The 140,746-nt window shown below is 37.9% G+C and overlaps 3 protein-coding genes across 4 annotated transcripts in view; 1 reads left to right on the forward strand and 2 right to left on the reverse strand.

Annotated features, from left to right (window-relative positions):
• LOC139713155 (zinc finger C2HC domain-containing protein 1A-like) overlaps window positions 1–1,829 on the reverse strand; it is an 11,666-nt gene extending 9,837 nt beyond the window's left edge. The window contains 1 exon segment of the mRNA XM_071624905.1: window positions 1,805–1,829. Within this exon segment, the coding sequence (XP_071481006.1) occupies window positions 1,805–1,829 (25 nt within the window).
• Window positions 1,830–21,480: 19,651 nt separating this feature from the next.
• LOC139713159 (extracellular sulfatase Sulf-1-like) lies at window positions 21,481–119,953 on the forward strand. 2 transcript variants are annotated; one of them, XR_011709624.1, is made up of 18 exons: window positions 21,481–21,727; window positions 43,197–44,099; window positions 44,577–44,819; window positions 69,863–70,013; window positions 70,542–70,712; window positions 93,928–94,078; window positions 101,184–101,359; window positions 101,978–102,097; window positions 103,402–103,482; window positions 105,278–105,395; window positions 107,150–107,333; window positions 107,757–107,914; window positions 108,431–109,101; window positions 109,560–109,732; window positions 110,553–110,701; window positions 111,837–111,972; window positions 113,220–113,348; window positions 115,275–119,951. XR_011709624.1 is itself a non-coding variant. In XM_071624908.1 (18 exons), exons 2-18 carry the CDS (start codon window positions 43,898–43,900, stop codon window positions 115,303–115,305), a joined length of 2,967 nt encoding a protein of 988 aa, XP_071481009.1. In that variant the 5' UTR covers window positions 21,481–21,727; window positions 43,197–43,897; the 3' UTR covers window positions 115,306–119,953. The 2 variants fall into 2 exon arrangements, 1 of the variants encoding a protein (XP_071481009.1); XM_071624908.1 differs by having other exon boundaries at window positions 113,220–113,271; window positions 115,275–119,953.
• A 3,356-nt stretch (window positions 119,954–123,309) lies between these two features.
• Window positions 123,310–136,977, reverse strand: LOC139713156 (uncharacterized). The gene is made up of 6 exons (XM_071624906.1): window positions 136,864–136,977; window positions 131,041–131,187; window positions 130,283–130,338; window positions 129,801–129,880; window positions 127,912–128,054; window positions 123,310–123,833 (listed from the first exon to the last, which is right to left on the reverse strand). Exons 1-6 carry the CDS (start codon window positions 136,940–136,942, stop codon window positions 123,790–123,792), a joined length of 549 nt encoding a protein of 182 aa, XP_071481007.1. The 5' UTR covers window positions 136,943–136,977; the 3' UTR covers window positions 123,310–123,789.
• Between the last annotated feature and the right edge of the window lie 3,769 nt (window positions 136,978–140,746).

The following is a 140,746-nucleotide window of genomic DNA, read 5'->3' on the forward strand; positions in this document are numbered from 1 at the left end:
TTGGTTCTGCTAATAGTCCCTTTCTGTTCGAATTGATGTCTTAATGTGACTCGGTCAATAGGAACCTGGGAGAGCTACATTGAATTGACAGCCAGCGCATGCACACACAAACATCTTAATCCGGTCATGGATTTCATGTGATGTGTGCGCATGCGCTGGCCGTCAATTCAGCGTATTTCTCCCAGGTTCATCTCGACCGAGTCACATTAAGTCATCAATTTGAACAGAAAGGGACCATTGGCAGAATCAAACGTTACCCGAAGCCTGTTGTCAATACTTCAACTTTACTGGTAAGTCTTCAAATTGAAAAAATTGTTCAATTTTTAAGTTGATATTTATCCGCGATATTCGCTTGTCATGATCATGAATGCTCAATGCGCAGCTCCATTTAATACGCTATTCGTATGGGGCTGCTGGTCGTAGTTAGGGCTAGCTTTGACCGAAAGATCGGTCTGTATCTGTCCGTCGGGGAATGTTCCGCGGAGACTGCGTCTGGCTTCACGGATCCCCTCCGTATACAGACCAAAGTCAATGATTGCGGCTCCTGTGTGGAGCAGTCGCGCACAGATCAAACGTTACGATAAACCAAATTTCAGACAGCTTTTTTACATTCAAACAAGTTTGACATGACATGACACATTATGCAGCAATATTTGGGATAAATTTCTCAATTGTGCAATCGAAATACTCACATAAACTCGGTTAGGAACGCAGACATTTTATCGATATCGCAACATAGCCGTTCGCAAGCTGTAAGTCGCCATTTTGAATCTGTAAGCCAATCACATGCGAGGTACGTGTTTTAGTAAAACAAACACGTAGAAACTACCTCGCATGTGATTGGCTAATAGATTCTTAGTGTATGTTTCTGCAGTTTGAACGTGACGACGCGACAGGCTGTGTTTTACGTTGAAAATTCTACTAAAATTTTGGATTATTCATTTATCTGGTGAGTTTAATGTATTCTTAAAAAGCTAATTTCACTATACAAGCTTAAATTTGCCAACCTAGGGCCGTGAATTAGACGCAATCGAGAAGGGTGAGGTACCTCACCCAATTGTCCATAGAGACAGTGGTTAAGAACATCCACACAGCAATGGGTACTGCAACCTTCCGTCTGTCTACGGAGGACAGCGTTAATGGCAAAATATAAAAAGAGTCCTCCGGACAGACGGATCTTTCTGTCTAGGGCTAGCTCTGCTACTTGAAACCAGACATCGCGCATATGCGCGCATGCACACATTCGATGACCACAGCTGGAAGCTATCAATTATACTCCACAGTCATTCTCCCCTCCAATTCTTGTTCCCGGACCCGACTTAGCTTGCTTCACAGGGACAAGGCCACGGAAAGGGGACAAGTCCCAGGTTCACATTTTGACATTTTTGTGTTACGCCTTTACTCAGTAGTTTTCGGGGAGAAAGTCCCATTTATAAGTCTATAGATCTAGGGCCATAGTGCAGGACTTTCACTGCATCGCTGGGACTAATGTGAACGCGGGGACTGCTGATGGACAAAGTATGTATAACCTTGGAGAAATACTTATAGACAGGTGAATAAAATATTGAGCAATTTCTCAGGGCGACCCCCCCCCAAAAAAAAAAAAAAAAAAAAAAACACTGACAGAGCAATGAATATATGGGACTACACACCAGGGCTCTGATCATAATGCCCCCTTCCCTTGTTTACAATCTCACCACGCCCCCAAAGCCATTGATTATGCTATTATTTAGCAATATTCTGTCAAAGTCGGACTTCAAACCACAAGTGTCATTATGTATACCTGTATAGAAAGTCAACTTACCCGCATATTCAGGTATGTCGTCCATTTCTGTCCCTTCGGCTTCGCGTTATCACGCTCCGACGGTTCATCCGAGCGAACGCAGTGTATCGATTTTGTTGATGGCAACCTATTTGTACGCAACGCACGAACAGTTCGCAAGAGGACGCTATTCAAGTGTGATGCGGCAGTGTGGTTCCTACCCATATAGAGCTGCATTTATCTACCACAGTGATCTGATTTTTTTTTTCTTTAATCTGACAGCTGGAAAATGCATCATTTGCATCTTAACACAATCGTTGATATGTGGAATTGGCTGCATTTTTTTAATGATAAAACAGAAACTGACGGGGTAAACGACTGCTGCTACGTAGCAATCTTCCAGTATCTTTTTAAAGGTAAAGGTAAATAACTTATCTTGCATGATGTCACCAGGCTTATACAATTTTTACTCTATGCACAACATAAGGGAAAGACTGAATACATCAATTTTTAGCCCTGGCATCATTGAAAATAACTGAAAAAGATTTACACATTTCAGCAGGTTCCTCACGACAACCCGTGTCAGGGTAAGGAAGAATCAAAGCTTTTAGCAAAGCATCAAAGAAGCTTGTAGGAATTGCAATCTACTCCGAAACATGAAGAAAACAAAAACATGGTAATTGACAGGGTTAGATTCGAGTAAGGGGAAAAAAAAAAGGATTTCACTCAAGATCGGGGGGAAAGAGGTTGAGGAAGTAGTGCCGTTGCAGGACTTTGTTACTTGTTGTCATGGAAACAATGAAAGTCCGCGCAGCTCTAAAATCAGGAGGAAATCAGGCTTTATTTGCTATGGCAAAGGGTGCAGTGTGCAGAAAATGCAAACCATAGGTCAATGTGTAGGTTGGAGAAGCAAAGGCATCAGCATTCAGCTAGAAGTACAAATTTTACCGACCGTCCCATTGCATGACAGTACATATGGCGGGGACATAATAGATGTGAGACTTGAGTGATAAAACATTCAGGCTGATCGTATGAGGTTGAATGCATTTCAAATTTGGTGTAAGAAGCACACAAAGCAAGTGATAGAGAGTAATATAAGAGAAAAATTGGATAAGGACTACAGTCATTTTCGTAAAATAAAATAGTCATTCGAAACCTCCGGTTGAAAGATATTTTATGAAAAGAAATTGTATGGAAAAGACTCTTATTCGAGGGAAAGTGGAAGGGAAAAGAAGGCGAGGGAGACCAATTATAGATTGGACTGATAACATTTAAAAAAAAAGTACAGTGGACTTAATTGCTCGGCTGCGTCTCATCACCCGGCAACAGAAAGGGAAGGCTGACGTGAACTCATCCATGTCACAGTCTAGCGCATTGTGAATACTGAGATGATGATGATGATGATGATGATGATGATGATGTGTGAGCGTATGAGTATGAAATAAACAAACGATATATGCTAAATGATATATGCCTATAAAATACATTCTAACGAAAATGCGGACAATGAGATGAAAACAAGAAGATGATGTAATGTTATAGGCCTACACACAAGAAAATTGACGTACTTTGGAAATCCATGGAAAACAGATAATAAGAATACCAAAGAAAGCACAAAGAGCATAATTTCCTAGAATTCATGAACCATAGGCCTAATTCATAGGCCTATAATGTTAGCAAATCTTCTTGTTTGTAGTTCTCTGATCTTTCATCTCTCTTCTGTATGCAGTAAAGACTGCATCTTTCAGCCAGGACCTGGCGGCAGGAGTGAGGCTACATGATAATCACATGTGTGATTGGGATACGTGAGTGTGTGAGTGTCTTGATTAACTTCTGAGCAAACTTTGAGCAAATCAAATTTGGTGGTAGAAGATCTAAGCGATGTTTTAGGAGAGAATGCTATATAGTCATCCTTCAAAGAAACCATGAGAATGGCAGAAAAAAACGAAGATGAACATTACATTCAAAATCATTTGAAAAATGATTGTACATGTATCATCACGCGCTAGAGGACGTATGGAAGAGAACACCGACTTTAACATAACTCGTCATCAAGGCCAGAAACCGAGAGAGAACTACACACTTGAACTAGATGAAATTTTTAGACCTCTTACAGTGATAATTATACCTGCTTCATTCTCTTAAAGTGTGCTTTGGAACCACATTCAACTCAGCTTTGATGAATTTTCACAACAAAATCAAACCAATTATTTATTGTGTGAAAGAGTTTTTAACCAGCAGTGAATCTTGAAGAAAGATACATAATCTTCAAGTTTGATATAAAATTTTCACGAAACGTTTAATATTATATCAACCAATTTGATAAAGTATAGTGATGTCATGGTCTTACAATCCTGTCTACCCACATTTCTTCATTAATATGCACTCTTTGACATGAAATCAGAAGGAAGGAAACCTTCTATCAGTCTTATTAGGTTTTGTTATGCTGTAATAAGTCTGCAACGTTTAATGTGAGCGGAAGATTTGATGGTTTGCAAATTAATTAACGACCAAGAAACATTATTTTTGTTCTTTCGCACGATGAGAGACTTGATTGATTTCATCATCATATCAACTAATTTACTATGCAGTAAGGGACAATTCACACTGTTTCATAACCTTTGTTTATTTTATGCCCGAATTGGATGAAGCGTGTATACCTTTCTGTCCATATCAAGAGACTTAATCTATTAATATCGACTTGAACCTATAGTGAAGGTAGCTCAGGGAAAAGGTCTGAAACATTGGCGAAGAACATAATGAGCCACGAAATCGCTATAAAGTTTTATTCTCTTGTTCCTAATAGACCAAACTAAATGAAAGTAATTAAAGAAAGAAAGAAAGAAAGAAAGAAACAAACAAACACAATACTGTGCGGGTTTCTTTCCCGAAAACACCCACTAAAGGGGAAGGCCCTTTATGACTTCTAAAACTTGACAGGTTGATGTGAGAAGCGCTGCGAGAATTCACACCAAGACATGGGTGTTCGACAGCAAGGTAATGAAGCTTTACTTCAAAAAACAGTGAGAAGTCTCCTTCAGAGGGAAAGCACCTCGAGGTATGTATTCAGTAAAATGCTAAATTATGCACGCATGTCATGAACAGTGGGATAGGGTTACCCCAGTCGCCTGGCAGGCTCCAGGAGAAGTTGCCATGAGTCATACAGCGGTGAATTCAACACAACATTCGCCTGATTGCGAGAACTTGTCGACGTATTGCTGGCTGGCGAATGAAACAACCGCCTAACATACCTTACGTTTTGTTGTTATTCGCGCTCCAGATACTAAATCATTACTAGCGCTCGAAGGTTGCTCAACCTATTTCAGTTAACGTTGCAAGGTTTGCGCCTGTACTTTTCTTGAAAAATCTGCGGGGGAAAAAGGGGGATGACTGTAGGCAAGAGTGTTATACCATTTGCAAAACAATACACATCATATAATTATAATAGTGGTTTGTTTTACCTTGAAATATCATGTACTGATCCATTCGATATCATCTCACAATACGTGGTTCATGTGATTAAGAGTGGTCGTATGCTGTATTCATGTGCTTTGTATAATATCAGAATAGTTTCATCTGTTTTCCAAGCATCGGTCAATTTTCTAATTCATCCTCTCAGTTTGAATTATAACGATTCTGTTCATCGGGGAGTATTGCCTGATATTGTTGTTTTGTGGCTAATTGGTTTAGCACTTCTTATTGCCTTCTACTAGGTGTAAAAGGGCATTGTCACCCGCAAGGTCTTTGGGCTTTCAAATAAAACCTTTTTTTCTTCAGGCACAGTTACCGTGTTGACAGTCTGTTACCTTTTATTTTAATTTTTCGTGTCTTTCACATTGTTGTACCACATGCAGACGAATTTTACTCGAGTTTTTCTTTTCCTATATATCTTTGTAGATTATTTATCATTTCTCTTCCTAACCATCCTCATTAGTCGGTTCGTTCTTCATCTCAAACACGATAGCTTAGCTTGACGCCGTCGTGTCTCTTCCCCGAAATCTCTTCGCATCTCTTCCCAAGACATGTTTATGTCTTCTATTCAGTCCCAGTTTTTGTTCTCTCACATTTTCCATACCCCTTGCTTGGGTGAGGTGCTGCTGGATAGAGAGAGGTTTTCATCTATGCAAAACATCCCACCATCCTGCTCCCGCTGCTTCATCCCTCTTTTCTCATCGGAGGAGAAACCAAACTGAAGCGACTTGAAGAGAGACAGAAATACGGAAGATCCCTAGGAAACCGCTTTCCCCACCCATGACTCATCATGTTAAAGTCAGATTGTTAATTTACAACTGATGCCGGACACCCGACACCGATTCTAATTAACATTTACAATCTTAAACCATCTCTCGGCAGCTACGGAACATCCGGCGCCCGTTCCTCTCGTAGGACATTTCTTAGCTCTGTCAAACAGTGACAAGTGGCATAATGGGAGTTGCGTTCGTAATGAATTAGGTCAAGGCGAGACAGTAATTGGTAGATTGATTATGCACCGCGTCGTCCTTACAGCGTACATAATGTCGTTTTAAGATTTTAATCGGACACATTCTTGATGGAAAATAAATTGATTTGCTGACATTTTCTGCAACATCTAACAAAGGAAGAATGTTATTGCTTTCGATGGCTATAATATATCAGATATTGCTGATGAAATCAGAGCGCCAGGTGCAGTTATTTTGTAAAATTTGTGGTTAGTAATACTTAAGAAAACATTTGAAATCAAAAGTACTTTCTGCTGTATAAGCGCACAGGCGTCACTAATATCTCTATATGTCCACACCCACAATGGGTAAATGATAATGACAAATTTAGTCGTGTATAGGTTTATCCCACTCTATCTCCCGTCATATATTCAGATTGTCAAGTCACAGACCACAAGATTGTGGTTCTATAATGATGCTTTAATAGTGCTTGACCCGATAAGCCATGACGAGGCAGAGTGTTGATAGTCGTGGTTGGGTTTCTGGTGGTGGTGGTGGGGTGGTGGTGGTGTGTTTGTGTGGTTCGTGTGTATACATAGGGGAAAGAAGAGGAGATGAGAGGGGAAGGGAGCAGGAATTGGGAGCTTATTGGAGGGGAAGAATGCTGTATTATTTTCTTCATATTTCTTGAAGGGGTTTGCTTCCTTTCAACCTGGCTGTTTCCCTCGCCTCTGATGTAAAACACCCCACTCGACCCGGCTAAAATCAATGCGACGCGGGGAGAGCTTGCGTACCGAACCTCTTCACGGTATGCTGCCTTCCGATGTACTATGGAGTGTCCCGACTTCTAATTTGACGTCATTACCGCGGTGCGGCTCTAATAGCGTCCCTCTGCTACGCGAGATCTCATTAAAGGTAGACATTACCTACGTTTCTCGGAGTTGTGCGACTACGAGTAATGAACCTGAAGCCATGTTCGTATTTTAAGATGGGTAATTTATTTTGCAAGCAAGTAACTAATGTGCTTTATCGTTGACCGAAGTTTGCTAAGCTAAATATTCAGGTTTCAACTCGGATGGTTAGTCATGAACTATCAAAAATTGTCTTTCAAAGATTGGCATATGGGATGCTATTAACCTTGACTCACAATGATTTCATGTCAGTATGATGTTTTTACAGGAATGAATGACTTTTACCTGCACTGTATCATCTCCTATCTTTCACACATACCAAATATATATCGGTGCTGGCTTGTTTAGCGATTAAAATGCATGAAGGCAATGGTGTATCTGTGTGCTTGCTCCAACCACACCTACTCCCCTCAAAAGAGAAGAGGAAGACAATTTTGTGTGTGTGTGTTTTTTTTTTATTGAACAATAGATAACATATGTACAAAAATGGGTATAAATACACTTGAAGCAACAGAACAAAGCACTGAAAAATAAGACATAAGAGTGTAATAAAAGAGAGAAAAAAAAAACAAAAACAAAAACAAAAAAACGCAGTCACAGTTAAATAAAAAATATATGCTGACCCGCGGGTATCCACTATGATGTATCGCATTAATTTCAGCGAACTACCAGTATTCGGGCCTCGCCCAGGATGACCCGCAACCCGACCACTAACCGACTGATTCACTGCTTGGACCGGGACGGCCGGAGCAGATTCCATTGTCTTGCGTTACGTATTTTAGAAGGTGACAAATTAGTGTCAATGGCTAGTTCATACTTTAATCATAATATTTTTGACACCCAACGAATGTTTCTAGAAGATTTGTCTGTATACACAGACTCTATGAACAAGAAACAAGTAATATGACCCACGCTGACAATTATTTACCAGAGAAAAGTTAGAGTAGGACCTTATGATAAGAAAGGTATGTTGACGTTTGCCATGTTTGCAAAGGTCGTCAAATGATCTCTTCTTGCTTCGACGATATCATTACACAGGCAGTGAAGGTGTATGTAAGGTCTTTAATCAGGGCTCGTCACTAATTAACCATTAATTCCCAGCGCTGCGGTTAATTGGCGGAGAACGAAAGCCAATGGCGGCTGATCTCCAGTGTTCAGTTCACTGTGGCACCGTCAACCGTTCAGCGATATGGGGCTCGTAATGATTATGGCAGAACTATCATGCTATACTACGTGATGTACTTGCATTCCTACGGGGCTGTTTGATTGTTAATTACAGACGGGATTAAAAAGTCTGAGTTGTAATTGTCACTGAGTACATTTACCATCATTTTAATCTCAGAGACCAACTTATCCCGCTTTTCTTCGTAACACCCGCATGGACGGTGATGTATTCGGAAAGTGAAAAATATCCCAAGGACTCAACTTCATCTGCGTATCATTATTTGTTCGTTGAAATGATAACGATAATAATGATGATAATAATAATAATATTACTAGTATGATGATGATGACGATGATGACGACGATGATGATGATAATAATTATAATAATGATAATATAATAATCATCATCATCATCATCATCATCATCATCATCATAAGGTTTCTTTTTCCAGGGTGGCCTGTTCAGTGTTGTCACTGCTCTACCAGAGGGCCCTTTAATGTTCTCAACGGAATCATTTGTTTCCCTTTTAGTAAACGGTTGCTAAATCGTTCGCATTATTTATCCATACACGTTTTTCATTATCCTTGTTACAATAATGATAATGAAAACAGTATGAAATATTAAAACAATAGTAAAAGTGCATACAAATCTGTACAATATGAACCCGAGTCTGAATACTATGATCATAATCAAGTAGCCCTTAGTCTTAACTTGTCAGTAATCATGTACGCACTGTTCTAGTTGGCAGGTAGGTTTTCATAAAGATTATGAATGAAACTCTAAATATGTACTTTAAGGTAAACCAACTCTACTCCAACACCAGTAATGATATCTGAGTTGTCATAGTTTAATGATACCTCGCATCATTTCCTCATGAATGGGTTAGTACAGTTATTCACAAACGACCAAAAGAGAGAGAGAAAAAAAAAATCCAGTAAGCGTTGCTTACATCAAGATTGCAGAAACATCCATTCCCTGTTATCATAAAGTGGCAAATGTGTCAAGTGTGCACTTGTACAATCTTCACACTGATTTTAGTCCTATTTTCATCATTATTTTGTTGATAATGGAGCATGTACACTGAGAACGACACGAACTGAATAAATCCCTCGAGAGCTAACCCAGAAATGTAGTGTTTACTAATTGTTTGATTTTTTGGAAACTCTGTGAAATAATGAAAAGGCGGGTGAAATAAAAACGCCCTGTGGAGAAATAGGTTAAATCCTCGTCATTCTATATCCCTTTGAAAATTGACTGAAAGCTAATACCAGCAGGTCACGTGCCATGCATAACGAAAGCACGGTTGGACTAGTTGAGAGGCTCTCTTACTCGGTAAACACAATGAAGGAGACGTGTGACCTTAATCAATGGATACATTTTTTTTTTACCATCCATCTATTGTTCTATGGGACGAACAAACATTTCATTTTCTTTGCGCTTATTGCAAGCTTCTTGTTTTTTGTATGAATGTGTTATATAGATCATCCATTTATTTTGATTGATTGATTTATTTTATTTATCTATTCATCTAGTCACCCTACAAGTACTCACAACTGGACACCAGGCCATGCAATGCATATGAAAGCTACCTAGCCGTCTTGAGATGGAAAATCCATCAATCAAACAAACAAACAAACAAACAAACAAACAAACAAACAAACAAACAAAGACTAGTATGTTCCGGTGATTTGCAAAGTTTCATTCATCAGTAGTCCGCCTTTCGTTGCACTTTCGTGTTAGCTGACACACACTGGTTTCCTTTGGTGATAGGAAAGCGTCCTATAGTTTGTATTCTCTGTAAATAAAGAGCTGCTCTCAGCGTCATGTGGTCCGCCTTCAAAACACGTTTATTCATAGTCACTTACCCATTAACCCTGTAAGTTACTCATCAAATATTTTCAGTCAACAAATGAAGTTTTGCTCGTTAAGTTATAGTCACGATGATCACTCTTTACTGCATTATTGATTATTCACACTGTTCTCATAATTATGAAAACATTGCATGTTTTATAGTAGTTCATAGGATCCCTATCGGATGATTCTGACGGTAGGGAAAGTAAAATGGCAAAGGTTTACAGAGGATAGCTGTAAGTGTTTAGTCTTATTCACTTATTAAATTATTATTAGCGATAGGTAACTTAATCATTAGCTCTTGCAGCTCACCGTTAACTGCCAGTCTGCATGTTAGATGTGGGGAAAGCAGTTTAACATTTTACCATTCTTGCATGCATCTTAAACGGTACTTAAATGCCACCCCTAACGACATAATAAATTAAATCAAGTAGACGACTGATAGCAGCAATAGCTTCATTAACAGGTTTCACATGGAGAAAACTCTGGTATGGATCACAACCACAGATGCAAATTAGATAAGACCATAATTGTGATGTCATTATCTCTAAAGTCTCTCTCACACACAAACACGCTGAAACATACAATAATGTGCATTGTTTGATTGTTTAGCAAACAACCTCCTCAGTTATCTTTGCCAATAAGTAATCGCGGCTCTGCAACTGGGGAGGAAATAATCTAGAAATTTTCATTTCATTTGAAAGGAAAGTTGGAGTACAGGTCAAGTGGAGTTTAATGATGATTATCGATGTGTGATATGAAACGTCAAATTCCACGATTTTACTCCGATTCTAATGACACTAGGTAACATTCGTTTTATTTTACAATGCATTATATTCATTTATTTCAACCAGACTAAAGAGTTGGGTTGATTTTGAGGGTTAAACGTTAGGTCTTGTATGGTACAATCGTATCTGAATAATATAGACATCAGCTATCATAGGCCGACGGTCTCATGCTGTGCTATATATACTGCATGGTAAACCTACAATGCTCGCCATCGCCAGTCACAGGACGTGTAAACAGACGTAGAGTCCCTCCCTCCTTCTTCTGCATCCACCTTTCTTTCGCCTTTCAAAATATTTGGCGTGGAATGAATTGTCTATTCATACGACCACTGGCCGAATATCTATACAGAACGTGTTCTATGTCAATGCATGGGTGATTACTATGCTCGGACAATGTGATAACCCTTGCCATGCGAACAGAAGATTTCTTGCTTCTTTCCCGTGTTGAACATGTGTAACGAAACTATCATTGGTTATTAACCCACTCCCCCTATTAAGGAAAGTCCTGGAAACCTTACAAATTGTCCATCTTTATACCTGTTTTTCATCTTCAGCCTCCAGAGAGAGTGTTTAGTGTTTGCCCCTTTCAGGGCGTGCATGGACCCTAATTGAGCTCTTTATCATACACCTGTGCTACCTGCGGCAATAGCCAAGCTGGCGTGGCTAATAGCCATGATAGAGTATTAGAGGGGAAATGGGAAGGGGGGGGGAGGGGAGGGACGCTGATGATTGACGCAAAGATATGCAGTTTGATACACAATATGGACATAGCCAAGATTCCATGTACGTCTTAACTGGATAGGGAAAGATTTTACCCCACATGGAGGAGAAAACGCTGCAGGCAAGTTCAAGTGATTTCTGTGCAGGGTGAGGGGGTCGAGAAGGAAAGGGAAAAGTGAAGAAAGTGGACAAGAACGGCCGGGAGGAACAAAGAATAGGAAGAGGTGTGTGTGTGTGTGTGTGTGTGTGTGTGTGTGTGTGTGTGTGTGTGTATGTGTGTGTGCGTGTGCGTGTGTGTATGTGTGTATTTGTATGTGTATTTGTATGTGTGTGGTTGTGATAGGTACAAACTTATTTATACAAACACATAATTATTGTACAATTTACACAAAGACAAGAAACACACACACATATATATACACACTCTCAAATTCCATTTTAAATCTTACTATCCTGTTTCATGCTTTATATACTGAAAAAAGAACTATTTCAGCGCCCACTCTCCGCCCCTATTCCATCACATTCCCGTCATTTTAGGCTCTGCAAATACCCGGTGGCTTGCAAAAGCACACCCAATCCTCCCCGAGCTCTTGGCGAGCTACTGCCTTTGTCATGCAATCCGTCATTAGCCGCCAAATCTGTTGACGGCGGGCTTTCCCCTCCCGGACTTCAGGCCTTGCTTATGGCAGAGGAGAACTGGTACGTTGGACATGGAGACTGTCGCGACCCTCGGAGTCCGTGTGCCATGGTACTGACAGCATCCCTTCCCTTCCTCATCTTGTATCCAATCCATATTGAATCATAAACTGCTGTGATTGACGTGCCAGCAACATTGTGTCGAAGGTTACAGTTCGTGGTTTTGGGTTCATTTTTAAAGTTCAATAATTTTTCTTGTTTTGAGGTCAGGATCAATACAATGATGTTTAAAATGAATTTCTTTATCAGAATGACCACGACTTGTTCTAACACTTCCCCATTCTCTGTTTCCCTCTCGCTTATAAGACTAGGACCATGACTCTACCTGTCTCTAGGCCTATATACTGCAGACTTGGAATTTCTATGAAGAGCAATCTTGCATCCGCAAAACTTTCTCCGAATGTCAAATGATGCTCAGCGAATGGTCAAAATCTCAGATTCAAATAATGTAAAAATGTCTTCTTCTTTTGTTTGGATATTCACCTTTACCTTGTTCGCTTGGTGTTACACATGCATGAAGCATGTACCTAACTATATGCTTGAGTAACACTCTCTTTTTAGTACATGTTGACAAGGGATATTCAACTTCCTATGTACGTGCGAAAAGTGAGAAACATGTGATTAAGAATAGAAGATTGGGTAAAAGAGATTTGTCGGTACATACGACGTACTCCTTTTACCATGTCACGTGTTTTCGTATGCGTTTCCTGCTGTCGATGTTTCATGATTTCTCGAAACCTCCAGGCATAAATCCAGATCTTGGGATACATGCTCCCAATAATGTCTCCACATAGTCGACAGGATGCACTCCGTACAAGACAGCACCAGGCAATCTGTTGATTAAACCTGCCCACCTGGGGACCTACATGACGTGAAAAGAGATATTTTGCGACGGGAGGCAAAAATTAAAGATGCTATTAGTCGGCACCTATACCTAGATGAGAATAGCCGCTTTAAAATCGTATCGATATTTTCACGATACCTAGCTAGACTGGTGCATAAGAAAGTTTTACGGCATGAACGCTGTAAATGTACATACATTTAGATAGATATAGATATGTATTATAAAGAGAGATGGGGCCAATGGAGAGAGAGAAGAGGAGAGAGGGAAAGGGGAGAAGGGGAGGAGAAGAAGGAGGAGCACAAACAAAATTCCACGGGGTATAATATAAGATGGACAAAATGTTGGTGCATATTATTTGGCCACATAAGTATATACTTGTACGCTGTTGACCCCTCGGCACTGTGTATATGTCAAACGTCATAAGAGGGACTGACATTCTAGGGACACGAAACAGAGTGAGAGATTAAAACCAGAAAGTTTGTAATTTATTTGTAGGAAATATTATAATCAGAAAAAAATGCGATATCAACACTACCGGATGTAATTAAAAAACCGTAATGACAATGTTAAAGCCCAGCAGCTAAAAGTGAGAAACTCTGTCTTGTCTGTTCTTTGCCTGTATAGGTCTCGTGACACAAACACCAAACTACACTCTATGATCAAACCATGGAGCTACGTAGCTCCATGATCAAACTAACACAGAGACACAAACACACATAAATACACACACAGCTATGGAATCACATCATTGCTTATTCTTTTCGGAAAACTTCTGGGAACAATCACGTGGTATGATATACCGTACAAACACAAATCTCAAAACTTTCTTAGCATAACCAATATTGTTTTCTAAAGAGTACTTTATCCTTGTCAAATATACGCACACATCAGGTTAAAATAAACACTATAGCCACTGCATTCATTATTTGGTAACATGTACCATAGCGATATACAGAATTATCAAATTAGTTTGTTTGTTGTTTTGTTTTGTTTATTTCTTTCCATTTCACATTAGAAAAACATACACAGAAAACTTTGATAATCCATGAATAATCAAAGATTACAAAATGGATGAATTGTCCATCTCAGATTCGTTATTTGACTTAGTTTTTTTCAGTATAAAAGACAAGTAGCTTGTGTCTTTACTGAAAAAAAAAAAAAACATGACTGCATGGCTATCGCAACAATCTGCAGCGGTCTGCAAATCGTTCTCATGTCATGAGTAAACCAGATCCAGGCCTGATCGCATGCTGTTTTAAATAAGACCGGAAACGATTACAGATTTCATCATTTAACTGACGGGTTTTGTTTGTCCCCTTTTTGCTGTTGCTGTCCTCTCTCCGTCGCCGATCGAACTGCGACATTTCATTAGTTTTCTCTTTCGAGCTAGCGATAGGGAGAGAGCAAGAGAAAGAGGTGACAAAGTCAATTATGCCATATTTGTTATGTTACAGTCAAGTTTTAACCTGACATTACGGTAACAAAGTAGCGCGTCTGCACTTCTGGATTGGATTAATGAGAAAACCAGTTATTTGTACTTTATGCCAAGACCACCGCGAAACACAAAGAAAGGACAAAGAGTCAAAAGACTTTATTTTTTTTTTTCGAGGGGAAGGGACGAGGTGAACATGATCGAAAACATGAGGAGAGTTTAGTCTGAAGCACTACACAAAATGTATGAAATGTATTTTATGTTTAGCAGAAAAGTTGGTCTTGCCTTATCAAGTTGTGTTTAAGAAAAGATTATATAGATTGGTCATGTGATGATGCGTTTCTACAATGTTTACATTTTTCTTTATCTCCGGGCAAATACTGGGAGATAGACGAAATAATTATTGCAGTCTGACACATTTTATCTGTCAAACTGATGTCTCATTATAAGTAATCAGATTCCTAACACAAATTGCTCTGAAAGTTTTTTTTTTCATTACGCACTTGTTTGAATTCACATAAACTACCTTAAATTGAAATCATAATATATATTTTGAAGGATAAATGTCTGTGGTGATAATAGTACTTCATGAGGACTTACTTCGAATAAATATATTTACCAGATCTGAGAAATGCATGATAAATGTCTACCCGGTTGTACATTGTACTTCTATTTCCATAATCTTACAAATCCTTAAACGAAAACAAAAACAATCAAAAAAAGAAACCCTCTAGAATATTTACATGATAGGGAGTGTAACGTTCACCTACTGGCAATAATTGTAATTCACATCTCGCCATGACTTTTATCTTTTTTAAATCAGTGATTATAATACCAGGTATCATATTGATATTATTCTACCGCACGACTAACGACACATATACTTCAATATCTTACAATGGCTCCTCTCCTTTGAATAACCTAATTATTTAGACAATTTAAATGTATTATGTTTGAAAGAAAAAAAAAAACACGTTCCCTTAGTGACATCATTCCAAACACTTGCCAACGTTGATTTCCCTTTCCCGCATAAGTCTTCGTAGACTGCTGTAAATTTTACTCTATACAGTATTGTGTTGTTTTAATTGTTTTCATGGTATACAAGCCCTGTGATGCTTTACGTTATTCCACCACTGACTAAACTGTTATATTTGTGTACAAACTTGTGATTATATTTGTTTGGGAAAAGACAGTTGAAGAGATTTCACACACAAGACACCGAAGACCTGAACTTTGTGATGTATCACACACACACACAAACACACACACACACACACACACACACACACACACACACACACACACACACACACACACACACACACACACACACACACACACACACACACACACACACACACACACACACACACACACACACACACACACACTCAAAGAAAGACTTGAGATGTATCCCGTTTACTGTTTGGACCCAGCACCTCACCCTTTTCTCCACCAGTGCTGTTCTGTACACTGCAGGGACAATATCGGATAATGTGGCTCACATACTGTATTCAGAAACATGAACAACAGCAAATCATATCTGGAAGGCAGATAACTTCGAGAGTCGCAAATTCAGTTTCCATGCACAGAAATGTTTGGCATGCCATCATTCACAGCCACTGAACACGACTACAATGATCGTTATTTCGCCTTTCAAAAGGGATTATTGTCACTGATCCGTATAAAATCACGTAAGATTTCAATACATGCTACCATGATATTTCATCTCAATTCCGACAACTAAAGGTGTCATATCTAACTGAGCCAAAAAGTCACGCGTACTTTTTTCCCCACATGTCTTTCGAGGTGAAGCTGAATCCTACAAACAACAAGCCGTCAATAGTCGAACCTGGCCTCCAGCTCCCGTGGAAATGGGCGGAATCTCTTGTAGAATTCGTGGGTACTTTTGATTCATGCGGATTTCGTTTTCATAAAGAACAACACAAGAATGCCTGCTTCAAAGACCTGGAAATCCCTCAACAATAGCGAGGAAAGTAATGAGGCGTGGCGTAATAACAAGAATATTTTTTTTTTCTCAGAGTTCACAATATACGCGCTTTTCCTCAGCTCGGTACTGAAAGATAGACAGAGAGACAATGGATGGAAAGATAGATGGATAGATAGATAGATAGATAGATAAATAGATGGATGGATAAATAAATGAATAGATAGACAGATATATAGACAAACTGATCAATTTGTAGATAGACAAAATGAATAGATGAGAGACGTCTCTTTCCCCTCTTAAAACTTATAACATAGTATTTTGCCGGTATGTATGTATTATTATCTCTATTTGTTAATTATCGTTCATCTTTTGCACAATCTATTTTATTGATAGATCCAGAGAGAGGACGGGGTGTTAAAGGGATCGTATAGTTTTTGTTGAGACTTAACTTCAGGTTTTTATCATTTTTTGGTGAGATAGTGAGAAATCTATTATGAAGTATGAAAGAGCGTTTATTTGATGAAAATTGATTTTGAAATGGCTGAGATATCCAAAACAGAGTGATCCTATGAAGTGTGGGACACACATTTTATTACGATCATTTTATTTTACTTTGTGTTTGGATGTTTCAACTTTGAATTCCTAAAATGGTATGCTCTGTACTATTTCATAAGTGTTTTCTTGGTATCTCGCAAGAAAAAATTAAAGCCCAATTTTCATCTCCACCAATACTGTACCATCCCTTTAAACCTCGCAGTGACAGGAAGATATGTCTTTCTTCGTCAAAGGTTTGCTATTAGAAAAGTGGACATCAAAATTCGGGTTTTTCGCTGTGGTCCACTACTTCAAGAGCCTCACAGACTGTGTACACAGAAACGGCATTTACTGTGCTCTGATAACACTATAATCATATGTGACACTTTAGGCTTGACTTCGCTTTGGTTTAATGAATGTCAACAAAAGTTGATGGCAAAATCCATTTAGGCACATGTACTTGTCATGGACACAAGTATGGTTTGATGAACTTATATCCTATACCTAATTTTACATATTTTTTCTTTCTTGCATAGTTTTAGAATGGTATTATTTCACCTCCAAAATCGTTGTAAGAGTTGTTTCTTCTTATTCATTGGAACTGGTATAGCTGGCGTTTGATTCCGAGTATCTTTAACATTGGGACAGAGTAGTTGTATAAATCCTGTGTCACACATTTAACGGTCTGGCGTGGAATTGTATTCCATATAGAAGAATAGTATATTCAATCGGATGATGGGGTATACAGCATACTATGTGCAGTTAGTGGTTAGTACACAAATAATACTGCAGCCGCCTTATTGGCTCTGTGGTGCGAAAAAGTGACTATTCGGCCGAAAATCTTAACGTCCTTGAGAAAACATGTAGGCCTATACATTATGAAGAAATACAAAGAAAATGTTGAGTCATTAGAAAAGTGTGGAAAGTCTCAGATAATTTTCCCCCCTTCAAGCCATTATAAGCAAATATAAGAATTGTCGAGTCTGTGTAAACTTAGTTATATGGAAGTTTTGGGGAAGGATGCTAATCCGAGGGAGGAAGGAGAAGCACATTACACAGGGTTTTCAATCATGACCAGCCTGGTGGACAGCGATAAGACAAACTCGAGTACAGTCAGCCTGGTGGTCACTTCTGAGCATTGTCAAAAGCCATGCAACCAGTTGACAGGATACCATTATGGATGGTGGTTTGCACATGGAGCATTCAGATGTTACTATAATTCGTTATTTTGTTGCTAGGTGGGGTGCAATGCAAAAATGTCAATAGCACTATGTGCTGCTCCCGTCGCGCAGAATAGGGCCTACCAATGGTAGAATAATTTCTTTCTTTGAAGTCAGGCCACACGAGCATTCAGTTATCCATTAGTCATTGACTGGGAGATATCCACTCTACCGTACAAGAAGACTTGTGAACTTCGTCTTTGGCATCGGGAAAATACCCTACCATTTTTGTATACATTATTGTACACCACATGTCTGCTCTTCTTCGGAAGTGTCATCGTGCGGTTGTGAGCGTGAGAGATATTATACGCCAGTGTGCTGAGAATGCGAAATTGCTGAAAGCCATCCATCAGTTACAAACATGCATTGCCGAATTTTAGAAAAGATATACTCAACAGGTGATATTTTACAAGAGACGAAATATTTACCATCCGCACAGCAACCAAACAAGTATGCTCGAACATGATAGCATCAATGACAATGATAAAAACAGTAACAAGACTGTAATAATGGAAACGTGGAGGTAGTTATATCGATATTCGTCTAAGATCACTCAACTTCAGTTTAGGAAAGAGGATATACTTAAAAGAATTATTTCATGTCCAAATTTTGTTCTTGTCTTTTGCAATACATATTTTGACATTCGTCGCATAAACACAGACAAAGTGATCTAAGAGCAAAATAGCAGAATGGGATCATACAGCATCCATAAATCATTTTGTAATTAGATCAGGAGACGGATTTATAATCCAATGCATTCCTGCTGAAACTTCTGTTACACTCTGCAAAATAACACGTCTACTACAACAAACATCGACCCAGCTTTTCGACACAAGGTAGAAATACCGAAAAAAACGTCGACCAACCTTTGACACCATTCCCTGCTGTGTACAAATATTTACTATATTTTCTCCGGAACTGTGAATAATAAGGCATTCCTTCGAAGCAGCTCACGAAAACAAAAAAAAAAAAAAACAAATAAAAAAAACCCAACTGTTGTTCTCTCTCTTCATGTCTCCACGTTTAAGGGCGTCAAAATCATAACGTAAACTTTGAACAAAATACCGCTAGCAAAAAAAAAAAAAAAAAAAAGCTAAAATTTGAAAGCTAAAGGCATGAAATCAACACTGCAAGGTAAAACGGAAAGCATGGGGAAACAAGGGAAAGGGAAAGATTAATAAAAGCAGGCAATCAGGTGGGGGTACAAAATCAAATCATCTTGTAACAAGGAAGGGAATTCAGATACATTAAGTACCCATTAATAACACTTCGACAGACGTTGTGTGTTCAAAATGTCACAACTATGAATACGAGAAATAACTAATTTTCAATACGAACTGACTACAAAGCTCCAAAATATAGACGGAAATAGTAGTATGTGAATAAAGGATTGCCCGTCTGTGGCATATTATTATGTAGGTAGACCGAACACATACAACTATTTGAGATATTCTGAAACTGGCAGCTTGGAGTTCAAGGCGGGCATGTATGAGAGTTCTTCTAACCTACGAAAATGTTGCAATGCATCTGTGTTGTACCGTTACACTTCCACATCAATCGCATACTAAGTACTTGTACATCACTGAATCTTCTGGCGTCAAACTAGTCAACGCTGAAGGTAAGATGAAGGGGAAATGAACGTTTAGCAGTGGATGCTGTACTATGCGGGACTCCGTCGCTCTGAAGGACATCAGCGTGTCATTAAATTGTTTTCAACGCAAAACTGACTCAGTAAATGGTCAGTGGTCGCTCAGGTGTAATCGAATTTATGAAACTTAATTGACGAGACCCGAGAAATGGATGGAAACGGCAATGACCAAAAAAATAAATAAATTATAATAATTGTCCTCTAGTTTATTGCTGTAGTTTTCTTCCAACTGTGATAACGACCTAGAGAGTCCATGAGAAAAGTACAAAGCTGTTTTGAAACGTGCTTTGGGCGTCACTCTTTTTATTTTTGCTTCATGCCTCACTGCAAAGTCATAATTTCCGGTGACGGTCCTCAGTTTGAGACGGCTTCAAACGATTCTCATCTGACCTGGGCTTGTAAACTTGCCTTTTTTTCAGTCCAAGGGCATGCCAGGATGACGACTGATAAATAAAGTGCAGCATGCATCTTAACTTTTATTGATCTTAGTCAAATTCATATACTTGCACTGCCCTGTTTCATCCTGTATCTGGATCGAACAGTGCAAGGAGGGACGGGGTGCATTTCACACAAACAGTAGAGCACTCATCTCAAAACCATCGTGGCTAGCCATGAAGAGAGTTGCTGAATTGTTTACCATGGATTTTAGACTTACATAACAGCACAACATTGACTACGTATATGAGTGTTCAGTATTCTGTTTTCAGACGTATCCAACCGGGGGGGGGGGGGGGGGGGCTGAATAAGTAAGAGCATTCAGTGAAACAAACAAACATTATTAGGGTTTTTCATTTTCTTTTGTTTTTTGACCTAGAATTTGTAGAGAGCACGAAAGCAATACCTTACCAAAGTATTCTTCCAACTCTCCCAACGAGCAATATGCGAGCAACTTTGATAATCGCCTATAGGCGTGCAATGACAAATCGATGGAATGACTGTAATAGCATGTCGATTATTTATATTCAGTCCCTAACGAGAGCTTTTGTTAGAATCATGAGGTACATCTCCAAGAATGTGCCTTCAAAATACTGGAAATGGTTTTCTCGGTCCATGTCAAAGGAGGGTAATATTCTAGGGGAAAAGATATACGAAAGATTAAAAAAAAAAGAAATCATTGTTGTGTTTACTTCTAGACTAGCGAAACAGATTTTTGTCAAGCAGGAAATCAGTGTACACATGCGTTATTCTAAGAACAATATACATGTATAACTTGATGTTTTGCAGTTGTAGGCTAAAACACGTTCATGTTTCATCAACTTCCGCCTCCCTGCCCATACACACTGCCATTTCATTGTGTACAACTTTGTAGAGTGCTCCCCCCCCCCCCCTTCCACTCACGGGGGGGGGGGGGCGGGGGTGAGAAAGAAATATTCATCAGGGATGCTCAGTTGTTTAGCTGCGCGTTAGGTGGGCGTGACATACCATGTGATTGGCTCTTTACGACGGAAAACTCTCGAATGCATATTCATAAACCGTCGTTCGGTCTTACGCCAGTTCTGTCACTCAGATCTGCATCTGCACGTGTGAGTTTGCTCTCGGCGAGCAAACCTCGTCGACAATCAAGAGCTTGGGCTGTAACACTCTGATGAGTGGCGGAACTATGAGCATCTCGGCCCGACGGTATGCTGTGTGCTGATGGCTCCGGTGGGTGGAACTTTGGTTGTTCGTCGTGTAGGGTAGACGTGTAAGGACTCAACCGTCTTTTAATGTCGGTATTTGCTGAAAGATACGGAAAGTCAAGACCAGGAGGGAGGTTGTGAGAGGAGAAACTATTTCAATCAGAAGGTAAGTATCAAATGTGGCAGACATGTTTGTTGTCATGATTTGTTCATTATTCTAGACCTAGAATTCTATGCCGTTTTGGAATGAACTGAGCACTGTCATGATGGGGGGGGGGGGGGGGGGGCTCGCTCAATGTGTGACAAAGAGAAGATCATATGATATATGATTTTATAACATGTACCTTTCTTTGTAGCTAATATCACAATGCAAACCAATTTCACTTTTCTGGATTAATAAAACACATTGATTTTGGTTGAATAAAATGCACTACTTGAATACCGGTACCTGTATTTGTTTGCGGATACTACTACTAGTAATCGTAGACCTAGCTGAAATTTGCGCCGAGCCTCCGGCGTGCTATTCTGAAACTTCACTCCGTGAGCACTACACCTCCTGACCACTCCTGCTAGCCAAGAAACTGACTTTCTGAGTATTACTTATCTGAAAGAAGTGATATTATTGCACTTTTAAGATCACATTGTTCACTTACCATTGACCCACTCCTAGTTCATGTGATATCTTATATTATGGCGGGTATTATGGTCAGATGTGTATTGTACGGTACACGATTCGTAGAGCTAGGTAAGAAAGATTTCACTGGAGCTTTTGGTATGTTATTCTTAAACTTCACTCCGTGAGCTGATGTACTCCTAGAAGAGAAACTGATTGTCTTCAGTACATTCTTTGAGTATTATCTGAAAGTAATGATATTGTTGTATGTGTAGGATCACATTGTTCACCGATCACTGACCCACTCTTTTCTTATAAATGTGATATCTTATATGGTCAGATATGGAAATATGAGCCATTAACATCGAGATTGTGTGAAAGCATAATTGATTTATTCAGTTCGTTGAGATGTTAAATATGATATAGCAATGAAACCACTTTCCTTTATTACACTTTAACTCACCTTTCCCATCAAAGTGGGTCACCTCTTCCATCCAGAGATGTTCAGTGCACCCAAGCCATTAATTTCTGAGACTAACACTCTGTCTCATTATGAATGTACATTATAGTGAAGGGTTGATGATGAATAGAATGTTGAATCATTGTGTAGTGGGATTGGGTTTAATTGTTACTCAGCTTTATAATTTCTAACTGCTGGTCAGACAGCAACCAATCATCAAAAGTGAAAGCTAACACCGATCTACCAAAAGTTGATTTCATAGACTCATGGGAGAAAGTTGTAAGAATGTCATAAGATTACAATCACACACCAGTTGTATAAGTACTTTTTTTATTCATTTCTCTGAACCATGACAGTTTGTGCACTTTCAAATCTGTAAAGATATGGACTGAGCCACCATATGCTTCTGTGTATCAAATTGAACATCAATAGAAGAAATGGATGAAATTTCAGATGAAATTTTAGACATCCATAGTTTCAATTCTGGTTGTTGTAGACAGGTGCATGGTAATAACTTGCTGACCTTTGTCCTTCAGGAACTGAGGGTTTAAGTAAATCAATACTCATTGCATATTGTACTGTTTCAGGAGAAACCATGCAGTGAATAGATTCGTCGTGAATTTTTCTTTGCAATGAAAAAGTGGGTTGGCTCAGAGGTTTAGTCTTTTCTGCAGATTCAAGCAGGTCTAGGGTCCAATTCCCATTGATGCTCATAAGGATCTCATAAAATCCCTGGAGTAAGCAAGTGATGGCAGTGGCAATACAATTACATAAAAGAATAATTTCTGTCACCTACCAAAGAATGTGGCAGCTGTGTGATTACCATGGCAACCATCGCACAACTGTAACCTCCAAAAGTGCAAGAATCTGTGAGCTTGGAGTGAGAATGAGGAGAGGAAAGCAAATACTGAACTTGGTGATGATAGAGATGATGGTTTTAGGTTGATAGGAAAATGACGAGGAAGTGAATATTGAGGATAAGGAAGTTTATTGGAAGAAGAAGAAAAAGAATAGGAGGAGAAGGAAGAAGAAGAATATGGGGAATGAAAAAGGATAGAGAGCAAGAGGAAGATTGAAAGGAAATAAAAGAAAAGTGGCATCAGAAAAGCAGTAAGAGAATGATAAACAGGAGATGGGAATGAGGATAATTGTTAGAATGCAGAGAGATGGAGATAGAGAAAAGAAGGACGAAGAAAAGACTAATTAAGAAACATCAAAAAGATGAATGAAGAATCAGAGAGGCTACCTCTTTTTAAGAAAGAGAAATAGGGAGAAGAGAAGAAGAGAGTGATAGAAATGATGCAAAAAGAGAAGAAGAGAGAATAGATGAGGTATACTTTAGAGAGGAAGTCACTTACTTTACACATGTGCTAGTGAGTCCTGCACAGATTTCACAAGTCAAGTGTGATTGAGTCTCTCCCAAAATTCAATTATTGCCTGGGGAGTCCCCGTGGAGATGCTCTTACACATGACATTTGTTAGAACAACACCACACACATGTCTGGAGGAAGACACATGATGGGACAGCTGTGAGGAAAGACTTAAAGGACAAATCTGTATCTTTCTACTGATTATCAAATCACCCTTCATCAACATAGATCAATTTTACTCTAATTATTCAGTGTTTGAATATTTAAGTAACCACTAATTATTCAGTGTTTGAATATTTAAGTAGCCATGATAAAAAAAATAAAATATTGGGCATACATACCTTGTGCATGATCTTAAGTATTAAAAAAAAGCAAGGTGGAACAAACTTTTGAAAAAATGTCAGATTTCATGAAATATTGATGTGAATCACATAAGCTGTTTGTAAATTAGCAGGTTGAAGTAAATAAAATTTAATCAATCTTTTTTGCAATTGTTAAAAAAAAATACTTATTTGGGAATGAAGTCATCCCCCACTGCCTTTTTTTTTGACAAATGTAAAATAATCTTTACTTTGAATTTCTTGATATGTGAGACACATTCTGTCATGACTTGAGTTTGTGATGCTGTGAACAGTAAGTGGTATGCTTTTAAAAGCTGATGATATCATCAGTTTCACAGTTTGGACATATTCTACTAGATTGTTATCCAGGTTTTCTGTAATATTATTTGTCTTGTTTTTCACATTTTCAGTCTATTACTTGTATCATTGTATTCTGTATGATGCAGTCAGCCTGAAAATGGCTTGTTCTTTTAACTACAGACATTAAAGAAGAAAGGGAGATACTATGTGAACTGGATTCACTTATGCATTGTTACTTGACACTTATCACTGTCAAAGAAACAGAAATGAGGAGAGAAAGATAGAGGAAGAGACGTAGACTTGGGGAGACGAAGGGGAGAGTGAGAGGGAGTCAGAATTGTTGAATGTTACTAGACTAAACACATCACCCATGATATGTACAAGCAAATTAATAGTGCTCTACCAGCCTTTTTTTAAAACATGATAAAACAGCCAATGTGTGAAGAAGGTGAATAAAAGGTAAAGCATAAAGAGGGAGCATGGTTGCCACAACTGTTGAAGTGTTAAAAATTGGGGATTCAAATTGAAAGGGACAGACAAAGTTTTGCTTGAATGTATTGGGATAAACATGGTAAGAGAAAGTCAGAATGAGAGAGAGAGATAGGAAGAGAAAGGGCAAGCAGAGCAAATTTAATAAAGAAAAAACAGATCTGTATTCTGTGAGAAATAAATTGGTTGTGTCCTGTTTTCATAAGTGAATACATTAAGTCTCTAGACTGTGATGCATTTGAATCAATTTCATTAACACCAGAGTGCATAGAAATGGCATATTACTGCTGGCTTACTATGGTCAAGCCATCGTAAATCTGGCAAAACAGTGTTTGCGCTCAAGCCAATAAAGCTCACTCAACTCGACTTAATAGTTCTCTCCTTTCTACCTGACTGTGCTGGGTGAGAAAAACACCATGAATATGGCAATTGAATTTCACTGAAGTGCTTCTTTTCAGAAGCATTAATGCAAACACCCGCCCCATTGTTGGTTCGCTGGCAACGGAGGGAGGCTTCTAACAATATTAAAGGTACCTTCCCACTGCATTTTAGTGGCTTGCTGACACTGATTTCTTGGTGGATTTTGTCAAGTTATCATAGTCTCTGTTTAGATAAGACTGTTTGAAGAGTACATACACTAATAGAGAAAGTACTGACAGAATGTACTATCCAAAGCACCATATTTTCTATGTGTACTATTCTTCACAATATTGAAACATGCCTTACATTGTTATTTGACTTTTTTGTGCAGATTTAATGCATATCAAATTTCAGGCAGAAATTGTTTGCATGGGGAGCATGCCATCAGAAGCAAAATGAGAAATTGGGAATAGTACCATTTTGCATCTCGATGGAAAATATGAACTGAACAAGATACTATCAATTGGAATGATCACATATCCAACAAACATTATTCTTGTCCAAATGGTTTGATAAAGAAAGAAATAATTTAGGTGCCTATACATGATTCTATAGCTAATTCATCGTTTCCCACATATTACAGATTTTGTATCTTCATTGAGAGTATTGGGAAATTGATAGTCTCATAAATTGACCACAATTTTGCAAGTTACAGTCACATAAGTTGAAGTTAAAGGGATGGTATAGTGTTGGTGGAGATAAGTATTGGGCTGTAACTTTATGCGAGACCCCAAGTAACCACTTATGAAATAATACTGAACATATAAGGCCAAGGAAAAACAGAAACCAGTTTCTCGTCCTCGCGCGCATCGATTTTGGCCGCCGCATCGATTTTTTTACTATTTACTATTTTCAAAATGGCGCTGAAATCTGTAGGGGAAAGAAAAAGCAAATATGTATTTCTGCATGCATGAAGTTTCATTTCAAGTATGGTACATAATCTATTTGTTTGAAAATGCACAGAGTGCAGGCAAGACATACACTTGGGACCTGGTCTCTCATAATACAGCTACCAGAGTGATATTTCATTTCATGAATTGGATATAGAAATAGTAAAGCCCTCTCTCGTTACCTTTCTCAGAATTACTGGACGAGAAACACATATTACTTTCATTTTGACAATCCTCGAAAAAATAAGATATCAAATAGTAAGGACCTCCCTCATCGCCTTGCTCAAAAAACCCGGACGAGAAACTACTATCTTTTTTTACTTGGCCTAATATCATTATAAGAGGAATTAAAAGTTTATTAGATGAAAATTGGTTTTGGAGTTGCTGAAACATCCAAAAACAAAATAAAGCAAAGTGATCCTAATAAAAGGTGGATCCCACTTTTTATTAGGATTGCTCTGTTTTGGATATCAGCCATTTCAAAACCTATTTTCATCAAAGAAATGTTCCGTCCCTCTTGGAATTCCATGCTCTTTCAAATTGCATATTAGAGGTTTCTCATTATCTCACTAAATATGTTAATAACCTGAAGTTAGGTCTCAAGTAAAACTATACATCCTTTTAATCAATGGAAGTTGATGAGTGAATCTTTTCTGTGCTCTGTGTGTAGTGAGGTTTGAGTTAAGATGCCCATCCTCCAATGGCAGGTTTGTTTGAAGCAAGGCAGCAGAACCTCATGCAAGGAGTTTCCATCCCCTGAACGTTGAGAATGCAATGCGTACATGGACCAAGGGGGACTCATCCTGGTGAAAACGTCTGGTTTATATACATCTCTTTTTGAGAGATATCAGTAAGAAAGAGAGTTGTAAGAGTTTCTACCAAGAAGGGATGAGGAAACCCATATTTCTGCCAGCCCATGTCAGCTGCTACAATCAGTGTCACAATACGGACATTTTCTTGCCTGTGAAATGTACAGGACAGATGCTATAGTGCTCCTAGCGGCAAAAAGGCAAAATACTCTCGTGTAGTATATAGGCCTACTCATAGCGACATGGGACAGCCATACAAATGTAATGCGTGATCAGGTGACATGCGTGCCATAGGAACACAGAGTTGGACTGCAAATGTGCAAATGTTGATGTTCATGTTTACTACATAGGCCTATGTATTATTTTTGTTGTGTGTCCAAGGAAAATACCCAAATATTTTCATTAGATAACTACATTTGTATTAACATTTTTAGTGAATTTGGTCAGCAGATGGCTATCAAAGTAAATTAGAAATATCGTACATCAATAGGATGGCAATCCTTCAGCAAACCTTACTTATTTCACTCATGTTTTTAGATAATTTTGTATTATTCCCTCATAGAGTCAACCATGTCATTCTAATGCTCATCCAAGGTTTTCTTGAGGCATCTATGACAGAGCTAAAAGTGATAAATGTGCCAAGAAGCTTCAGTTGTAAATAACACACAAGTGGAATGATGCAGGGCATTAAAAAGTTTATTGCCAGATTTGTAGGTCAGAAAGTATCCCCATATGGGGCACATTCAGGCGCTACTACTGTACATAGGTGGTAAATTCTCTCTCCCGGAACAGTACTCACACACCACTTTTGCATTTGAACACCTACAAATTGGTCATACCATGGAGGCACAAGGAGTCTTTGTACCTCCGTGGTTGTACTGGGTACAGAGCTATGGAATTTACAGTGATTGGGATAAGGAGTAAAAATGTTTTTTTAGCAGGGCCAGGCCGAGCCGCGGCCGAGCCTGGCCTCAATTGCGGTACTCGGCCCCGCAATTTTGTCCGTTACAGTGCCGGGCTCGGCCCGGGCTTTTAATTCAAACCTTTCAATATTTTGTCATAGTGGCGCTCTGCTTGTAAACAAACAACTATTATTGGGAGCATGCCGGTCGCAATTTGGTATAGTCTGGTTTCCGGACCCTTTGCCAACTGGACTCGGCAGCAACAAAGTCGCTGCCCCGCGACAAAGTCGCCGCTTTTGCCAAAGGCAAAGAACAAAACCACCTTAAATTATACTAGTTTTTGACGTTGAGGGCGTCAATATCCTGAATAGCAAAATAGTACGGGCAGAGGGTCTGGAAGCCAGACTAAATTTGGTACTGCATTTGGCCCAGTTTGTGTTTACAGTGAGAAAAGGCCGGTCTCAGCCGCGGCCGAGACTACCTCCAGAGCTTGGCCAAATGTGCGGCCGATTTTGGTACCGCATTTGGCCTTTTGCGCATTTACAGTGAAATGAAGGCCAGGCTCGGCCGCAGCCAAGCCCATCCTTTTCACTCATTGTAAACAGGGTCTAAATTTGTCTGCTCAAGAACCACAATAATTTCCACAAATTTATACATGGCACTATAAATTTGTGTACTACTTAATGTTAAATTATGTAAATAATCTGGAAAGTCCCCTTAATGGCCCTCAGTTGCAGTAACGATGACTTACAATGTGCATTTCATGTGATTGAGATGATTAAATGAAATGACAATACACTGAAAAGATTCATCTGATAGGAAAATCAACTGGTTGAACGTTCGTTTTATCACAATAAGTGGAAATTACCTTTGCTTGATAAGACTTTCGCCTGCATGCATCAATTGCATCAATTGCAGGCGAAAGTCTTATCAAGCAAAGGTACTAAATTTCCACTGATTGTGATAAAACGAATGTTCAACCAGAAATGACAATACATGTATATAGGGGTGGATATCAACAGATTTCAAATCATCTTTATACTTGCTTATGTAGGGAATGATATTCATAAAACATTTACATCACTCTTGATGATTGTTCACCACAAAAGAGACAATCCTAGGTGGACGTAGAGAGAAAGATACCAATGTGGTAGACCTACATCATGTGTGACTTTGTTCATAGTATAAAATCAGTGATGACAGTAATGAGAAAAAATGCAGACAAGAAGAAAACAAGAATTATCAGTAAGTTTTTGGCCAAGATGGATGTATGAAGTAATGCTGTAGGCATGAAGGCTCATGATAAGTGCAGAAATTATCATCTGAAGTCTTTCAGCCTCCACACTAATGCATCAATTCACCGCTACGAGAAGTGATGCGCTTTGTCATTAGAAGAGTATTGGAAGTCAAAGGACATCTGCATTCTCGCCTGGTGAGAAACCAGAAACTGACAGTGAAGTGAGCACATGAGCACAGCTATTGCAAATGACTAGATGCTGAAAGAGAGTAGAACCATTTTACCTTGGAGTGCACAACTGATGTGATGTAGCCAGTGATTATAAAGTGAGTAGATGGAAAGTCTGTAAGAAGGATCTTTGGTGATCCCTGCGGAGCAGCATTCCTCTTGGATTGGCACCCCTAGGCACACCCATGTAGCAAGATCTTATCTCTCTGATTGCTTGCAGACAGCAGGTCCTGTCCTGTTGACCTGCTACTTTATTGGGATAATAGAGTGGAAAATAATCATTCATACAGTTATCTTTATGATGAGTAGTCTTCTGTCCAGGCTGAGGGTCTCAGTACTTTTTTCCTCTTATGTCTCTTCACATTGAAATTTCTCCAGAGTACCCCTCTTTGCAAAGATAAGATGTCAGTGATCAGAAAATGGATATCCCTTGTCACAGGAATTTGTTTCATTTTCTGTATAAATACCCAGAATGATGAGCATGCACTACAGATGTGATTCTTATCAATTTTTAAGAATGTTCCTTCATAATTTCACTCATCAGCAGAAAAAAAAGAAGATAGATAAAAGGAATATTACGAAGTCTGAAACACAGCCTATACTACAAAAGTATTTGTGTACATAGCATGTAGAAAAATTGTTTAGCTCTCTTAACATGTACTCGAGCAATGTGCATTCTTTCCTTCGTGCATGTGGCGGCCTAATTCAAAGTGACTTTTCATCATGACTGGTGTCTGGATGCGAGACACGAGGCGTTCAGGCATCATTAAGCATTTGTGAAAAGTGCAGTGCGGTTGTTTAGTTTCTTGTTATCTCTTAGTGGTAAATTTTGTTTTGCAGTGGCTTGGGTTTGTGGGACAATACAAATTATGATCCTGTGGTACAATGGAGGTTATTTTGCAGCAGTATTTGATGAATACAAAAAAGGATTGCTAAGTGGAAGTGTGGTTTTTGATAGAATGATCTGATTTGAGATGGTATTTAGGCTCAGAACGGAAACATGCAAAGGGCAGATAGAAGTCATAAATCATGTCTATCATATTGCACCACGATAGAAACAAGGTGGTGGAATGTGTCGAGGCAGTGGATCTTTGAGGGGCCGCATGCCGAGTTTTGATATGATAAACAAACAAAACTAGTATTCACTCTGGAGATGAATCTTCAAGTCTACAAGCCCTGTTCAGCTTGGTTGCACTCATTGAATTCCATGTAATTCCTTAACATAATCATAGCTGATTTTTGTTTAAGCAGAAGCTTCATGATAAAAGACTTTGCTCAATTGGTTTAACTGAGATTTTGATTAATTTTGATGATTGTGTCTTAAACATGCTGTCATTTAAAAGTGTAGGTCAATTTTGAGTTAGACTCTGTGTAGTGTAGTGTATGCACCATGTATGTGGTGTTCCATATTGTGGTGTTCTATCCACACAGGAGAATTCATCTTTTTTTCTTTTTTCTTTTTTTGGTTGATTCTTTTTTGAAGGAAAAATACATGTTGTTTTTACATGATTTTCTTAACCAAGTATTTGTAAGTAAGGGAATAATTGTCACCATGTCTGAAGAGAAATGAGAATATAATGTTACGTCAATTGTACATTTAGAATAAACTTTATTAATTTTCTTGTGAAATGATTATCAAATCTGAACTCTGACTTATGTCATTTCAAAATGTGTTGAAGTGCAAAATCCATGTCATGTTCAAAATGGCTTTGATGAGCAAAGGTAAATCAAAGAAATAGCATGGAAGCCGTTTTATTTGATTTTATTTTATGCTGGTCTTCTTTTATGGAAAGACTTACCAGATAATTTCACATCAAATGTACCATTAACCTTTTGTCCTTTAAAAGAAAGTGAAAACAGTTTCTCCTGAATCAGTAACTTTGCTTGACACATGCTTGTGTGAGATGTAGATATCATTTCAACCTAATCGTCTGCTTATGGTAGTGTTTTGATAATTGTACCTTAATTATCTGACAGGGATCAGCCTATGAAAGGCCTTTAGGCTTATTATTGATTCCTTCATTTTTTTTAAATTTATCTAAATTGTATCTTGCATGATGTAAGTTGTAAATATTGTAATGTTTCTTTTTACTTACTATGTAAAAATAAATGAATTGAATCAAATTGAACTGAATTATTGTTTCACAGAACCATGACATTGGTCGTGACCACATAAGTTATGCAAATTGAATGAAATATTAGATCATAACCTCACAATTCTTCCATAAACTTACATTCCTCCCTAAATTCCCTCATTTTTTCTACTTTGTGCATCAAATTATTGTGTTTGATATACTGTTGCAATATTGATGACTTTTAGGAGGCAAAGGGATTTTCAATTGGAGAAGCATCAACTAACAAATCATGACCTCTTGAGTATTATTGTGCACAAACCAGTGGAAGAGTTTTGAGTTTAATTTGCACATGAAGTTGGCGCTAAATATACTTTCTATGAATATGTGTGAAATTTCGTGTTTGATTTTGATGAGACTTTATTTGAATTTACTTATTCAATATCAAATGAAAATTCCACTGTAAGGTTTTGCCCATAGAATCAATGCTTTGATATGAAGTGAAGAGTAGACCTAATGGGATCCAATGAAATGACTGCAAGCTTTCTGCCATCAAACTATACTTAGTACATGTAAGTTATCACGTAGTATAAATGATGGTTGTCTGTGATTCACTGATGTAAGTCCGTGCAAAATTTATTGATATGAGTTGGTTTAAATCACAATAAAGAAATCGTCTTTACAAGACATATGTTCACTATCAAAAATTAGATAATTTTGGATAGCAAAGACAGAAGCACTCTTACATTTCCATTGCTATACCAACTTCTTGGGATCCTGGAAACTTACCAGACTAGGCCATGTAGATTTTGTAATGAAATCAATTGACTTGTCAGATTGTGCTGTGTGATTAGTGACCCAGACTGAATACAATCATGCTCCTCTGGTCATACTCTGAAACAGGATCATAAGCAGAAGGAGTAATGTCCCTCATTCCCTGAAGATAAATCATCTCACTTTTATTCAGTGCAGCTCCATCTGCTACACCTTTGCAGTTAGCTCGTTAAAGTCCTGCAACAAAAACAATATTGACAGCGACAGTGTTGTAAATCTGTTGGAATGGTATAAATGAATCTGGAATCTTGCTTCTTTGCGGAAAAGGCTTGAAAGAGCCTGATGAAATCTAGTAATTGATGGCTAAAGGGCTTCAGCGTGAAATCTTACAAGCTCATCCAGTGTGAACACTACAATTCTTCCCTGCCAGTGTAATGTCAGTGATATACTATAGTGTCAAAGTATTTTTGTTTTCTTTTTGTGGCAACCCTTTATACCACTCTTCTTTGTATTTGTTATGCAGCCAGAGTAAGGGGTGGAGGCATGAATAGGGATCACCTGCAATGTGCTTATAACCCAAGAAGATTGGATTTCAGCCTCCTTATAGCAGGAATAGTGTTAGGGCTACCATCAGGCTGATGAAATGCAAAGAATATAGAGAAGTTAAAGCCCAGTTACAGAAGCCAGCAAATTATACTTAAGCCTTTTATTTAGCATGCAAGCCTCTCTTGCAAGTCCTCTCTATTTCCAATAGCAGTTTTCTTGTCTAGAACTGGCATCAGAGGGAGAAATTCATACTTTTTTTTTTAGTTTACTGCCTCAGGAAATGATAACTTAAATCATTCCTGGAATTCCTTTACAATGAGTGCTCTGAAGTATCTTCCTGTCAACATAAGAAATATCATGTGTCATTTCATGTGTGCAGGTTTGGGAGGTTGATCATGACTTGAATGCTCAGATATCTGACTTGATTGTTCGCAGTCTGAGCCACCAGGGTTTATATCTTTTTATCATCCCCAGGGTTTCTTTTGAATTTTGAAAGAGGATGTTTATCTTGAGATTCTATGCCTTTGCCTTGAAGGGTACTGGAGGCATTATTGTTTTGGGTTGCCTGTCTCTAGCTCTGTATATCGATACGTACCCATCAATATATCCATCACAGATTTGACAGGACTTAATAACATCGTGATGTACAAATGATAGCAACATCATTAAAGGTTTATAAATATGGAAGACGGTTTGTAGGATTTACAGCAGACAATTGCATGTTTCCTCAATATCCACATGTTGTCTTCTATCTGTTTAATTTATGTGCATAGTGTGAAAATAATTATGTCCCTGGCTAAACTGCTTTGCTCTGTATGATTGAAGAGATGATCAGCTTATTGTTTTGAGAAATATCCATTTTCAGACCTTCTAAGCTGTGGGCTTCTTCAGAAGGACATACCTAGTGTAAGTATCAAGAGAAATACTTATTGACAAAAAACAGGACATTAGCATAATTTTCTCACAAGTAATCTGATATGCTAGTCATCCTAAAAGGACAAGGATTTTCAAGACTTCTAAAATATTTAGTCAAGGACTATAGTCACAGACAAACAGCTAACGATCCATGACCACAAGTGTTGAGGTACTGAAGGGCCTATAATACATACCATATATTTAGTAAGTCTGATTTTTTGCGAATCAGGACTTCCTGACAATTTCGCGAGTGGTTAAATTCTCAGTTATATAATAGAGTACAGTAATAAGTGGAGAAATTGCATGCACATCACATTCATGTTGATATAACAGTTGATATTTTTGTGTATTTTTGCAAACTTGCAAAACCTTGTGAAATGCATATATATTAAAGAAGTTTGAGTAGCCAACAATATGATAAAAAGTGTCATATCACTGAATTGATTTAGAAGAGACTGGACACTCACAGGAGTTTCCATTTAATGTAGTGGAGCAACAGCTACAAAACAGTAAAAATGACAGCAACCTATGCTATGATCAGAACTTAACAATCTGACTATAATTTTCTGAAGTCATCTAGTATTACATTTAGTGGGCCTTTGAAAATTGCAAAGAAACTTTACATGGCACAAAAAGTACCAGCACTTCTTGATTTCAATGTTCACATTTGTCTCGTAAAGGCCATATTGGTTGTATGAATATCATTTGAAAAGCACTTGAGCAGAGTGAAGAATGAGCTCCATTGTAGCATGATATAACAAGTCGTATAGTAAAGATTCCAATTTCATGCAGCATGCACCGCTAATTCAAATTGTAAGATTTAGCTTGAGATATTTTTCCAGTTCTTCCAAGGTAACCAAAATGCCCTGATATTTATTTATTTAGTTTTGTTGTTTTGTCAAGAATGTTGCCATATTCACATTGATTGTTTCTTTGTATGGAAGTATTTGCACTCTATCTGGTTGGCATCAAATTGTATGAATATTATGTGATTTGTTTAGTAGGTGGATTCTAGTAGGCATTTCCAAAACTTTAAAGTCACAGACAAGTTCTTGAAAAGGAAGTTGTCATAATCAAACCCTGACAGAACCTCAGGGCTATTTGACCCTCTGTGTTTTCAGTGCTTTTATTTGAGGAGAAATGTGCCAAAGGGTGTGTTGTTTGATGTCTTCAGAGGTATTCTCCATTTCTTCTGCATCCATCCATGTCTAAATCACACACAATAAGTTGTCTGTCAGACAAAAAGTTTGCCGAAAGATGTGTCCTCGGAAGACTCAATAAAGTGTGCAGGGCTTCACTGCAGACTTTGTAGCTTTCCACAATGCCATTGATAGGTATGCAAAGACTAACATAGAAAACAGATTAGCATGAGACCCCTAACAAAAAAGTCCTGTGGTACTCCCTGTGGTACTTGTCGGTACCACACAATGTACCACACACTTGTAATGTTACTACAGGAACTGTGTGGTACTGTACCACAGGCTTGTAGGGTACTCCCTGTAGTACTTGTCAGTACCACACAATGTACCACATAAATAAATGTTACCACAGGAACTGTGTGGTACTGTTTTACAGGCTCATGTGGTACTCCCTGTGGTACTGGTTGGTACCACACAATGTACCACACAAATATGTGTTAACACAGAAACTGTGTGGTACTGTGTCACAGGCTCGTGTGGTACTCTGGGATGTACCACAGGGCAGTACCACAGGACAATACCACAGGAAAGTACCACAGTACCACAAGACAGTATACACACAAATTGTTCGGTGGTATTTTGGGACGTATACCACACGACAGTACCACAGGACAGTACCACATGAATTGTCCTTTGGTATTTTGGGACGTACCACAGGAGAGTACAACAGGAAAGTACCACAGGATAGTACCACAGGACAGTACCACACGACTTGTTCTGTGGTATTTTAGGATGTACCACAGGACAGTACCACAGGACAGTACCACAGGGCAGTTCCACAGGACAGTACCACAGGAAAGTACCACAGGATAGTACCACACGACAGTACCACAGGAATTGTTCTGTGGTATTTTGGGACTTACCACAGGATAGTACCACAGGACAGTACCTCACGACTTGTCCTGTGGTATTTTGGGACGTACCACAGGACAGTACCACAGGGCAGTACCACAGGACAGTACCACAGGAAAGTACCACAGGATAGTACCGCAGGACAGTACCACACGACTTGTCCTGCGGTATTTTGGGACGTACCACAGGGCAGTACCACAGGACAGTACCACAGGATATAGTACCACAGGACAGTACCACACGACTTGTCCTGTGGTATTTTGGGACGTACCACAGGACAGTACCACAGGGCAGTACCACAGGAAAGTACCACAGGACAGTACCACACGACTTGTCCTGTGGTATTTTGGGACATACCACAGGACAGTACCACAGGAATTGTCTTGTGGTATTTTGGGACGTACCATAGGACAGTACCACAGTACAGTACCACAGGATATTACCACGGGACAGTACCTCATGACTTGTCCTGTGGTATTTTGGGACGTACCACAAGACAGTACCACAGGGCAGTACCACAGAGCAGTACCACAGGACAGTACAACAGGAAAGTACCACAGGATAGTACCACAGGACAGTACCACACGACTTGTCCTGCGGTATTTTGGGACGTACCACAGGGCAGTACCACAGGACAGTGCCACAGGGAAGTACCACAGGATAGTACCACAGGACAGTACCACACGACTTGTCCTGCGGTATTTTGGGACGTACCACAGGGCAGTACCACAGGACAGTACCACAGGACAGTACCACAGGATAGTATAACAGGACAGTACCACACGACTTGTCCTGTGGTATTTTGGGACCTACCACAGGACAGTAACACAGGGCAGTACCACAGGAAAGTACCACAGGACAGTACCACACGACTTGTCCTATGGTATTTTGGGACATACCACAGGACAGTACCACAGGATATTACCACAGGACAGTACCTCACGACTTGTCCTGTGGTATTTTGGGACGTACCACAGGACAGTACCACAGTACAGTACAACAGGATATTACCACAGGACAGTACCACAGGACAATACCACAGGGCAGTACCACAGGACAGTACCACAGGACAGTACCACACGACTTGTCCTGTGGTATTTTGGGACGTACCACAGGGCAGTACCACAGGATAGTACCACAGGACAGTACCACACGACTTGTCCTGTGGTATTTTGGGACGTACCACAGGACAGTACCACAGGGCAGTACCACAGGACAGTACCACAGGAAAGTACCACAGGATAGTACCACAGGACAGTACCACATGACTTGTCCTGTGGTATTTTGGGACGTACCACAGGACAGTACCACACGAATTGTCCTGTGGAATTTTGGGACGTACCACAGGACAGTACGACAGGAATTCCTGTGGTAATTTTCGATGTATACCACAGGAGAGTACCACAGGAACTGTCCGAAATCCCACAGGAAAATCATAATATGGTGCTATTCCACACAGAAGTACCACACAGCAAATTAAATTCGAAAGTACCACAGAAAAATGCTACAGGATATTCTTTTTTTTTTCTTAACATTTTATACCAGAGGACTATCACATCAGGAGAATATCAAACAGCAGTACCACACAGGAGTACCACACAGGAAAATTGTAAGGCAGAATCAACTGAAATTTATAACAAAAATACAAACAAAAAAGCACATATTAATATTCCTCAATTAATTGATAGATGAGTTATGCTGTTAATTATAACAATTGATTTGCCATTACTTATCCTGTCCTATACTCCTACAGTATTACCTATTTAGTGAAAGTGCTGATGTAAAGCATGAGAAATTTCATAAGGACTTCTGTGGTACTCCTGTGGTACTCCTGTGGTACTCCTGTGGTACAAATTTTTACATAGCTCATGAATATTCATAAAAAGCACTCTAGATTTTAGAAAATACATATATGACTTAAAAAGTCAAAGTATTAATGATGGAACTTACTTTGAACTTTATGAAAGATTGTCAAATTATGTTATGTTAATCCCAATATCATAGATATTGTTATGAAAGTGTAATTTCATATCTTGATAATAAAGTATAATCGAGTTAGTAACCATGCCTTAATGCTTTACGGATAGACGGCCTTATATATATGTAATGATACGGTCGATGGCTACCTAGGAATAGAATATGACTATATAGATCTATTATAGGACTAGATTGGCACTTGGCCATTAGACTCTCGTTTGAGGTTATATGTTAGGAGTAGGACAGGTTATTAAGTAGAGCCATGTTTGTCCTGAAATCCATCACTCACCTATCAGGAATATTCCTTGATATGTGGCTAAAATTCTCCAAGATTTTTTTTTTTCGATCTATCCTGTGTGGTACTCTCCTGTGGTACCATGGAAATGCTGTGTGGTACTGCCCTGTGGTAATGCTGTGTGGTATTGATCGACCTGTGGTACTGTCCCAAAATACCATAGGACAGTTCCTGTGGTACTGTTCTGTGGTACTGTTCTGTGGTACTAGTCCTGTGGTACTGCCCTGTGGTACGTCCCAAAATACCACAGGAATTCCTGTGGTACTGCCCTGTGGTACGTCCCAAAATACCACAGGAATTCCTGTGGTACTGTCCTGTGGTACTGTTCTGTGGTACCGGTCCTGTGGTACTTTCCTGTGGTACTGCCCTGTGGTACGTCCCAAAATACCACAGGAATTCCTGTGGTACTGTCCTGTGGTATGTCCCAAAATACCACAGGACAATTCCTGTGGTACTGTCCTGTGGTACTTTCCTGTGGTACTGTCCTGTGGTACCGTCCTGTGGTAATTACCACAGGAGTACCACAGGACTTTTTCGTAAGGGACAGTTTGTCTTGCATACAGTGCAAGCCCTGTTCTCTCGGTTCATTGATTTATCTTGATCATTACTCCAAAAATCATTTCCTGAGACAATACAAATTGACAAGATTATATCTATGTGCTAGAACAGGAGGACTTTGTTAAGTAAAGTGTATGGTAGACTTATGAATAAATCAAGGGAAGTACAAAGAAGCAGAATGTGCTGTGAGCAATAACTGTAACTAAAAAAAAAAAAAAAAATCTTATTACCAGAAATTCATAGGTTTGTTTTATATGTGCTCTTTGGGGATAGGAATGGGATGTTCTTTAATCATGTTTTCTTTAATTATTTGTTCATTAATTCACATAGATATATTTCTACTTGTGATCACTTATACGTCAAATAGTGAGACTAACAAAACACTTTAAACTTTGCTGAACCAAACAAACACCAAAGATATCCTTTCAGTTGTGCAAAGCTGTAGCATATGGCCTTCAGGAATGCTCAGAAAGAGAGCAACAGCAATAGGGCTAATAATCTGATCTGGTATGAAGAGAGAACAAAACTGCCTTCTCATGCACTCAGCCCTGATAGTATCTCAGCTGCATGAGTGACATGTTGTCCAATAATCAAAATTAACTCTTGAAGGATTTCACAGTCCATTTATTTCTCAACTACAAAGGTATTTTCCCCTTCTTTCATCCTGGTTTTTTTTTTCTGTATACTATACCAAAGGTGTCAGTGTATGTGAGTAACAAAGTGAAAAGACTGTTGTCAGGTATTGGAAACAGGATTGACAGAAAGACAGGACTGTTAAAAGGCAGGCATTGTCGTATTTACATGCTAAAAACAAAAGCTGTGGATTTGGAATGTGGATTGAATGTTTCAAGGTAACGGTACTCCTGCTACTGCTCTTGGTACAAGCACCACTAGCTTTTGGAAGTTTTCATGATCCCTTATCCAGCTATGAATAAACTTTTTACAATGATTTATTTGAGCATCAGCTATTCAGGAATGACATTTTGTTTGTTCCTGTTCATCTTTCTTTTTGTATTATTAAAGAAAGGCACAATATTTATTAGATTTATTCACAGAATGCAGAACAGCCAAGAAGCACAGCATAATTAGAAAAGAATTTCATCATTAGAGAGTTAAGAATGAAATGCTCAAAAGTACAGCAACAAAATCTGTTAAGAATTTCAGCTCTGTGAAGTTCATGTGGTCATCAAACACTATTACCACATACAGCAGTACTAAATTAAGAGTCAGATCATGTGACATGGGCATACTAGATTCAGGTCATGTGACACTGCATAATCATGTGTCAAGAAATCCTTACCTGCTTGGAATCACAAACAAAAAACAGAAACAAAAACCATCATCAAAATACATAAAATAGAACTTCTCTTGATTTGGTAAGAAGTACTAGTGTGTCATCTATCTCACATGGAAAAGAAGTACTGTTTTGGGACCTCCTTTTTTCTTCTTTCATAGGAAGATGAATGGAATTTGATCAAAGAATTTTGTGCTTATCTGTTTGTAGGCTGCACTGAATCATACAAAGTACCCTCCACAGGAAAAAAAAGAGACCAGACATGTCTGTCATTTCTTTGTGTTAAATGACTTCAATCTCCAAGGAGCTGACTTTGAGCTTGGGACCAGTAAAGCTGTGATTCTGGTCAGTTGTCAGAGGAGAAATGAATTGGCAAGGTAGAGACTTAGGCATAAAGAGAAAATAGACTGTGAATTTACAGCTTGTGGGAGTTCTAGCAAATAGCCATTTGAAGAACCTGTGCCTGTCAGTGGTTTGACATCCGTGCTCAGGTGCAGATAAGCTTTCCAGTTAAACTGGGCAAGTTCAGGTCAGACTGTTGGAATACTGACATAGGAAAATGCACAAAATACCTTGACTGCCCTCAGAAGCCCCCAGCATCTTTAACTGCTTCAGTGGCAAGATGGATGATGACAAATGCAGTTATTGATGCTGCTGACCCTTTGCATATCTCCTTAAACTGAGCTATTTCAGAAATCTTTCTTGTACCTCCCTGACTGCTTTTATACAAAGCTTTCGTCCTTTTGTGTGCATGCAATGAGATGAGAACAAGTAGAGAAGCTCAGAAGAGCTAAGCATTGTGGGGTTATTAGTTTGACAGACAATCATCTTGCACAGATTACAAACCAATGAGGTCATGTCAATATTTGAAAGATGAGGGAAAAAATGAGGGTTACTTTGGCCTGATACTCAAATTTATATATGCACAGAATATTTTGTAAATAATCTGTTACCCACGCTAGAGCAACTTCTTTTATGAGTTGACTTCCTTGGCTTTGATTTTCCTTAACTGGAATTATCTCACTCTATTTCAAGAGAAAAAAATATCATGACTTTAAGAAAGTAGAGCTACAGGTGGCCTTAACAAGTTAGAAGTCACACAGGGGAATGAGGAATATCGGTAGAGGAGGGAAAGGAGGACCGAGTATAGGAGGGGGAAATAGGAGAAGAGGGTATGAGAGCAAGGAGAGTAGGAGGAGGAAAAGAAAAAGAATATGTCTCTGAAGAGAAGGAGTGAGGGCAAAAAGAAAATGTAGAGAAATAGGATGATGAGGAAGAAGAGCAGGAGAGGAGAGACAGAGAGGTAGACAGACAAGGTTTTAACCTGTTGAGGACGAGTCCACAGTATACTCGGGCAGGTGTCTATGGGAAATGCATGTTGTAGCAAAATCAGCCAGTCCTCAACGGGTTAAGGAAGAAACAGAGTGACAGCAAGGGAGTAGGAATAGTAAAAGAAGGAGGAAGATGAGCAGGGTGAAAAGGCAAGAATTAGGATTCAGATTACTTTTGAAACAGCAGAGTAACTAGCAATATCAACAAGGATGAGGAGTCGTAGATTCCACATTTTCTTGGGAACAGAAGGTTGTAGTTTTAGGCCTAACCACTTTATACATACACATTTTGATGTAGACACAAGATGTTGCTTCTTAGTACAATCAGTCCTGATACTTTTTGATTGGTTTTGACAGGTGCAATGTCAACTCCTCTGCATCTTTTGCCCCCTGTCTGTGTTTTCTACCATCAGCAGTTCCATCAGTCATTTGTTTTTGAGGTCATGTCAAGATGGATAAAAATAGGAGAAACTAGAAGAAGAATTTGCTGTAATGGTAAGATTTGGCAGTCATTTATAAAAAAAAAAATATGCAAAGACATAATGATGGCCATGGCAAACAGGTGCATTGTGGAATTACACATAGCATCTGTTACGCTGAAAAATAAATCATGAAAGCCAAAAAAAAAAAATGAATAGCACAGTCAAAGTCTTCATTACAGTATACAGTGCATTTATGGTTGAGGAATTACTCAAACAGGGTATCTATTGTTCCCCAGCTTCATTTTATTTCTTTCCATGAATTTGTAATCAAAAGAGAAGGGATGTTTGGTGCTCATTGGAGCTTTTATATAACAAGGGGTTTATGTGTTTAAAACAAGCACAAGCCACAAGGTCTTTGTGAAATAGGTATCAGTGTCCATGTAATGATATCATTTTGAACCTTTAATGTGCTCAGAAAGCTGCAAGGTCAATGCAAAGATTCTACGACTGTTCACTGGAGGGGAAAGGATAAAGAAATGTTTTATGCTCAATAGATCCCCAGCATTAGAATCCCCACTCATTTTACATAAGTCAAAATGACAGAGAGATGCAGGTAGTCATCAGAAAACTAGTGTGTGCATCACCGTGTAAACAGTGATAGATGCAAATGAAATACACATTTTTGTGCATTTTTTCTTGTACATTGTAGTGGTTTTTACCCGTTGTAGATGTATTACATTTGTTAATGACTGTGGTCAATATTTAAAGCTTCACTGCTCATTCTTTAGCCTCTCCAAATGTTGACAACCTTCTACCGCTGAGAATCAGTCAGAAATGGAACCAATCTTTGACTTTCTTTGTCAAAAAAAAAAAAAATCTTCACCATGATGCCTACTGTGTCAAGTGTTTATGAGGACTCAGGAGTGTGGGATTTGCCCTGTGTGATATGGCTGTTATTTGTAGTGAATTCAGATGAGATTCCATAAAATGCCATGCTTGTGAGCCTGAGGGCTACCACACTTGACTAGGAAATGATGTTCCCTTATAACATATCATTCTACAGGCCCGGACTTTTTACCTGATAGACCTTTCTTATCCTTTCTTTTATTATTTTACATAAAGTAATTTCCCTGGTATAGGAAAAAATGAGGCCATTAGCTTTAAAATACTCTGTCACTCTATCATTAGCAGTTCATTAAATTTCAAACAGAAAGTCAAACAATGACTACCATTGCTGAAATACCCTACAGGAGCTGTTCCATCACAATGTTTTATACCAAGGCTGCAATACCTTATGTCAAAGCCTAATTTGATGTGCTTTTATTTCTTTTCATCACTTAGGTAAACCAACACTGAGCGACTCATTTTGATGTCCATCATATCAGTTCAACTCTTGAGGACAAGGCAAAGAAGAAAGGAAGGATCATCGTGTGTCTGGTGTAATGTGTGACCTTGAAGTACTGAGAGGAATTTGAGATGGAACCTATCATCAAACAGACTTTTAATTGATTCAGTGTATTTCTTATTCCCCAATGTGAAGAGGATTCTGTTTGTTATACTCTTATAGCTTTCTTGGGATTTCTTAATCACCGGACACTTAGTTACTATCAGTATTTCAGCTCACAGAAAAGAGACAATTCACAAAAATGGCTTAAATATTTTTGTGCTGCCATTTAAAACACCTCTGTCCTTTAGTTAAGTAGATCATTAATTTTTCTTGCTATATAGCAGCAAGCTGCAGGGTTGTTGACAGTCCATGCATAAACATATGAAAACTCACAAGAAATTAATGATGCTGCATTTCATTTGACAGCCCCACTTGAACCCCATTTGGATTTAAGCATTACTCTACAAAGATCAAATCAACTCAAAAGTGAATTTCTCACAGCAGTGAGTACTGTCATTCTAGAGTAAAGTGGAGAACAGTCATCCATGGACCAGTCAACAGTATAGTCTGCAAGTCCACGGAGTACAGTGAACTTTGGTAAATCTTGCAGCGATAAACTACTACTGACTAGACTCCCCCAGGCAAGCCTGTCGGGATGATGCACAGAAACAGACTTCTCTTGCTGGTGACCACCCTGCTCTGCCTAATGGCTTGGGCAATAGAGGGCAGGCAAAGGGTACAGACCAAAGCCAAGTCCAGGACCAGAGGTCATCAGAGGTCAAGCTATCTGCCCAGCGGTGGATCTAGGAAACCCAACATCATCCTTATCCTCACTGATGACCAAGATGTTATTCTAGGTAAGAAAATGATAAGGAAGTATGACAAATTCTATAGTTTAAAGATGTATGTTGAGAGTAGTGATTCTGATCACCCTGTAATGCAAGATTATCTATTTTGCCCTAACCTGCTCTAATGTTTTATTACTTTGATGTCCAACAAGAAAAAAGGCTTTCACATAAAGAACTGATGTAAATCAAAGAATTAGAATCAACAACTTTGTATATTCTGCTTATTTCTTTTTCTTTTAATGAGCTGATTGTGTTAGCTAGTTTATGAACATATCTTTCAGATTGTCAGTTTCTTTTCTTGCTGAGCAATATCATGATACTACCAGCTGCTGCATAGAGGGTTTATATGTGCTCAAATGTAAAAAAAAATAGACTAATTCCGTAGAGATGATTTTTCAAGTATTATAATCTTGATGAAGGGGGACAGTGAAAAGTCAAATATTCAAGCGTAATATTATTGTTACTTTGATCCCTGTATGCTGTTAGGTTCAATGACAGCCATGAATAAGACTCGCTACCACCTTGGCAGTCAAGGGGCGGAGTTCACTAATGCCTTTGTGACCACCCCCATGTGCTGCCCCTCTCGGAGTAGCATCTTGACAGGCCAGTATGTCCACAACCATCAGGTCTTTTCCAACATCCAGGAGTACTGCGGATCCGACCAGTGGCGCATGGGCCCAGAGCTGGCCAACTTTGGTACCTATCTCCAGTCTGCAAACTATAGGACAGGTGAGTCAGAAATGCCTCGTTGTAAAATGGAGTGACCATGTTACTCTGTATATATGTCATTTTTAGAACCAACTACCATTGTGCCATAGTTCAACACTGCTTGTATGGGAATGGATGAGATTTGAACTGGTATTACGGCTTTATGTACAACTCAACAAACATTTGCACCATATATTGCAAGCTGAATCTAAAGGCTAGCCCAGCATATTACACTCGAGTCTTTAGTGGTGAGCTGCTCATGACATATGCATGATGTCTTAGGTGTATATTTTGCCATGTTATCATTTTTCCTTGTCCTCCATTATTTCTATAAAGTGTATTGTGCAAGACATTTCAAACACTTATACTGATCATCAAATCACTAAAATCTAATGTTGACTGAAATGTGCACTCAAAATACAGTAAAACTGAAATCACTTCAAAACAACAGCATTTCTTCTGAAGATTTGAAATTCTCCAATGTCAAGTATCGTGCCCTTTCCAGTCAAGTCTACATGAGAAGGACTCAAAGGTCATGACAATTGTATCTCTGTGGAGTTTGGGTGTTTTTTCTTTTCAGTGTCAATATGTATTTTTTGGTTGGCCATGAGGTGGCACAACAACATATGTCAAAAATTTAGGAAAATTGACTTAGTCACATATTTCAATTTGTTTAGTGTAATCTAACCCCAAAACAAATCTTGAAATCAGAACGTGTCTGGTCATTGAAATATGGATGAGACAACATCCGAGTAAGAAATGTTAGAAATTATTTTGGCAAAACAATGTAAGTGGTGATACACTTGCCCCTTCTCAACATTCATCAGTCATGAACTTAGCGCAAAACAACGTATCTATTCATGTGCAATACATTGTTTTGCCATCCACATGCTCATGCAGTGATAGGCTGCGAGGCTGCGTGCGGCCCTCAATACCATGCACAGAATGACATTGTATGCGCCATTGATTGAGACTTTACATCATTTTGCTGTAGCAATAGCTTGGGTAGGTTCATGTGGTAAAACTACATGTGTAGATTTGTACAAATTGTTCCAAAAGATATGGGGCTAGTAAAATCAGTTTGCATTCAGAACATTGTAGATACTGTTGGTCCTTGAAATGGTAAAATATAAAATATTCAACAAAAACACAAAAAGAGCTATGGCACAGACCTTACCATTGAGAAAGGAAAAAAAGGGGGAAAACAAACTCTACCTGCATAACAACATTGTTTCACTAGGAAAGTTTGTTTGAAGAATGTGTTATCAAATATCCTTCTTCTGTCTTGTTGGACTTTGGTTCTTGTATGTCTTGTGGAACTAAATCTTTGGGTCAGGTGTGTTCATCACAGTTTTATGACAATGCATACAATCTTCAAAGTATTTGGTAGACCACAGAGCTCACATGTGCTCCTATGTCCTTGTTGGGTAAAGAGGAGGAACAACCAGAATGATTGATGAGAGAATGAATGTTTTACTATGTGACATTTAAATTTCCATCCATCAAAGTTTGGGCCTCAAGGGCCAACATGAGTATCTCACCTGAGAGTGTACTTATTTTCTTGTAGTTTCCTTCACTGTTATTTTCGTGTGTTGCCCTATGTTTGGTGACAGTCTGATCTACCAGGCCTTGATCCTTGTCATTTGTGCATGTTGGTATGCCTAAATGCATCCAGCCTCATACATGGTTGTATGCATGTGTTTGTGAGAGTATTTGCAATTGTGCATTCTTACGTTATAAAGACAAAATCTTCTGGCGTCTATGTAGGCTAAGCAGAAGAATAACATGTCCGTTTACTCTTTTATACACATGCAAGAATGGTGTTTGAATGTGTGGGTTTTTTTTTCTCTCTCTCAAAGTGCTTGTATCATTTTCCCCTCTTTGAAGAAAATGCCTCTTCACTGACCAAGGCTTTGAATGGAAATGGTCTAAATGAACTAATATGCAAGCTTATACCCATACTCAAAATTAAAAAGTTGGTGATTGTTCTTCGCATGCAATATACAAGTACACTTTGCATTCAAGTATATTGTGGGTATTCATCAGTGACAGATAGATATACTTGTACTGATACTGAAGAATGACACAATACTTGATTAACATGAACTCATAAACATACAATGTGGTATTGGTGTATTGATGCATTCATTTGCATCCCTAGAAGTTGCAATCATCTGGAGAAGTGATGGTATAGCCTAAATGAAAGAAACTCCAGAACGTTCCTGTTGCTTCGTGCTCTTTAACATACAAATGTGTGTTAGAAGTATGTGTTATGAGTGTATATAAACTTCTTGAATGGGGAATGGATATGAACATGATGTAGGCCTATTTTTTTTTTAAAATCTTTGCTTCATTGAAATACCTACAATAGTTGACCAGCACTGGCACCTGTTTACTTAGGAGGTATAAGATAATGTCCTTCATTATTACCTGGTGGTTAGTCTTTTTCTCACCATATCACTGTAAAGTTTGTGTGAGGCCACGGCCCCTTTAGTGAAACAGTAAATTCAGGTATGGATGCAAAAACACATTTCAAATCTGTTGATTCTGATTTGAGCCATTAACATCAACAAAAAATTATGTTGCTCTTTATGTGCTATATTTTTGTTTGGAATCAGAGTGCTTAAACATCACTGTTCACTGCAAGTCTTTGGTAAACCACTCTGCACATTTCTGGCCTTTAGATATTCCATCCTTCCACAGAGAAGATTTTACAGAAGCCATTGCAACTGGCATGTGATTGTGTGCCACAATTATCATAGAGTCATTTTAAGCTAAGGATAGTACCCATTTCCTTTCCTTTGAAGTGGAAACCACCCAATTTTCTGTGAGGATCAGGAAATGTGGCTGAGCTCTCGCCACAAGATCATGAGGTCATATAACTTTGCTTGGTTAGAGACAAATGGTCTGTAAGAGCATGCTTACTTTTCATATAAGGTTAGCAACATTCCTCTGTGGATTTGATAAATTCTCACGACCCCAATATCTTATTTCTGTAATATGAATTTGGCCCCCTCTATTTCCCCAAAAGCTGGTCGAACATGTTTTTGAGACTATGTGCAACAAGTTTAAATTCAATCAAGTGCACAGGGGACTAAAAACATCAAAGCAGTCATCTTTTTAAAAAAAGACATGCTTGAATTTTGAAACATTTATGGATTTCCACAAATTAAAAAAAGGTCTTACAGCAAAATATCAAGCTTTAGATTTTTGAACAAATATTAATTTCAAATGCCCTTTTTATGCAAGGGCACATGAACTTGTAGTTTTCTTGACTGTGATGTCTTGGTAAATTGATGACAGGTCACTCAATTGTATGTGTTGGTGTTGGAAGACTTTATCTGTCAAAATGTCAAATTTTAGCAAAATGCAACAGATTTTAGACAGATTGAGAGCCAAATTCCACAATCTTCAACTTGGATCCCATGTCTGCCGACACTTCTCTCATCCATTGAAAAATAAAACAAACTAGAACCACTAAATGTATCATCAAGTTGGTATAATCTTTTTGGTTTTGTGACTCTCTGTGTGTGCCCATACAGTGCGGTGAATGTCATCCTACAGTTCATTCTGCTGCAGGGCTTTGGGTATCTCAATTATCCTGAATGATTTTTGTGGTATCCATTTCCATTTTTGCTGATTGTTCTCTTCTCCATTGTGCCCTCACCACCATGCAAGTTACCAATCTTGGAGGCAGGTGCTGAAATGTTTCCTTCTTTTCAAGGTCTCCATTCCCCTGAACTTGTGACCCCCTTCTCACCTTAGGACAAGTTCAAGTTTATTCCCCCAAAGGAGTCTAACAATTCTAGAACAAACCTTTTGAACCACCACCAAAAAAAGAAAGAAAGAAAAAGACCCAAACAAACAATTAAACCCTAGCAACAACAACTTCTAGTGAAATACTCATCATTGCATTAGTTGTAAAGCAGATTGATGGACCTAGTTTGTTCCGCATTGCAAATATTTGTGCCTTTGTTCTTTCTCAGACAATGTTTTTGTTTTCCTAAAATGTTTAGCTGGTGAAAAGGTTAATGGGAATTGTTATTGAGAAGAGAGTTTCTTTTGAAGAAATATCAGAGACAAGGAAAAATGAAAGATGCCATGTGGCATGGTTCTATTTTTCCACATTTATGTCTCTTTCAAAAGAAGTTTGTCAGCAGTTATCTAGCTTTGAGTGATATTCAGTTGACTAATTCTTGGTAAATTCAAAACTATGCAAAAGACATAATATCATCTCTTTGCTGTAAACATAGATATAATCAATGAAAGTGCTGGCTCACTACCCAGGATAAGAAGGAGAGAAGGAAGGGAGATTTTGGAAGAAAAAGGATTTAATCAAATATGAATTTGACTGAAGCACTGGAAGACAGATGTTTATTGTGCCTTTCAGTTATAGCTAAGATGTGACATATCCAAGGTAAATGAGGGGAGATGATATAGTATGCTTAATGCACTTGCTAAAACCAAATTAAAAAACAACAACAAAACAACAAAACCTGGGGTTTTCAATTAACAGTGTTTTATACCCACAGAAAAAAGAAAACCTCTGAAAAGAAAGGTTTGAAATTTATTTGCCTACAATCATGACTTTGATTTTTTTTTTTTTTTTTTTTTTGGGGGGGGGGAGCGCAAGTGTGATTTGATGGACAGGTGGAAGAAGAGTAGAGGAAGATGACAGAACCACTTGATATCCCACATGATGTAATGCTAGACTGCCATTCTTCCTAGTCTTCATGTGCTTATGTTAATAATGTGACTAGAATGACTGCAGGAATATGTGAATGCCTGCAGTATTTTTTTTTTCCCTGCTGGTAAATGGTTTGCTTTGTCATCAAATTAGCTTTAAAACCATGACAAGCATAAAATGCTCAGAAAATCTGACTGCATGGTTGAGCAGTTTCTTCTTTGACATCTTTATTTTGTTCTTTGTTTGTCAAATAATCAGGATTATGAAATAAGCTTTGAAAAAAATGTGCCTGAAACATGCAATAGACCATTTCTGTATTGTATCAAATCTATGGATGCTTCTTTTCCTATACAGCCGAGTAACATAACATTTCATTCACCTCCTCCCCAGGTAGGAATTCATTTGATAGTTGCTAGGTAGGGCAAGCCTCTGACAAGCTTTGTGGTTATTGAGGGCAACTTTTGTGAGTAAACCATGCATAGAATGTACATGTAGATACATTATTGAAACGGTCTGTTGATTGCAGTGATGGGCCAAGGACAGTTTGTGGTAGACATGTTCACACCACAGTGCCTCGTGTCTGCTTAATGAGTGGTGACGTGATGTGGGTCACATTGCCTCATTACAGTTGCTTAAGCATGCACTGAAAGGGAAGACTTAGGCTGCATTTATCATCTTTCCCATGTTGGTAACACGTTTCAATACCCAATATCAAAACCATTTGCATTGGCCTTTTGGATCATGCTTCTCAAGTTGCATTTATCATCTCTATCGTGAACCAAGACAAAGGCAGCTCCACTGCACTGTTTGACCAGAGACAAAGATGTCATGTAGTTGGCATGAGTAAGTCTGAGCTATAAACACATTTTAAAATGACTTTGTGTTTATCATCTCTATAGAAATACATTTCTGGCACAAACATATTTGGGATCGCACATTTCTTAAGATTTCAGAAAGGTGTCTCTAATCCTGTTATCAAAACAGCTTTGCATTTGTGATCTACCCAAATCTCCCTGAAAGTCATTTGGAAACCTTAATCCTACACCAGAAATAAGTTGATAAATGCATTCTTTGTCATCAATATTTTTTTTCTTTTTTCATACACAGACAAAGATATCTCTATATCTTGCAAAACATGCTATCCCCAAACATTACTGCTGCTGCACAAGTTTATATCTTGAATGGTATACAACTTTGGATTTATCTATGTTATACCTACACACCATGGGATTCAAGAGAAATAATCAAACTTGGGAGCTCACTCAAAATGGGTTAAGTACACACAGAGTTTGGAAATTACTGTGATGACTTGATATGAGCTATATGAGCAAGTACCAAGAAATAAGGAACATACACTAGCATCACAAATGATTACTGTATATGCCATATATTTCACGAGTCTAAATTTTTGCGAATCGGGAATTCCCGACGATTTTGCAAGTGGTTTAATTCGTGATCGTGGAGTCCTGTACTGAATGGAGGAAGTACATACATACATCACATCAACATCGGGATCAGAGTCAATATTTTTGTGTGTCTTTAATTTCGCAAATAGTACCTGACTCGCGAAATTCATGAAAATAAAAACCTCACAAAATATTTGACGTATACAGTATTGTATTTCCTCTGTTCACTATGCTGCTGTTTACCTCACAAACATCTGAACTATTACCTTAGACTTCACCATGAAGGTATTGTGAAATGAAAGACTTTGGTAATCTATATCAAAACACATGCATAGGCACCATAACAGAGTATCTTGCCATTACCAGAGTTCAAGATAAGTTCACCATATTATAATAGCTGTCTTTCCTTGTACAGATAACCTTGACACACAGATGTTTTCTTCGCTAATTCCCATAAAATTTCACACCTTCAGGAGAATCACTGTATCTGTTACCCTTATGTGTTTCACCCATACCTTCTCTTCTGCCGTAACACTGTGTTTTCTGGCCATCTATCATATTAGCAAACGGAAAGGGATACAAATTATCCCCTAATTGGCCTTCCCTGGGAACAAAATTTTATTATAGCTATGAATAGGTCCCCTAGGGGCAGTATATGTTGATGCAAATATGAACATAAAAAGATATATGACAATAACCCAGCTGGAATAACTATTATCTGCTGTAATTGCTCGCAAATTGTCCCTGTCACCATGCAGGAGTAGCAGGTCTGTATGTCTCAATCAGATGCCGAAGCCAAAGCTTAAAGCTGCATTACTGGAGCTTGCTGCTTGATTCTTACATCATCACACATTGTAGTTACTATGGATCAAATAGCAAAAGTGTTTTTCTTTTCTTTTTTACAGTGAAAGTGTCTAACCCCCCCCCCCCCCCCCCAAAAGAAAAAAAAAAAAAATATATATATATAAATATATATATATATATTTGTGGTAAAATATAAAGTGTGTTGTTCATGTATGCTTCCCATTGATACTATGTGAGAATTGAAATAGAATTTGTGTATCTAACATATGGACCAGAAAATTATTGCAAGACAAACTTACATTAAAATCATTTCTAAAATTTTACATGCTGTAAAATAATTGTGAATTGTGAACTGTAAATTGACTAATTCTGCCCTCAATTTACTCCTTATTGTAATGTGTAACTCTCTTGTTGACAAGTCTATCCAATCTTTGGCTTTGTGCCACCCACCCACTGAATAATAAAGTGTGTATCCATCCATGCAGAGCAAATTCAGTCCATGTCTCCTTAAGATGGCATCATCAAACCTGAATCATAGGTCTGTATCTTATATATGACTTACTATCCATCACAATTCAGATGATCCAAGTTGACTGCAAACCACTCAAGAAGCATTCAGTCTTCTCTCAAAGCACACTCTGACTTATTGCCTTTAATAGTAGGTCACTCTGGTTCGCTCAGTAATGCTTTGAAAAATGAGACTGCAGCTAGATACCCATCGACTATTCCACTCACAAAAGTCAGTTAGCTTTGACATTGTACTCAGTGTAAAAAAGGTCTGCTTGTTGCTTTATTCTGTGCTTTAAATGTAGCTCGGTCTCATAATATCACGAGAAACTTTCACATTTTGTTGTATAATGCTCTAGCAGCCAAAGCAGTTACAGAAATCATAGGATCCTCATGAAAACATAAATACATTTATAGATACATGCATGCAGCATACACATATAACTATATATTCATCATATAAATTCAAATAGTATATATGTATTTTCCCCAGGAAAATGATTGTGTTGTTTGAATAGGAGGGAAACAAAAGAGATGAGCCTTGATTTTTATGAGGTATGACATGGTTAACTTATGCTGCCAGTCATGATATAATGCTCACTTACTGAGAAGGCCTCATTAAAAACAGATATGTGAAATAATGAGAAGAAAGCCTTTGAAAACACTGAAATGACAGCCACAAGATGTCCTAATTGAAGGTCTAGACAAGAGAATTATCTGTGAGATTGCTGTTTTCATTAGAAGGTACAGACATCTGAAAATTTCATCAAGCTTTGATTTGAGTAGACTTTGCTGATTATTGTCTCTGAGACTACTGATGTGTATGACTTAATGACTGCGTCCTTGATGACATTGTGTTGATGATGATTTGAGGGGTTTTGTCCTGGAGGGTTCGTGTAACATTCTTACCCATGGAATGAAAGTGAACTAGATTGTAAACCACATACAACAAAAGCACAGGATATATCCATAATGAAGAAATGGGTTGTCAATCACTGTCCATAATGTGATGCATAAGGATATGCTGAACTTGTAAACATAGGTTGAGCAGTTTCTTTTATCAGCTCTCCTGATATCCTTCAAATATTGCATGAAGATGACTCTTGTCGTGAGAAGAATAATGTCAGCAATGAATATTACACACATGCTGCTCATTTGCACTCAAACTATCCACACATACTGCCTGCCTATGCATTACTTTATCATTGTCAGGATGATCACTATTGTGAAATTCTGTTTGCTGCCACTGGTTCATATATTTCTTAATGAAAAGCTGGGAGAAAATGTAATGTGCTTTCACAATTCATTGATGGCAGTGAATGATCCCATGGTTGTACATTCATCAATGCAACAGTGCAACACTTCAACATCTTGCCCTGATATTCATGTTAGTCTGGTAGCAAGATTAGGAATTGTAGATCATTGTGCAGCATCATAAATCTGTGAGTGATAGCAGACTGTCTTCAAAGCTTAATCAATGACACAGATATTGACCTAATTGGTCTAGAAGGATTCCTTTTCTCTCAGGAGAGTCACATTTCAGTCAAATATCCAAGCTACAATGAGTGTCTTTTCAGCAACCATCCCATTCTCTTCTCTAACTTGCTGCTCTCACATTTACTTGAATGTCACCTTCCACTCCTCCTTTACTTTGTACCTTTTCATGTCCTCTCTCTCCCTCTCCCTCTCCCTCTCTCTCTCTCTCTCTCTCTCACTGTAATTTACCTGCCTTCTTCTCTTTCTTTGATCTCATCTCATCTGACATTCTCCTTTCCTCTATTCTTGGTCCACATTCTGTTGTTATTGTTTTAAGAAATGCCTCCTCTCTTTTGCCTGGTTTCACATTTTCCTACTCAACTTCTAGTCTTCAACTAGCCTAGGCCTCATGATGAATCTTGTCTCAAGGTCATATGATTGATTTTCTAGACAGCATGATGGACTAATATTTCCCCTGGTTTTTAAAGATCTTTTCTTTTCTTATTGTTTGCGTAGCTGAAGTGTAACCCATTTTGCCTTCCACACCAATACATGCACGTTTCATGCTTGTTAACCATTACATTAAGAGGGGAGGGGGAGGAAGGGATTCTAGAGTCAATTTGAATTTCTGTGAGGATTGAAAAACTGAGTAAATCAGGTCTTTAATGGTTGTCGTATTGATTTTTTTTTTCTTTTTGGAGCTCTATGTTTACAGACCTCAAGCTGGTAAAGCCTGTGAGTGAAATTAATTAGCAAACCAATTAAGAATGAGTTATAATTGCTTTTCCAAATCTTCTATGAAGAAATCCTCTCTGTATATCTATCAGTGATTTTAAAGTGTAGATGATATTAGGAATTAGATAAGCATGAGTCACATCGCTTTGATATCTTTGGAGATAAATTGCAACTTTAGACCACACAGAACCTTTTCTTTATTGGCCCTGCATAATTCTTAGCAGTTGTAGAAGTTAAGATTTTAGCCTGTTGCCAAGATTTAGATCAAACTTCCCCATGATCTTGCAGTGATAGAAGTAAAAACATCCTATGCATTTCTTGTTTAATATCTTACTTTTGATAGGAATTTAAGCTGTCAGTTTCACCTTTGTGCAGATTTATATTTTTCGTCAGAAGAATTTGATGAAACAAATGAACCTAGATTCTGATTTGTGTGCAGTGTGTGTAGGTATCTGTAGTTATAGTGGAATAACAACAACAACAACAACAACAAAACACCATTTGTTCATGACCCACCCTCTCCATTACGTGTTCTCACAATGCATCAATTCAACATATTATAAAGAACCTTAAATGCTTTAGCTGGAAATCTCAATGCCTTGTGAATGAGGGCTGCCATCTCTGAATGCTCAAAGAATCGGTCACAATTTGTCAGGGGACTGTCCAAGGCATTGTGCATTGCGATCCCATTACCTTCTGAATAGACAGGCAGATTTCAAATCTTTTGTGTGTATCTACATTGTAATACTTGCCATTAATCTCGTGGAAGGGTCTGTTCACACTTGGTATTAATCTTTCATATTATCCATTTCAAAAGTGGCTCACCTTAGAATGAGATAACACACAAATTCAACACATTTTCATTGCAGAGTAATGGTTATTCATCTAACCCACAAGAAAATGACTCTGTAATGAAATGTCACTGTCAAATGTCCAGAAGACATAAATGTCCATAACAATTATTATAGGTTTCAGTGACATCAAATGGCATGATTCTTGATAATGCATTTCCATTATAAATGCCACAGAACTATGCTACCTTTGGCATGTAATGATGGAAGAACAATTTAGTCCACAAGTTGCTTTATATTCTTTTATTAAGTGAGTTTTTTTGTCTGATCTTGAGATTCTTTATTGTCTAATGAAAATTTGAGATGAAGTAAACTTAAAGGTACTGTTTACCACTGGGAGCAGTGATTTTAGAAGTGATCGAGTTATCACATTTGATGCATATGTCTAGGTCATTTGTATCACAAAACATCCTACCATATAAAAATTTTGCAATAAAGCCCAAAATATATGGAGATATCACTATTTTTCTCAATAAACCATAACTATAGATGGTTTATTCTAAACATTCTCTATCATAACTATTGTTCACACTTTGTATATTCAACAATATTTAACATTGATTATACTGATTTACATTGTTACATTGGTTGTTTCTATACCTGACTCACATATTGAAGCACTAAAGCTGGGTTTTTGTTTTATCTGCAAATGGTAAATAATGCCTTTAGAAGTAGCTTGTCATTAGAAATGTTTTTACAATGAGGTGGAAGCAATGTTGAATAGAAATTGAAATAAACCTACAGTCCTTTTATTTTAATACTGTAATTCAGAGGTGTTGAATTAGCATAATTCAATACATGTACAGTATGACTTTGTGTTCGTATAGACTACCTTTCTTCTTTTCTAGTTTAAAGTTAACTATGAAAATCTTATTTCAGTGGACAGGTGAGAAATGATTAATCTTGGTTGGTTCCACTCATACCACGATGACAAGAAGTAACAAAAAATGACTAATTTGAGGAGATTCAGCTGTGAACTCTGCCTGCATGTCCCCCATGGGATGTGGTAGGAAAGGTTGGTATGAGTCCCCCATGGGATGTGGTAGGAAAGGTTGGTATGAGTCTGGGGAAATGGTGCAGGGAGGAAGGTGTATGGGGAATGTGGCAGAGAAGGGAGAAATTGTCCCATTGTGGTGAAAGTGGGACTTTGGGTTGGAATCGAAACCAGAGGGTAACCCCTCAGGAGCTGGCAATGAATGTCTCATTAGCTGACCTTTGACCCACAGTGGCACACTTGTGAAAACATTTAGTCAAGAGCTTGGGTACTTGAATTTCATTGCTCTATTTCTCTCTCCTTCTATCTCTCCTTCCCTCTCCTTAAAGTTTGTCACTTCAGGTCTTTATGTGACTGTAATTGTGGGATTAAATGTGGATAAGCATGTCTCTTGGAGCCAGGTTGCAAACTGTGTAATATTTGTGTGTCTTGTGTCATGAAATAAGTTGACGTGTAACATACTGTGAAATCAGGCCCGAGTACTGTATAGTATACGAGGAATATCTCGTGAGGTTTTTATTTTCATGAATTTCGCAAGTCAAGTGCTATTCGCGAAATTAAAGACACGCAAAAATATTGACTCTGATCCCAATATGAATGTGACGTACCTGTACACATATACATTTCTCCATTCAGTACAGGACTCCATGATCACGAATTTAAACACTTGCAAAATTGTCAGGAAGTTCGGTTTTATTAAAATTTAGACCCCTAATCTATGGCGTATACAGGACATACCAACTGCACATAGATTAATTTTCTTTCAGTAATCATTTATATTCATTGTATATCAAGCAACAATTGGTTCTCCTGAGAATTTACAATGTCATGTTATGACATCATGCTGGTTCTGCATTATTGCAATGAATGAATAAAACATTTTTGCTAAATGGAAAGTTGTATATAAAGTCCTACATAATCCTATCTGAGACAATCAAGCATTTACTTAGACACTCTTTGTCAGTATGTTTCTCACTCAGAGCATTTTCCTCTTTTCCTAAAGTACCTGCCTGCAATGTTTTTCTTTCTTGAACAATTTTCATGATAGGGAATTCTCCATGCAAAGTAAAAATGTAAAAAGGTCCAATTTCTTACTGTCTTCTAGCTTTCATATGGAATCTCAAGATTTCCCTTTTTTGAAATTGGAGTGTAAGTGTTTGTTTCCTGGAAGCCAAACATGAGGTAGACTGACTTCTAACAAGGTCTGAGTGGCATACATTGTCTTGCCTCTGGGATGTGCCTGTATTTTCTCTTACATTGTTACTGAACCTTTTTGACTGGATTTTGATGATCCTACTGTGAGAGGGATTCAATTCCATGTCTTTCTGACTTTTGATTCTTGTAACCTTTGCTGTCTTCAAAAACTTTTGAATTTCATTTCACAAAAGGATACCATAACTCTTCTCAGTACTGTAAAATTGTATGTTTGAAAGCACAGATAATTTGATATAATGCCAGCTCTTACCTGGTAGTTCTGGAAATGTCGCAAGAGATAGACTTTCTGTGACAAGGAAGAGATCAACTTCTAACAGCCAGATAGCTCTTTGTTTTAGTTGTTCATGGTATTTCTTTGTAGGAGTATGTGTGTGTGTGTGTGTGTGTGTGTGTGTGTGTGTTAGACAGTAAGCACTAAAATTATTTATTATATTTCACAAATGATTTATATTTGGCATGAAATTGTTACATTTCATTTCAATAACAATAGATATTATAGGCTCTCTTTCAAATTTGTAAAAGAAAAAAACCCAAAATCAATATGCTTCACAAGTAGTATCACACCCATCTGACCAAGTTGCCTATGTTAAAGTTCATAGAGAGCACAATATGAGATGACCTACTAATAAATGCTCATAAATTCTGTGCATACTTTCATATCTTCGTAGGCCTTCGTACTTACTGTCCATACACTTACCCTCTGTCCAAAAACATATTGAAAAGAGCCAGAAATTTTTTTCTGTGTGGTATTCCTGTTCAATTCAGTTCAATTCAATTCAAATGATCTAATTTGCATATAAAATATAAATGAAAAAAGGGCAGCATGATTCCCATTTTGTTTGAGTAGGCCCACATCTGTTAAGTGCATTTAGATCATTTTTACAGATGAAAAATAAAGAAATATATATGTATATATTCTTTGGGGTGTTTTGTGATAGAGTAAGTCTTAAGATGAGATGTAAGGTTTTATCATTCATAACTACATTTTAATGCAATGGATATTGCATGGTTCATTCACAGTATTGTGCATGCATGGACTCAAAACAGGAGTTTAATGACCCGGTCACACTGCCCAAAAGTCACATAAATGCATGAATCATGCAAGAAATTTGGTTGTGCGTGCTTGTACGTCGAGAATTTTCACTGATTTACGTGATGAAAATCACCGATGAATTGCGCAAGAACTACTGGAAGATCACGCAAAAATCACTAACAAACCACGCACTTTCAGCGCATAGGCACGCAAAGGCCCCAAATAGGGCAAATTCGTGGTTGTGCGCGATGACTGAGGTACACGGAAAACTATGCATAATCTGCGCATTATCACTAATGAACTGCGTATGAATAGCGCATGAATGTGATAGCGTCAACATTTTTGCAAACGATCACTGATATTCCACACATATTTCACGCATTGTTCGCCTAAGAACTACGCAAATTTCGCAAAAATTACGTAGAGCAACGCAATACTGCGTAAACTTTTACGTGAAGCCAAATTTTGAACTGCTCAAAACCTGGAATCGCGTAAAGCGCCGATCCGGCGTACATTGGTGGACAACTACGAAGGTTCCACGTCAGAAAAACTCATGAAATGCGAAAATCGCGTATGTATCGCGTAAGGCTCAAATTTCTTACGCGATTCATGAGTTTACGCGACTTTTGGGCAGTGTGACCGCGCCTTAATAAAAAAAGATAACAGATCAGCTTTGTCTCGTGCTTTAGATCATAACCATGCTAATCAGGATGGTCTCAATATTACTTGCATTCACCAGGTGTCACAAGAAGCCTGTGGAACATTTTTATTCATTGTTTCACATGTAACCTTTTTGTTAGTTCCTTTGTAAGACATTTGAGATTCACATAAGTTGTTTGTTGTTTTAACCCTTAACAAATTGCTGAATAGTGTTGTAATTTTATCTTTTTTTCACCAATTTCACCCCATGCTGTTAGGAGGAGCTCCCTGTACAAAGATACATCAACAAACATCTTGATTGATATTGATTGATTGATTGAAGAATAATATTTTAGTGAGATATCTATGTCTCACTGTCATAAGACTGAATTGCACATAGAATTACATCCTAAAAGAGAAAACAGTGATTGCAAAACAAGCCTTCATATCAAATAAAGAGTGAAGTACATGCACATTAAAAAAATATGTGTATATATATATATATATATATATATATATATATATATATATATCTTCCTAGAAATGTGTAGATATTTTGTTTTGGAGGTGATACATGTTGCAATGATCAACTTTCATACAAAATATGAATGTGAAAACAGTGATTCTGATAAAGATCATGACTCCCTCCGTCCTCCTCCTCAATACACTGCTTCCTGTCGACCCTCAGCTGGGATTAGTCTTTGGCTGCAATGAGCCATGAAGGAATCTCCTCAGAGAGTCTCACTGGAAGTGAGAAGTAGAAACTGAAACTTCCCTTACAGCGAGATGGGAGGGGCTTGGAAATTAACTGGATGTATTCTTTGCCAGCAGTGTGTCATCACTGAGTCCAGACACAATGGAGTATAAGAGTGAAATAGTTTGTGTGTCTTTTGTCTTTTTATATATTAGTTCATGTTTAAGTGTGTTGTAATTGTATGCAGGCTCTGCTCTTGAAGTCATTGTATTTGTTAAACAACCTTTCTCACCTTTTTGTACTCAGTGTGCTGAGAAGATGCTTTCAGACACTAATGTGTCTCCATGCAGTGTATGGATGCATATTGTATCAAAATAAAAGTATAGAACTGCAGGTCCTGGTGTATTTAAGTAGAGCTTATGAACACTGTGGAATCAGGAATCTTACTCTAGCGCAATAGGAACTTCAGAATGCTGTGCTCACTGCCCAGGTATAACATCCATGTGAAATATTGAGATCATGGACCCTAGGGTCCATGCTGAGATGCATGAACAAAACAGAAAAACAGTGATGTGGCATTTCCTAATCTATGGTCAAACTATTATTTTCACATGATGTATTCATACAATGGTTTGCTTTGAGCAGTCAGATACAAATGTGATCTCAAATGCCATTGATTGAAACATTGTCTCATCAGATAACATTCTGAGAAACATGATGGTATTGAAAACTTGCTGGTCTGAATGGGGGGTAAATACAACATCTGCTGCTACACTAGACCAGGATCAGCAGTCGGCCTCAATATAAGCACTGTATTGCTCTGGGAATATACATATTGTGTACCAGCCAGACTACAAATTTCTGGTGTACACATAATAAATTCAGCCACTATGACGCTGATCATTCAACTAGGTGCCCACTTAAGAGTACATTCCTAAGCTTTGATGAGCAGTGTACAGATCATGATTCTTAATCTTGAACCCTGGACCTTTGTCACAAATAGAATTACACTTTGGAATTAAATATATTTTCAGAAAGTCCCAAAGCTTGTACTTGATTAGTATTCAACTTCAGTCTTTGCTTTCTGAGTTTAAGCATAACTTTTAACTTGTAACAAACTCTGATGTGTTTCTTCTTAACGTATCACAAGACAGATCACAGTATACAACAATGTTTTTGTCATTTATGCTTTCTCTGGCTCATAAGAATTACTTTTCCTACCCTCTTATCATGTAAATGTATTTCAAGTCTCATTCCCAAATCTGGTGTACAATTAACCCGTTCCTTACAGGAACCTGGTGGCCTGTGCATTACCTCTATGGAGACTTCATAATTCAGTGTGGAACGGGTTTATTACACTACTCCTCTGTGTTTCTGACAGTGGTATTTGCAATCATGCTGTAAATCTCAACAAGATTTCCTCCAGCTGGAGCAAAAGAATATCCTGATTCTTTGTCTTTTACATGGTACATGTCTTTTGCACAACTGGATAGTTCTGGTTTACTTAGGACTTTTCAAACAAATTCCTGAAAATACCCATACTTATGAACGGTTACAGTTCGTTATTCCGAAGGTGTGTTATTCCGAAGGTTCTTTAGTCTGAAGGTTCGTTATTCCGAAGGTTCGTTACTCCGAAGATTCGTTATTCAGAAGGTTCATTAATCCGAAAATGTGATAAGGTTTGTTATTCCGAAGGTTCATTAATCGGAAAATGAAATGAGGTTCATTATTCCGAAAGGTCCGTTAGTCCGAAAATGAAACAAAGCTTGTTATTCCGAAGGTTCATTACAGACCCTTTTTCATTGTCGGATCAACGAACCTTCGGAATAATGAACCCTATTTCATTTTCGGATTAACGAACCTTCGGAATAACGAACCCTATTTCATTTTCGGATAAAAGAGCCTTCGGAATAGCGGACCGTATTTCATTGTCAGATAAACAAACCTTCGGAATAACGAACCTTCGGAATAACGCCACAGATGTTCGGATTAAAGAACCCTTTTTCATTTTCGGAATAACGAATCTTCAGAATAACGAACCCTATTTCATTTTCGGATAAACGAGCCTTCGGAATAGCGAACCCTATTTCAATTTCGCATAAACGAGCCTTCCGAATAGCGAACCCTATTTCATTGTCAGATAAACAAACCTTCGGAATAACGAACCTTCGGAATAACGCCACAAATGTTCGGATTAACGAACCCCTAGGTATAGGGAATTTGTGTGTTTCAGATTAACGAACCTTTGGAATAACGACCAGCACCCCTTATGAACAATATTGACCAAATGTCATACAACAACTCTCAACATGTCACTTTGCCACAATATCCCTACTGAAGCTTTAGTGTGTGAAGGTAGTGTGGCTGGTTTATCACAGGAGTAAAGATCTTCTTCCTGTGCTGTCAGCATACACTGCACAAGGCAAATTATCACAAGGGGTTTGCAAAAATCATGATTACTGATTTTTGCATCATGATGCAGTTCATAAGAGTTAATGGCTTTTATTGCATAGCGCTGCAAAAATTAATTTTCAAAAACCTTTAACTTTGAGTGGATGTGAACAGGACTTCAAACTTAAAAGAGCACATCAGAAAGAGGGCTATGCAGTGACCTAATTTTGTCTGTCCTTATCACGCAATTCCTCACGTGGGGGTCAAACTTTTCTTGATGTTGGTCCCTGTGGATGAATGATTGACAGTGCCACTTCACTGCCAAAGACGTAGTGATCACTTCCTTGGCAGAAAATATGAACTAGACTGTGATATTTTGTGTGGTCCGTTTTCTGCATCTAAGACTAGAGTGTTTGTGTGTTTGTAAATATCTTCAAATGTTGACAGCTTCAGTAGTATGCATGTTAAGCACAGCAAGAGATTTGTTGGGGGGTTTGTTTGCTGTGAAGGTGTGGCAAGCTGCAGACCAAAGAAGAATGCATCTGAATTGGTCCGTGACTCTAGGGATGAGGATTGTCCATGGTGTCAATGCACAATGAGCCTTCAGTGTGCTTAGACCTATTTTCTTTTTCTGCTTCTTTTTCATGCGATGTTTAGCAAGGCAGTACAAAACCAAATATAGACAGGGAACAGGTCCATGTTTGAAGGCAGTATGTATAGAAGTATTATAGGATATGTTGGTTTGTCTGTTTGCGTGTGCACACAAACATGTTTTAATAGATGAAGGGGAAAAAATGACAGAATACCTGTACATATGAAAAGTTGTATGCAATACTAGTTTATGTTTGTATATAATGTATTTATGTGTGTAAATGCATATTTATGTTTGTAGGTATAGCACATGTACACTTGTGTGTATTCTCATGTGTGTGTCTGTGTGTGTGTACAACAGAAAAAGGCAGTTATATTTTATGAATTTTGCTTTCCTTTAATTTGTTTGAAGTGGCGATCACAATTCAATTCAATTCAATTCAAATCAATTTTTCTTTTCCACTCATGGGGTGGAACACCCTCGTCAGCCAAAGGCTGGTTTTCAGAGGGGTCCACACATACAAGTTAAAAATACAAACATTATACATACAGTATGACAAAGATATACAACACATATGCAAAGAGCAGGAAACAAGGTATAAGCACCATAATAAGCTTGTTTCATACACAAAAGAAGAAGAAAAAAAAATAATAACAAGGCCTTAGATTACGACATGAAAAAAAAATAACAAGAGCATGTGAGCATGAATTTCAAATACAGAAGAGAATCGGTATTGCTGAGATATTTTAACTGTGAATTGATGAGTGAAAAAAGGATGGTTAAAATACTCCATCTGGTTACGCATCCTGTATTCAAGATTGTTTTATATATTCATGTAGTTGTTTTTTTAATGTATCAAGGGAAAAATCAAAAGAGACATGTCGAACTACGTCGTTCCATAAAGAAGCACCTTTATATACAAAACATCTTTTGCCATAATCTGTTTTAGGGCGTGTAATGTTCAAGTGCATGTCGCCCGACCTTGTGGCACAATGTGATTGACGTACTGTAAAGAGTTCATTCAAATACGGAGGGGCAGTATGATGAACACATCGATACATAACTTGGGCTAAATGCTTTGATCTACGAATTTGCAGTCGATCTAATTTCAATGAGGAGTACAATAATCTGCTTGGGAATAAGGGGTTCACCTTCAGCACTGCCCTCAGGGATCTGTTTTGCAGAAATTGCAACTTATTTAAATTTGTTTTGTTGGTGTTTCCCCACACCACAGAACAATAATCAAAATGAGCTTGAATAACAGATTTGTAAAATAATGCAGCTGTTTTCTGAGTAATAGAATATCGTATGCTTTTCAGTAGATGCAGATTTTTCACTACTTTTGATTTCAGATATTCAATGTGTCTATTCCATAATAAATTCTCATCAATATAAACTCCCAAATATTAACAAACATTTACTTTCTTAATAGATGTGTCATTTATATACACAAAAGAATCACCATTATTGTTATTCCATTTCTTCAATCTTTGTTTACTACCAGTTAACATATTTTCACACTTTGTAACATTTAAAACCAACTTATTAACGTTCAACCACTTCGAAATAATCTTCAAATCATAATTCATCTCTGAATATATTACGTTTGGGTCCTTATTTGAATAAAACAAACAAGTGTTATCTGCATAATTCATAAAGAAAGTTACAATTTTGAACTTTGATAGGGAGGTCATTTGTGTATAATAGAAATAACAGCGGCCTGAGGAGCGAGCCCTGGGGTACACCACAGGTTACATTTCTCACAGCTGATGAAATGCCATTAATACATGTAAATTGTTTTCTTTGACAGCACAAATAATTTTCCAACCACTTGACTTCTTTATCATCAGAACCATACAATTTGAATTTTTGTAATAATATTGCGTGATCCACAGTGTCAAATGCCTTTTTTAGGTCTATTATAACAACACCAACTAATTCCCCTGTATCTATTGCTGAAAACCAATTTTCTGTTACATTAAGCAGAGCAGTCTGAGTAGAGAAGTTTTGTCAAAAGCCGGACTGGCAGTTGGAAAGTACATCATTCTGTAATAAATAGTTTTGTACCTGGTTATAAACAATTTTCTCCATTATCTTTCCAATAACAGAGATAACCGATATTGGTCAGTAATTACCCAAAATACTTTTGTCACCACTTTTAAATATGGGGGTCACTCGAGCTATTTTCCATTGATGTGGTAAAATGCATTTATCAAAAGAACGATTTATAACATGAGTAAGGGGTGACGCTATAATATGTGCTATGGGAGGGATAACTTTTGCTGGTACACCATCGGGTCCGGTCGCCTCAAAAGTTTCATGACATCAGTAACTGAAATGGTATTAAAAACAAAATTTGATGTTACTTTTTCAAAATGATCATCTGCATTTGATTCATGAATTCCATTCTGAACACTAGTACCTATGTTATACACCTAAAGTTAATGTAATACACCTATTAAAAGAATTGCAACAAACTGGAAGAGAATTTGTGAGAGTTCATCTCAGCTCATCCACAGATACATAAATATTGGAATTGACTAATACATAAATAGACAGAAATATTGGTGACATTTGACATGAATAGTCAAATTTATGGTGAACAGTGAAGTAGACAAATGAAAATAGGCTGAATATAGAGTGAAGTAAAGAAAGAGATAGAATACTTCTTAAATTGTGTATAGGATGCATTATATAATATGGTACTAGTTTTTAGCAACAAACATGCCTGAGAAGGGGAGAAGGATAGAAAGTCACAGAGACATAGATTTATGGAGAGAGAAGCCATGATTGGTGGACAGACAGAAAAGAAGAAGTGAAGTAGAGAAAGAAAGGAATAGCTAGAAGAGGGCAAAGAGATGATCTGATGTTGCCCTCTGCAAACGGCCAAACTTCTCTTCCAGCTCTGAGGGATGACAACTTGATGACAGCATATTTTTTCCTCTTGCATAAATACACAAGCGTACCGGTCAGCAACTCTGGCCCCTCCGGGTACAAGAATAAATATGGCAAAGTCACCATCATGTCAACTTGCTTATAAACATCCCTAAAGGTAGACAAACAGAATAAAGCTCAAAAGCACACAGCGTTGTGAGGGGTCAGGAAGTACCCTGTGTCTGTTACCAATTGTTTTTTAAAGCATCAAAACTATTAAACACAGTAAGATCAAATTTGTTTGGAAAAATCAAGTTTATCTGAAAGGGCAGTAAATTCCTCCAGAAGATGCTAGCAGAGATTTGCCATTATCATATACCTACCTTTCGTTGTAAGAAAACTATTCCTTAACTTATTGTACCTTTTCTTATCTATGTTATTAAAAAAGCACAGTGTTATTTAGTTAATTTTGTAATATATAAGGCACTGTACAAATCTATCTTTTTATATGATTATTGAAATGATATTCTAGTTACTGACATTTAACATTTCATCATAGCTTTAAATTGATCAGTGTGGTGTATTTACCACTTGCCTTATTAACAGTCTTATTAATGAAGGCTGCATTGAGCCTAGTTCTGGTTGAATTCCCCACATTGTACTGAGATATGGCCCACAACTTACAGCAGCCGGAAAATATCAAATGAAAGGAAAGAAATTTCAGATGACATTTCAGCTTTCTTTGAGTCTGAAAATGAAGCTAATAAAAACTATCAATTTCCATGTGCAAGTTTAATCAAATTGACCATTTAATGACAAAATTTTAAGATATTGGGAGTGGATGCAAAAAAGTAGTAACTTTTTAATGTTTGTAAGAAGGAAAGTATCACATCTCATCCTCACATGGTACATAATTATGATCAAAATGATAACTCAGCAAGGTATGTTGACGATGTCAGATCACCGTGTGGTTTGTATCTCATATACCTGGCAAGCAATGTAATTCCATTTCTCCAAACTTGTAAAGTGAAAAAAAAATGGGGCAGTTAGGCCTACAGTGATATGACCTGATTGCAATGATGCATTTTATCATTTGGCTTGTGTGTCTTTAGATCTAGAGACTTTATAGCTGAGGTATCTAAATAAAATGCCCTACATTGGTTCTATGTTTATTTGATATATTGTCATGATATTGATAGGTGGAAATGTAACAGGTAGATGGGGCTTGTTAGTGGGAGGGGGGGGGGGGATAGGGGCAGTTCAGTTTATAAGCAGCCCTCATTTCAAAATGCCAAGTACAATAACCTTTTTCTTGTGCTTTGCATATTTCTATTCTCTCTCTGTTTCGAGAACACTTAACCTATTTATGTATCATTTACTGTATAAGTGGTTTCTTTCGCGTACAGAAACTTTCGCAGTTTCCATCGGTGCGGACTTTTTCGCGTGTGTTTAAATTCGCGGTTGGTAATGATAGCGCTGTACAAGCGACAAGTTCAAAACATTTTCGCGTGATGTTAAATTCGCGGTTCAACCTCAAAGCGCGAAAAGCGCGAAAATAAAACCACCGCGAAAGAAACCACTTTTACAGTATTGCATGAAAGTGATCATATCATGAATCAATGTAATAATATTTCAATAATGATATTTTAACCTAGCAAGGCATTATCCAGAAGTTAAGAAAACAAAAGAAAATAAGAAAAAGAGAAATACTAAAGACCACTAGCTCAAAAAAAAAATCAGTCAGAATTAGGGAGCATGTACAGCATTCATTCAGCAACAGGCAATAGAGCAGACACACACACACACACACACACACACACACACACGGTTAATAAGTTGTAGAAAGAACAGAGAGGAACGGATCTCTCTATACTCCCACTTCAATCATGCCCTGGAGACCACACCGCCAGTGGTACTCTACTGATTTGTATGCATATGATATTGACCCAGAGCTAATCAAAGATGATAAATATTCATTCTCTCATCAATCAATAGGACTTGAAACAAGTCAATACACTGATGGAATATGACATGTGTGTCATCTTCACTCTCAGGTCTGGGTTTAAATCAGAGTGTTTGTTTAGTCAATTGTGGAAATGCCATGCACCGGATTGGTTTCTGGTGACAGGACATTGACAGTTTTGATTTGATGTATGATTGAATCATGACAAGTTTGCCAATAGTGTTTGAACCTTTCTTGTGTGTATGAATGTTTGTGTGTGTTGAGATGTATCTATGTATACTGTAGGCTGATTAGGGTCTTTCTGAATACAATGCTATGATTGAAATCAAACAGACTGAGCAAACATAATTCTTGATCACTGAAATCTGATAGGGTACCATTTCCAGACAAACCCCTTTGCTGGAACATGATACTTTTTTTTGTAGTTTTTACCACCGTAATAAAAAAAAAGAAGATGTTATTGAATGACATACATGTATGTTCCTTACTTTATTATGCATTATGCAGTTTGTAAACACATGAGTATTTCACATGGGAGGCAAATAGCATATTATCCCCAAAATGAAAAAAATGCTGGGTGTTCAATAGTTATTAGACCTGCATTCTTGTTTATCTTCATGATTATGATAATGATAGAGGATTAGGATGATGCTGATGATTGTTATTGATAACATTATCATTACCGTTACTATTCTCCATTGTAATTGGTATCACTGTGATTTTCAGTGTCATCAAACATTCAGAATACATCAGATTCAAATAAGAAATGGGGAGATGGACATCTGGAGATCATGAAAGAACAAAGGATATTGATAGAGGGAACATGGTGTGGTTCATTATCAATGAATTTCAAATGTTATAGAAGAGTATTTTGTTTATCATTTCTAACAAGACTTTGATGTATTTATGGAGTGGTGAAAGTTTAATTCCAATAGAAGAAAGGTATTTCTTGTCTCTGCCATAGGGTTTTGTTTTTATGCCTCCGCCACGAAGTGGTGCCGGAGGCATTATGTTTTCGGGTTGTCCGTCCGTCCGTCCGTCTTTCCGTCCGTCCGTCCGTCCTTCCGTCCGTCCGTCCGTCCTTCCGTCCGTCCGTAATGAATTTTGTGGACAGGGTAACTACCAAAACCTTTTGAGGTATCCTAATGAAACTTGGCATGTATGTGTATTAGGGGGTGAAGTTGTGCCTATCAACTTTTGGGTGCACATGCTCAAGGTCAAAGGTCAAAAGGTCAAGGTCAAATGCTTAAAATTTTACTATTTCCTCCATATCTATGCAATGCCTAAAGATATTTTCTTGAAACTTAGTGTATACATGTACTACTCAATTAAGATTCTCTGGTGAAAGTTTGGGGTCATGAGGTCAAAAGGTCAAAGGTCAAAAGGTCAAGCAAAATGTTAAAATTTCACTTTTTTCTCTGTATCTTGGAAATTGTTCAAGGTATCTTCATGGAACATAGTATATATGCATCTACTGACTGGCAGTGGTTATCTAGGGAATTTAGGGTTCATGGGGTCAAAGGTCAGGGGTCAAAGGTCAAGGGCAATACTTCAAAATTTTACTATTTTCCTGATATTTATGCAATGCCAGCAGGATTTTTTTTAAACTCGATGTATGCATGTATAACCCAATAGAGATTCTCTGGGATTTTTTTTTTTTGCCAAGAACATCAAAGGTCAAAAGGTCAAAGATCAAGTGAAAGTGCTGAACTTACTTCTTTCTCCATATCTCGGAAGTGGCTCAAGTTATCTTGAAACCTAGTACATGCTGTTCTGCCTGACAGTGATTCTCTTATAAATCAAAGGCCAGATGAAAATGATAACAATTTACTGTTCAATACAGAAATTGCGCTTTTTCTCCATACCTTGAAAATTACTCAGTGCATAAACTTATGAAATGGTCAATGTCAAGTTAAAGTCCTTAAATCCCAAATACATGCTCTCCTATTCATCCAATTAAACATAGGTCAAGGAAGGTAAACATTCAATACATTTGTGACAAACATGTCATTTTAATATTTTGCCAATTTTGTGAAAATGTAATCACACATTGTCCACATGTACTATAGACCTATTAGGAGAATCATGCATTATGGCGGAGGCATACCAGTCGCCATAGCGACATTTCTAGTTTTGTTGTGAAGTACAGATGACACATGATCTAACCAGTGAATGTTCATTCTCTTTCCTTATTCACCCATAGGTTACTTTGGGAAGTATCTTAATGAGTACCGAGGGAATTACATTCCACCTGGCTGGGTGGAGTGGGTGGGACTGGTGAAGAACTCAAAGTTCTATAACTACACATTGTGTCGCAATGGACAGCTCATGAGACATGGTGCAAACTACTACAGGTAGGACAGCACTTACAGTGCATTTCAATTTCACGTTCAAGTTGAACACGATGTGATAATATAAGTAAGACTTAATTGTATGTTTGCATCAGTTTACAGTTTAGTTGTCTAATGATGCAATGTGTTTTGTTGAAAATTTCATTGTTTAGGCATACTTATACGTACCCTATTTTAATCTGCTTGACTACTGTAAAAGTGGATATTTTCGCGCTACTAATTTTTCGCGCTTATCAGGGTGAGAAGAGTTCCGCATGTTTTCAATTCCATGGAATCAAGACATCAACTACTGGAACGTATGGCAAGCAAAAATATTTGCGTGCTTTTATTTTCACGCTAGTTTCTGGTTGCAGGAAATGAGCGAAAATTTCAACACCGCGAACATTTCCACTTTTACAGTTATGCATGTATTGATGGAATGTTTCAAGACTTCATATATGTGTGACATCCTAAATTCAGGACAGTGATTGAGAAATTGATTGACATCAAACAATTTTAAGCAAGTATCACTAATTTTTTGATGATTTTCAGGGACTACCTTCCTGATGTGATCGCCAATGACAGCATTGCATTCTTCAAGTTGTCCAAGAGGGCGTATCCACGCCTTCCTGTTGCCATGGTATTATCCTTCCCATCACCTCATGGCCCAGAGGATGGCGCTCCTCAGTATCAGCATATGTTTGCTGGTAACAGACTTCACAGGTGAGCTTCCAGCAGGTTATACACCTCCCTCTCTCCACCTTATCTTCCTTCACACTATCAATAAATGATGACTTGATGACACTAGAATTACCAGTCTCAACTTTCTCAGTATTTGGTCTCACAAATGCCTCAATAGTTTGTCTGACATTACCACTTCTACAGAAAGTGTGTTTTTTGTTTCATTATGTTCATGCTACTAGTATCATGTATTTCTTTTTTGAGTCTGATTGAACATCAAAGTGTAACCTATCTCACTAGCCAGCATACTAGTAGTCAAAATCATTCTGTGGTGTGTCACATGGATCTTGAAATAACTATCTGCGAGTACAAATACTCAAAGAGTTTTTCCACTCAGAACTTGAATGTAACTGGGAGATGTCCCTAGGACATGGTTTCTTCTTGTCTCGTGAAAAATAATGATAAAGCATTCATTGCCATTTGCCCCAAAATTCAGTGTAGTCGCCAGTTATGTCCCAGGTGCAGTCATTGTTGCTTGATCCATGACATTGTTAATAGCATCCCTCTCCTAAGAATCAGCAATTTCTATGATAAACCCTTGTGTATTATATCAGCATGTGAAGTCTTCCTCATACTTTTCAGGGGGTGGTCATGCCACAAGGCCTCAGTGAAAATGCTCAGGATAGTTGTAAGGATGTTTGGAATATATCAGATAACACAGATTTGATATATAAATATAAAAATTTAAAAAAAGTACTGGCAGGGCAAGTAGGGGGAAAAAGATGCTGCTTTTGAGCCAGTCTTCTGCGGAGAACGAACCCGAAATATAATGTCACTGATAGTGGCATGTATTGAATACTTATTCTTTAGCACCAATGGAGCACATACCGTCAGGTGAATGCATAAGGGCATTAATACCATCTGCCTTCTGCTACTGAAGTCACAACAAACAGTATGCCTTACCCTTGTTTCACCACGGCAACACCTATCGGATCACTTGGGAATCCCTTCAGATACTCTGCTTGGCTCAGTCTATGTAAGAGTTAACATTCCTTGTAGAAGTGGTGTGGTGGCCCCACACATAGACTTCAACCCTGGCAGGTGCTTTGGATTTCAAGTGGATAATATTCTCCTCCTCTCTAAACCATTTCTTGCTCTTATTTCCTGATGCCTTTGTATTCGTCATCCACCCTTATCTCACCCACCTCCCTGGATATATATCCTTTGCGACATGCAAAGAAATAATGGACCTTCACTTCAGATTGTAGGCAAGAAGTTGCCTCTTTGAAGATATTTTTTTTCTCTTTATTCAACAGATTTTAGGTCATGCTAATTGCTCTGAAGCATATTTGGATGCAGAAAAATTGCATTTAAACTGGAGCATAATTGAAATTGGTGAGGATGCAGGCTAGCCAACAAATGTTTTGTACATATGTCAGGTGTGTGTATGAAGGGAGATTGTTTCCTGAGATAAAATTCAAGATGAATTTAAGCTTTTTTAATTTAGAAAAGTCAGGAGCAGTACTGCTCCTGACCTTTCTAAATTACAAAAGCTTAAATTCACCTTGAATTTTATCTTAGGAAACAATCTCTCTTCATACACAAACCTGACATATGTAAAATGTGTCAACTATCATATGTGAAATGTCAAAACTTTATAGCCTTATAAAGTTGCTAAGTATCGATATTTCAATTTGGGAAATTCAATTTTTGGCTCTAAGCTTTCAGTGGTATGTCACTTAATGTGGTTTATTTTTCAGCCAATCGTTTTACCTTGCAGTGTTTTTTTATTCAGCTGTGTATGTGACTTTTTCAGGATATTCTGACAATGTTTTTGCAAATCCTCCATGGTGCAGGGATTCAAGCAAACATATCATCATGGCAAGCAACTGTGAAATCTTGACTAAAGTTGGCCATTATGGAGCCAAGTTGTAACTTTCAATTATGAAGCAATCATGTAGAATAAATGTTTGAATAAATTCTAGCCAAAAATATGCTTGCATATCAAGAATATAGATGGAAGAGTTTGGTTGCCATAGAAGAGTAGTGCATATGACATCTGCTTTGGTCTTTCTACAGCCAGTACAATATGGACCTTGTAAATCATACAATTCCTGTCAGGAGAATGGTCCTTAAGGGCTTCTATAATCAGTTCACATCTCAATCCAGTTTAAAGAAACTTTAGTAATCACTACCCAACCTAGAGACAGCTCACACAAGGGAATATTCAGAAAGAATACCTGTCACAAGGTAAATGATTAGAATTATTTTCACTCAGAAGACAAATATGTTCTTAAAAACAAATATATTACTTTTCCTTTCATTCTGTGGATGGTTCTCACATTCTGATGAAGTGAGCTGTGAACATTGTGTGCTTCAACACGTTTTCTTATAATTCATATTTTCACAAATTTTAAAAGTAGGTCTTGAAAAAAGAAAACAAACCTGATATTTGTCCTTTTGGGGACTTCTTTTCTGCTTGTCACTTGTAAAGAAAAAAAACAAAAAACAAGCAAGCAAGGAAAAAAAAAAAAAAAACTTGCCAAAACACATGGGAGTTGAAGCAGCAGAACCTGGCTGTTACATTGTTGACATAATTCATTTTGACATCAAAGATCAAACAACCTTTCTTGAAATATGCCGTTCTGTGCTCTTTTTTTTTCTCTCTCTCTCTCTTTCCTTTCTTTCTTAGGACAGCCAAAAACACACATGCTCCAATTTTAGCAAACATTTACCTAATGCTTTTGGGATTTTCAGTAATGGAAGGGAACAAAGCAGAAAACTAAGAAATGTCAAGTCTAGAAACTAGCAGCATCAGAATTCACTCCCTAGCTGTGACAGATAGGCATTGCAGCACATGATTCATCCATCACTTTGGAGGCAAGAAATGACCTTGTAGTTAAACCTTTGACATATTTGATTTTAATTCACATACATTTCATAAATGGCCGGTGGAGTCCTAGGGATGAAGTGCTTTTGTTAATGTGACTATGTCTTTCAGTTGCGGCCACGTCTCCTCCAGTGAGATACTATTAGTATATTCCCCTGCTTGTTCACGAAATACGGGCAAATATCTACGGTCTGGTGCCATATTCCGAATGGAATATGGCACCAGACCGTAGATATTTCCCGTATTTCGTAAGAACAAGCAGGGGGTAACGATTTTATCTTCTAGTGTAAGTGCTAACCTTCTTCTCGCTGATTTCCCCTCGTGAATGATGTTGAAATTGCCGGCTGTCAGCCATGACCATGTTGACTTAGGCCTACGTCTCGCGAGCTGATTACTGCATGCGATGCGTGCATACAAATACGTACACGTACGTACACACCATGAGATACTGCAGTGAAGTAGCCAGATAGATATAAGTTGCTGTTGTTTATCAAGCGTCTAGTGGTCTCAGGTTATGTGCGCAATACGCTTGAGGACCGCGCGCTGTCCATTTGTTTTGTACAGGATTAGCGCGCACTTTCCTATAAGCGTCTTTGGTACACGCGCAGCTGGCTGTGTAATACAGGATCATGACGTCATATCCACGGAATACAGGATATATTCAGTGGTTGATTGACCAATGAGATTACAGAATTTACGATCACTAAAAGATAAAAGCTTTTATCTGGAAGAACATTATTGCTAGTAACAATGAAGAGACTACCATGGGAATATAAGGCCATCATATCAATATGATAATCATGTTGATGGTGATGGTGAGAGTTATCATCAATATCATGTCTTATAACTTGTATTTTAGGTGTCATCATTACTATCAAAATCAGTATTTTGCATTTTCGCATTTTCCATCTTTGCACATCGAATTGTGATTGATGCTGGTTACCAAGGATAGCTCAAGAAATGACTGTTATGAACTTAAAGAACAAGTCCACCTTCATGTGTGACCCGCTACAACAAAATGATCCTAAAGTCGGGCGAGGTCGATTATTTGAAAATTACATGATATAATCCCCTAATCTTTCTGCTTTAAATCGATATATAAAACATTTTATAAAAATAATCGGCTGCGGAGATATCGATGTTTTAAAGAGAGCATGTCGAGACGTCTGGAAAATCACTGTTTAGAGAAAAGCGCCCTAAAAGTCTTCCTTGCGACGCAATCGCAATCAAAGGACACGAAGTCATTTTTCACCTCTGGACAATAGCAGGTGAGCCCTAGCAACCCCCGAAGAGTTCATTCAAGCACATCAGCGTCGGCGGTCTCCTCACCAACCAATCAGTGACCAGGATGTGAGAAGCGGCTGAGCATAGCGCACCCCGCCCGCACGCACCAGTCTACTGGGCAGTGTGCGAGCTTCACGCTTCAGTTAGCAGCAAGCAGCAAACTGACCAATGAGATCACTATGGTCATTGTTAGGGGCGGAGCCTATCTGTGGCGCTCAATCCAAATTTTCGAACCAGTTTCTGCTTCGTTGAAACGCCAAAAAACATGGCTCAGAAAAACGCTATTTCTTATCTTTCCTTTGATCATTTTGCTTCAAAATTTCGACAGATGATAGAAGACATGTTAGACTCCAATAATATATCAAAATCAGAAAATCGTAAGTTTTGACCAATTTTAATGCTCTGACTTCAAACTCGATTTTCACGGCTTCGACCGTGCGCGACTTTAGGACCTTTTTGTTGTAGCGGGTCACATATACATGTGGATTGAGTGAATGCAACAATATTAGTAGAACACATCAGAGGAAAGTCTGGGGAAAATCCGACAATCCGGTAAAAAATTATGAATTTTTAAAGTATCTGCGCAATCACTGCTGGATGAGAAGACTACTACAGTGTATGATGTCACATGCGTACAACGACATAAGGAAAGTAAAAAGAGAATTTCACAAAACTGTACTTTTCGAATAAAGTGCACATTTTCTCGACTTGCTACTGACCTATGTCAAGGGTAATATTATTCTCCCTGCCTTCTGAAAGAGAGAAGTTGTGTGTTCTTTTGTTATGCAAGAAAAGTGAAAATATGTTGAATTTTCTTTATACTTTCTTTATATCGTTGTACACATGTGACATCACAAGATATAGTAGTCTTCTCATCCAGCTGTGACTGAGCAGAAACTTCAAAAATGTATAACTTTTGAATGGATTGTCCAATTTTCCTCAAACTCTCATTGATGTGTTCTACTAATATTGCTGCATTCACACAACCCACATGTCTATGAAGGCGAACTTGTCCTTTAAGTACGTATAAATAGACCATACATGATAATGACCTTATCACAATGTTGGTCTTGAAGTCAGAGAACAAAGTTCATGAGTTCAGGGTCAAAAGACAAACCTTCACTGGAAATGTTTCAAAGAGGACCTAGAATTTGGTCAAAATGGATACAGGGATTGTCTGTTGTTTTCAAGTCAGATGCAGTAAATGTGGCTGAAGGTAAACATATAGGCCTACATTAAAATTTTATACTTCTCAAGTTTCACTGTTCATACAGTAGCTTGTGTTATGTATTATGCAATTTTGTCACTTTTTATTATAATATATGTGCAACATTACGTTATGTTTACATTTTGTTTTCAGCAGCCACGATATAATCACGTTTCAGACTACCATGGACAAAATGGGTTGGATGGGATGGGTGAACATGACCAGCTATGATTGCTGTGGACCAGAATCTTAGTTATAGTGCTGATGAGAAGCCCAGTGGGCCACAGCAAAACTTGGGAAATGCAACAAAGCCTGACAGTATGCAATAGGACATAACAGATCTTTATTGGAGGTGGTCCGCAATGGGACAGAAAATGCGTATTTCCCAGCATCTCATGACGTGTGAGAAAGAAAGATGCTCACTTTGAAGTTTGCAATTGTTCAGTTACCTTTTAAAATATGCTAGCCATTCTGTAGATCAGTTCTGCTTGCTTATACCATGTTTGTTTATTTTTAAAACCATATGTCCAGCGACTTATTCAAGAGTCATTGATATTTTCATAGAAGCAAATTGTCAAAAATGTGCTGGAAAAAAGACATCAACATCTGCAGAAAAATTTACTGGTTTAGTTTTTACATCTCATGATATTGTTGTACACTTCTCCCTTTCAGATTATTAGGATGATGGGTTTTATGCGAGGTTGTGAATGAGTGTGGTATGTGTGTGACCATGTCTGTATTATCTGTATTCCTGTCAAAAATTCAATATAAACATAAAGAGCTTGTCAGTTTCATATGTACTTATCATTAATCACAAGTCTTTTGGATAAAATATTGACCAAATATTGATTTTCATTGCTTATTGTGTCATCCCATCCCCCCCCCCCCCCACATCTTTTCCTTCCCATGGAGAATCAAGCATTGTTTGAGTCTTTGAATATTTTCTGTTTACTGTCTTGCCTTGGTGGTCCCTTGTATCATGTTACTGTTCTATTCAGTCAGTTTCTCTATCTTTTTACAAATACAGTTGAACCTCTATTATCCGGCCTCCCTTTATCCGGATCTCTCTATTATCCGGACGCAATCTCGCCGTGATTTTTTTATCTTTTTTTAATAATTACGGGAGGAAAGGGGGATTCCCAACTCCTTGAGAGCTCCTACACAAACACACATGAATTACATATACTTGATACATTTCTTAATAATTATTTAGGTAAATCATCCCAAGAATTTATAAAAGAAAATGATTTCATTCTTGCAAACACGAACCTCTATTTTGGGGTCTGTTGAGTGTAACAATGAAAAGGTTGCAGTATACACATTACTACATGTGGTACTACAATGGGCTACATCAGTACATGTGTATGTATATGTACATGTATAAAGCATTGAGTCTCCCGTATCCGGCCAAATCCCTTATCTGGATGAGCCCCGGTCCCGACTTGTCCGGATACGAGAGGTTCAAGTGTATTCACCAAATAGTGTCCATAATATCACTTCACCCAATAGTGCCAATAATATCACTTCACCATGCTGATTAGGATTGTTTTTCAGACTGTGACACAATTTACCAGCCACTGTTCATGCATAGTTTATAGACTTCCCACTATGCTTTGCATATTACAATGTATCATTAGTCCCTTTTACATCAGGCAAGTTATGACGTGCATTCAAATATGATGCCTTGGTATGACAAAAATCTTGGATAGATGTCCCTTGTGCTGTGAAACAATTCATGTTGACACACAATATTGCAGCTCAATCATCAGCTTGAGAAATTATTTCCATCAAATTACAGAGAAACTTTTCAAATCATTCCACATACTGTTACAGAAAGTATTCTCAATTTGATATGTCACTGTAATGTTCTTGAAATTTTTTTGGACCTTTTTTTAACTCGTATCATAAAAACAATATTTTTGTGAATAAAAACACAACTTTGGAGTATGAAGTCCCATGTACTCCACATTTGTAACAGTAAGTTTTAGCACACAAGTCCTTGGTTATATTTCTCTTTATTCCTGCTTTTATCAATTAATACTTATTCACATATCATGCATAGCAAGGAGTTTACATTACTGCTTTGTCAAACTTCTGAACTTTTTTTGGGAGACTTCATTATGACCAAAAGTGTATAGGGGCCACAATCTGCTCTTGTATTTGAGGTAGACATGAATGGAAATATATCTCACACAACTCTACTGTAGCTCCAGTCTTAGGAGGCTCCAAGCATATGAATCCTGGTGGATTCTAAGGGATTTGATTTTGTAAACATTGTGATGCCAAGGCAGCCAATATTTACCGGCCATCTCTCAAGGCAAAATATCAAAAATTGCTGAATGTTTATTTGACAAGTTTCTTGGAGGGGATTTGATATAATGGAGATTTGGGATTTCATGCACAAAGAGTTTATGATTGTCATATTATTGGACAGCAGTCGGGCAAAGAAAGGAATCCCTTGGAGTTGTCATTGCTTGTATGATGTTATTGATGACTTTCAGACAAACAAATGCTACCTCCTTTACAGTCATTCCTTCAAGTCATTCCATCTTACTTTCCTGTCAAGATCAAATTGTGTAGGTTTACTGCCTGTCAAAAGTTGTCAGGTTAGTGTGATAATATTGATTACAAATTTTTAGATGAGTGTCATCTAAATCATCTAAACTAACTTTGTAACTATCTCTGTATTCAGTATATTCACGCTATATTTATAAAATGATTGAAAAGTAAATCCAGTATGTGAATTATGTGTATACATGTACATGAAATATTTAACAAGATGTAACTCTATGAATACTGCCACTAAATTGTATTAGATGAGGGCATATTTTCTATAGCCTTTACACAGTGTAGTGATCTCCTACTTCTTAACAGGCAGTAATATGCCACATTATGGATAACAAACAGTGCTTATGTGGTATCTATTTTCCATTCCTATGTTCCTTTCCCCTGAGCAATCAATGGGATTTGATTTCTTTGTTTGACATGAAAATGGAGTTCTGTCTGACACAGACTTTTTATTACTACAGGCTTAGATTATCCCATTCTCCTCTGTGACATTTTCTGGCCATGAAATTATCATAAACTGGCTTTGAATCATAAAAAGAGAAAAAAAAATTTACAGTATAAACACACACAACATAAGATTATGAATGACTGTTGATGTTGCTGCTGTTCTTTTTTTTTTTGCTATCTTCTTGAATGAGGAAAGATTGTCAGGAGTTCTGTCACTGCAAGCTCAGGAATTTGAAATCTATTCACACCTAGCAACTGTCAGAAGAGTGAACTCCGTTTTCTTGAGATCAATCTTGGTTGGACTGATTTTCTTGCACCTTGATATTTGCTGAGAAAAGTGATTTGGCCCACTCAATCCACCCATGCAGTCATTCTCTCAGAGCAACATACAGCATGGTCTGCTTTCAGTAATGATTGACTCCACCACACTCTGAGATGCTCAATAAATGAAAAGAATAAGATATCAAACAGTTAATGTGGTAATTATGTCAGTGACAATTCCATATTGACAATGTATTCATAAATTCTTATCTCTGCCAAGGAGGTTATGTTTCTGCAGGCATTGTTTGGGGGGTTTTGTTTTGTCTGTTTGTCTGTCTGTTTGTCTGTTTAAAAATAGTTCAAACAGTTTTAACAGATTTGGATGAAATTTTTTAGGAAAAGTTTGGTAATGACACAGGTGCAGATGATTAAATTTTGGTAGTGATCTCTGTCTGGATCCAAGACTTTTTTTGGGGTGGAATTCAACAACGTGGGTGGAAATGAGCTGCTTGGTGGAGGTCTGCACTCTCCAAATACTTCTCTAGTCTTTAAAGGTACTGTTTACCATTGGGTGCAGTGACTTAGTAAATGTCAAGTTATCACATTTTGATGCATATGTGTAGGTTAGTTGTATCACTAAACATCCAGCTATATGACAATTTTGCAATAAAGCCTAAAATATAAGGAGATATCACTGTTTTTCTCAAGAAACCCTAACAGTAGACGGTTTAGTTTTGAAACAATTTTATTATGACTATTGTTCACATTTTGTATATTTAACAATTAACATTGATTATACTGATTAACATTTTGACATTGGTTGTTTCTATCCCTAACTCACATTCTAGAATTATTTTGAAGCTCTAAAGCTAGGTTTTTGTTTGATCTCCAGATGGTAAATAATGCCTTTAATGTGCTTTCCTTTCTTATCGTGGCTTCTACCATACCCATATATCTACACTGTCTCTGTCAGTAATGCACAAGCCAATAACTGCATGGTCCTGTAGTTCATCTCCTATCCATCGGGTAGGACATAAAATGTCCCTCAGATAGGACATAAAATGGAGGTCCTGTACGTGTATGAGAGAGTCACAACTCATGCATGTACACTGTAGAAGATCCCGCTTCATTCATTCATCACAAAGAGCAGGGTGTTTAAGACGGTGAAATGGTCCCACCTCACATCCAACTGGACCCCATGGAAGACCAGGTTAGCGTAGCTGAATATGGGTTATCCAGCCATCTTCTCAGATGGAAAATGGACAAACAAACAAACAATCTTTTCTGATACTGACACAAAATATGCTAGAGATGGTAGTTTTACAATTAAGGGAATGATAAGTTAGAATAAAGGTCTCTATGTAGTTACTCTATTGCTGTCATTTTCTATATTTTGGTGAGGCAAAATAGAACATGTACATTTGCCGCTCCGTTTCTGGCTATTTCAGTGCTATGAAGTCAGTGATTCATATCTGTCAGTAGATGCTATTTTGACAAATAATGGTCCCTTTTACATAAAACTCATGAATATGGTACGGTTTGTCAATACTCTGTCTTCATGTGCTGGCACTGTGTATATCTTTGTCTGATACAGCTGGATGCTAGTGTCTGAAAGTAATTTAGAAAACCCACAAAAATACTCATTTCTGAGAAAGTGCCCTTCTCATAGACTTTTAAAGCATCTTTAACACCTGATGAAATGCTGAGAGAAGGAATAAGATGATTTACAAGTAGTCACCATTTTCTCATCTTTCAGTTTGATTTCATTAGTAGAATTACAATGTGTGTACACAGTGCCTTCTGTAGAAGGTGTTACTGACAAGGCAATGCTTGGATTGAGTGATCTCACCCTCTGGTCAGATAAATTGAGGGCAGTAACACTCAGAGTAGACTTTTACCAAGATGAGTCGACTAGAGGTAAGAAGCATGTAAGTAGCAGCTTTGCAAGACTTGTGTCCACAAAGAAAAAAAAGCACCATGGAGTGCTTTTTTTTTTTGGAGGGGGGGGGGGTTGATAAAAGGCAATTCCACAAAAACTGTTTACTGGCAGTCACTTCATGTGGATTGAGGATAGAAAGGCCTAAAGAAAATTGCAAATTTTACCCGAGCACTAGGAACAAGGTTGTCTGGGATAGGCAAAAAGCCTCACAACTTCTATTATACATTCTACTTCAGTGGTACAAGAACATGAACAAAATTTCAGGAACTAGAGTTTCCTCTTTTCTCTCTTAAATAGGAAATTGTAGAAAGCATTAATTGAACTCATCTGAGGCTTTCTCAGTGCAATTTTAAGACCTGAATTTCCTCTGTAGTAGTAGCAGCCCATTTGCAGCCATTTACACCTGTGGTATATGAGGAAAGAAGCGATGATTTCTCTCAACAATTCAGAAGCTGCACTTTACACAGGGCATGGCTTTTATGGGGGAAACCCAAATCACTGAGATGTGTTTTGGTAGGAGTACAGACTGTGTGCCCATGCTAATTTCTCTCCTATCTCTGTCCAGCCATGGTCATCTTCATCTGTTTTAGGACGCATTAGAGCAGATACCTCGTTGGTTGGACGTGTTCCTGAACTCCGTCATTCTGAGCCATCTGTCACTAACACACACTTGCATGTTATCCTTCATTTAACCAGTGTCCTCGCTCCCTTCAGGCGATTGTTTTATCACGTCCCTCAGCCCGTCACGTCGACGTTATCCTCAGGATTAGGGCTAGGCGTGAAGAGAAACTTGTTCCAGTTTCCGCAACCGATGAAACTTGCATCCAAGTCAGGTGTCCATGTCTCTTCAGTGCAGTTGAAATCTTACAACCATATGTACAAATTAACTAAGCCCCGTACCCCCTGGAAAGGAAAATTCAATATTCATTGTCAACCTCAGTGATGTGATCATTGGCTAGGTGTACCAGTCAAGCTACTAAATCCTTCCCTCCTAAATTCAGTTTGCATTCCCGTGAAGTGCCATCAAATGATGTGATGAAACACGAGAGAGGACATATTCCCTTACATTTTATGGAAGTTCTGGTAGTCATGTGGCAGAGGGTATAACAGTATTCTCCCTCTGCTCTTTAGTCTCCTGACATGGATAAAAAGAAATAAATGATGAAATAATGATAAAAACAAGTTGACATAATCTCTCATTAGTTGTAACTCAATTAAACCACATACAACTTAAAAGGTAGGCTACAGTCATCTTTCCATTTCATACATAATACAATTACTGTATGCATTTTAGTGCAATTATAGTGTCTATAGCACACCATTTACTACTATAATCTTGACTCCAGCCTCTGGGTCAATATCTAGACATCATGGGGTTCATGTCAATTTCTGTCAAGTTTTTGTCAAGCTGTTGAAGCATGAAACTGAGTCAGTACCTGAGGAATATGTTTCATATTTAAGTTAATTCACAGATGCTTTCCTAATTGTCTCAAACAACAACTGCTAATGGCAAGCCTAAATCTTAAGAAAGAATGATATTGGATTTTGCTCCTGTGCATTGTAGTCAGAGCTAAGGTTGTGATGTTTGGATGTCAGTCAGCTATGGTTGACAGAGTAAGGAAATAAGAACTGGCATGCTGTTGATATTGAGTTGTTCAATAAATCTCTGAAACCAGAGACCTAGCTACCTTCCCCTTCCATTGTTTGTATAGTTTCCACATACGAGGGTTGTTAAGTTTATGGAGTGACCAGTTTCAATTTTTTGTCATGAAGATACAAATTATGTAGTCATATCCGTGCCTGCAATTGATCCCTTTTGCCACTGACTCATCTCTCTCTTTCACAGTCTTTCTTTCTCCTTCCCCTCTCATCCTTACTTTTGCTTCATTTTCTTTTTCAAAGTGTTAATAGAGCAGAATCTAATTTGTACCATATCTAATTACCTTTATGCATGTTTTTCCTTTTCCCATATTTTTTGAATTAAAATTGTATTCCTGTGAGAACTCTTCAGGTATTACTTTTTTCATAACATTGTGTATTACTATGTACAGTTCTTTATTGTTTCTTGTGAAAAATACCATATATATATTTATCTCAATAGATGTGATTCATTCTACTCACATTAATAGTTTAAGGTCACTTCTTCACTTTCTTTTTGATTCAGTCTTTCTTGTGAGTGTCGTCCATGTCCTGACAAACTTCTTGATCATGAGGTGTGCTCCCTGTTGTTCCAGCCATGTTGGTCTTCAGACACATAATTTACTGCTTCATGCAGGCTGTACAGGTCTCTGCTGCCAAGTGTAGCATCCAGAATCATATTTCATACAATTAGCATGATGGGAAATGAGGGATGGCAGGCTTGTGTCACACCGTTTTGATGATAAACGGGGGATGCATGAATCAGAAGTGGTTGTCAGGGTGGATCTTGTTTGGAGTGCTCTTACATCCTTTCTTCCCTTTCAGCTATGTTTGTTTCTCCTGCTCCCACTTATGTTCAACTTTCTGACCTTGCTCCTGTTACACAGATACAACATGACCAATCAGCCACACAAGATACCACAGTGTCAAAAGTGTAGATAAAAGCCTGAATAGATCATTTTCCTCTGTCACTTATATGTGATAAGATACACACTCCTGCAATCATAAAAGGCACAAAGTTCTTACTGTTAGCAGTAACTACTTCAAGACTGGAGGAATCATATTTCAGCAACTGAGATGAGAAAGGGTATTAGCTCTTTAGACTGAATCGTATTCTTTGTATTCTTGACAGACAATTCTTAACCAAGTGACACTTTTTTGACAAAAGTTGTTTTTTTTTATCCCACCCCCTCAAAAAAAAAAAGAAAGAAAAGAAAATAATGATAGAAGTAACATCTCTCTGAAAAAGAATACATGCTGCAGAAAATGATCTGGTCTTTTTCTGTCTTTTATCACTAAGCATGTAGTAGTTGTAGTTATTAAGTAATTCTCTTTTATACTTATGAACATGAAGTCTTTTGCATTCTGTCCTATTATTTTAGATATACTCATAAACTCACAACCTGGCATATACTGGCTGTAACTTGCCAGTTGTTTCCATGGTAACCATGACTAAATCACACTTTATGCCCTCAGTAAGAGCTGGATAGGTCCAGAATTGCCAGAGTCAAGTGTACGATAGTGATCCGTTACAACAGCCAGAACTACAAGTAACAATGAAATTTGGTATAGATGAGAATGTGTGACTCTCATTGAACAAGAGGGATGAGATCGAAAATGAACACATCTTGTGATCGGCTACTATCCGCAAGAAAGAAGTCTATCCCTAGTCTCTCATTGGCTGGCAGTGCATAACACATGTAAGTAATGGCCAATAGGGAACAGTGACTAAACTCATTAAAATGTTACTGTCATCCTGTTGCATATTTTGAAGGATGCAAGTTCTTCATCCTCAAAAGAGAGAGAGAGAGAGCAAAAGGTATGAAAATTGGGCCTTCCTCTGAGAGAAAATTCCCTTTGCCCCCAAGAAAGATGATGAATGAATTGTTGGTGTCAGCTTGATACTGCACTTGGTTACTTTCTTCATCAATATTTCTGCTGTTAGCATGACCTCAGAAATCATCAAATCTTATTTTTCATTTAAAGCATATAAGAAAGAAAGAAATATTTTTCATTTTATAGGATAGAAAGACAGGTAGATGTGTGCAGAAATAAGAATAAAGAACTCTTTTTTCTTCTCGTGGTTTGAATAAACCATACACTTATTACACATAAAACCAGAAGGAATCACTCAAAATGATGAATCAATGATCAAAGTTTATAAAATATATTTTGTTGAATCCTTTCTGATCTGTTTCAGTGCTTTACTTGTAATTTGCAAAGTGATAGACAGAGAGAAAAGAGATATGCAACAATAAGCCAAAACAGTGGTTTTTTTTTCTCTTCCATTCATTTTGTTGTTGTTGTTCCATTGCATTTCAAATCATTTTATTGCATTATTTGCTCCTATAACTCATTTCATTTACTCACAATCTGGCAGGAAAAAAAAAATATCTAACATTTAACTATTGATATAGACGATAGTGATAAAAAAAGTGCATTGGTTGTTGTCATTGTATCCAGTGAAACTACAGTCAGACCTGCCTTACCAGTCTGTAGCGGCTACCTGCTGTATTATGACTACTAAAATGATTCCCCAGAAAGAAAAGCAATGTTTATGACCCTATCAATAGCAGCATCCTGTCTGCCATAGCCACTTTTTCCCATCTCCCTTTGGTGGGCCGCTATAGACAAGTTTGACTGGAGGCCTATTTGAATGCATGGGGGAAAGACTGACGCTGAATCAAAGTGCTGTTAGAGATTATTTGTACTGATGTTGCCAAACTTTTGATTTTTATATAATGACAAATGAGAGTCTGTTTTTGTTTGCCACATAACTTCTGATCATTCTGCAAGTTCCCATCCTGTAGATTTGCATGCAAAGCTTAGAAAGAACTAAAAAGTGCAGTTTACCTTTTTCTTGGGGCAGTAGTCTGATTTGCCAGACCTATTTCTTCTTTGTAACCTATTATCTTTCACTCTGTTTGGTGACCAGAATAGTATATCAATGTTTTAATTTCATTATTAGTGAATAGTCTGCTTGGTTTGTTTATACATTTGAAAGTATGAATCTAGATGCCCTGTGTACCTGTTCGATTTTTATTCATTCAGCTTCATTTTCTGTTATGGTGATATGAGATACTTATTTGCAGGGAGAGTCTGGTTAAATAGACCATTATTTATCAAGACAGCTACTCTATTCCCATGACAAATTGAGCAATTTGTGGAGGTACACTGACACCAAGTACATAGGGCAATCCCTGAAATTCCATGATGGAAGACTTCAGTGTTTGTTGCTTGACATGACACACCCCTGACTGCCCTTATGAAAGTCAGTTTATATTGACCAGACTTTAGTACGCTGTATAAGGATATCTGAATATACACAAAAGGCATTAATTTTTATTTAGAAGGAAAAGATATGGATAGTATGCAGTATTCCTAGGTGTTCTTTCTCTATTTTCTTTTGAACACCTCAAACTAATTCCATTTTCCTGAAGTTGAAAAGGTTCCTTGATCGCATTAATTTCAGAATGAATCCTTTATTGCATTTTACATAATTTGCAGATTACTTGTCATTTGAGACTTGAGTAAACCTGTATCCTCTAAAAATTTCCTCTCATGATTTCCAAATGAATTCTAGAATGCACTATGTTTGTGTATACTGTTTATCATCTCAGACAAATTCAGTATTAAATATCAACTATTGTTGTTAAATCCATTCATAAAGAAGCCTCACAGCACACTAATGAACTACTCAATACCTATGAGTCTATTTACCATTTATGATCTTCTAAATAAATTTCCCTAGTTATTCTGAAATCTTTAGTGGTCTCTTTGATATTGTACCTGCACCAGCATCTACAGTCTACTATGTAATTTGCTTCTCTGTCTCATGATGGAAAATGTTACTCTTTGATTTCTAATTTAAACTACTGTAAACGTGGAAATTTTCGCGGTACATTAATTTTCGCGGATTTCGCGCTACGCTCGGCTAGCGCGAATTAAAAAACGCGCGAATATATCTTCACAATTTTCTACGCACATTTTGAACGGGATGAATTGTGTGCGCTTCATCGATGATACTGCTACGTAGTACAATGTACAGGCATGTTTACGCTACTAGTATTGTGCGAAGAGACGATACCCTAGATTGCTGTGTACTGTAGCATGCATGTGTGCACCGCACGCATCGATGCTACAGTCCCCCGTGACTACGGTACTAGAGTCACAGCTGTACTACGTATTTGAGTGCTTGTACTCGCAGTCGAGCCGCTCGCTATGTCGCTTGTCGTATGCTGGCATAGCAAGCTATGTAGCAGAGGCTTTGGATGAAAGCAGTGAATGTGTACTACAGTAAAGTAACCTGCTGCGGAGCGCGAATTTAAGAACCCGCGAATACGTTTTCGAGCCGCTCAGCGCGAAAAATTAATCGCGCGAAAATATTGACGTTTACAGTATTTAAAGTCCTTTCATGTGTCTAGCCTTCCTATTGTAGAATATGACATATGTTTGGGGTGTTTTTTTGTGGGATTTTTTTGTATCTGAGTAAATCTGTGTTTTTTTCTGATGGATCAAGATTTGAGCTGCCCCTGCTGATGTGATCCTTTAATTACTTCTTTCAAGAAACGTTTGTCCATCATGAAATATTGACCACATGCTCTTTGACACAGTCTTTTCTTGGAAGTCTTGAATTTTTGTACTTTTCTCATTTTGATCCAGTTTCAAATGAAAAGGCACTCTATCAGACAAACAAATAGAGTTTTAGAGTAGAGCTAGAAATAGAGTCGAGTTTCATTTAAAAAAAACACGTATTTCAGTAAAGTACAACCCTCTTGTAAGAACATATAGACTGTAAAAGGTAATGTAGTAAGTGCCTTGTAGTAGTCACCAAAGCTGAGGCTCAACTCCAACCCCACTTCAAATGGCCTGTAAGTGTCATGTCAAGCCTCTCCTAAAGAGGAAGTGACTTACCCCTCTGGACTCCTTTAAGAGCCACCAGCATACTAAACCAGAAGGTCAAATCCCTTAAGTTCAGGCTCTTTGCAGGCAATGAACTTTTAAGATGACTGCATACAATTATCACATCCTCTGTTTCATGATATGTGACCCTGCACCTCAAAACAAACAAAAAGTCGCCAAACATGAATTTTCACTTAAGACCACATTCTGAAAGAGCAGACTTTAAGCTTTAAAATGATGTATAACTAAAATCAAATGGTCTCTCCTAACCTATCTAAATATTGGAAAGAAAGCACAAACTCAGGAAAAGTGTGAACTGAGAAAAGAGGCTCTGAAGTACAGTGTCTATTCAAGCGCTTAATCTTTACCAAACCGTGCTGGCTGCGCGATGAATGGACAAAAAACAGAAAGTAAACCACCAGAGTAACAACAATGAAGGGATTATCAGATTAAACTGAAATTAAGCATGCCTCATTCACACATTCTGTCCATAATTAGTGCCAACTTTCAAAGAAGTAGCACTATCCTTTTAAAAGTTATTAGAGTTGAAAGTGAAGAGTGTGGACAAGATTTTTCAAAAATGAAAAGGGGATTCTAAAGACACACCTAATCACACAATTCTACCAAAAATGTTTGAGATAAACTGCTAAAAAAACACACTTTCCTGCCCGTTTTATGATACCAAATTTTAGCGTAATGTAAAAAAAGACCCGCTCTTTCAGAAAATATGAAAAAGTCAAGTTCCGCTAGGTTGACCCATTTCACTTATTTTCAGTCCTCACGCAAAATCAGTGTGTGCGACTTTATGTTCGTTTTGAGGTGCACGGTCACATATGACCTTTGGTAGAAAACAAGATGGTGTGCTAGTGTTTAATAGTTCACCCTGTTTCCTGGTTTAATGTGTTTCTGTTTTACAAACCAATGTGTATCGTCCTCTTGGGCACCATCTACACAGTCACCTTAAGCAGTGCCCAACACTTGGGCCTCTTGGAGACTATATAGTACACTGATTTGTGATTTTCCTACATCAATATATTGGCCTCAAAGAAATTGTGTGTTTTCCTCTGGCTGTATACGGAAGCTGAGCAAGCTAGGCTGGGTATAGAAATATCTCAAGTGTTGCAGTTGATATGTGCTTCAGCAGAAAATCTGACCTGCACTAATTTGCCTTTAGTGTTGTTTGACTTCTTTGCTTCCCTATCATCTTTGTTGAGTGCATTTTCATTTTTGAGATAATCTTGCAAGCTGATATCTGTGCATACAAGTTTAGGACTTTCCCTGAAAGCTAATGGAATGTGCGCTTAGCACTAACATGGTTGTGCATGTGTTGGTGTATAACTTGTAAGCCTACTAGTGACAGATATCTCTTAAGAATGGTTTATGTTTATAAAGAGATCCTGAAAGTTAGCTTGGAGAATGAAATTACTGCACATGAATAAGGATATAAAACACATACATAAGATTATACAGTTTGGTTAATTGTGTTGTGTAGTTGTTTAAACATTTTTTTTTAATATTGAGTGGGTGATATTGCAAGGTTGTAAAGATACCACAGGTTAAGCGATTACCTGACATAATTGAAAAAAAAAATCAGATACTACAAGGGTTGACCTGTCAGAAAATGCCCATTTCCAGCACTCTGAACTCAACTTGTTTCTCAACTCACTAACTTTGGTACAAACTTGGACCTGTTGGCAATCTCTGTGGTTGTGATAAAATGGTATTAATTTCAACTTCACAGAACATTTACTCTTACTGCCATTGTTTTACCCAACAAAAGCAGGTTGTCACAATACCAACTTTGACGTTGCAACTGTTCAGAGAAATACACCCATCCTACCACTGTGCCTCCAGCATCAACTCTCTTCTGTTTCCTACTATTTTGTTACAGTGCATTTTGTTGGAAGCTTTAAGATGGTTGACTTCTGATTGTGATACCACAAGTTTCCCTTGGAGTTGTAGACAGTAGAGAAGTTCTGGATAAGAAGAATTAATAGGTGGGATGATGCACATTTTCCTGTGGAAAGACTTGTAAACATACACAGATAAATGTATTAAAGGCACAATTTACTATAGGTTTTCCCATCCATTTTCGCACTTTTGTCATTCAATTTCAAAGATTTATTATTCACTTTTGTCCCGAGAAGCACGTGGAACGCAAATCCTAACTTCAATTTCGTCAATTGTTGTTGTAATTTGTTTTTCGTCAAACATTTTCGAACACATAGCATTCAGAATCGTCAATTGTCATTCAAATTCATCTCTCCCGCTGACGGATCGCAGAATGTGAAGATCAAATTCATTTTTGTTCACACAATTTCATGAATTTTTCATTCAAATTAGTCAGATGTTGTCGATTGTTTATTTTGATGGTGAACCAACTTTAAGCCGACATATTTTTACTTTCTCTCGTAAATTGTATCATTACACATTATTCCCTAACCATTTGCTTGAACAATACACACGAAAAACATGACTGCCAACCAAAATTGATTGAAGGATAAACGACAGTCAAAAGTCATAACCCAGGACAGTATGTCAATGTCATATTTTTAACTTTAACTCGTAAATTTCAGGTTTTCGCTTCATGATCCATGAAGCAAACTCTAAATTTTGTACCCTAGAAAGCAGCAAACATGATTATGTTATCCATTCTTTGACATTAAACAGGCTACAATTCTACACTTAAATTTTGTCTTTAATCATGTTTGCCTAGAAATCGTGTGTGTCTGTATGTGTGGTTCTGTGTGTGTATAGGGGGGGGGGGGGGGACACTTGTGTGTATGTTAACTCCTGAATATAAAATGTGAGCGGTTACAGAAAAAAATACATGAATGACTGGAAAATCACACCAGATAGAGATATGAGACGAATATGAATGAAAATTTAACGAAAATGATTGACAAAAGACGAAATCGATCCTGCTGTTTTGAGTGCTGCGAGTGAGACTGACGAATTTGAACTGTAAATGACGAAAATGTATGCCAAATGACTAAATTGAATGGACTTTATTTGAAAATGAACGACGAAAGACGAATTTGAAAGTAATATTGGCCTATTCCCGACATCCTGCAACGAAATTGAAGTAAAAATTTGTGAAATTGAATGAAAAAAGTTTGAAAATGAATGGGAAAACCTATATTTGCAGGTGAAACAAAAACCCAGCATTAGTGCTTTAAAATAGTTTTAAAATGTGAGTTAGGGATAGAAACAATCACTGTAGAAATTAGAATTAGTAAAATCGATGTTAAGTGTTGTTGAATATACAAAATGTGAATGATAGTTATGATAAAAATGTTTCCAGACTAAACCATCTACAGTTATGGTTTATTGAGAAAAATGCAGATATCTCCTTATATTTTAGGCTTCATTGCAATAATTTTATATGATAGGATGTTTTGTGGGACAACAGACCTACACATATACATTAAATGCCATATCTTGAAAATTTTTTGAATCACTGTTTCCAAAGGTAAACAGGGCCTTTTAACCAAAATGTAAGAAAACTGGAATTAAAGTTGACTAGAATACATTGAATCTACTTTACTGACAAACCAAGAAGCCATGTATTAATCAATCAATAAGGGTGCATTTTTTTCACTTTGAGAAACACAAATGTTTTTAATTTATCAATTTGTTGTAATGCCATTTGAAGACAATTTTCCATTTCTTTTCCCCTGGTATTTGTAAATTTCTACCACTTTGCATTCCTCAGTTTGATCCCCACCAACTGGTCCCTACTGTGACACAGAATATCCCACCCACCCCCAGAAAACCAAATCCTGTAAATAAGATAGAAAAACAACACCCATGAAGTTTGACTCCCTATGTAACTTATGGTGTTTTAAGTTATTTTAGATAATGTTACACTAGCAGTCTTTTCTGTCAGTGTAAGAAACAATGATAAATGTATAAGTTTATCCTCTGTGACAACTTTGCTCCTTTGTAGCCTTCTAATGAGCTTTTGCATGGCAAGCCAATTTATAGCCATGTAAACCATAATCTCTGTTCATACTACCACCAGACTTTCCATTGATAGCACTCACTGGCTCAATTTAAAAATGTCTAGATGAGGACTTTCTGGTCTGCAGGGATATTAGTCAATTTGAACTCAATAAGCAGGAAATGAAACAAAATGTGTAAATGAATCTGAGGTAATTCTTGCTAAAAAAAGAAAGAAAAAAAAGGCATCCATTCAAAGGCAATGCTGTGTCATGTTTGAAGTTATCTTCTAGAAAATAGTACTAAACTTTAAATTTCATAAAAGAATCAAAGAATTGATAATTTTTAACACCAATGATTTGAATTGCACTATATGACACTCGGGATTCCTACAGCGAGAACAAAACTAAAATACATTGCACATGGTCTGCCTCATATAGAATGCCTTCCATGGTAGAATCCCTAAAGCATCACAGGGTAACAGTCTGGACAAGAAATAGGTTTGTTGCAGTTTTTTGTCACATCTTGTGTCAGTAATGAGTTCTAATATGTACCTTAGTAATAAAAAAAAAATAGCATTTCCATTTGAGGGATTGACTAGATCACATAAATTTTGAAAACTGTGCCAACACACTTTTTATTTCATACAGTGTGCAAAAACAGTTTTGCATGTAATGTAATGTTGATTTAGAGTTGAGAGGTCTTGCTATTATATGTCATTTTGTGTGTGTATGCATTTGTTGTCTTTCTTAAGACTGAAAATGAAAGGTTCTTGGCTTCTCAGATTACTTATTATGACTGATGAGTAGTCAATTCAAACACTGTCAAAGAGTTTTGTTGACAAAAGTTATACCAAAGCATTACTGCTAAAAATACCCCAGACTTGTCGCCATGTTAATGCAATGAAACTCTGTATAAAAGTAATGAGGTGATATTTTCCCCATTCTTTCTCAATGACTGCACCTACAAATGTGCTCAATTCAATATTTCAGTGAAAGTAAATTGCAGCCAAAATATATGGTTTCCTCTAACTGCAATACCATTTATAGCTCCATGACATCAGATCAGTGAAAGCATTGGGAGTTTGCCTTTTTATTGTCTGCCATGTGATTTTTTTCTTAAATCATATGCAGTTAGATCAAATTACATCTAGCGCTCAACTCACTGATTCTACCAGAGCACATGGCGCTGTTGCCAATGGCAACAATCAACACATAATTGGAGGGAATCTGAGCTGTAAAGCGTGGCAAATCCTCCATGTTAAGGGAATGTTATTCATTCATTTACTTGTGTTTTGCCTGCACTACGTGATGTCGGGACACTTTCTTTGCTGTGCCATAAGTGGTAGTGGCTGGAGAAATGGCAGGAGAAAAAATTCTGTGTTGTAACTTTGTTGTAGCACTAATAGAAAATGTTCTAAGTGCTTTCAACTGATATAGAAAACAGAAAATTATAAAGCATTTGTTGGATGACATCAGATAGACAAGAGATTCGGTAGTTTGAAGGGAAAATATATTACACCGAAAATACAAAGGGAAATTGATAAAATCTAACAGAAAATGAATATTTGTAATATCTGTTAGGGTTAGAAGACATGGAATAAGTCAGTCTGTTTGGCAGCAAGTTTCACAGGCAATAAAAGCTATAGCGAAATAAGCCTCTTCTGTAGAAGTTCTTAGAATAGATGGGAATGACAATGATTATACTTTGAAAGGGGGAGGGGAATGAATGAACATTGTGCCTTGATTTTCTTTGTATGCTGTTGGCCTCATAAAAAGCAATAATTTGCATATTCTGCACAGGATGAGTGATAATTTTTGATAGCATCAGCTCAATGATTATTACAGCATAAAATTGCTATTCATAAAATCCCCATAAACAATGTACAAGAGCTACTCCAGTCATCCATTTAGAGCCGTAGTTACGTGCCACTTAGGAATAGGGTTGCAGTTCTGAAAACTCAGTATTAGTATTGAAGAATTACACAAGATAGCAATTGGTTTATTGTGCATCTAAATGAAGTAAGGTCTTTTAATGTATGTGTATATTATCACAGGTAGAGTCTGAGAGGTGCAAATACTGTATGAAAAGTATGCTTTAGCTTCCTATCTCACCAATGGCATCAGTTACATGTGGATAGTCAAAAGGTTTATTCTTTCATTTCCCATTTGCCCCACAGAACCCCAGCCTGGAACTATGGACCAAATGATGATAAGCACTGGATCATCCGCCGTGCTGAGCAGCTGACTGATGTTGAGAAAGATTTCACAGATGCCTTACAGAGGAAAAGGCTCATAACACTCTTGTCTGTCGATGATGCCATCGAGAAGGTGGGCTTCTCATTTTCCCTTAACCCTTTATACATCCAGCCAGTCAGCTTATCTTGCAAAGCTTTTTTGTAAGCACTCATTAATCCATCCAAATTTGACCTAGTGGTAGATCAGCAAACTAGCCCACTGGGATGAAGCTGTATGTGCCTCAGTCCAGCAGAAAGGCCATGGTGACACAGTAGAGATTAGATTAGATTAGATTAAATGATCTCTATTGACAATTAGTTTGTAGATAGCTGTACCAATTGGCAAAAGTACAGTAAGGGTTATTCACATGATTTGCATTTGCATCCATAACCATATCAGTTTGGAATTGGTGGCTTTCCAACAGCTAAAGGAAATGGAAGTAGAATAGTAGGAGTGGTTGTAGTAGTAGTTGTAATAGTAGTAAAATAGTAGTGGTAGTAGTAGTAGTAGTAGTAGTAGTAGTAGTAGTAGTAGTAGTAGTAGTAGTAGTAGTAGTAGCTAGTAGTAGCTAGTAGTAGTAATAGTAGTAGTAGTAGTAGTAGTAGTAGTAGTAGTAGTAGTAGTAGTAGTAGAATCAGTAGTAGTAGTATAGTAGAAGTGAAAGATATGATGATAATAAAGAAAAAGTTGATTGAAGTATGATAATAGCAACAGTACGAATAGAAGAAATAGAAGCAGAAGATAATACAATGCAGTAGTGGAAGTAGTGTAGTAGCAGAAATAGTAGAAGTAGCCCTAGTGCTGTCAAACTTTATTACATGTGACCTGTCTATATAGACGACTTGTCCAATAGAGGATTTTCATGCAAATAAAGCTACCGGTATATTCTTATGTCTGTAAAGACTGCTACTTATTCATGAAGACCATTTTTCGATGGACTGAAAATTATTTTTGAGAGTTGTCAAGTAGAAGAAAAAAAAATGAAGATTTTCTTTTCTCCTCTAGCTTTGAATAACAGTTGCTTTAATCTAGTTAGTACTTTGATGCCTATACCTCTATCCACTTCAGCTTTAAGACTAAGAGGCCAGCCTTTATTTGCTAAGGCAGCCCAAACTGGAGATCTTCCCAATCGTCAAGACAGTCATTTCTACCAAGGAGATGATAATAGCAAAGGCTATTGTTGTCCTCACATGGCAAATGACCTGTACCACTGGGAAATTCAGGGTGGAAATTGAAAAGTGCACATTTTCATTTTCTCCCAAGGGATGGATTGTCTTCTGTGATTGTGCACAGCAAAAGAATGTGCCAAATATGAAGGTGTGACAACCAGCTCGTTTCCAGTAATTGCAGATTTCATTTTTTTTTTTTGGGGGGGGGGGGGAGGGGGGGAGGGGAGGGGTGGTTGGGGAAGGGAATGGGATTGGGACCATCTAGCTATATTTACCTGTGTGTGAAGACTAGTGACCTTTGCGGCAAAACAAAAGAGATTTTTACAATGAATCTTAGTCATTATTCACTCATTATGACCTGAATGATATGCTGTCAATGGCATTATGGACGAAACTTGAGCTTGTGGAATTCCTGCGGATAGCCTTTCAGCAAGGAAAGGAGCTCATGAAAAGTTTTTTTTTTTATCGTGTGTATAGGGAAAAGGGTAATAGTTTGGACTATAGATTTACATACACGAAGCAGTAAGATATTTGCTACTCTGGCTAGTTACAAATCCCTTTTGAAATTGGCATCTCAGTATAATTTGGAACAGGTGCACTTCTTATTTTTTCCCTCTGGTTCAATAACCTACATTCAAGGCTTTAGGTCAGTTTTTCTAATTTGTTACATTAGCAGTTTGCATGAATATCTGGACATAGACTACTAAACAGCCCTAAAAGGATTTGTTTTCATACAAATGGGAAGATGTGCAAAGGAGTACAGGCATACTTCTATGAATTTTTGTTATTATCTCAAGACAGAGTGACATCATTCAATAAGAAAACTATTAAAGACAAGCAATGTACTAAAGACTTCAGTATCTGGCTGGTGTGGTGTGTTGTCCCAATTCTGAGATCATATTTCTGTCAGTGACAGTGATGGACATGGACAGCACTCTACCTTGATGTTAGTAGTGAGCCAGACTCAATGACCTCACAACTGACCTAAATGACAAGGACTCGCCAGAGATTTGACCTGCAACATCAGGGGGCTTTGACCCCACGGTGTCTGCTGCTGTTCTCTGGCTAACAGAAGCAAAGGACCAAAAAACAAAAACAAAAAATTCACTGAGTTAGAAGGGAATGGAGAACATGATTTCATAATGCTTATATTGTGAGAGAAAGGATGAAAAGTGTGATTGTAGCACAAATCTTTTAAGTGAAAGAAAGTTATCTACTTGTCAGTTGCTCCTTGTCGTGATGATATTTTGATGTATAGAAACCACTAATCTCTCTTGAGTTCAAGTCATTAAATATCACTCGTTTGCTTCAAGATCATGCACTGTGCACTGGTAAAAAAAAAAACTGACATCAGATACAAGAATGCATTTGCATCATGTTATTTTGCTGTAACTACCAAGAGGGAAATTCATTGCTGCAAGGATAGTATTTTCTCATGGCCAAGGTATGAATCAAGTTTAATCAAATTCAGCAGGCCCACATCTCAGGGGCATACTATCAAAGTAGAGAAACAAAGTATATGAGTAGTAAGTCACTGATAGTTATTCATCTTTTTCTCTCTTCTATTTTTTTACTTGATGGAAATTGGGGGCATATGAAAAATCTTCACGTAAAAATATGTGGGATTTATAAACATGCCGTGATGTAAGCAAAACGTAATATACGTGGAAGTAGGCTTACATATCAATAACTTGCAACAGAGGTTTGGTATCAAAACAGGTTAAATTATCTATAAAAGTAATTCATCTAATAAGACCATTTGGTGAGAGAAAATATGTTACTTGTGATCTGTAGCTAACATGTTACTGAACATTTATCAAAGTTCGCCAGTAGCAGCTGCTGTAATTTTAGGAAAGAGAAAAAATACTCCCTAACAACCTAACAAAATATGCATGTGGACACAGCATACAAAGTGGTTGAATAAACTCAGGGAAGGAATAATATGGAACCTTCAGCACTGTTAAATTGAACATATTGGAGAGGAAATCACACAAATTTGTTGAGTTGTTACCTTCACACAGGGTCATGCCTAGTACACTGGTATACACTAAAGCGTATATTTGTTGTTTTCTGTAGTATACAACCTCAAAACAAAACACTACTTTTAATGGAAATGCATCTCATCAAAATATACTTCACTCCACACATCCATGTGTAATATGCAATAACTGGCTATCAATATGTTGTCTCTGTTTAACAGCTAATTACAAAACAGGGTGAACGTACACACCTTTCTCCTCATATAGACTAGTCACTCTCATACGAATCTAACAGTGTCTGACTAGATTGCAGTTTGATATTAAAAATCAGTTCAATCAGTTTGACCATGATTGGATCAGGAAATGCATTGTTGAAGGATGATGAGATTCTGGGATTGAAGGCATATATCAACTTGATGGGAAAATATGCCTGAATCTCTCACACAGGATTCCAACAGTTAAGAGTGTCCAGAATGATCAGCCATCTCCCTCCCTCCCGCATTCATCAGCAAATTGTTGCGAATTTACAAGTGGTACAGTATCAGTGAAGGACTCTCTGTAATGAAAGTGTGGAAGTGATCAATGGTGGCAGTTGATTTCTTCCTAATTTTCACCACTACAACCCTTCGAGGGGTTCATTCCCTGTCAACTGTCTATTAAAGGAATTTGACAAATTTTTTCCATGAAGAGTTTTATGTAATTGTGATGACTGAGGAGCCTCATTACATATGAAAATGAATGACCAGTATTCAATACATTCTTCAATAATCTGTGAAATATATATATGATCAGTGATTCTGAAAAATTTGAAACATAAGAATAAGACAAAATGCACAAGTGGAGTCTGACATTGGCAACATAAAAGAGAATAGAAATCAAGTCATCCTGTCATACAGAGGGCAGTTTACTTTCTGTGATATGAAAGCTACAACAGTACAAACTGGTACCAGTATTTCAAACCTCAGGACCTGTATACATCCATTGCAATTCAGAAAGACATAAAAACAATCTTTCAAGGCACTGCAGGACTGTAGAATATGAAGTGATTCAATAGACAACAGACACGTTTGAGACAATTGTCATATACAGTGTAAATGCAAGTTAAGGATCATTCTAAATCATTTCTGCAGAGCAGGAAACTGAACATTATTTGTGGGGAAATACTGCCTTGCTTTGTTACTGTAGTCATTCACTGAAAAAAAAAATGTGTTATAGATTATTGTTATTTGAAATTAAGTCCCCAAGTTTTAGATGTTTCATAACATTATGTTATCATCATTAGTATAAGTGAGTCTGTTTGTTGGAGTGCCCCAAGTACACTTTCTTTGTTAAGAAGTGCGGTTGTAGATCTAGGGTATACCCTAGATCTACAACCGCACTTCTCAACCAGTGGGCTGTGATGTCAGCCAAAAAATTAGATAAAAAGATTCATATCCAATATGACTGTGCCTTGAAAATAAATCATTGGAGCCAAAATGGGCTTCAGGTTGAAAAAATTTGAGAAGCATGGATCTGAAAGGTTTCAAAAGGCATGTTCTTCCAGAAAGTAGTATAATGGCAGAGAGTCAGAAAATATGTGACCCGCTACAACAAAATGGTCCTAAAGTCGCGCACGATCGAAGCCGTGAAAATCGAGTTTGAAGTTAGAGCATCAAAATTGGTCAAAACTTACGATTTTCTGAATTTGACATATTATTAGAGTCTGACATGTCTTCTATCATCTGTCGAAATTTTGAAGCAAAATGATGAAAGGAAAGACCAAAAATAGCGTTTTTCTGGGCCATGTTTTTTTGGCGTTTCAACGAAGCAGAAACTGGTTCGAACATTTGGATTGAGCGCCACACATAGGCTCCGCCCCTAACAACGACCAGAGTGATCCCATTGGTCAGTTTGCTGCTTGCCGCTAACCGAAGCGTGAAGCTCGCACACTGCCCAGTCGACTGGTGCGTGCAGGCGGGTTGCGCTGTGCCTAGCCGCTTCTCCTGACATCCTGGTCATTGATTGGTCGGTGAGGAGACCGCCGACGCTGTGTTTTAATGAGCATTTCGGGGGTTGCTAGGGCTTAACTTCTATTGTCCGGAGGTGAATACTGACTTGCGTGTCTCTTGATTGTGATTGCGTCGCAAGGAGAACTTTTAGGGCGCTTTTCTCGAAACAGTGATTTCTCAGACGTCTTGAGATGCTCTCTTTTAAACATCGATATCTCCGCAGCCGATTATTTTTATAAGACGTGTTATATATCAATTTAAAGCAGAAAGATTAGGGAATTGTGTCATGCAATTTTCAAACAATCGACCTCGCCCGACTTTAGGATCATTTTGTTGTAGCGGGTCACATATGTTATATAGATGATGAGTAAATTACATTTTTTGATTGCTTGAAATTTAGATTTTTTTTTTTTGGTTGCAGCAATTATATCTAACAAGATTCTATTATTCTACTCACCAGTTTCTCATTTGCCACTGTTTTTCATGATTTCCACTTCTCTGTACTATTATAAAGTTGGTGGTATACAGGAGCAAGAATGAATGCAACCTGTGTGCACAAAGAAAAAGGCCTCAGTTTTTTTTTTCTTTTGCGGCTTTTTAGAGGAACTCAGTTAACTTGCAATTTTGTATTACAGAAAGGATTTAGGAGAATGGAGCACTTTGTATGACAATGGATTTGGCTGGTGTCTGGAAAGCAAGTTTGTTCCTTGCAAATACAGGAAATCCACTGAATAGATTTTAGATTCTTGAAACTTGAAACTAAGCCAGGGCTAGTATTTACGGGCGAGTTTGTACGTGGTAAATTTGTTATTTCATGTGTGTTGAGTCTCAGATACTAAGTGATTGGCACCTTTGCAAGTTTCACAAGCCGATGTGTGGTGGGAGAGAAGTATTCATTGGGGTATTGCAAGAGTATCATACTACCCATGCCAAGACTGTAGTAGTTCTGTACAAAATGGAGGGAATGGGTTAAGGAATAAAATTTCAGGATGATAAGCTGCTCTGTTAAAGTAACAAGTTTTACTTGCTTCACCTGGGTACACCTGCAGAAATGCTATTGTAGGCTAAATATGCTTACAAAATGGGTGGCTACAACACAAAGGCCAAATGTTAGCAGAGGGGGTTTGAATTACATGCAAACAAGACTGCTTAGCATTGTAAACAAGGGTTTTACAATTATAAAAAAAAAAATAGCATAAAAGCAAGCATACTACAGGCATGCCTGTGTGAAGGTCTTGTTACAGGCTAAAGTTGCCAACAAGGGACTGGTCATAAGCACATTATGAGATACAATTTCATATTTTTTCTTCTATAAATGAATGCACTGAAAATGCATTCTGAATAGAAGACCTTTTTTTCTCAGTGAATTCCTAAATTGTATATGAAGAATGGATTTCTCCTGACAACACTCTATAGCTAATTGCCGTGTTATACCAGCAAACAGCTGTGCTCTCAAAGGAATTTCGTAGTATGAGATATTTTTTTTTTCCCACATGCGAATATGAACCACCTTTGGGCGTAAAATTTGTTGCCTCTTAAGACATTTCATGGTGAACAATGCAACACAGGCAAGATATCGGCCAGAATAGTATGCTAGATTATCATTTCTAATATCACTTCATCCTGTAGATTTTGAATGATGTGTGGTAGTCACATTAATAATTTTTTTTTTCTAAGTTGTATTTTAAAAGTTGTTCTGACAGTAAGGCAAAAGACTAAGTATTCATTTTATTCCAGTGAGGTATATATTTCGTCAAGGTCTGATGCTGATTCCAACACAATGCAATTTATAGCATATTTTTGTGTCAGAAAGGTGCTATCTTTTTTTCTCCATCTAATGAAAGAGAAAAAGGAAAACTGCCTGTAATATAACAAGATAATATAAGTGTGTTCAATTTCCACTTTGATAGCATCTGACAGCTCAGGTCATAAGCATTTAAAGTGGTTTGTATTTCATCAACAACAACTCAGTATTTGAAGGGGAATATGAATGAGTTTACTTGAACTTTGTTAAATTGTAGTGAAAGGAAAATATGTTTGAAGTGATATATTATCATCTTAGCTTTGCAGAGAACTTGATTTACTTGGAGAGCTGGACAACACATACATTCTGATGACATCTGACCATGGCTACCACCTTGGACAGTTCAACATGGTCAAGGGAAAGTCCAATGCATATGACACAGACATCAGAGTTCCTTTCTACATCAGGGGGCCAGAAATACCAGAAGGAATCCAGTAAGATAAAGGATATTTTCTACTCTTTGATGTTATCCTAAAAGCAGATAAATTTGATTATGTAATCCGTGTGCCTTCTAAATGTGTTTTTGCATCCTATGCACATGATTTTAAGGGCACTGTGATCTTGATGTTTCTTCTGAGTTTTCCTTGAGTTAATTGATTTCACATAAAGACAGGAAAAAACTCTTTCAGACATTTGAGTTGATATTCATTCATAAGCAGTACAAACACTAAATGATGTTTTCTTCCGTAATAACGCATCAAATCAGAACTTGTAATTGATGGTTGATATTCAAGTGGATAAATTGATGAGACAATTTGACTCATCTGACAATTTGCATATACTGACATACCTCACAGTGAAGTCTTCATTGTCTTGGGATGAAGGTACTTCTCAATTACTGAGTACAGTGCTCATATAGAATAGAAAATTGAGCTTCAAACAAGTTTGAAAGTGCAGATACATGTTTGATAACTGCATTTTGTACTATTACTGGTAATAAAACTCTGTTTTGTAATTATCAGTACTAATGATTTGTCTTTAATTTTATTTTTGACCAATCTTATGTTGACATATACTGAAGCTGCTCCTATCATTTCTTTTACTTATTCCAGGGTCCCAAACATTGTGCTAAATATAGACCTGGCTCCTACCATTCTGCACATGGCAGGGGTCAGCATCCCACCTCACATGGATGGAATGTCAATCATGAAATTATTCAAACCTGCTTCAAAGTAAGTTATAAATAAGGTCCTATTTTCAAGATGTCTGCAATCATTGTAAACTAAAATGATTGTATTTAAGTAATGACAATACCAACAAATCAGTTATTAGCATTTAAATGCTGATACAGTAACAATAATTAATGCACATTATATTCTTTATGAAGTGGGCCTGTGATGTCAGAGGTACACACTTTTTATTAGACTTAGTCTTGATCTGATTTTGTTGTATCACAAGACTGGAAAAAAAATGATTGCAGAGTATTCAAAGATATTTCAGAAGTACGTCATTTCATTAAGATATTTCTTCATAATCTGATTTCTCTGGCATTTTCACTTAGATTCAATTTTAATATATTGACCATCATATTCTATACTAGTAATATTTTTTTTTCTACATCCAAGCTGGATATCATATATCACTATATTTCATTATATTTGATGCATTTTGTCATTGAGAAGTATGAAAACAAAAATCATTGAATGAAATATATCTCATAAATGTATGAAAGTTTTGACAGTTGTGTTGATTGGAAAGTCACAATGTTTAGAAGAGTAACAATGTCATGACATTACCCTTTCAATGGAGGTTATTGTCACACTGCACAGAGTCCACATTGAAAATTGAGAAAGAAAAGGACTGGTGCCATAGAAATCAATAATAATTTTGGGGTTGTGTCCTGAAGATTGAAAGTCGAGTCAAGGTGTGTGTATTTATTCACCATCTGTAGATCCAACACGATTCACTAAATTTTCGGGCCTTATTCGTCAGTGTAGTGTAGGCCCGAGGCAGGTTGAAAATTTTGTGAATAAAAACCTTCTTGTCAGATCCACAGATAGCGTATTTGAGACTCATTCTTCTTATAATAAATTATTATAACTTTCGAAGTCCAACACGTGGAAAATTCATATACATATAAACATTCCGGTCACATTTTTTTATGATATGGCTGTGCAACTCACTCCTGTATGTGGCAGAGGTGTTACAGTATTCTCAGAGCAGCATTTTTACATTATAAAGGCCAGAAACACTTGTGCTTTAATAATGTTCAAGGCAATACTTATCCAATTGTACATATCTGTGGATGAAATAATGTAACAAATTAATTTTCTCACAGCGTACATGGGCTGGAATATGTTTGATCTCTCAGCAACTGAAGCACACCTGAAATGACAGCCTTATTACATACCACAGTCAAGGGCAAACATCACACTGGAATGTGAAAAATGTTTCTTTGTTGGTTCCTGTCAAATTACCCTGGATTACTACAACTGTGTCACTGATACTGCATGTCCTTGTTTTTCTCTCTGCAAAGCTACAAGGTTGCAAGAAAGAGCAAAAAGTGGAAATATGTTGGCAAAGAGCCATGGAGGGAATCATTCCTGGTGGAAAAAACGTGAGTTGCTCTTGTGTGGCATAAAAGGCTTCTCTTTTATTAGAACAGCAAGGGATTGGAGTCTTAATACAGCAGGCCTCTGTTTTTTATTATATGCAAGGGCAAACAGGCATATTGAACAAGTCACAGTGATAGATAGCTTTACCTGATTATATTGGTTAGATGAAACTGCCCTTCATATTCACTGAGATTAGTTTTAGGTAATATTAATTGTGGAAATCAGTTGATTGTTGCTCAATAAAAATGTTTTACAGTCAAAGAGTACTAATTACCCTAGGTGTTATAACAATGGCAATACATTCTATAGATTGATGAGCTATCTTGTCTTACATAACCATATAGATGTGTATGATTAAATGTGACCACTTCTGTCAAAAATGAGAAAAATTTTAAAGTAAACTGCTTTGTAGTGAAATGAAAGTATGATTTTTACATTCAATATCACATACAGACTTATATTCATGATACCATGCAGGGTTAAAAAAAGGTAAATAGAATAAAACAAGAAAATGAAACATTTCTGTTGTTAGAACAGTGAGGTATCCTTATAATTCTGTATATATGTTGTATAGATGAATATTACACTATATGACAAAAGCTTAAACTTTTTTAATGCAAAGATTCAGATAAATCCGCATGGATTCTTCTGTTTTCTTTTATGTTCTACCTTGCATATAGGAATCAAGTTTCTAACTGAAAGAAAATAGCATTATCCACCAATACAGTCATGAATGCAATACAGTGGACTCCTGTTATAATGAACACTGTTATAACGAAATTCTGGTTACAATGAAATGACAATTCAGGCCACGTCATCCTCTCTATGTTTTTGTTTTGTTTTTTATTTTTTATTTGTTCAGTTATAACAAAGTTGTGATACAACGAAATAAAACTGCCAGTCGCAAGGTCTTTGTTATAACAGGAGTCCACTGTACTCTTCTTACAGTTAACACTTTTTTGTTACAGGTTTGTTTGGGTTTTCTGTATGATGAAATGCATACAGTAATTAGGGTTAATCTTCACTGAGAGTTTTGGACCAGCAACATGGCGATATTTGAATTTAGGAGACAAGGATCCCTCATATTTACTGAGTGAAATTAATGACCAATGTTGAAATAACCTGAAAGGTCTCGGACTTTTTTTATTTGTGTAATCAGAGGAAGATATGAAGTGATTGCTCACTATTTTACATAAGGAGGAGAAAGGGAAGAAATATGCTGGGTTTTTATTTTTCTCCCATAAACTTCATTAGCTTTGATATTAAGGATTTTATGTGATGTGTGTGTTTCAGAGAGATAGAGCGAGAGAGAGAGAGAGAGAGAGAGAGACTGAATTAATGAGAGCATGGAATTTACACACACAAACACACACACACACACACACACACACACAAAAGAAAAAGTCAATTCAGCAACACATGTGGCATGAAATGACACCCTCCTGTGTTTTGTGTAATCTGAGATTTTTTAGTTGAATAATAGGCAGTGCAATTTCATGGTATAGTTTTGACATTCAAGGTTGATATGACAGAAAGGGGAGGGTTAAAGCTGGGATGAGTGCGTATTGTTGTGGCTCCAGCATGGCTGATACTTGACCACTCATCATCTCCTTCCTATGAAAGGAAAAAAAACAAATAATCATAGAATGATAATCTACCAATTGGATATCATCAGTTTTTCATTTGTGCTTCATTTATTGTTGCTGGCAATCCTTCTTGCTGTGAATGTCAATTTGCAATTTGCTTCCTTGCACAGTTTTTGTTTCATTCTTGCTGTTTTTAATATTGTCAATACAGCCGGTCCCCAGATGAGATGAGGCAGTACATGCAGCGGGTTAATAGACCCAGTAAGGCTGATTTGATGGAAGAGCAGTGTCGTGACCCTTCCCTTCATCCTCCATGCACGCTGGGGCAGGTACGTTAACCCCTTTGCAACCGAACCAGCTGACGCTAACTGTAGGCCCTATGTGTACTTTTGTGTTGGTGGGGATGGGGGAGGGCTTCAGGGGGTTTGGGTGTGTGAGAATGTGTGTTCTCTTCCCCTGGTTGATATCATCCCAGGATTACTTTTTTTTTATGCAAGTTAATCTTCATAGCTGCGGGTTACCATTTATTTAAACTCATGAAAGATAGTGCAAATATTTACTGATTCCTTCAAAAGGTAGAAAATACTGCAGGATGTCTTTATTTGATAAAGTTGTAAGTCTAAAGACTTCACATTTGATGGTTTCAGATCCTTGCTTCACTCCTGAATCAGAGACATGTTACTATGATGTACTAGGTGCCAGGTTTATCCCCTTTCTGTGTCCCTCTAAGTTTTTATGCTCATTTTGTGATTTTTTTTTTCTGATTTCTTTTATGTTCATTGTACAGTTTATCTGGTTTCCTTCTATTCAATGGTGTTGATTTTGACAGACTCTTTGCATAATAGTGTTTCTGATAATTTTTCCACTTTGTGCATAACCCTTTTAACCCGTTGAGGACGAGTCCCAAGTATACTCGGGCAGGTGTCAGAGACTACAACCCCAAGCACCTTCTGATCGGGAGATTCTCCCGCCCGAAACCCTTAGCAAACGGGAGACTCCAAGTTGATGTGTGCGAAGTGCGAAATTCCTAGGATTCTAGCTGTTCTCTGGTGCTATCTTAGGCTTATTTTTTCAACATACGATAGAAATAAGTAAGAAATCCTTTCCACCGGGAGACACAGAGCCAGGGCGGGAGAAATCAAATCTCAAACAGGAGAACGGGAGATTGTGCAAAAATGGGCTTTTGACGGGAGATCTCCCGTCGAAAACGGGAGAGTTGGAGTCTCTGAGGTGTCTATGGGAAATGCGTGTTGTAGCAAAATCAGTCCGTCCTCAACGGGTTAAGTACTAGTACCTATGCAGGCACTCAGCTATAACTGACTGTGCTTTTTCAATAGCACTTACGCAATTCCTCACAGTTTGATTCAGTTTTAAGTTAAATATTCCCCTCAAGCATAACAATGTGCTTGCCATGGCCACGATGACACATGAATATGTATACCAGGTGGTCCACGAGGGGTTTCAGCATGTCGCTATAATATGCTCAAATTCTGTGCAACATCCTCAAATCTTGTGCAATATCCTCAAAAGCCAGCAACATGCTATGCAACATTGTCAAGAATTTGCAACAAGCTCAAAATGAATGTATTCAAACATGTGAAAAACATGAGCAAAACTTGCAAAACATCAAACTGTCTGAGAGTGGTATTTAGATATTTGTGTGCAAAATATGAGAGAGAACATTGAATGTAAGCAGTACAATGAGAGATAAGCTGCAAAATATTGCGTTCTATATGTGCTTGTGATGTGCGCGCTGCACACATACAATTTCTGCAATATTTTCACATTCTGAGCATGCGATATCTCAAATTTCAAGCTGTGGACCATCCTGTATATAAAAATAGACATAGCAATAACAGGGATTCAGTAATCTGTTAGGTGGCCATCGGTTTCAAGACATCTATGGCAGTCTGCAAACAAAGCACAATAAGGGCTCAGGACTTCCATTTATAGGATGCGTTTCAATACCATCACACTCGTTTTATGGACATTTCAAAGTCTACATGGTAGTACTGAGGACATCAATTCCCTTACAGCATTATGCATTGCCTGCTTTTTCCACATTTATTTTATATTTTGGCAGGCCAAGGTTTGTGTAAGAGAAGCAGATGATTCCCTTCACATGCGAAAGTGTCGCATCAAGCACAAAGACCAGTGTGAATGTGCACCTCCACCACTCGCTGTCAAAGCAAACAGCGAGATGTCTCGGTCAGAGAGGAGACAGCAGAGAAAGTTTCTAAAGAAGCACACTGGTGCAAGTGGTCAAGGTGAGCTGGATGTCTCATGTTTCCTAAAAGATGATATTTAAAAAAAGATTATTTGGTTTTCAATTGCTTCTTTTGTTTTTGTGTTGCATGCTCAGATAGTCAAGATTATCGAGTGTAGCCATGTTCGGGTTGGGTCAATTCAAATATCTGACATATACAGTGTACTGGATGTTGTGAATTATTTGTACATTGTCCAAATATCTAAGTTTCATGAATGAAATACAATCTTGAGAACTTGTGCATGGATGTATGACAAAGGTGACATCACATTGAAGATCATAGAAGTACATTTAGTAGCATCATACTCGAAAAGGAGCACATACACTGTACCATCGTAGTCAGAGAAATCAGCATGATATTGTGGATTCAAACGTTCTTCTGTGATTCCTGTTCTTCTTTGATTTCACATCGCTTGTGAGGAAGGCAATTTCAAGGCCAAGAGTTTTCTGCGTGGGAAGCGAGAAGTGTCCTATGAGACATCTAATGAGGTCATGCTGCTGAACAATGAGGTCATCGACAATGCTGGACTGGATGCTATGTGCCAGATTCTGGCCAATGAGACCATCATCTGTGATAATGAGGTATTCTATTTTCACTCCAGCCATAAACCAGGATAGTATGTCATAAAAGATGATTACAAAAACATGGTATTGTAACTACCATAGCAGCAATTTGAAAGTTTGCAGGTGATCTAGGTTGTAAATAAATCTTTAGATAGATTGCAGAATTGATGACAATATACACACACTAAAAAAAAATAATAATAATAAATTGTGAACAAGCAATTCCTGTAAAGTGCCAGCTGACAACTTTTATATGATTTTATCTATATGCCAAGCAAAGCAGACCTTGTATCATCAAAACCAATAACTGATGTTGTTCTGATGATATAGCGTTAAGATATAGTAGTAGTTGTTGATGCATCTGTCTGTCATTTCTGTAGCAATTTTCCTTAAAATGATAGAATAGACAGGTTCCAAGTCATGTAAATCCTCTTGAACTGCAACTAAATCTACTTCCCTTCCCGCGGGTCATGAGAGTTATTTACTTGAACACCTCTATTCGTCATTCACTGCTGTCCTCCTCCTTTGTGCCAGGTCTTTGCATCAAGACAGGCTTGGCGAGAACACAAGAAATCAGTGGAGAATCAGCTGCGCTACTTGAGACGCTACATGGGGAAGCTCAAGGAGATCAAGACCTTCCTCAAGCACTTCCGTCCAGACAAGGAGCTCCTGGACTCACTTCCAAAGGGTGAACCAACATACAGTGTGGAGATCCCAGAGAATTTGATGCCTTCAATAGGCTCTGAGGAGCCTGAAAGTTCTGTGGCAACCAGCAGCATGACCTCTGAGGCTCCCGTTCAAAGTGAAGGAAATAGCAGCAGCATGCCCACTGGATCCACAGAACCTGGAGACAGTTTGGAAGAGTCAGAAGATGAAGGGATGGATGTCGACATGGCAACAGTTGAGATGGAGGAAACTGAACAAGAAAGCATTGACAGGACTATGGACCAGAATGAAGACAAACAGAGTTATACTGGTACAATGATTGGTGGAGAATGCGTCTGTGAAGAGACAGAAGTTGTTGAGATGGATATGGATGATCTTGAGCTTGAAGTTCCACTCATTGAAATGGGCTCAGAACATTTTGATCCTGAAGAAGAAGATGATGATGATGGTGAAGATTATGTCAGAGTGCAGGATGATGAAGAGGAAGATCAGGTGGAGGTTAATGAGTTCTTGCAGTCACCACTACTTGAGATGCAGAGGTGAGAGGTTGTGTCCTTTGTTAAACTAGTACGGATCAGTTATAAATGATTCTACAGTATACTCAGTGCAAGCAAGCATTTCATTTCATTTATAAATGATGCCATGCAGGTTTGTGTTCATCGTACTAGATTGCTCTCCCGTAGTTTGTCCACCATTCAATGCATTTCTGTGTGAACAAGTCAGAAGTAGCTTTATACAAGGAACCATCTTTTAAATGATTCCTTTTCATATGTGAGACTGCAATAGTCATAGTTCAACATTTCTTAGCACATGTTCAATAATTAGTTTTTGCTTTTTTTTTTTACATTGTTCAGAAGCAAAACTTGACCATTTATATTGTTTTTCACAGCTCAATAGATTTTTTAGACAACACAGACAATTCTCAATTATAGCATTGCTTAATTCCACACTCTGCAGTTTGATGTTGCTATTACAGTATTTTTCTCCCAATGGACAGAGATGATCAAAACCAAGTTCTGAGAAAGAGCAACAAGAAGGCTAAAGCCAAGGCTAAGGCTAAGAAGCTCAAACTCAAGGACCGAATGAAAAGCAGAAAACCTTGCCACCTGCCTGGACTAAGTTGTTTCTACCATGACAATGACCATTGGAAGACTCCTCCATACTGGACACGTAAGCATTTTACAGGATAGGAAGGGGGCTTCACATTAAATGCATATGTCACATTCTTGTTTTGCTGTCAGGTAAATTTTTACACTCAACACTCCGTAGAAGTGTGGCAATAGTTCCTGCATCAGTATGCCTAATGGGATGGCTCGTCTGATAAAGGGGAAAAATGTCTTTTTGTGCAAGCTGTATATAGCTCTGTGATTTGAAGAAAGGATCAGTAAAACCTGTAGGAAAAAATTGATTGTATTGAACCACTTTGATGTTGAGATTTAGTGACTAGTACTGCATGAGAACCAAAAATAAGTCTTAGATATAGTGTTAATCTATACAGAAAGAGTCAAAATTCTTTGTATGATAATGGTAAATGTATTAAAAATGTTAAAGGTACCTGTAGAAGCGAGTATAACACTGACAGCTTTTACCATAAAATATGTTTAATAGCAGGCAGAGATATAATACAGTTGTGCAGTCACACCAGTCATGTTATTGGCACATATTCAAGAAAAGTTTGACCTTCTAATGAATTTTGGAAACTAGAGGGTGTCGCAGAGAAACTTTTAATATACGAGAACAGTGACACTGTACAGGATGCAGATACTATGAATTGGAAGAAGAAAGTGTTATTGTGGATGAGAGATAGGTAAACTAAACTTAGTGTAATTCACCATTTCTAGTGACAGTTGACAAGACTGGAACCTTGTCATAATAAATTGGTTTGTGTCCTCTGCTTTGTGTCATTTGTGCTAAATTTAACATTTCTCACCATGAGTATATCAGTACACATTGCAAGTACCAGTACTTTGTATTGCTACCTTTTTTGCAGAGGGTGCAATATGTGCCTGCCTGAACACAAGAAATAACTCCTACTACTGTGTGAGGACTATCAACAAAACTCACAACTTCCTCTACTGTGAGTTTGTTACAAATTTCCGGGAGTATTTTGACATGAGGCCGCATGTGGATCCCCATCAGGTAGGAAGTGGCATGGGATGATTATCCATGGCAATAAACTGTGGAGATGTGTGAATTCCCAACATATATCTTTGTATGTCAATATTGACTTTTGGATTTGTCCTTTCTTCATCCATTAGCTTTCCCATTCACAAATTATGTACATCTCTGTCACTTAGAGGGGCTGTGTTACATTTGTACAGTACAATATATGTCACTTAGAGGGGCTATATTATATAATACAATACTATGTCCACAGCAAAATATGTGTGTGCTGTTCATTGATTCTTCACAAGCTGTACAAATGCCGAGGTCAAGCAAGGAGGTTCGAGAGATGGAGTTACAACTGACTATAGTTATTAAATCAGCTGTCAGTTTTCTATGGATGGATAAAAGAATTCCACAGGTGCATTTGTGCCTTTGATGTTCGATGCTTGAAGCCGCCATCTTTCTGAGCAATCTGAAGATTTATTTTTAACGCTAACATAATATTGGATATATGCTGCTCGTTTATATATCAAATGCAATGAAATTTCACCAATTGATAAAGCATATAAAACAAAAGTAAATTCCGTTCGAAAATATGTGCAAAAGTGTAAATCTGAGCTGTATTTTGTGAAAGTGTTTGAAATTTTACCCTCATAGAAAGCCGGTTTTATCACTTTTCTCCTTATTTCCGCCAATTAATATGGTATCATCTTCAGGTATAGTTCTTTACAAATTAATATGTCAGATTAGCGTACAGACACGTACAGTCGAGTAATTTTGATATCTATTTCAGCAATATTTGAGCAATTTCTATTCGTGCACCCCCGTGCCTTTACCATTGTCTACCGCCCATCGTTTGTAAGTAAGGATAGTGAAAAGTAATTACCATCACAAAGACACATCTTCCTTGGAAAGTGGCTGGTGATTATGCAGTGAGATACGAGTCAATTGTCTTCACATCTGAGAGGCAGATCCAGTTTGACACACACTTCAAATGTTTTTGAGCAGCGGCTTCGAGCATGGGATCAAAGCGAATAAGACTGTTGTGACTCCATTTCTCGAACCTCCTTGGGTAAAGGTATGAAGTACAATGTAGTCCAACCACTGTCAGCATTGATTCATGAATATTCACCTGTACTTTCACAATCTTCTGTATTCCATCCTGTAGCTAACAAATAAAGCCTCATCCCTAGATCCCAGCATACAAACCGAGTTGCACATTCAGATAGATGACTTTAGAACGTGTCGAGGAAGGAGATGTCACCCTTCTGGTCGGAGAAGGAAGAGCTCAAAGAAATCTAGTGGTAAGTTTGCTTTCAGAAACCACCTTTTGAAGCGTGAAAGGGAAATGATGGCAATGACAACAAGCACTGTTTGAACAGAAATAACCAACATTGATGCATGGTTTGATTGTTGTGAAAGTGGTGTAGTATTGGCTGGATCAGACCACTTAAGAGTTTGTACAGTATGTCCCAAAAAAAATTACAGTTGGATTTTTGCATTGATAACACCCAATATGATTCACCCGTCTAAATGCTATTTCAGGGTCTTAATATAAAACATCTCAGCTTTATCTTGCAGAAAACTCCATTCAGTTTGGTTAAGCGGTCACAGAGAAATGTGGATTGTTGTAAAGCAAGTCGTGAGTCTGATTCTTCCAAGTTTAGCATTTGGATGCTCTTGGAACTGCATATTAATGTGTAAACACAATAGACAGAACTTGGAGGGAAGGGATTCCTGACATGCTCTACAAAAATCCTAATTTCTCTTTGACCACTGAAGCAAATTGAATGGTGTTTTCTGAATATAGTTCATACCCTGAAATTGTGCCTGGATTGATTCACTATTTTTAATGATATCATTGGAGAGGGTAGGCCTACCGTTGTAATTTTTGGGAGGACATACGGTACACAGAATGTCTTGGGTTGTAATCCTGCTTGATCCTTGGACAAGATGTTTTGCTCACATTGTCCCTCTTGACCCAGGTGAATACCAGGCAATATGTAAGATTGCTATTACAGCAGGGCTCTTTGAGAAAGTAGTGTTAACACATACTGAAGAGGCTACCCTTGCTAATAAGACTACATTGATATCATTTTATCATACTGAAATAAAGTGTCTCAGATAATTTTGTCAAATGAATTTTAATAGATATACCTGAAGGCTCTGGTATCACAGTGAACATATTGTATATCATTGATTTTTGTTTTAATATCAAGCCATGTTGTTGAGTGAAGTACAAAGAAATATCTATTCTGTAATACTCGGTATATGTCAAACTTCATGTGAGTAGTGATCAGGTAAAAAAGTCAACATGGTCTGGTTGTGGTCATTCCTTGTACGATAGTGAAGACATGAATATAAAAGCCTTAAGAGGAGATTCTTTTCACTCCATTCTTGCGGCTTGCTGAAGAAATACAATCAAATTCTGATCACAATTTGATTTTCAGCTGAGAAGCTTCCCTAAAACTTTTGGACAGTCTAAACATGAAGCACCCTTCTCTGACAAACACACACACACACTCTCTCTCTCTTTTCCCTTGTTTCACAGATGTTTCCCACCAGCCGACCTCACTATGGCAGACCCTCCCCCAGACCAGCAGGTATCAGCCCTAGCATAGAGATACACTCGGCTTCCAGCACTTCGTCTGATGCTTGATGGCTAACTAATCCCAAAATGGTGCTTTCATTGGCTTGTTTCTGGTCTCAATTTTGTTTTTCTTGTATGCTACTCATTGTATGTTTTTTGCTTGTGTTTGATGCAGTATCCCTCTTTTGTATTTAAAGTCATAATAGAAAGAGCATCTTGAAAAAGAAAGTGATTTTTAATTACTCACATATAAAAGAAAAAGACTTCCAAAAATTGTAATATTTAGCCTATGATGACATGTATAATTCCCCAAAAGTTATTAACCCCATTTACTTCAAGGCTCCATGTGCACTGCCTTTCCCCATTCATAAAATCAAAGAAATTATATATTTTAATATTTCTTGTCAAGCTGGGTGGATGGAATTTTCTTGAAATATTAGGGTTTTTCAGCTGATTACTAATGTAGTGGAAAGAGAAAAAGACTGTACACACAAGAGGGTTGTCTCCAAGTTGTTATTCAAAAAAATTTTGGGAAGCCTCGCTACAACCTGTTACAGTTAAGCCTAAAGACTTTAATAGTAAATACGCTGTTGCAGCTTGTTTTCATGAATGGTGTCACATGATACTCTGTGTCTGCTTTAAAAACTGTCATGTCCCATTGTTTCTTTTCTTTTTCACACTTATCTCATTCACAAGTTTCATGAATAGATATTCTTCTTTCTAAGCACAGATTTCAGATATGCTTTGATGCAATAATACATTTATAGATAACAGTTGGAGCTTAAAACTGCCAAAAATAACTCTCACAGTTAAGCTTGCTACTTACAGACATAACCTAGTACTCTGTGGTATCCGTTGAATCTTTGTTCTTGTGATCTATGTAACTTTGTCTTTCTAGCATGTATACACACTTCACCTTCCCTCTTCATTTGCACCGTTGTCTTTACCCAGGGCTCAACACTAACGGTGGCCCGGTGGCCCGGGGCCACCAATAATGAAAGTCAGGCCAGCAAATTTCAAAAAAGGGCAAATTTGGCGGCCCGCCTCGGGCCACCAAAATTTTTTGAAAAGTATGTCAATAAATTCGTAACTTTTTACGCCGGAAAGTAGCAGTTAAATTTGTTTAAAGGATGGATGAAAAGGACTAAATGAGTGCCTGAGAGTGAGTGTTGCAAGTTTGTTAAAGTTTATTTATGAGTAGATATGTCCAACTTCTAATTCTTACTATCATAAAACTTAGATATTTGACTCATTAAAAAAAAGAAGGACTTTTAATGTTTTCTATTGTTTTTTTTCGGGACACCAAATTTTTCTCTCGGGCCACCAAAAATTTGAAAATTAGGATTTTGGTGGCCCCATCGGGCCACCAAACAAAAAAGTTAGTGTCGAGCCATGCTTTACCCCAGGGTTTTTCTGCATTCTCACTGTAAACTCTCATTTGTTTACTTCATTTTCTTTCTCTTTTTTGGGTTTTTTTTTTTTGGGGGGGGGGGGGGGGGGGGGGGGAAGGGGGGTGGCACCAGCAGGGATTTGGACCTATAGCAACTACTAACTTTATTAGCAATGACACTACCTCTGGTCACACAGTCGCTTCATGAATGAAGTGGACTTATCTACCAGCCCTAAGAATTCAAAATTTACTTGTCAAATACTAAAAATGAAGCTGTATTTTCCCCAGGGTTCTTCTATCTTGTTGCAAAACTGATGCGTATGGATCTTGCTCATGAAACATGTGCAAATCCTTAACAAAGGGAATAAATCATCAGTGTTTTAAGGATTTTAGTTCATTCTTCCACCTTAAACCTCAGATTTTCCACCGTAAACACATGTACCAGAATAAACAGAATAATAGAGGATAGCATCTCAGTCAAGCCACATAAAGAATACTATTTTTCCCAAGCTGAAAAAGGCATACACTTGTATTTGCAATTCATTCAAGGTAGAGGAGATATGTTATACCTTCATTTGTAATACTGTGTAATGTTTGTATTTACATATTATTTCTTTGCATTGCAGTAGAGAACTTTGGGATGGCTGGGTTGGATAACATCTCACCTGACAAGCATTGGATCACACATTAACACCTTGGATGTGTTTGAACACAATTATACACCCGATATTGATATGGTCAGACACCGTGTTCAGCTATGCAAACATTTCTGAACCAGTAGTGGATACACTGGTGAAGGCATGATGATTCTGCACAGTGCTAGTCACAGAGATCGGAGTTTACTCATCTTAATGTTGTGTTGGTCTTGCTCGGATATGATGAGATTTCAAACTACATGTGTGATGTTGAACATTGACAGCTGTAGAAATCTCCTGACAAATTTCACCTTCTGTGTAGCATTGGTATCAGATGATGAACACCGGTGTAGATGTTGGAACTTGGACATCACTTTCCATGGGTCTGTCTTTAACCCGTTCAGCACGGTTTGATTTTGCTACAACACGCATTTCCTATAGATGCCTGCCCGAGTATACTCGGGAATCGTCCTCAACGGGTTAAGAAATGTTAAGTTTCACGGTATTAATCAGCACCAATGCTTGCAAGATAATGAGGATTAGATGGTCCCAGTTGTATTCCTAACAGAACTCTGCAGTGATCCTCACGACTGCTACTTCATTGCTACAGCACACATGTGTGCAACCTTGATAGCTGCAAATAAAGCAAAGGTCAGCACAGATGGATAACATGGGTACCTGCCATGGTTTGGCATACTGGTACTCATTTTTTACTACGTGATACTCATTTTGGATTACATGATAGGAGACACAACCAACATTTCGATGGATAGTCTTCCCAAGGAGCGAATACTGGAGCCACAGTTTTGTAATGACAGGGGACTAGGAATGAGTTTGCGATCGATTTACAATGCACAGTCTCAACAGTGCCATTCATTTGAAAGCAATATGCAGTAAAATGCACAGACTTCAAAGTAGAAATAAATACCAACAGCTGGGAGTGTATTGCTTTTGCTACTGACAAGTATGGTTTAATTCATATACATCTAAGCTCAGATTTAATATATTGGAAAAGCAAGCAATACAGAATATCACATTACCACTGCCATTTTTAAAGTCTTTGGATGTCCTTTTGTACTATGTAGCAGATAAATGGACTATCAAGATACAATTAGTCTTTATAACTTTATTTTAAAGTCAGATACCATGCTGTTTAACACAACAGCAGAGTTAGAGTAAATAGAGTTAAAGAAGTTTTATGAAAGTCAAATGTTACAAAATTTAGTAATTATCATGCTTCTACGGCATACACAAAACACTGAAAGAGGTGATGAGGTCATCATCTCACATCTTTTCTATTGGTTTGTATGCAGAAATACAAGAAATCATGTCTTGGTTAAAAATTTAGCACCTGCAGTCTCTTTTCCCCTTTTATGTCACTATTGCTGAATTATTGGGATAAAACATTTTTTATTCTCATTGATTTCACACCAAAGGAAGAACAGTTTAGTACAGTACAGTTCAGTGGGAAACTGATGAGGCAGTAAAATCACAACCTTTGACTATCATCAGTCACTGATTATTGAAAACACAGAAAATTATAAAATTCTGTAACTTTGTAATTCAGGGTCTGATTTTACTGTATTTGTCACAGCCATCTTGAACATGGTGTGGAATTGGACATAATAATTATGTACCGATACTTTTTAATCCCTGCACATTGCACCATTGCACCAATGATTAATTTATCACCAATAAGTAGAGGATCAGCAACTGCTTCATAAAGAGTATACATGACATTGTGTACCCTAATAATGTTCATAATTATTTCTCACTGTGGGAAATATACATTTGCAAGTTTTAACGAATGTCATATTTAAAGAAAAAAAAAATGTTGTGGCAAGGTATTTTCTTACATGTTATTGTATTCCACATATTTTCTATTAAAAATGTGTGTCCACAAAATGACTTACATACTAAGGTTATTTAGATACAAAGTTTTCAAAGTTGAATGTTTGTATGCATTTTGCCGCAGAGAGAATATCGGGCCTTTCCATTTTCCTTATCCATGATAATACACTGCTGGCTCTCTTTCAGATACACTGTACACTGCACTTCTGATTGAGCCAGTTGTTGGTTGATATGACTATGCTCTTTGCATGATAATATTGCAACATGAACACAAATGGTGATTTTACAGAGTCAGCCTGATGGCAACGTGGACAAGAAGGAAGTTTAGTGTGGGGCTGAGAAGGGTTCAGATCAATACAAAACCATGATTTAAGGAATATTGAACTATTTACGACATCAACACCATATGGTAGCTAGCACAATATCAAAGGCATGTTCTTACATGCAGGTATGTACATCACTGAAAGCACTCGGAGATAACACAAAGGCGCATACGTATGATGCTGTAAGTACTGAAAAGAAATGTCTCTTCATGAAATGTTAGAGATTTCAGGCTTGTGTCATCCACCATGCAAGTTGACCATCCTTAAAAATGAAATCCCTCTGACAAATCAAATGTACAGCTGTACATTTTTTTCCATAAAAAGTAGTTTTCAGCAGTGTACAAAAATGTTGACACAATGTTGACACAAATATTTAATGTGTTGACTGGAAAATCATACCTTGCTTTATGTGAGAGTCCAGTGAATGTATATGAATATACATTTCACTGCAGTCCACCAGTAGTTATTGTTATCAAAGGTTATGTGTTGATGGTATTTTTTGTGTATTTTGTGGGTTAAATGTTAATGTTTTGCTATACAACATGTTTAGCTTACCTATGCCCAGGAGTGACATGCATCCATAAGGTTAAGCTCCCACTCTATGCAACATGTGTAATTCTTCCAGAGAATAATATGCACTTGTAAGATGTGATAGGATGTAATCACATAGATTTGCATGAATTACAGACCTGTACAGCTGCAATGTGGTTCTGGAACCACATTCAAGCAGTAATTTGCTAAAGCTACTCTGCTCAAGGAATGATGGTCTTGCATTGTTTCTTTCTTGCCCTGTGGGTATGTATGGTATGTACTTGTACAAATGTTAGCTAGTCTCAAAACTTTGGTTGTCAACAGAATAAAATCTAATGCATTTCACAGTCTGACATTAATTGCCATACAGACAACAGAACACCACTTTATATTAAATGGGTTAGTCAAATACCGGTTAGTGATTGGCTGAACACAGTCACGTGATGGAGGTACATTCGTTATGTTCGCCCATGGGCGAACATTCTTGTGAATGTTCTCCCATGGGAAAACATTTTCATGTAACAAATGACAGAAGGTCTAGGTCCGCGCGCGCACAGTGAATTTGGCCCTGCATGCACGATCGAGCGACGCGAGCGATCGAGTGCGTTGTGCTGGCTGGTGTGGTGGTTTACGTTGACGTATTTGACTAACCCATATAATATAACAGATGATGACTTTAGTTGTCGAGAACATGTACCAAACGTTCCACCCTCAGGGTTTGAAATGCTATTTCGGGAGGCTATAAGTCCCTCGCCTTCGTCTCGGGACTTATAACCTCCCTCAATAGCATTTCAAACCCTTCGGGTGGATCATTCGGTATGTTCTCTCCCCCGCCAGTCATCATCTATATAATAGTTGTTGTTTTTTAACATTGGTTTCCTCTGTTTTGGCCCTTACTGTTACATTTCAGAGTATTATCTTTACAAATGCAACTGATAATGCCATTTTTCTTTTTGCAAGTATTCAACACGTCTGCTTACAGGGTTATCAACAAAAATTAGTTTCACAAAGCTCACTGGAATTCAAAACAATAAACAAAATTTGAACATAAAACAACCCCTCAAAAAAAAAAAAAAATCCCTGTGCAAGTGAATGTTCTGTTATTGTTGCTGAGCTTTGTGTGTTGGACAGTATACCCCGTAAACCACACTGTATTGTATTGGGTATTTTGCCATCATCTCCAAGGCAAGAGCCTCAGCAAGCAAAATGTTTCTAAGGGTACATTTCACTGAGGATAAACAGGTAAAAAAAATGCCATGCTGCAAGTATGTTACCATTATGCCATGTACCTCATGTTTCCTACCCTTGATAGCAATAAAACAGAGAGCAGTCTAGGCTCTAATTTTGATGATGCTTGGAAGGAAAATACATTATCTGATATGCACAGGTTATACATGTAGCTCAAAATATGAAAACTGAGTGTGCAACAGCAGATGTTGACAAATACCTGCTGTGTGAGCAGTTACATGTGTGATGTATACAGTGGAAATACTACAATATTATTTTCATTTTTTAGGTTTTCAGTGCAACAAAATATAAAGCTGGTCATGAGATGCATGTTATGAACATACTTAAATACTGTGGACAATCTAGAAAGTAGGTTTATTTTGACGTACATGTACCGGATATGGTTTTAAACAAACTTTGAATGAGTTTTAATTCTAATAGTGCTTTGGTGTTTTGTAAATATATCAGTACTAAGTGTATATTGAGATTAAGATTTGCATGTGTATTCATATATCTTGTGAAGTCGATCTGAAAGATTAACTTATATGTACAAATAAAGTGCATAAATATCACAACACTATGCAGATATTGTCAGTTTGTTCCGTGTTCATCTTTATGTATGATAAGCCCTACATCCAAGAAACGTCCAGCCTAAATCCAATGCCTGTTTTAGTAAATGGTATATATTGCTGTGCCTTTCATATTGCATGTTAAAAGCAAGTTTAATAGAAAAAGAGAAACTACATAATGTAACACTACAGGCATATAGCAGGAATACAACTATCCTTCCTACAAGTGGACCTCGCATTGACAATAAGCAGCTCACCATGGGTCATATCTTTTCGAGTGTTGGAACTACAAAATACTTCATTGATTAGAATTCATAGATTTTACATGTCAAAGTGCTTAATGCATTTATTCATTAGCCAGCACTGTGCATAAAGTTTGCACTTGAAAAACAAGTGACTAATACAGGCAACATGAAATCTAAAATCTTCCACTGTGAGAAAACTTTTGCATGAAATGGCAATATGAAAACATATTCATCACATTCTCTTATTTGTAACTGTCACTCTTGACTGAGCACAATGCATCACAAGCATTCCACAGAGTGAATTTGGCCCACTATCAGCCATATCAACTATAAACAGAACTGAAAGTACATGAGGTAAAGATGTTTCCTTTTTTTTTTCAACAGAGATACAGTAATGCTTTTATATTGTAAGTCCCAAATCTGTGTGTGAATTAAATATTTGTAAATAATCAAATTAGACAGCTGTGCCATAATAATGTGTTTGTTACGAAATGCTACATCCCACAAGACTAATTCTGTAATACAATGTATATCACAATTCATGGATGTTTCTTTTCCTACAGCCTTAGTAATGAACCATTTCATTCACCTGCGCCCTCCAATTACATTTCTAAGTCCAGAATTCACTTAGTTGTTGCTACATGTTGTAGGAAGGGCAAGCCTCGTTAAGCCTTGTGGTTGTGAAAAGGTAACTTTTGTGAACAAAGCATGCATAAAATTTGAATACATTACCGAATAGAGATTCATTGGATTGCTTCCTACACAGAGACAGTTGGCAAACACCTGCACACTTGAAGACCAAGAAAAAATTCACATACTGTACGTTTTCTGAGTGTTATGTGCCCATAACCAGCACAAGCGAATCATGCACATTTATAAAGTTTTTAAAACACAAGACAGTGTCTCTTGTGTAGCCTGGCGCATGAACTATTAAAGAAAAATACATAATATGCGACCCTGCATTACAAAACCAACAAAAAGTTGCCAGACATGGATATGTAGTTAAGGGCAAATTTTAAAAGAGCTGACTTTCAAGCTTTAAAATGATATATTTACCTCAATTCAAATCTACACTCCTTACCAATCTAAATATTGGAAAGAGAGCACACACTCTGAAATACTATGTACTGAGAAAAGAGTATCTGAAGTATGATATGGTCCATTGAAGCACTTGATCTTACCAAGTTGTTCTAGCTGTGCAAAGAATGGGACAAAAAACAGGATGTAAAATGCCTTAGCAACAACAATTAAGAGATGACAAAATTAAACTGAAATTAAGCAAAGACCATGGCACATGAAGAGCTAAATGCTGAAACAAAACAAAGCAGCTGAGTTGGTTTACCCTGGTGTGCGCAAAATGCTTTGAATGCATTATCTCTGTGAACTGGAAACCCCACTCACCAAATTATCAGGTAATTCATTATAACAAGGTTATTGGATCCAGCCAATCTACCTTGTATTCTGGACCATCGTTTCCGCACCCCAGGAACACGCCCACTAATGTAAACTGTATGAACATTTATACAACACAATAGTAATGATGAACAGGAAATGGGAAAGTACATGTACAAAGGGGAACAGGAAAGCACTAAGAGTATTGCACACACACACACAAATTTTATTTTCAACACATCAAATGCTTTAGATTCGCAAATAATCATGTTGTGCAGAAAGGACTTGCTTTTCATTGTGTCCTTGTCCACTAACCCAATGGGAGCTCAGATAATATGAAGTACACACGTATATGGCACTAATCACTGTGAATAGTCACTTTACAGAACTAGATTACTACAAGCGTGCAGTGATAATGCAAATTATATTTAGGATCAAAAATTTATCCTCTAGTAATTGGTTAAAAGAGCTTCACGTGATTGTAGGTATTCTCAGCTATATCAGAATGTTGGCATGTTTGACACCATGCATGGAATACTATTTGCAAAATGATGTCACTTCTGTGATGTACTTGATGACATTTGGCAAATAGAAAATAGTGTACTATTTGCAAAACGATGTCACAAAGCAATTCTGAAATTGTGCACAGCTTTTTACCATCACTATGTGAACTGTAACAATTTCTAACATTTAACGTCACAAAGCAGTTCTGACATTGTGCACTACTGCTTCTTAGGTCAGTGTAGGGTTCCTTCACAACAGCGCATCTACCACATGGCTTCTCGCCTCACATTTTTTCCCCCCTTCTTTTGTTCAAATTTTTGATCCAAAATATACAACAAATATACTTTGCTAATTTCAAGTTTCTGTTAAAAACTATAGGCTTTGGTGCCTCCAAAAAGAATTATTCTGTGAGGGGCACACCCTCAAAGTGAATAGTTCTTATGGAGTCACCTCTGCCATAGTTTTAACCAGAAACTCTCAAGCCAAAGTATATTTGTATACTATTACTAAAGAGAGTGTTTACTCAACAGTAGTCTGCTGGTTTTGAAATGGTGTGTGATTCTTCCCACTGCTTGGTTCAGAGCTTAAAATTTTCTTTGTTATGTCTGCACAAATTTTTCTTTGTAGTTTTCTCTCTTTTTGTCCAAAATTTATCTCTCAATAAAAGAACTTCCAATTTTCATAGGTTAACAAGTAATGGTTTATGGGCACCTGATGATTTACTGTAAAAGTGGATATCTTCGCGCGACTAATTGTTCACGCTTAGCCAGACGAAAAGAGTTTCACATGTTTTCAATTCCGCGGAATCAAGACATCAACCACTGGAACATACGGCATGCAAAAATATTCGCGTGCTGTTATCTTCACGCTTGTTTTTGGTAGTGCGAAATGAGTGAAAATTTCAACACCGCGAAAATTTCCACTTTTACAGTACCTCATCATATACAGATTCTCATATCCAACCTCACTATAATGGGACTCCCCTGAATTACAGGAGCCACAGCTTGTACGAGTTGAAGATTGCTTTGATAGGCACCTGTGCATGATATCACATCGAGAACATGCTGAGGAGCACAGCATATAGACGTCCAACAACTTCGATAAATGCAACTGCAATGTTAATAACCATAATCCCAAAGCTATCAGAGTGCTGCAATAGTGTAGATACAATTGTAATGGTTAAGCTGCTTCTAAAGTTTCATATTAAAGAAGGCCTTGCATTCATTGGTTTAACCACACAAATGCAAGAGAGGGAGAGCGAGAGCAGAAAAAAAAAGGAAAGGAACGGAACAAAAGCAAGAAATTATACAGGATTAATCTAATAGGTGAACACTTTCGGGATGAATACACACACAAAAAAAAATTATAATATGTGACCGCCCAGCTCAAACCCCACAAAAAGTAGGCCAACATTAATTTCCACTTTTTGACATAAAAAGAGTAAGCCGTAAGCTTGAAAATGATACTTGACTTACATAACATTGATTAACATTAGAGAGAGTTAGGAGGTGCAGTTTCATAGAAATGGGAGAAGTCACTCAGGCATGCTGTACAGAAGAATCAATAGAAATATTCTATTTCCAATAGAAAGCAGGACTTGTCAAAAAACATATATAGTCCAGACAAACTGCTAATACCTCAATCTTGGTTTGTTTGAAGCTACATTTGTACCAATGTTTCACAATCTGGGACTTTTGTAGGTTTCAAGCTGGACGGTCACATATATGAGATATAACACAGCATTGCTTCATCTAAGTGGAACCAAAATGAATGGTCACATAGAGGTCTCATTACATACAGTAATTGAGCTGAGATAGTACTGGTCAGATTGCCACTGGTGATGTTCTCTTCACTCCAGCAAAGGTCAACCTCCATAGAACTTGGGTTTGATTACAAGAGAGTCAGCATCTGGAAAATCAAATACATAAAAATATTGTCAAAACTAGAAATGTCTTTATGGCAACTGGTATGCCTCCACCATATCTCACATTTTTTCCAGTAGGTCTACAGAACTTCTTGTGAGATGATGTGAGATGACCATTTCACATAATTGGCCAAAAAAGAATTGAAATGAGATGTTTGTCACTAATGTGTTGGGTGTTTACTTTCCTAGAACTAATGTGTGTTTCATTTGGATGGATGGCTAAATTAAGGGAGCATTGCCAAGTACATTGTATTCAGAAATATAAGCATTTTCATGAGACCCATGACCCTTACACTTTGACCCAATGGCCCACAATTCTTCAAATGATCACTAACTGGTAAAATCTATGGCCCAAAACTTTTCCTTCAGGCATTGCATAGACTTATGGGGGAAATTGTGAAATTTGAAGGATTTGACCTTCACCTTTGGCATTTGACCTTGAGAATGTGCACCCAAAAGCTGGTAGATACAACTATATTCACTCATACATGCATATGCCATGTTTCATTGGGAAAGGGGGCGCGTGCCCCCCCCATTTTTTTTTTTGCAACCCCCCCCATTTTTTTTTTTGCAACCCCCCCCCCCCCCCCATCATCTATCATTAAACATTACAGAGTGTGTGTTTAGTTTTGTTTTTAAATTTTACTGGTTGTCACAAGTAGAGGTGAAAACTGCATTCATTTTTTTCTTCTTCTTTAGGAAAATTTTATTGGCAGTACAACTTTGTAACAGCAGCTGTACAGGTGTTACGCATACTTACTGTATTAGACAATGCCGGATGTGCAAACTCTTTACAAATGTTCCTCTCACTAAAACGCATCTAAAGAAGACATGCAAATTAAGTGTCCTATACTATAATACTCGAAGTTGTTGTTGTCGCGGCCTTATGTATTTCCTGTTTTATTTCGGCGTTGCTGGTTTCTCTATCTCCTCCCGAGCCGTCGGCTCCGGGCAGTTGCGACCGGTGCCGTCGGCCGCAGGAGAGTATCCTACATCGAATGGCGTGGGTTTCGTCCCCTCTCCGCCCCCGTGTCGACGTCGAGGACGAAAAAGAAAAATTAATTAGCTACATGCATAATGCATTTTTGTGCGTGACGAAAGAGCCGAGCGTTTCAATATTCACGGCACCTGCGCTGGCCTCCTGCTTTCTCGATCTTCCATCTTTTAGCTTGCAGAGACACTGGGGGATACTAAAGATGATGGTGCAGCGAAATCTCTGACATCTTCCGGCGGACGCGCACGCACACACACAATGTACCTCGCAGAACTCTATACACACTCTACACTGTGTGTATATAGTTCTGTGATGTGCCTTTGCCTCCGCCTGTTACGTGTACTGAATGTATTGACGATGGTTTCACGAATCTGTGTGTGCGTGACATGGACTACAAGGGTATTTACGTACAGTTCGCCATTATTGGCGTCCCCAAATGAAAACAACGAACGTTGGTTATGTAATTGTATTTTGCACATCTGCAGAATACTATATGCAGCTCAGGTACGTCATTTAGTTTGCTCGCCGTTTGCTCTCAAGTCCGGTGTCATTGTACGCAGACTGTTTAGGACGCGGCTAAATATATTTGCCGATCGTACCCTTACATATCAGATTACACGCGCAGCTGTGTCCATTCGTTTACTGCAGAGCTGCTGTAATCATACATATTCATAAGATGAGCGGACGTAGAGGAAAACCTCGCTTTGCCGACCGCCTATTTTTAAAATTGCAAGTGGAAATAGAATGTGTGGTTCTATGGTCTATCAAACCAAGTTTTGGTGACAAAAAAAGAGGGAGCAAATGAAGACGAATGCAGTGATGTATATATTCTTCTTTCTTCCATAACATGGGAAAAATATTAAAGAAAAAAAATACGAGGTCGTGAGAACCTACTCCCACGGGTGCCTATTAAACCTGATGACTATGATCTCCCCCTCCCCAAATAATAACAATGATGATAATAATAATAATGATAAGGATAATGATAATAATGATATAATAATAACAATAATAGGAGCAATAATTGTAGGCCTAATATTAATTATGATAATGTACAATCTGAAGCAGATGTAGTTCTATATTGATATGATATATCAAGCCAAGTTTTGGTGATTAAAAACAACAAGGAGGGAGCAAAATTATGAAGACGAAAATATCTTATTTTTCTCTCATAACGTGGGGAAAAGAAACATGAAAAAAAAAACACAAAACAAACCGAGGCCTTGAGACCAGCCGTGGATTCCCGCGGGTGCCCGCGTGGATGCAAGAGCAGGGGGTAATCAAAGTCATAGTGTTAATATCTTCCCGTTTCAACGGGAACAACCTGTGGGCAGAACTTTCGGGGAATCTCATTTGCGTTTTTGGTAATTTTTCCCTGAATGTTTTTGTTTTTTGCCCTGCGGAGGTGGAAATGTGTGTGTGCGTGAGGGGGGGGGGGGGAGGGGTGAGGGGCAACAAGACAACTGTTGGACTTCAACGGGTGCAAATAACCCCTCGAAACTCAAGTTCTATAATAAAAGCAAGTAGTGGCGGGAATGATCCCTACCAATGGACCGGATCGCCTGGCATATACTACAAAAATGTATTATAAAATTTCTGGGAAGGGTGGTCATTTAGAAGACAGCACAATTAACGAAAGAATGAGAAGACTTTTCTTTTTATTTCTTCAATAAAAATGTGCAAAATCGTATTATGAGAAAAAAAAATCAAACCCCTCAGACCCGTGGATTTCCACGGGTGCTGCTAGTTTGCTATAATTACAGCGGAATTTCAATGCTGTAGGTCAGTTTGTCAATGGGCTTGACACATGTACTGGGTATCCATTATATCTTTTGTGCATTGTACAGCATATGTCCAGCAAAGTTCATAGGTATGTGCCATGTCCCAAGTGATAGGTAAAGCAAGGCTTACACTGACTGTATTGTATTTGTCAACGGGCACTTCGTTCTTCGCTTTCATCCACACAACATCTGATTTTGGTTGCTGATATTCAGTTGCCCCCAAGTTGCATATAAATCGTCCTTCAAACTTATATCTGCCTGCCATCGCAAGTAATGGTGGTTGTAATCTTATTTGTCAAGCCATGCTTTGAAGCCAAGATTCTTTCAATCTCTGTCATTTACAACTGGAGTTGTGAGTTCAGCTCGAATGAAAAAGTCACGCACAGTGGTAAGTTCAACATGAATTTTATAAGACTTTGACAGTATCTTAAATATAACTGCTTTTAAGGCAGTAAGCATGGTTATGAATTGATAATGACCAGTTTATGTATTTATCAATTATACGTTTGGTTATAATTCCTGTATTGATACTCTGTGATATTTTGTTTAGAAGACTGGATGGGTTTATTCACACACTGATATTCTAATCAGCTTTTAAACGAAGCCAATTTGATGAATTGGTGACGGTTTTTAGAGTGTAAATCTATCTAAATGTACATGGACTGAATGGTGACTGTGTGTGCATGTGTGTGCATGTGGATTATTAATGTGAATGTAGAAGAAACTTACAGGGTCATGAAATGAAGAATAAAGTTATGGAAGAACTCTTGGTTAAGTAGCAGTAATTGTTCGGATCAAACTCAAAGTCGCTTTTTACCTAAAAGATGTCACACCAGAGACAATTGGGGCCTCATCCATGAACTTTTATTCCAAGTTATAGTGCATTTGTATATATGCCTGCATGCAAGAGTGTAGTGGTCCCTGAGTACATAATAACCAGGTTACATTTTTTCAATTCATTTAAAAATCCCTACGATTTAATATACGTGCTCAGTCTGGAGGTTTGTAAAACCCGCGCGACGTTCGGAATTGTATATTTATTTTCAACAATATTCCTGTTCGACAAAGTATGAGTACTGCACAGGAAAGAACAATGCAGTAAACAGTTGTTTGCAACCCCATTTTCAGTGTGTAAGTCCATTTGTTCTGTTGACTATCCAAGCAATCAGTTTTCCTTTTTATTTAAATCATTGTCGGCCCTCACCAGGGCTGTGACACTGGTGTTGTCCTGAATCAAAGAAACATTCATTATATGTTTTATTGATTATGGTATGTTGCATAACTCACATTGCTGGTGAATGAGGTAGTTCAGGATGAGTCCAAAGAAAGGTCTCTTCTCATCATCTTCCATCTCAGGCTCTTCTCCATCCTGGCTGGCCACATCATCTCTACTTGACTCATGCTTGCTAGTTACCTGTGGTTCATAATACCTGTATAAATTATATTATATAAGTCCAGTTAGCTATGCCTATGCAAATGAATATTCGCATGCATTAGTCTGTAAGAATGTCTGTGTAGCTGACATTAGGAAGTAGAAAATATTTTTTGTCAGAGCACATTGCTAGTTCACGAAAATTAGATGGTGCCCCATATGGAGGGCTACAATTTCTTGCAGTGGGCACTTTTCATTCCCTGCGGGCAAAACTGGCTTATATACCTAACCAAACTGAATTGCATCTGCATACTAGAAAACTGCAGAAAGTGTTTTGTTTCATTTTCTTTCTTTTTTTATCTTGAGGCAATCTTGCGGGCATCTAAATTCCTGTGTTTCTCTAAGGCTTTCATCCCACTGCTTTCCTACATGACAAGTAGGCTGCAAACAATATTATGTTATGCCATTCTCTCTAAAATAAGTTTTTGATTCAAGAGGTAATAATCCTGTTCACATGTATACATCACACACAGGCAAGCAAAGAAAATGGCAAACAATACAACTGTGACAGTATACATGGCTACAAAAGCATGAAACTTGTAGGCTAGACTACCAAATTGACAGTTGTGTCAAAATTAAATACCGCATTAAGTGCTCCTGGGGTACTATTACATGAGATGTCATCTTCAGCAATCACAATACCACACTCACACAAAATGTACACACACAGACACACAATAGGCTGTGTTAAAATGTGCCTTAAACTGGCGGCTATTATGAGTCCAACTTTGTCAGATTCATACTTCCACCATAGCTTACGCAGCATCAACCACACACAGCTGTATCCGCTGTTTTATCCCATTGAGGAGGAGTCCAGAGCGTACTCGGGCAAGTGTCTATAGATGGGAAATGCATGTCGTAGCAAAATCAGCCCATCCTTAATGAGTTAATGTGGCCATGGCCAGCTGGTAGACTGTGCTCTCTCTGGCCAGATGAAGCACTGACACTTTTGCTCCTAAAATGAAAAAGCTGTATTGGCCAACTATTGATGGAACTCTATCCGCTGTGAAGGTCATCTCATAACCCATTTATACACAACATCTGGCCAAGGAGCGTTCTTGAAGTGCGACTTATGCCCCTCCGAGACTGTTCATTCAGAAAATCACCACTCCATGAGACCACTCGCAAAGTGGCTGAGAGGGGCATAACTATCACAGTGATGTTCAAGTGTGCAGGAACTTCTAACATACAAACTGTATGCACAATGCACACCACATTCTACTTCATGAGCGCTCTAAAAATTTGTGATCATTTATACAGAGTTTAGAGCGCTTCAGGAGTGCTCCTGAGCCTAGCCTCAAGAAGGGCAAACTTTAGAGCACTCACGGGCCAAATTGTCTGTTCATTCAGAAGTCAGAGAGGTTAAGGAGTGCTTCTGGAGTGCTCTTAAAGCCCTGTATAATTGGGGTATTAGGTCTTGTAATTACAAAAAAAAAAGGAGACTGAAAAAGAGACAGCACCAGACTCCTGACTTCTCACATAATTTTGATTACAATCATGTATGAGGTCAAAGCTGTGTCCTTGGACATCAACTCTTCACTCACGTACCAGTTCTTGTATTTGTGTTTCCAAACACAAACTCAAATGAACACTATAGCCATATTGAAGTAATTATGCTACAATAATCAATAATCAATAATCTTGCTGGTGGAGGTCTGTGCTCTCCAAGTGCTTTTCTAGTTTTGTGTTATCATAATTTCCATCAGTTATTACTGCTGAAAAGACCAAATCAATTTCAACTCACCATCCAAGATGTGCACGACAATGAGGGCAAGAGATGATCTTCCACGAATAGCCCTCAAACCATGTATCTTGTTCATACAGCTAAATGAGAGGTAAAGACAAAGATACACTGTTTATCATTAGAATAATTGACTTGGGTAATTAACTTTTGTCACACAGCTGCATCTTTCTTGACACTTCCTTAAATGTTGAATTTAAAAGTTTTCTACAGTTAGACTTCATTTTCCTGCCAGTACCCATTATCAACACCCCTTTATGAAAAACTGAGGCAAACTTTGCATCAGCAATTTGTGCAGCAGAATTGGCAATATTCCTCTGGCAACTACTAAAAACTACTAGTACTTTGTCCAAAGAAGCCTATTTCCTTCAAAAAATGAGGATCTTATATCTCATCATGACAAAAGATATTAATCAAGTACAGAAATTTATTGGATATATTCCAATTTATTTTACCTTCTGTATTGAACAAATTACATTCCTTACCTGTGGTTGCTTTGTGACATGAGCCTTTGAAGTTGTGATAACCTCAAAACTTCTCCCTGCACGAAACAAATTTAGAGTGGCTAGGAATTAGCGTGCACTCCAAACCTCCAATTCAACGAGCTGTGCTGCATATGAAGCCTTGCTGTATGACTATGAGTAATTTAACCATATTTGCAACTCTGAAACACAGTACATGTAGCATAAAAAGGGGGGGGGGGGGAGCAGCTAGTAGTACTATCCAAGGTAGGACTTCACTGCACTGTCTGTTGAAAAGTTATGTAATCATTCTTCATTCAATCACTATGACTCTTGATTGCAAAAAATTTACCCATTCATGAAATTGTCCTTCAAGTCCCAGTTTATTAAATATTACACTGGCAAGATACAGTCTGAGAGCATTTCAAGAATGGTGAATAATCATTTAGTGTCTTTTGTTAATTTATTAAAGGCACAGCGACTCAAGGTTCAATTCCTGCACAATAGAGAGGTTCATTTAATTTTGAGAGATAAGAGAAAATCAGTCAATACACAAGTAAAAGTTTTATATTTGTCGGTGGATTCGCCCATGGTAATGCTAAATTACATTAAAGTTGTCTTTGGCTCCCAGATCAGGTGTCCCTTTCAAGGTTTACAATTTAAATCACCTTCCTAGTGGCTGCTCAATCTATACTCAAGCTTTACATGAGAAATCCCTTGAGTCAGTGAATTTGCACTCCATTTATTCATTGTTTGAAGGAGTAGTTTGCTACAAGGCATACCATGTGGGTTTCTAAGCAGCTGAATAAGAACATTCTCCTTGCCAAGGATGGTGTCATTCCTCTGCCCCAGGGCCTGTGGACTGGACACCCTCACAAAATCTGTTGATGCTGCCACCTCATGGCCACATGTACGGCAGAGAAGATGCTCTGGTTGAAAAAGACAAATAGTTATTAACTAGCAGGACAGTAAATGGAATGTTGAAAAATACATAGGAATCTACATGTTCTGCATTCAAGTGTGAGATAGAGTAAGGACCACATGATCATGTGGATGTTTGTGGAAGTGTGGGCTTTCATGAAAATAGGGCGTTGATTGCTATTGTACACCAGGGCAATATATTTCCATTCGAAGCTTCTTTTTTTTCATAACTGAAAAGATCAATTGTGACCCAGAATCAAAAAAACCAACACAAAATCAGCAAACATGGGATGTTTAGTTGAGGGTATTATCTGAAAGAGCAGATTTCACACTTTAAAATGATGCACAACTCAATTCAAATGGACCCTCCTATTAAACCTACCTATATCTTGAAAAGAATGCATACACTCTTAAGAGTGTACTGAGAAAAGAGGCTCTGAAGTATGGGGTACAGGGTCTTTATTACAAAAGTGTCTCAATCTCACCAAGCTGTGCTCTGTGCATTGAATGGGGGACACACAAAAACAGGATGTAACAACAATGAAGGGATTATCAGATTAAGCTGAAATTCAGCATGCTCTATCAAAACAAGTCATTCTATCCACAATACCAACTTTCAGAGCAGTAGCAGTTCTTTCAAAGCAGTTCTCAAAGTTATTTGAGCTGGAAGTGAAAAGTGTGAGATTGGTTTTTAAAGAATTAATAGAGGCCTCTACGACAAACTTAATGACACTTTTATATTTCAAAAAAGTGTTCTAGAAAAACTGCTTAACACAAAATTTTCCATTCGTTTTATGATCCCAAATTTTAGAGTAATGTAGAAGAATTGCTCTTTCAAAAAATATGAAAACTCAAGATTGACTAGGTTGACCTGTTTCACCTACTTTGAGTCCTAATGTAAAATCAGGGCGTGCGACTTTTTGATTTTGTGATGATGGTCACAATTACATCACACTTCTCTAGGAATACATGTACATGTGTATACATGTTGTTGCTGTTTTTCCTAATTACTGTAAAACAAGAAAGTTTCACCTGCATGGAACCTTCACAAATTATGCAAGGATTCACAAAAGTAGAATGGACGTGAAAGTGTTGTCTACACAATGCATTGAATGACAGTGGCAATTCATGAAAGCAGTTTCATGCTGCAGAAAAGGTCATTAAGAAGGTTATGTTTCTGAAGTATTTCACATTTTCAGTTTCATTCACCATTATTGTGGTGGGAAGCACTCTTTTCAAACATTATTACAATGTTGGTGGTTGAATTACTAATAAATTTCAGGAGGAAGCAGAATCTATGTGTGTAGGAGATCTGTAAGTAGAATGGATCTAGTAGGCCTACACTATGGTAAATCTTATAGGGGCCTACCAGTACTGAGGACTGTAGGTTCAGGTGCTGAAGCACCGCTCATCCATTGTGGTATATGTAGTGTACCAGGTAGACTGCAGTGCGCGAGGCAAGGGTGAGCATGCGTGAGGGGGCTGTTCACCCTTACTATTAGTAACCAAGGCAGAAATATCTCTTGCTCTGTTTTAAAGCTAGTTGTCCTACTAACAATGTTAGACAGAAAAATCTGTCTGTCTCTCCTCCATATATTTAGAAGGAGCAGTCTCCCCAGAACATAATCCCCGACGACAAGATACAGACCGATCTTTCTTCGGTCAAAGCTAGTAGATTTAGTAGCACTAGACTAGTGCTTGCTGGCTAGTTGTGTCTTTGTGAGGCCCCGCTCCTGAAGCCTGTTTCCTGTGTTGCTACTCACTGATCTGTATGTGAATAGAGTCTCTAAGAGATCAGTTTAGTGGGTCTACTAAGTATTACTATATTAGTAGTAAATTCACACACTGTCACTGCCCTGACACTGCACTGATCAGCATGGTGAATGCTAACTGCAACTGCGTTCCGGTCCCACAGTAAACTGTGTGGAGGAGCTCGGCAAGGGTTCCATATGCACCCCCCCCCCCCCTTATGCGTTATGTATAAGTAATGTGACTAAGTTAAGATGGCTTTGGGATTAAGATTAGAGTTTAGATCTACTCAGGTTAGGATTAGGGTTAGAGTTAGGGTAACATTGATCTCGGTGTCCTAGGGTAATGCGGACCTCAGAGGAAGCTCATAGTGGGGTTAGGCCTATGGGATTACATACAAGGAACTCTTTCCAGGAGCACCCCCGGGTTAGGTGAATTACTATAACTGCGACCAGCCCGAACATGAACTCCCACAGTATAACTGTGTTACGGAGCGCCCCGGCCCTAACAAAAAAGTCCTGTGGTACTCCCTGTGGTACTTGTCGGTACCACACAATGTACCACACACTTGTAATGTTACCACAGGAACTGTGTGGTACTGTACCACAGGCTTGTAGGGTACTCCCTGTAGTACTTGTCAGTACCACACAATGTACCACATAAATAAATGTTACCGCAGGAACTGTGTGGTACTGTTTTACAGGCTCATGTGGTACTCCCTGTGGTACTGGTTGGTACCACACAATGTACCACACAAATATGTGTTAACACAAGAACTGTGTGGTACTGTGTCACAGGCTCGTGTGGTACTCTGGGATGTACCACAGGGCAGTACCACAGGACATTACCACAGGAAAGTTCCACAGGACAGTGCCACAGGACAGTATACACACAAATTGTTCTGTGGTATTTTGGGACGTATACCACACAACAGTACCACAGGACAGTACCACATGAATTGTCCTGTGGTATTTTGGGACGTACCACAGGAGAGTACAACAGGAAAGTACCACAGGATAGTACCACAGGACAGTACCACACGACTTGTTCTGTGGTATTTTAGGACGTACCACAGGAGAGTACCACAGGGCAGTTCCACAGGACAGTACCACAGGAAAGTACCACAGGATAATACCACAGGACAGTACCACAGGAATTGTCCTGTGGTATTTTGGGACGTACCACAGGACAGTACCACAGGATAGTACCACAGGACAGTACCTCACGACTTGTCCTGTGGTATTTTGGGACGTACCACAGGACAGTACCACAGGGCAGTACCACAGGACAGTACCACAGGACAGTACCACAGGATAGTACCACAGGACAGTACCACACGACTTGTCCTGTGGTATTTTGGGACGTACCACAGGGCAGTACCACAGGACAGTACCACAGGAAAGTACCACAGGATAGTACCACAGGACAGTACGACAGGAATTCCTGTGGTAATTTTCGATGTATACCACAGGAGAGTACCACAGGAACTGTCCAAAATCCCACAGGAAAATCATGATATGGTGCTATTCCACACAGAAGTACCACACAGCAAATTAAATTCGTAAGTACCACAGACAAATGCTACAGGATATTCTTTTTTTTTCTTAACATTTTATACCAGAGGACTATCACATGTGCATCAGGAGAATATCACACAGCAGTACCACACAGGAGTACCACACTGGAAAATTGTAAGGCAGAATCAACTGAAATTTATAACAAAAATACAAACAAAAAAGCACATATTAATATTCCTCAATTAATTGATAGATGAGTTATGCTGTGAATTATGACAATTGATTTGCCATTACCTATCATGTCCTATACTCCTACAGTATTACCTATTTAGTGAAAGTGCTGATGTAAAGCATGAGAAATTTCATAAGGACTTCTGTGGTACTCCTGTGGTACTCCTGTGGTACTCCTGTGGTACAAATTTTTACATAGCTCATGAATATTCATAAAAAGCACTCTAGATTTTAGAAAATACATATATGACTTTAAAAGTCAAAGTATTAATGATGGAACTTACTTTGAACTTTATGAAAGATTGTCTAATTATGTTATGTTATTCCCAATATCATAGATATTGTTATGAAAGTGTAATTTCATATCTTGATAATAAAGTATAATCGAGTTAGTAACCATGCCTTAATGCTTTACGGATAGACGGCCATATATATATGTACTGATAGGGTTGATGGCTACCTAGGAATAGAATATGACTATATAGATCTATTATAGGACTAGATTGGCACTTGGCCATTAGACTCTCGTTTGAGGTTATATGTTAGGAGTAGGATAGGTTATTAAGTAGGGCCATGTTTGTCCTGAAATCAATCACTCACCTATCAGGAATATTCCTTGAAATGTGGCTAAAAGTCTCCCAGATTTTTTTTTTCGATCTATCCTGTGTGGTACTCTCCTGTGGTACCATGGAAATGCTGTGTGGTACTGCCCTGTGGTAATGCTGTGTGGTAATGATCGACCTGTGGTACTGTCCTGTGGTACTGTCCCAAAATACCACAGGACAGTTCCTCGTGTGGTACTGTTCTGTGGTACTAGTCCTGTGGTACTGCCCTGTGGTACGTCCCAAAATACCACAGGAATTCCTGTGGTACTGCCCTGTGGTACGTCCCAAAATACCACAGGAATTCCTGTGGTACTGTCCTGTGGTACTGTTCTGTGGTACTGGTCCTGTGGTACTTTCCTGTGGTACTACCCTGTGGTACGTCCCAAAATACCACAGGAATTCCTGTGGTACTGTCCTGTGGTATGTCCCAAAATACCACAGGACAATTCCTGTGGTACTGTCCTGTGGTACTGTCCTGTGGTACTGTCCTGTGGTAATTACCACAGGAGTACCACAGGACTTTTTCGTAAGGGGGGGTTCGTGAATTACATGGAAATGAGTGACTCAGTGCTACTTCTTCTTCTTTTTCTTCTTCAAAATAACAGAAGTCTACTCCTCTACTAACTGCGAAACACAGCCCGAACGCCTAACGCGAACAGTACAAAACCGTGTATGATTGAGGGTACCACCTATCAGCACCCTAAGGATTGGCAACTTGTTTATTCAATAAGTTCGCCTCAGTTTTGCCTCAAATATGCCGTAAATACTGCAGTTTTAAATCCCGTGACCGTTCTGTTGATTCCGAATCTCCGTTGTAAAATATGCCATTTTAGTGTGTGCGATGCATTTTCTTCGCCCGGCTTATAAACCTCACAATTGGCACCCCCTCTCTCCATAGGTAATACACGTAAATTTCACAGTCATGCGTCGTTATACACTACAGGAATAAGTACAGAGCGGATGTGTAATTGAACCGAGTTTAGTTTGGTTTGTTAGTTTGTTTATGTTTGTTTTTTGTCTCTTCATTTTCAATATTTTCATAGCTAATAAATGACGCTTATCCCGAAACAGCCATGATACGCAGGGTGCCGATGTCAAGGAACCCTGCGATACGTGGTACCCTTAGGCCTTACCATACAAGGACAAGGAGCGCCCCGGGGTTACTCCTCAACGTTCCATCATCAGGAACCAAACGAGCTTCTTAATTCTTCTTCTTTGCTTGAATTCCTCCACTGGCTCCAGTCAGGAGAACTGCCAAAGTTGCAGCAAGTTGTCTAAAATCATATTTTAGTTTGTTTTTAACGAATACTAGAACTTTATCAGTTTATCACTTTAGACAGTTTGTGTCCATGCAATGCAAATATGGACTACGGTGATACTGAGTATACGATACATCCAGTGTATAATTTATCCAACCTACAGCCTATGCTCTGCAGGAAGTAAACAATAGGTGCCTAACGTCTAACGACCTACGTTACATGAAATCCTACGGCTACGGCTAAATTGCCTAATTGCTGTGGTTTTTACTACTAGCTCACTACCAATCACCATACGTCTCATTATCAAATCAAACAAAAGTCACCTTCAAATTCATCATCTGAAGAAACTGTGTAATTAATCATGAAAGAAGACAGGCATAAGAAATACCAGATCTGACACATTGTCAGAGAGGCACATTCGGCACGTCGTCTGCTAATCCTCGTCTCCCGACTCTTCGTGGCCATGTTCTTTTTAACCATGTACGTCCGACGCACAATAGAGGGCGCACAACTACTTTAATAGGAGCCGATTACTTATGATAGGAGTCGATTACTGAATGCACTGTTCCTGCTGATAAGTACAGCTTGGCTCGATTTGTAATTGTGTTTTGTTGAATCGTGGATTCTGTAATACATGTGATTCGATGTATCATGAAATTGTATTGAATATGGAATCAATAAAATATTATGGAAAAACAAAACAAAAATATCCTAATACACGTAATCCTATAACAGTCAAAGCGATTTTTTTTTTCTCCCCACTACTCATTACTGTAAGCTCGTTGATTGCAGTCAAATACTAAGTACAATAGAGTACAGTGCGTAGTATTCCGAACTGGCCAGGGAGGTGTCTCTGACTTGTTATTTATAAATTATTTAACCGATAGGGGATGTCATATTATTGGATGAGGTGAGGATTCAGCCTTTAACTTTTTTCCAAGAGTAAGAAACCATTATTTTGATAAAATGTTAAGAAAACATGATTATTACAATTCTAAGAGGAATTCAGAGTTCATTTGGTGAAATTGGTGTAGAAATGGCTGAGATATCTAAAAAAAAACCAAAAAAACAAACAACCAAGGTAGGCCCATCGGTAAAACACCGATCATAAAAAAGTAGGTCCCACCTTTTATTAGAATTGCTTTGCTTTGGATATCTCATCCATTTCAAAACCAATTTCCACCAAATTAATTAATTTTTGAATTCCTCCAGAATTATATATTTTTCATATTTCATAACAGGTTTCTCATTAACGAAAGCAAGAGAATGTTAAGTAGAGGGGTGAAGGTTAAGGTGTGATATGAGTTCTTCAATATTTGTCTCCCTCTAAATTATTCTAATTAAATTTGATTAATTCTTTAATTCTTTTAATAGTTTAATTCTTTAGTATATGAATTTAATTTAATTATTCTAATAAGAAATTGAGCTGAAGCCTTTTTCTTTCTTTCCTTCTTTTTTTTTTTTATATCAGCCGATGAAACCTGGAAGTGGCGCGAGAAACAAAACAAAAAATGCACGGGGCCTTTTATTGATTGTTTTGCTTTGTTTTGTTTTGTTTTTTGGGGCTTGTCAGCTGATGAAACCCGGAAGTTGAACCAGAAATATTCTTTGCGCCCTCCCCCCCCCCCCCGCCCCCCCCCCCCCCCCCCTTAACGGAATTCCTGGATCTGCTACTGATCAACAACCCATGTTGGAAACCTGTAGCACACCGATTAACTGTACAACAAGGGGTATGGGCATGGGCGTAAATCCGGGGGGGGGGATGCATCCCCTCCCCCTTGAAATGGGGGAGGGGGATGGCCTGTACAATCATCCCCCCTGAAATTTGAGGGGGAAAATGGAGGAAGCAGAAATGTGATTGTATCAATTTTGGCATAATAGCATGACGTTCGTACGCCCGCCTTCAGACAGGTAACAGAGCTGAACAGTATTCTATCTTGTAGGATAATGTATACATAATTTTCTCAAGCGCTCGCTCGCTTCGCTCGCTCGCGAAGAAATCGACATTAGGTATCGTCCAGACGTTGACAACGTCAAATAGTATAGGCCTACATGTAAACATGCTATGACGCGAGCAACTCGGGACCATCTGGAAATTATGTACGAAAACAAACAAACAAACAATATGTAACAAAAACTATACCGCCATAATTGAACCCCTCCTCCATTTCCTGAATCATTCCTGAAATGATAATGACTCTGATGACTCAGTCAGGATACATCTATGAGCATACCCAGGGATGATCAGGGGCGTCGAATCTATCTCCCTCATATGCAGAGGCGTTGATGGGGGGGGGGGATGGTTCCCCCATAAAAGTATTGGGGACAAACATATCATTTTGCTCCTCCTCGTAACTCCAAAGATGGCTGAATTTCAATAAAGAGGGGGATAGGCCTATAACCCCTTCCATACCCTCCCCGTTCAGTCCTTTCTACTTAATACACTTTAGATTGAGAGATTTTAAAATGTTTCATCTAAAGTGTGCACCAGGTCTGTTACTTCAGTTTGAAAAATGCAAAAGTTCCGTGGGTGGGAGGAGATATCTAGATACTTTCAATTAACGGAGGGTCCCCCCCCAAAAAAAAAATTAATAATAATAATAAATTTAAAAGAAATAATAAAAATGATAATAATAATAAAATAAATAAGAAAAATAGTCTACACTTCTGGGATTGAAATTTTCCAAGATTACATCATAAATGTGTTTACGAGATATTTTCATCTGAATTCTAAAAATGCAAAAACACCCTTGTATGCAGGGGCGTCGATCCTGGAGGACGGGGGGCGCGGACGGGGGGAGGGGGAGGGGCAAACATATCATTTTGATCCCCAATGATTCCCAAAATGTGGAAAATTTTCTTGCGATTTTTTGATAGAAAACTGTCCAAATATCTTATCCAAAGTGTGCACCAGATTGCAGAATTTCAATCCTGAAAATGAAAAAAAAAAATATCTCTCGCGTGGGAGGGGGATACACCCTCCCCCTTTCGGTCCTTTTCCTTTTTTCTTCTTAGATTGACAGATTCCCAAATGTTTTATCTTAAGTGTGACCAGGTCTGTCACTTCAGTCACGACGTCAGTTACAAAAAAGAACACAAAATATCCACGATTGGATATCTTCTTTCAATCAACCCTTTCCCCGCTTTGTTTCCCATTAAAAACTTTAGTATATACATTTCGGGGACAGCTTTCCGAATTTTCCATCCAAGCTTTTCATTTGTATTTGTATTCTAAGAATGCAAAAGCCCATTCGTATGCAGGGACGTCGATCCTGGAGGACTGGGGGGGGGGGGGGGCAAACATGTCATTTTGTCCCCCAATAATTCCCAAAATGAGGAAAATTTCCTTGCGTTTTGTTCAAATATCTTATCCAAAGTGTGCACCAGATTGCTGATTTTCAATTCAATAAAATGCAAGATCTCTTGTGCTTGGGAGGGGGATACCCCCTCCCAAACCCTCCCCCTCTGTGCCCCTTTCCCTATAGCCTTAGCACACTTTTCAGATTTACAAAAAATTCTGAATAATTCTGAGTGCACAAGAACTAGCACTTATATTCCGAAAACTCGAAAGTTCCTTCATGTATACAAGAGGAATATCCCCTTTTAATCAACCCTTTCCTCGCTCAATTCCCCCATCACAGATCATTTTTTCCCCCAAATATTCCATCAAATATGCGTATACGAGATATCTCAATTTCAACTTTAAAAAGGCAAAAGCTCCCTCGTACGGGAAGGGTGGTGTTAGCACTCGCCCACGCCTTCTCCCTGCTCGCCCCGTCCCCCCGCCCCCATGCATACAAGTAGACTGTGGCTACACTTTGAATATAGACAGTTTTCCAAATATGCCACAAAATGTGTGCACCAAAACGTTTAAATGCAATCAGAAAATACAGAATCTCCCTCGTGTTATAGGAAGGGGGAATAGGGCTTATCCCCTCCCATCTTCTCTGATTGACAAATTTCCAGATATTCCAACAAAAGTGTGCATCAGATTGTTTAATTTCAGTTCAACCTCCCATTGCTTGGTCCCCTCGACTTAGTACACTTTGGGGAATGACAATTTCCGAATTTACCACAAAAAGTATGCTTCAGATCGCTTTATTTCAATTCTAATAACGCAAAAGCTCCGTCGAGTGGGAGGGGGAATCCCCCTCCAACGCCCTCCCCCTACGCTCTATCTCACTAGACTTTGTACATAATAACACA

Source organism: Diadema antillarum, unplaced genomic scaffold, assembly GCF_040938485.1.
Source record: "Diadema antillarum isolate AM-2024a unplaced genomic scaffold, OU_Dant_1.0 seq00001916_RagTag, whole genome shotgun sequence".
Lineage (NCBI taxonomy): Eukaryota > Metazoa > Echinodermata > Echinoidea > Diadematoida > Diadematidae > Diadema > Diadema antillarum.

Bases quoted from the DNA above. Each gene is read 5' to 3' on its own strand.
- LOC139713159 (XM_071624908.1), top strand. From the start codon at position 43,898: ATGATGCACAGAAACAGACTTCTCTTGCTGGTGACCACCCTGCTCTGC. The intron at 94,079-101,183 runs GTGGGCTTCTCA...TTATCATCTTAG, and splicing joins TCGATGATGCCATCGAGAAG to CTTTGCAGAGAACTTGATTT. The intron at 110,702-111,836 runs GTAGGAAGTGGC...TCCATCCTGTAG, and splicing joins CGCATGTGGATCCCCATCAG to CTAACAAATAAAGCCTCATC.
- LOC139713156 (XM_071624906.1), bottom strand. From the start codon at position 136,942: ATGTGTCAGATCTGGTATTTCTTATGCCTGTCTTCTTTCATGATTAAT. The intron at 128,055-129,800 runs GTGAGTTGAAAT...TAATTTATACAG, and splicing joins TGTCGTGCACATCTTGGATG to GTATTATGAACCACAGGTAA. The intron at 123,834-127,911 runs GTGAGTTATGCA...TTGATTTTCCAG, and splicing joins CTACCTCATTCACCAGCAAT to ATGCTGACTCTCTTGTAATC.